The sequence below is a fragment of the Armigeres subalbatus genome, chromosome 2 (genome assembly GCF_024139115.2).
Source record: "Armigeres subalbatus isolate Guangzhou_Male chromosome 2, GZ_Asu_2, whole genome shotgun sequence".
Classification (NCBI taxonomy): Eukaryota; Metazoa; Arthropoda; class Insecta; order Diptera; family Culicidae; genus Armigeres; species Armigeres subalbatus.
The window spans coordinates 23,157,618-23,301,796 of NC_085140.1; the positions used below are offsets into that span (position 1 = coordinate 23,157,618).

General features: G+C 38.6%; 4 protein-coding genes and 4 long non-coding RNA genes across 9 annotated transcripts; 3 read left to right on the plus strand and 5 right to left on the minus strand.

Moving 5' to 3' along the window:
- The first annotated feature begins 1,181 nt into the window (after nucleotides 1-1,181).
- Nucleotides 1,182-46,207, plus strand: LOC134214136 (uncharacterized). Its single transcript, XM_062693558.1, has 3 exons — nucleotides 1,182-2,219; nucleotides 44,806-45,402; nucleotides 45,480-46,207. The coding sequence occupies exons 1-3, from the start codon at nucleotides 2,215-2,217 to the stop codon at nucleotides 45,823-45,825; spliced, it is 948 nt and encodes a 315-aa protein (XP_062549542.1). The 5' UTR covers nucleotides 1,182-2,214; the 3' UTR covers nucleotides 45,826-46,207.
- A 23,761-nt stretch (nucleotides 46,208-69,968) lies between these two features.
- Nucleotides 69,969-70,683, minus strand: LOC134214139 (probable protein BRICK1-B). Its single transcript, XM_062693560.1, has 2 exons — nucleotides 70,420-70,683; nucleotides 69,969-70,333 (listed from the first exon to the last, which is right to left on the minus strand). The coding sequence occupies exons 1-2, from the start codon at nucleotides 70,535-70,537 to the stop codon at nucleotides 70,224-70,226; spliced, it is 228 nt and encodes a 75-aa protein (XP_062549544.1). The 5' UTR covers nucleotides 70,538-70,683; the 3' UTR covers nucleotides 69,969-70,223.
- A 927-nt stretch (nucleotides 70,684-71,610) lies between these two features.
- On the minus strand, nucleotides 71,611-73,029 carry LOC134214137 (protein YIPF1). Its single transcript, XM_062693559.1, has 5 exons — nucleotides 72,777-73,029; nucleotides 72,525-72,718; nucleotides 72,272-72,463; nucleotides 72,116-72,211; nucleotides 71,611-72,057 (listed from the first exon to the last, which is right to left on the minus strand). Exons 1-5 carry the CDS (start codon nucleotides 72,913-72,915, stop codon nucleotides 71,788-71,790), a joined length of 891 nt encoding a protein of 296 aa, XP_062549543.1. The 5' UTR covers nucleotides 72,916-73,029; the 3' UTR covers nucleotides 71,611-71,787.
- Nucleotides 73,030-86,824: 13,795 nt separating this feature from the next.
- On the plus strand, nucleotides 86,825-87,479 carry LOC134214140 (uncharacterized). The gene is made up of 2 exons (XR_009979673.1): nucleotides 86,825-87,229; nucleotides 87,290-87,479. It is a non-coding gene; the product is annotated as an uncharacterized LOC134214140 (long non-coding RNA).
- Nucleotides 87,480-95,576: 8,097 nt separating this feature from the next.
- On the plus strand, nucleotides 95,577-96,670 carry LOC134214141 (uncharacterized). The gene is made up of 2 exons (XR_009979674.1): nucleotides 95,577-95,820; nucleotides 96,485-96,670. It is a non-coding gene; the product is annotated as an uncharacterized LOC134214141 (long non-coding RNA).
- A 5,944-nt stretch (nucleotides 96,671-102,614) lies between these two features.
- On the minus strand, nucleotides 102,615-103,118 carry LOC134214142 (uncharacterized). The gene is made up of 2 exons (XR_009979676.1): nucleotides 102,937-103,118; nucleotides 102,615-102,751 (listed from the first exon to the last, which is right to left on the minus strand). It is a non-coding gene; the product is annotated as an uncharacterized LOC134214142 (long non-coding RNA).
- A 6,684-nt stretch (nucleotides 103,119-109,802) lies between these two features.
- Nucleotides 109,803-111,188, minus strand: LOC134214143 (uncharacterized). 2 transcript variants are annotated; one of them, XM_062693562.1, is made up of 5 exons: nucleotides 111,075-111,188; nucleotides 110,944-111,012; nucleotides 110,794-110,883; nucleotides 110,461-110,584; nucleotides 109,803-109,952 (listed from the first exon to the last, which is right to left on the minus strand). In XM_062693562.1, exons 1-5 carry the CDS (start codon nucleotides 111,168-111,170, stop codon nucleotides 109,858-109,860), a joined length of 474 nt encoding a protein of 157 aa, XP_062549546.1. In that variant the 5' UTR covers nucleotides 111,171-111,188; the 3' UTR covers nucleotides 109,803-109,857. The 2 variants fall into 2 exon arrangements, with proteins under 2 accessions (XP_062549546.1, XP_062549545.1); XM_062693561.1 differs by having other exon boundaries at nucleotides 110,788-110,883.
- Nucleotides 111,189-129,392: 18,204 nt separating this feature from the next.
- LOC134214144 (uncharacterized) lies at nucleotides 129,393-130,326 on the minus strand. Its single transcript, XR_009979677.1, has 3 exons — nucleotides 130,285-130,326; nucleotides 129,887-130,061; nucleotides 129,393-129,823 (listed from the first exon to the last, which is right to left on the minus strand). It is a non-coding gene; the product is annotated as an uncharacterized LOC134214144 (long non-coding RNA).
- Between the last annotated feature and the right edge of the window lie 13,853 nt (nucleotides 130,327-144,179).

The following is a 144,179-nucleotide window of genomic DNA, read 5'->3' on the forward strand; positions in this document are numbered from 1 at the left end:
ACAATAAAGAAGTATATTTTTGCACTCTCTGTCGGCTTTACCGAAATGTTTAACTGCAGTTTTTTGTTAGAGCCGACAGAGAGTGCCAAAATACACATCAATTAAAAGTCTTGCGTTTATGTTGAATGATGGTTGATGTAATAAATATGTAATTTCTGATTGACAATCACAGGAATTAAAGTTTTATTGCTACAGATTACTACAAGCGACAGATGATCATACATATTTGAAAATAACATTTCTAATTTGAGATATACGTATAATTTTGTTGGCAAATTTGTAATGTCATTCGGTGACAACTTTCTCAGTCATAATCATGATCCATATAGGGTATCTGTTCCTTTATTAATAACATGCTCCTATATCAATAACATTCGCAAAACAGGCAATTTCGGCTCAATTTGTGTCGTGTTTTGTTGTTTTCCGGCGTGCCACTGCTGAAAAAAATCACAAAAATGTGAAATAAAACTATTAGCGCACCAATTCTTTGTTTTCGAATGGTATTCATTTGGGTACATAGTATGAATTCAAGGAGCAGTTCCCTTAATACCTCAAAGATTAAGAAATCCTTTAATATTTAGGTCATTATGTATATTGAAGGGCATCGGATTCTAGAAAACAGTTTGGTCATTTTCAACTAATGTGTGCACTGTTGACGCAGTTGAAGAATGTAGCAGAAACTTCTTTACCACTTTGGCAGAATCATGCATTTTTTTTTGACAACCAATGTTTGTATGGTCTGTTTCAAATAGCCAAATAAGGAATAACCCATAGTTGTCTTTCCGCGACCCTCAATTTATGAAAAATCACAGTTTTTATCAAAGCACAAAAAAAAGCTTCAAAATTTACCAGACGAGAAAGCGTTTTCAATGTGTTTAAATCTTCCAAAATCTGCCAAACAATAGACACCAAGCAACATTATTTTTTCGAAACAATCAATCCGTTTCATGTGCAAACCCACGCCAACGGGCAGTAGGGCTGGCCTTTGATATTGCAAGTCACTTCCACATGAAATCAATAGTCTAACCGGCAACCTATAACCATATCGACTTTTCCATATTACAGTCATCAACAATATGACATACTCGTCCACTGGTTCCATTTTTGGTGGGGTTCCCACGTATAAAACTAAAAACTTCTTCGCCATGCAGAACATTTACTCATGGGCTCAAGGTGCCAGATGGTGCAACGATAATCTGAATCGATTTTTTAGTAAGCTTGCTGGAGAAGATCAAAAAAGGTGAACGCCAATGCACCAATCATCAGGTGGATGCTGAGATCTATAAAAAAGCGAAGGTGCTTTCGCGATAAACAGCATCTGTTGTGCGGCGATCTTTTACAGGAAGACGGTCTTCGAGTACAAGAAGAAACTTCAATGAGCATGCTTTCGATTTGAATAGTGCATGAATGGTAGTAAAGCATACTAATTAACAATAAGCCCAAGCCCCAGCCCAGTATAAGGGAAGCAGTAGTGTGAAGTGTGTGGGATCCGGCGGCAAAGAGTTCGTTCAACAAAGACTCTGCTCAGCGCACATGAAGTAAGTGTATTCAGCCTCGGATACTGCGAGTTAACGCGGCGGGCCCAATTCCGTGCATTTCTGCGCATTGATGAAGCCGAAAGTGCAACAGCAAAAGTGAATCGAGTCGGTAGTTTTTGCTTTTCTTCAGTCGACTGTTTTCCGTCGTCAGCGCTACTCAGCATCTTCGCTGCCGTCGTCGTTGCGTTGTGGGGCCTTAGTGGGGTCTCGAAGCCAAATGCCCGCGCGCTCAGTTGCTCGTTGGTAGACAGTGGGTTCATTCCGGCAGTCGGTACCAGACCGTCTCACTTGGAGGATCAGAAAAAAAATCTTGCATCGAGGGTAAACGTGATTGAAAGTGAAGCTGTTTGCGCGCACAAATTAACGGAGGATTTTCGAGTGATAGAAAAACTCTTTTAACCAGAGCCGTGTCGTCGAACGCGAAGCGTGGTGGATTGAACCGATCCGGTGGTGTTACTTTTGTTGAACAGAAGAAAGTGATTTTATTGCCATTTGTTGGGCTACCCGCTGGAAGTGGTGTATTGAATTAGTGAGCAGTTCTTCGTCGGGCTGATTGATTGGAGGTGCCTCGTTAAGAGCGATTTGGAAGTTGTGCGTGTCTTCGGTGGATTTTTTTTACATAAACGGATACCGCGAAACGGATAAACTTCGAAGGAGGAAAAATTACCGAACCAGTATGAGGTACGTAACTTAATTTAATGGAAATTGTAGGCACTGATATGCAATGTTCGTTAGAAAAAAGTTAAAATACTTTTGTGTAATCGTCTTTGTCAATTGAAATAAGGAAGTATAAAGGAGCTGTCCACAAACCACGTAGACCGAAATTTCACATTTTCAAACCCCCCTCCCCCCTAGTAGACTTTCGTAGACTTTTCCGAAACCCCTTCCCTACCCCCTTGAAGTCTATGTAGACTTTTCAAATTTTACAAAATATCAAATGTGATTGGACAATCAACATCAAAATCAAATTTAATCCTCTGTCCAATTCGACTCCTCCTCCTGCACACTTTTGCATCGGCGCGTCACAGCTCAAAAACTATCACGTATCTGACCTACAATTCTCCACGCCAGTTCAAATGTGTAGAAAACCGATTAATTTTCAGAATTTCGAAAAATTTCGATTTGAAAATCCGAGAATGTCAAGTCTACATTCCAATGAGTTTTTCGTGGAAATTTTCGTAGAAGATCCCGATTGATAATCTTTAAAGCTTCCCGATAATATTTCAAAGAACTCTCAGTGAAAATTCCGATTCTTTTCTTGAAAATTCCATGCAATATCCCATTGAATAACCTTCTTGCAGATTTGAAACAGTTTCCGGAGGAAATTTAAAAAAATCCTATAGACATTCCAAAGGCTTTTCCGAATAATTTGCGGTGGAAATTATTACAGAGAATTTTCAGTTGTAGTTTTGGTGAACTTCTCGTAAAAATTTCGAATATTTTTTAGGAAAATACAAAGGCTTTCTTACGAAAATTGCAAAATTTTTTTTGCAGCATCTCAAAGAGTTTTTGATGGGAAATTCAAAAAATGTCTCGTGGAAATTTTTAATAGTTTCTTTAGAAATTCCGAAGATTTTCCATCGATTATTCCAAAGAACTCGCATTAGTACTTCCGAAGAAATTGCCGTGAAATATACGAAGATTTCTCATGGACATTTCGAAGAATTTCGCTTATCTATCCAAAGAATTTCTTGCGAAAATTCCGAAGAATTTCCGAAATTAAGAAAAATTTCCTGGGGACTTCCCAGAAAATATCCAGTGAAGGGTTTCTTACGGAAATTTCGGAGAATTCCCCGTTGAGGTGCGCATATTTTTTCGTGAAAATTCTAAAGAATCACTTGTAGTTTCTAAAGAAGTTCCCGGCGAAAATCTAAAGATATTCTAGTAGAATCTGCAATAAAATCCAAGTGGAAATTTTGAAATTTTTTTGAAAGTTTTTATAGAATACTTCGGAGAATTTTCCTGCTCAATATAGAAGAATTTCCTGGGGAAATCCATATAGTTTTATGCCATAGTTCAGACTATTACATCAGTGAATTTTATTAGATTTTTCTAGAGAAATTCAAGAGATTATTTCGATAAAAACTTTCAAAAAAATCTGGGAAAATCCTAAAAAAAAACAAACAATAGTGAAGGTGAACATGTACAGGTGTATAAGTGGTTTTCCAAAAAAATATAAAAGTCTACGTAGAATTTTGGTATACCCCCCCGTCTCCCTTCGTAGACTAACGTAGACTTTTTCAAAACCCCTCCCACCCCCTCAAGAGTCTACGTGGTTTATGGACAGCCCCAAAGCAAATCAAGAATTTTGGAATTTCCTCAAACAACTTAGGAGATTTTCGGATATTCTATATAGGTACCTACAATCGTATTACGTATATTACTCAATTCATAAAGAATTGAAGGGTTTTTCATTTTTTTGTATTCCAAAAAAATGTGTTTGATTCTATGCTGTTCTAACTTATCATAGAGGAGGATAAAAGTGCTATCAACACAATGTATCATTTTTTTTCAAATATTATTACACAAATTAGGGAGCATCCACAAATAACGTAACCCCCAGAGGGAGGACGGGGGTTGACCGAAGTGTGACAAGCCATACCAAAATTTTCAATGATTCATACAAAAAGTGTGACACGGGGGGGAGGGGCGGTTGAAAATGGCCAATTTTTGCGTTACGTAATTAATGGATCTTCCCTTATTTAGATACCTACATGAATCCGCGTAAATTATGATGTACAGGCAGTGCAATATTTTTAGTTTTATAACGGTCAGGAAAACCATTATTTGCTCTTCATGATTTCTATAAAACCAGCATAAAACCAAAATGTTACTAGGGCGGTCTGTTAAAAAAATCCGTGATTTCTTGAATACATTTTAAAATAGAAGTTTTTGATTTGATTGCTCTCAAATGTTGAATGTTTTTGTGTGACACCGTTATAAAAATGACGCGTTTTATAAAACAATTTATAAATTCATTTGAATAGCATTCTATTCTATGCGTACATGTATTTTTCTTCTTCTTCATTGGCATTACATCCCCCACTGGTACATTGCCGCCTTGCAGCTCAGTGTTCATTAAGCACTTACACAGTTGAACAAACCTTTTGAAATTCTATTGGTTAATGGGTGGGTACAAAACAATTTAAAAATTTCGTTTGTTTTTTTGTAATTTTGGTACAGACAAGTACGATGGCCATTGTATTATCATATATATGGTAAAAGCACGAGGATAATGCGAAATGCATTTTTTTTATTGTATGCGATTACTCTTCCTTTCAATAGGCAAAGTAACTGCACATCCTGTCCATGGATTTTTTATATGAAATAAATAAACATCATTTCAGTGATGCAACACACAGTGAAAAATACATATTTTTACACAATACTAACATCAAAAATGTTTAAAAAATTAAATCAGCCACATCGAAGAAAATATTGATTTTATCTTTAACGATCGTTTTCTTGATCTGCTGTTTTTTTTTTCTATATGGCACATATGTGGTTACTGACAGTAGTGCTCCGGTTATCGAGCTCGCATTTATTTTATTAAAAGCAAAACAAGGAGAAGGAAAATAGAACAGCTTTACAACTATTCGTCGCAACGATCGTTGAGAGTAGACGAAAAGAATTTCCTTTTTGGGTTTCGATACTTCCGATGATTAACCCCCCGTTCTGAGACAACTATGGAATGTTCCTCGTGGTAATCTTCAATAAGGTTTCAAAAAGGTTGGGATCTTCAATGAAGTCGCTTTTTTAAATAATGGCGTTTTTTTACGCGGCGCGTATCCCAGCGTAAGAACCTTTTCTAGGGTATAACAATATGCTTTGGGATCACGTCAAAGTTTTGCTAGTTACCCCATTTGGCGGTATTTTACAGGATGGACGGGGCCTTGAGCTTCTCATCCTCATCCATTTGGCGTCAGGGACAATGTGGCGTGTCGTCGTGCTCGAGAAATGGTTCAACTAGGAGCAACTTACGGCCTAAGTAACAATTACAATGCTTCGAAGACTAATGCTAGTTTTACAGAGGTTTTATAATAGCATGCTCGAAGGCTTAAGGTTTTATTTTTGTTTTATACAGTTGTCATGTAGATACGCAAGAGTACTAGAGAACCGTGTTTTGACTTCCAATATAAAGTCTCGGTTTATAGGTTCTATACCCGAGTAGTCGAAAATAGTTCAATTATATTAAATGTTACATTACACTTGGTACATAAAACATCGATAAACTATTATCACTTTATAATATTTCATTGAAATACTTGCTTCTGGAAATACTCGCATGCGATTCCATGGGCGAACAATGTTTGTTTATGTGTTTCCGCTATCTTTACTATGGTGCTGTAATTTTTGCAATGAAAACCTCTAAGCTTTTAGTTTAGACCAATATCATGCTGGTCATTACATGGTTTAAAAAAAGGCAAGATAAAACCTCTAGCTGTTCTAAAAGCTATGATAGGGCCAGGAATAACGGTTTTATAGAGACATATTTTATGCAGTTCAAGTATTATTCGCATTTAAAATGTCGCTAAGAAAAAAAAATGCGGTGATTTGAAAAAAAATACTGATTTTTTTATATCTTTATTAGCGAGACTTTCAATAAATAATGATTTTCATAATCGAAATATCTTGAATATACATTTTTTTACTTTTTATTCGGTGAAATTAGTCACCTTGATAAGTGTCTAAAATATCAATGCATTATTTGGGTAATCAAAGTGCAAGTCGAGTCAAGTACGAGACACTGAAGACGACCTTACTGTTGAGGTCGAAATACGTATCTGTCAAAGGTACACTAAACTAGTGGAATTAAATGGAATAGTACCTACAAACTCATCTTATGACAAGTAAATACATTTGACTAAAACTTAAAATAATTTTCGTATCAGTCAAAGAGATTATTCGTCGAAATTGTTTCAGAAGTAATTGGATATGACAATTAATAAAACATTTAAAAATACTAAATAATATGAACGAAGCACATTGATTTAAACTATGGTTTAAATTAAACATGGTTTCACCAGAAAAAAAAACTAGGATAGGTAATGTTTTCTACATAACTGCGAGTAGACGTAGCACTTATATAAAGGTAATGTATTTATATTCAACTTTTGAATTTCTGGGGTTTGATAATAGGTATTGATTTTGAAAACAACAAGCTGTGTAGAATTATTAGCAATTTGTGTATTCGAAACTTCAGGAAATAAAACTAATAAATAATAACATAATCAGATATCAGCATAGCCGTGAACTTCGAGCGATGCGATGAGCAATCGCATCAATCGCAACCGACAAAACTGCATCCGACCATCATCAAGCATATAATGACAAAAAAAAAATATGTCCACTTCTTTCATGCATATTCTCCTGCTGTCGACTGCATGCTGTGTACGTAAACACAGCGACCGCTGAGAAAAAATAATGCTGGCAGACCCACCGACCAGCAGGGCAGCTCTCCCGCTGACGACTGTATGCAAACACAGCGAACGAACGAAAAAAAAAATGCGCGAGCAAAAAGCACGTCAGTACGCGCTGCTCTCACAAACTGAAATGCCTCACACACGGCAGGCATAGCTTCTTTATTGCGGTGGACCTAAAGGCCCGTGGGATACTGCATTCTGATGTCCTTGTTAGGAATGCACGGGTTATATATGAAATTGTTATTGGCTTTGACAAGAATTAAAAATTTCAATAGCTAATCGTTAATAATCTAAAGCGTCAATGAAATTGACAAATTGCTGGAGAGTGTCCGAGTCGATTGATATATAAATCTTTAAAATCCTTTGATCCTCCTTTGAAAAATGGCTTTGACAAGAATTAAAAATTTCACTAGCTTATCATTAATAATCTCAAGACAAATTGCTGGAGAGTGTCCGAGTCGATTGATATATAAATCTTTAAAATCCACCGAAAGATAAAGGCGCTAGTAATGTTCGAAATCCTTCCAGCGTAACGCTCTCGATTTCCAAAAATCTAAATGACACCCAGTATAGTAAAGAAAGACGTAAGTCCTACGTCAAAAATCATCGCCAAAAAGCAGATATAAACCATTATTTTTTATTCGACTGGGAGTAAGCTAAAAAACTCTGATACAACCTTGATTGTTCCTTGGGGGATGGCCAGAGCTACAGAGCTCTCTGGAGCAGAAAGGCAGAGACAAATCAGAGAAAAACTCTGGAGAAAGAAAAAACAAAGAAAGTGAAGAACTGAAGTAATTTCAAAATTCACAGAAATAAAGGGAAAAAACAAGGGTATTAGATTTTTATGTCAGAAAAATAAAGGAAACCATAAAAGACCTACATATAGACATCATCACGATAACCCTAAATACCTTGAACTTTCCTGTCGTTTACCTCGGACCACAAGAGATGTCATTTTCCAAGCATATCCAAACTAAAGACTGTTCAGTTTATTGAGAGGGCACTTTTAAATAACAATATAAAACAGATATATTGGTCAATTTTGATGAAGTTTGCTTTATCGTATATTATAATACACTGTCAATCAACTGTAATTTTTGAAAAAAAAATAATTTAGTTTAAATTCAACAAAATGGCGACTATTGTCAAAGCTTTTCGAATTTCTAGTACAGTTCTCCAGCAGAATTTTTTTATAAGTAAAATTTACCTACCTGATACCGGGTTGGCTACAGCGTCGATACACTTATGCCTGGCGTATTGTAGAGCTCCATAATCGTCGGTCTTGGACGATGATCCTCCAGCTTCCCCGAACATTCAGTGTCTCCATGTCCGATTCCACCGCGTGGATTCTGTTAAATCTATTAAATATTGTTTTCACTATTCTTTCTTCCAACATTCGCACTAAGTGACCAGTCCACTGAAGTCTGCCGTATTTTATACGATTCACAATATTTTCTTCTTTGTATACTTGATACAGCACATGATTCATGCGTCTGCGCCACACACCATTTTCTAGTTTCCCTCCGAGTATTGTGCGCAGCACTTTTCGCTCGAAAACCCCGAAAGCTCTCCGGTCGGTCTCTTTTAACGTCCATGCTTCATGTCCATAAAGGGCCACTGGTAGAATCAGAGTTTTGTATAGAGCAAATTTTGTTTCCGTCTGCATGCTGCGGGACCTAAGCTGGTTACGTAATCCGTAAAAGGCCCTATTCGCAGCAGCAATACGTCTTTTCACTTCACGGGAAACGTCATTGTCACATGTCACAAGCGTTCCAAGGTAAATAAGGTTTTCAACAACTTCAAACACACCCCCATCAAGCACTACCTCAGCAATTACACCACTAGGTCTTCCTCTATCTCTACCTGCCATCACGTACTTTGTCTTGGTAGAGTTAATGGTTAAACCTATCCTCGCCGTCTCCCTCTTCAGTGGGACAAAAGCCTCCACTACTGTTTTGCGATCGATTCCAATAAGGTCGATGTCGTCCGCAAAGCCCAGGAGCATATGCGACCGTGTGATGATAGTGCCGAATCCTCTGCACGCCAGATCTCCTAATAGCGCCGTCGAGTGCAATGTTGAACAATAAATTCGAGGTCACAAACGAGGTTGACACTTCGTCCGCAATCCGAATACTTGATTTCAAGCCATCCAGTGTTGTACGTATCAGTCTTATCAGTTTCGCCGAAAAACCATGCTCAGACATTATCTACTTATTTATCATTTCTTTTTACTGAATCGTACGCTGCTTTGAAATTAATTAACAGATGGTAAATCTGCAAGTTATAGTCCCGGATCAAGGATCATCCACAGGCTAAACATCTGATCCATCGTTGATCGGCCCTCACAAAAACCTGCCTGGTATTCGTCGACGAAGGACTCCTCAAGCGGTCTCAGTTTGGTAAACAATATACGCGACAGGATCTTGTACTCCGAGTTCAGAAGGGTGATTCTTCTGTAATTGGAACACTCTAGCCTGTGCCCATTCTTATAGATTGGGCATATGAGGCCATCCAACCAGCCGGCAGGCAGTTCTTCATAATCCCATATTTTCTGGATAATGTGGTGGATTGATCGATGCAGCTGCTCACTTCCGTGTTTGTGAAGCTCGACCGGGATCTCGTCCTTCCCAGCAGCTTCACTGTTTTTCAGCTCGTTTAGAGCCTTCTTAACCTCGTCCAGCGTTGGTGGTTCCACAGCTTGACTGTTGCCGACTATTTCCATCTTGCTCCTTAATACAACTTCATTTTCACCGTTCAACAAATCTGCGAAGTGCTCCTTCCACCTGGCTGCCACCATAGTCTTGTCTGTCAGCAAATTCCCCTCACGGTCATTGCACATGGCGGGCACTGGCGCAGTCTTATGCCGCGCGCCATTGACAGTTACGTGAAACCACCGCATATCGTTTCTATCCATGTTCTCCTGCGTTTCAGCTATCACACTTTTTTCGTGTTGCCTTTTTCTGCGGTGGATTCGTTTCTCTTCTGCCCTTGCTACACTGTACCGCTCTCTGTTGGAACGGGTACTAGCCACTAGCATTCCACTCCTAGCAAAATTTTTCTCGTCCGTCACTCGCTGACACTCCTCATCGAACCAACCATTTCGTTGGCGTCGATCAGATCAGAATCATTATAGCGTTTTAGCTGGTAATTTGACTGCATAGCCTATAAACACTATACAATTCAAGTTAAAGCGTTAAAGGGTTAAAGCGAGCTAGACATCGCTCAGTACTTCAAGTCGGTGTTTTTCAGTCAGTAGCAGTGGCGTGGCGTCACTACGCCGTTGATTGGTGATCGACGGCGTTGGTCGATGTAAACTTATTTACGCATTAAAAATTCTTGGAGTTTCTCCGGAAACTACTCCAAAAATTTTCAAATGTCCCGACGATCTACGGCCGGTGCATTTACACGCCACGATCTACTCAACTAGTTTCCGGCGGTGGACATAGCCTACTCCGATGACTTGCTTTCCCAGGCCCTTGAGCCGTTTGGCTTCCTGCTTAACCGGTTAACCATTCAGCTCCCGCCTTGATAGCGGACAACTTGGATATTCCCCGGTCCTGGACAATCCTATCCGGGAGTTCCCCAACGTCGGAAGCTCCCCCGTAATCAACGATTCGCGTCAACAGGTGACCTGATGAGTGCCGAATTCGATCTATAGATTTCGGGTGGAGATAGCTTTCCGACGATCCGAAGCCGGAGCGTTTGCACGAAACGATCTACTCAACTAGTCCTCGCAGTGGATCTAGCCCACTCCGTTTTTTTTTCAAAGAGCTCAGTAGATTCATTGCAAGATGCTTGGAAGCCTCCTTCTAAGTGTCTAAGAAGCCTCATTTTAAGCAGCACGTAAGCATCGTTTCAAGAGGCTCCGAAGGCTCATTTCGAACAGCTCGTAAGCCTCTTTTTGAGAGGCTTCGAAGCCTCCTACCAAGAGACTCGGATGCCTTCTTCCACGCAACTCGTAAGTCTCCTTTCGAGAGGTTCTGAAGCCTCCCACTAAGAGGCTCGTAAGCCTCCTTTCTAGAGGCTCAGGAGACTGCTTTCAAGAGGCTCGGAAGCTTTCTCTCAAGAGGCTTGGTAGTTTCCTTTCTTGGGGCTCGAAATTATTCTTTCAAAAGGCTTGGAAGCCTCCTTTCAAGATGCTCCGAAACTTTTCTTTCCTTTAAGTGGCTCAGAAGCATCCATCAAAGAGGCTCGGAAGTCTCCTTTCAAGAGGCTCGGAAGCCTTCGTTTAAGATGCTTGGAGACCTCCTTTCAATAGGCTCGAAAGCCTTTTCAAGAGGCTCGCAAGTCTGCTATTGAAGTCTGTATTGGAAGCCTCCTTTCAAGATCTTCGGAAGCTTTATTTTAAGAGGCTTGGAATTTGGAAGCCTTCTTCAAAGTGGCTTGGAAGCCTCGATTCAAGGGGCTTGGAAGCCTCCTCTAAAGATGCTGAGATGTTTTCCTTTCCCTTAATAGGCTCAGAAGCAGTTTTTTTAAAATCTCAAATTCTCAAATCTCATCGGCGATTCAAATCATGCATAAGTCAAATCCTATCATTTAGACCATGATAAAGAATGTTTTATTATTCGAATCGCATTTTGCATCACTGTCTGAATGTTACATGTTCTTCATTTTTGAATGCATTGAATTATCTTCTTTTGCTTGAAACAATGGCTAATAAATCCATTTTTGGCGAGTGAGCGAAGCGATGCGATTCTGTTCTTTATTTTTCTTCCTTTCATTGCTTTTAAAATATATAAATTCATCAAATTTAACAATAAATACGTACAGGGCATCGTTGCTGCTATTGCCGCGGATATTGTGGGAGTCCCAGGTATCCGGTTCACGCTTTAGTTGGCAACAGTGGCTCTTCTCGGCCTTCTATTCCCTGAGTAGCTATTACGAATAAGGGCGTCCTTGTGAAGTTTTGCTGTTCCTGTTATGAACAACTAGTACATCCTATTCCCCACACTTTCTGAAGAAACCTTTCTTGCACCAGAAGTGAATCCTTTTTGTAGTACTAGCCTTTGTAACAAAAAGGACACCATAACGAAGCATGAGATCTGATCAAATTATTCGTAGTACTACTTGACCAACACCCCCAGCTGGGTGAGGGGTAGAGGATGACTCACACACACACATTTATATCTGTTATTTTTATACTATTTTTACCTAAAATTTTTAATTTTGTGGTCGAGTAAAAACTCTGTTTTCTCTTTAAATGACGCATACATCTTTTACCTTTTGCTTTAAATAAGAGTTTCTAGGGTAAACGCTTAAAAATAATTAATTAAACTGTTGAAGTTCCACAATTGTCATAGCTCATGTTGCTAATGTTGTGTTTCAAAAACATTGTGGTTTTATGATTTTCTACGAAATGCACCTGTCACTTGTGGCTGTTATATTCCATTTTCTGTTCCAAATTGTTTGATAGTGAATTTCAACTGATAAAGAAAAGCGGCAAAAACTATGTGCAATTGTTATCGGAGAGGGGTTCTTCTTGGATTTTGTTTCAATCGTTCTCGTGATGAACTCGCTTTTGTAAATCGTGGGAGTATTGTGATTCTCCTTGATCGCCGCCCACATACATTTTATATGTAAATTCCACAACCGCTGGTAATTATTCATTTTCTTGAATGCATAATCAGTCTTTTCTGATTACGCAACATCTTCCAATGCCTTCTGGAAACCATTACCATCGATGACAGGACACTTCCTCGACTGTACGTTTGCTGTCATGTCCGGCACATACGTATGGATCTAATTTACCATCGTATAAACTGCGATATAATGAGTTACCTGCCTGAACCCTTGACGCCGAAATAGAAACGAATGCAATGATAATGCACCACATCATTTCTCTGTTCATTTCTCCACAATATCGCTGTTCCGGAAAACATTTATCACTCACTGCCAGGTTTACCCTCTGTTGCTGTTATGCCTTTTCATTACTCTTACATCGAGTTTTCTCCGGCCTTAAAGTATTATCCAACGCTGAATGCAATAACTCGACCACCATGACTGGATTTCTGTTGGACCACAGTCATAATCGGCTCAATTTCGATTTTAGTGTCATTCCGTATCGGAAACATGTTACTTAAACCAGACATGTAGAAAAATGATACAAATTTACCCGACGACGATGACGGAAATTACAAATTCAAATACCGAATTTTATCTTCGGAATGGTCGATACTCGGTGCATATAAAGAAAATATTCAACACTTTCCCGAGACTGATAGCGGCACATCGACGAACAAAAGTGAATGGGCCCGCCTTGAGCCTTCTCTACTGCATAGCGACCTACTGGTGGCGGCAGTAGCCCACCTCAAGTGAAATTAATCTATCCAATTTGTGAAATGGGCTTTCGAATTAAAGTGGCGGTTGTAGCGAGCTGCAGAAAGCAAAATTTTGCACGCACGTAATTACAGGTGCCGCCACCAAGAGGAGAATGGAACTGCAGTGCACCGAATTGGCCGTCAGTGTCAGCGTGCAGATGCAGATAGAGCAGGTTGATTTAATTAGATACCTGTCCGGCGAAAACAGAAAGGCATTCTTACAATAATAGAGATTTTTTATATAAGTAAAACTAATTTAAGGTTGACCGCCTTGTTGAAACATTTTGAGGATGTGTAGAAGTATGTTGAAGCAAACAGCTATAGAAATGGATGGACTTTCGTATTATTTCATGACAACTTTTGCAATTTGGATTTATTTCTGTCGCCTTTACAAACATATATGAATAGATGAATGGAGTCAGGAATTGTCCAACCTTCAGTTATGTGTATTATGAGATTCATACTCAAACCAAACCAACCGATAAAAACGTAAAGGGAGCCTACACTGTCTTCAGAGACACATACCAATTACACCATCGCCGAAAATACCCATCCGTTGACGGTGTTCACGCAATTGATGATTTTCAATTACCACCAATTTCGGCGCTCACTTCGGCTGCCTCTTTTTTCCGGCATAAAATTCGACACAGAAACACAGAAATCCAAACCAAACTAGTACTTTGAACTTCAGCTTCAACTCCGCTGATTGTTTTGGGAGGTTTGGTTTTTCAAGGCATGGGCAATCCCACATGTATGCAGTTATGTAAGTGATTTCACGCTGCGTTAACAAACATGGTTGCTAGTTTCTTTCGATTTGTAGAGTGTCAAAATCAAGCATGACAATAACCTGTTGAAAGCTTCACATTTCTTTTCATCACTAATATGTGTGTCATTCAAACTGGAGATGGCACTTTGAGAATTGAATGAACATAATTGTGTAGGTGAAAGGACTCAAAATTGAGTCCACAAGATTATTCTCTGGTAGGATTACCAACTGCCCTAAATGTAAACACGGTCAAGAGCAGTTTGACCAACATTGATTTTCATCGTTTAGTCAAGCATCCACCATGTTTTACCAACAGCGGGACAAACACTCAATTTATTCAATCAACAGTATCGCACAAGAACGATCGAAGTGCCAACTTGAACACCAACCATCAACAATATGAGGAAGTCTGTGAAACTTCACTACAAACGCTCAAGCATGTTTGGCCGACTTTGACTCCGCTCCGCAAACTTTCTATGCTACGTACACACGGTAAAATCAGTTTAACCAACAGCACCTTCAACCAGGAAAGCCATTTGTCGTATGCGTCGTAATCGATTTCGTCGTTTCACTGCATGTCCGACCTCCATCTTTGCTGCAGCGTATTTGGACAAAATTTTTATTAAATCTGGATTGGAATTGGATTTTAATTGCATTCGTTATTGTATTTTGATTGCATTTGATTGAGATTTAAAAAAAAAAATGGACGGTTGAGAGAGCTTTCTAAATCATTTACTACCGATGGTGTGTTGTCTGTTTCTTTCAGTCCTTCGTAAAATTGTGATTGTGTTTGTGCAACACCGAGCAATACCACAAACACACATACAAAAAATATGGATTTATGCAGTGATTAGTTGACAAATTTCTTTACTTCTGTTTCAAAGGTACAAATGTACCAGGATGATTCCAGATTTTAATTTTGATTGGATATGTATTGAATTTATTTTTAATATTTATTCAGCCTGAGATCGGAGTGGCCTCTGTATTAAATAACAGTTGCATCCAATATGGTGAGCCAGCCAGCCTTGACGTTGGACAACGCCTTACCCGAAGATACTGGGTGTCAAATCAGAATCTAAAATTGGGGACCATCACGAAATCTGTATGATTTTGAACGTCAATAGAGCCTTTATTCTTAGATGGATTTTTGAGATTTATATCAATCGACTCGGAAACTCTCCAGCAATTTGTCAATTTCATCAAAAACTTTTGATTATTTACGATAAACTATTGAAAATTTCAGCTCTTGTCCAACCCAGTAAAATATCAGAACCAACCAATCCCGTTCATGCATCTCCAACACGGACATCAAAATGATGTAAGTTACGGGTCTTGTGACCCACCGTTTAATTTTCTCCGGGTATAGAAAGGCATGTGAGAACATTTCACTGGAGTGCCGATGACGCCGACGATAAGTGGAAATTATTTGGTTCTTTTAAGAACAATTTTAATGAAGAAAATGTTTAGCCGAAACAAATTTTCACCAAAGTGCAAATCATCATCGCTTGGCGACAGCAGAAATTGACTTCGGCAGCAGAATCGCAAGCGCGCGTCGGACTTGCTGTTAGTGTGATTGCTGTTAGTGATTCGGAAGGCACATTATTGGAAATTAATCAATTCTTTTCAGGACCAAAATTCTATACAAGGGAAGGGTAAACCTTGACAAATTTGGCTCACAGTGAAAAATAATCGATTGGCGACAGCAGAAAGTTGCCGTCTGTAGCAGAATCAAAAGCGCGCGTCAGAGGGAAATGCTACAAAAGTTTATTCACATGAATGACATTAGTATCGGTAATGTGAAATTTGATTTCGAAAATCTGATTTGGTTTTGTTACTGCTGATTTGGGGCTTTAAAGAAAATGATACGGTTCTTTTCAGAACTAAAATTTTATTGAAGAGAGGACCGAAAAAAATTGTCCTCAAAGTGCAAATCATAATCGATTTGTGATGACAGAAAAATTCCATCGTTAGCAGAATCACAAGCGTGCGTCAGAGGGAGAGTCTGTAAAAATTTATACGCATGCAGAAATGTACTCCACCGGCTGCCACGACCGCCACAAACGCCAGCGGAACATGCAACCGATAGTCCGAATGTTGCGAACGAAATGGCTCGCGCGAGCGGAAAAGCAGCTTTATTATAGTCAAAAATGTAAACCCTCTAGCCTCGCCCCTTTGGTGAGTGTTACGGTTTCATATAATATTCGCACTCATACCGATTAACTAAAAGGCGGGACTAATGCGCCTGCTTTATTGATTACAAGAAAGCTGGTCTCCCTTGCACGCGAGCCATTTCCTTCGCCTCATTCGGACTTTCGGTTACTTGTCCCGCGGTGTTCTGCTGCGGTCACGGCAGCAGCGTACATGCATGCGTGCGTATATTTTTGACGTAGGACTTACATCTCTCTTTACTATACCGGCTGTCATTTCAAAATATTCCAATCGACCGCGTTGCGCTGTGTTGAAAGATTTTAAATGTTAATAGCGTTCGTCTCAGTGGACGAATTTCTGCGGTAAGCCCCTCAATCGACAGATTTCAAGTATGCCTTCCATGTCCATGCTTGATAAGACTCGAAAAACTTGTTTCAATAGGCATGAAACTGTTTTCAATGAAAAACATTGAGATCAAGGGAACCTATAAATATGGGTACCGCATAATTCTTGCATCATTCCATTACCACGTTCTGATTGGTGCAGACACCAGCGAATGAGCAGCCGCTGGGTCTGCCAAGAAGCCATAAAATAGCGCAACGCGATTTTTTCCTTTCATTCTGACCGGGACAAGTGAAGCAAACGCATCATCGATTGAACAGCACTCACACCTTTTAGCAGGGAATGAAGTATGCACCGACCGCTTTTTCGGCTCGACACCATCGAAGCGTCCATCATCAGCCGAAACCTAGCCAGTACATCAGCAGTCCACCCTACAGACCCGACAAAGCAGCAATGCTGAGCAGATACCGGCAGCAGCAGCAGAGTCGAGCCGAGACCGGCCGGCATCGTTGCTGAGCCGAGACAGGCTGAAGAAAAGCCACATGATGCAGCATGTATGTCCAAAAAACAAACGGTTCTTCAGAGAGCCAATAATAGAGATCAATATCAATGCTTTCAATACCCTTCGGGATAGAAATTGTACTTGGGTGCCAAATCCAATATTCTAGAGATAAAATTTTATGCGTGATTTTCATAAATAGCGTCAAAACTAACAGTGGATAATTTTTCTGATTTAACCGCGAAGTGGACGAAGGACTTCGCTTGACCATGCCTTTAAAGATTCATAAGATGTCCAAATCTCTCACATAATCTTATTTGGATAAAAAACACCGATAACAGCTCAAACATTAATAAACTATCAATCGATTTTTCATCAAATGTTCGATTTTTTGGCATTGATCAAGAAATATCTAAATAAACATTGTTTGATACTGACCGCACACAAAGCGAACGTGACTGAATGATCGTCCCATGTTACCAATTCTAAATCTTATCACCATGCATGTCCGGGTGTTTCCTTCCTTCTACTACTAACAATGTTGTCTCAGAAAAGAACACGTACTTCCCACCTGAACTGCAATTCTAAGCTCGCTTGCCCGGCTTATTGGCCTGTATCTAGCGAAAAGTCCCGTTAGGAAATAGACGCCAGCAGCGAGCAACAAGCGTAGAAAAGAAGAAGCCCTTCTCGAACGCGTTGATGATGATGACGCTTTGGCTGACAAAGAAGCGGGATACAAGACACTAGCTGATTGGCCCACCAATTGGGAAGCAGAGAAGATTTAAAATAAGGTATAAAAAAAAAGTACATTTGCTCGCAGAGCATTCAGTCTTTTTTATACCATCACTAGAAATTCGCGGTTATTTGAAAAGATCGTTTTCTTACTTTTTGCACTCAGCCGAAGCAAACAGCCTTTTTCAAGGCTCTAAGAGTTAAAAATAATGTTCTCCTTCAGTCGCTATCGCACGGATTAGAAGGCTCTTCAGTGGAAGGGCTGAGATACAGTCTACATCCCCTGCTGAGCCAACTTGTGGTTTATTTCAGGCAGTCCATCAGTGGGAAGGTTGCCACTGTCGAGGCTAATATTTCGTGACCGGACCGATAATAGAGGTAATAAACTATAGAGGACAATTGTCGCTGCGGTTCCCATTGTTATCGTCCCCAAACATGTTGGGTACCTATCTGTCAAAACGTGCTGATTTTCCCTTTGTTGACATTTAGTGCCCTATCCTCGCCAGCAAAAGATGTTTCGCCAGTGACGACAGCGACAATCTTCCTCTATAGTTTATTACCTCTATTGGACCGATACTTCCTGAATTTTTTTTTTGTTTCTTGTTCGAGGTAGATTTGATTTCTGTGTCGGTTTGATGAGAAGATTTTGCCAAGGCCGATTATTTATCCAAAAATTTGCAACGCCGATTATTTATCCAAAATAGTTGATGTGAGAAATGTGGACATATTATGTATCTTAAAGGCATGGTCAAGTCAAGTCCTACGTCCCCTTAGCGGTTATGTCACAGACATTACCCACTGTTCGTTTTTTTTTGTTTGCAGCCTGTCGCTCTAATATGCGCTCGTAATTCTGCTACCGCCGAAAATTCCTGACGTCACTAAGTGAATATGATTTGCACTTTGGAGAAAATTTGTCTCGGTTTAACCTTCTTTTATGTTAAATTTTGGTTCTGAAAAGAACCTCATTATTTTCCATAATGCGCCTCACCCAGTCACTAATAGCAACAAAACCAAATCAGAATCTTAAGCTAAAATTTCATATGACTGATGTCATCCATGCGAATATTTTTTTGCAGTTTCTCCCTCTGACGCGCGCTTGTGATGCTGCTACAGATGGCAACTATCTGCCGTCATCAAGCGAATAATATGCACTTTGACCAAAGCTAGTCTCGGCTCAAACTTCAATTGTATAGAATGATTGAGAAGAACCGATTAATTTCCAATATGGGGTCAATTGAGTTACGGGGCTCGCCATTTGGAACGCTCGCTCTATTAGAGCGAAAAAGCTTGATTTGGTTCATTTCCTAGCCCAACAAAATATTGACTTAGGAGTTATCACTGAGACCCGGCTCAGCCCGAGAATTAATTTCTCGCTCCCCAACCACGTCAACCTAGAAATGTGAATGACGCTTCAAGTGGATCTAGTAAACCGTTCTATCAAGCTAGACGAATTGTCCTGGGGCAGCAGGGATAGCAGGGACAGCATGATGTCCAAGGGCTTGACGACCCCTCCCCAGCTGTCTGCGAGTCAGGGAGAACTGCCTAGGGCGTGGTGGGATTTAGCAGTGGGCTCTGCTAAAATCCCTCCCAAAAAACCACAAGTGCCCGTAAGCGGACTCTATCAAAGCGACTGTGTGCCGCTTCAAAAGCACAAGCCCAGGGAGGGAGTGCCAACTGGCATGTGGAGTGTCCCTACTTCGGTAGGGTAGTGCGTGAGCTGCTTCGGCAGGGAGTGAGTGATCTGTTTGTGCTGAGGCAGGAGTGTCATAGCGAGTCGCCGCCGCTATGGCAGCCTCGAAGCGCAGCAGAAGTCTGAGTATGGACTGCACATGCTAAGGTAAGAGTGTCGTAGCGTTGCTACCGCTATCGACACCTCGAGGCATGGCAGTGGAGTGTTAGAATAAGTTGTGGAGTGTACCTACTTCGGTAGGGTAGCGCGTGAGCTGCTTCGGCAGGGAGTGAGTGATTTGGTTGTGCTGAGGCAGGAGTGTCATAGCGTGTCTCCACCGCTATTGTCACCTCAAAGCGCAGCAGAAGTCTGAGTATGGACTGCACATGCTGAGGCAGGAGTCGAGGTATCCCATCGACACCTCGAGGCATTGCAGTGGAGTGTTAGAGTGAGCACCTGAAAAAGGGTCACATGGAGCGAATGGTCTTTGGAGAAGCTGCTTCGCCGGCAGGGTAGCAGTGGGTTGTACCCACTCACCTACAGTTGTGCACATGTGGTGCATGGGGAGTGTCCCTGCTTCGGCAGGGTAGCGTATGGTCTGCTTCGGCAGTGGTGTGATTGATCTGCTCGTGCTGAGGCAGAGTGTCGTAGCGCAATATCTGTAGGCCCAGGCAGTTACCGCTATTGACACCTCGAGGCATGGCAGCGGAGCGTCCGGGAGAGCATCCAAGTAAGACTCAAATGGAGTGAATGGGGTGCGAGCACCCAAGTCAGTCTCGCGTGGGACGAGTGCCTGTGTGAGCGATAATGAGTGAGTACGCTTAGTACTGCCGTCCCCCCAGAAGTAGTACTGCGAGGTAGTTCCTGGGGGAAACGATGGTGGAGCCCAAGGGAGTTTAGTCGGTATTACCGGTATGGTCGAGTCCGACACTCCAGTACACTTCCGTGTGGTAGTTTGGCAACTACAATGCACGTGTACTGGGTTAGTGTGTAAATGCATTCTCCCTTGTAAAAAAAAAAAAAAAAAAAAAAGACGAATTGTCCGCATTTTTCCCATTTCGCTGGACGAGGACGCATTTTCTTCATTAACACAGTGGAACAAGTTAAAAAAAACATTTCACGTGGAAGAGGAAGTCGTGAAGTTGATGGTGTTCAAGCATCTACAGAATAGCTATCTGGTTATCGTCACAGCCGGAAACAAGACGAAAATTGGAGCTCCGAAAATTGAAAGCGGATGAAACATTTTTGGAATATTTTGTTGAAAAACGAAACATTGCAATGCCACTGAAACTACACGAAGCTGAATTAATTGAGTATGTAGTGGATGACCGATTTGTAGTAATTATACTTAATATTTATTATTGTCTACTAGAGGGGCAGCAGGGACTATGTCCAAGGGCTTGACGACCCCTCCCCATGGCCACTGCGAGTTAGGGGACCTGCCTAGGATGTGGTGGGGTTTGACAGTGGGCTCTGTTAAACCTCTACAAAAAGCTGCATGTGTCTATAAGCAGGCCCTATCAAACCCAGTCCACACATGAACGTATATGGTGTCGTGAAGGATGCTGAAGTGGAGGCGATTGAGGTACTCCTCCATACAACAAGTATGTATATCGTCTCCAATTTAGCATCTTGTATTGCATCATGTACGATTTTATGTTGACTGGGAAGCGACCGTGTGCCGCTCAAAGCGCACAAGCCCAACACGAGTGCCAACCGGCACATCAGGATTAATACCAGTGAGATTCTGATTACGGTATACTGGTCACGGCCACCGACACACATACGCGCGCGAAAGTAATGCAAAATAAACGACATGTAAAATGAACGTAAACTTACATTCTTTCTTAACGTCAAATAGAGATAAAATAAGGGTTGCTGAATAACATTGGCTTTCCGATTACTATCAATGTGGTTAAACAGCCCTGAATATTATTTCATTTTCAATCCCGTTTTTTTTTAATTTCCTTACGTGAAAGAAACGATGACGCGGGCGCCTAATTCGGAATTCCAATAAACAATCGCTCTTTTTGAGCGATTGATTGTTTATTCTTGCGAAGCATGAATGATTGAACAAATTTAGGAAATGCTTATACTGTTGAAGTTGCATAGGTCACATAACTTTCCATGGTGAATCCTGATCTATGTTACTGATAACTCCATCCCAACTTCCCGTGGTAATTGTGGAGATGCAGAGGTATTCCCGGTCTCTAGTAGCAACAATAACCACACACTAACATTCCCTCCCTTTCCCAACTGACTGTAAGGACTTGGCCGGCACCGTTATTGATCAACATTTGCGAGCTGCTGAAACGTGCACTTCGAGAATAGATGGTAAATCCCAACCACTGTTAACTTGGATCGTAGTGCAATTTGCACCAGTTCTGATCAATCACGGAGTAGCAACCATTGATATGTACAGTCGGTCTAAGCTAAGCTAAGCTAAGCTAAGCTTAATATTTATTATTGTCTACTAGTTACTAAGATACTCCTAATAAGTAGGTCTTGACATCAGTATTCTGGATGACACTGCACGGTTTCTTTGTCCGAAGAGGCTAATTAAAAAAAAATCAGTATCTCTAAAATACCCACTACACGAAAGTATAGGCTTTCCTGTTTAACGTGGGTGCATTTTTAAAATGTTCTATGGAGGGTAATTTTTCCATACATTTTTGGGGGTTGAATCGGCTATCATTTGAGATTTATATGGAGTTACACCAAAAGTAGTGAAAAAAAATGAAAATTGTTCTAGATCCCCCGATAGAACATTTTTGTTTACCCACGATATGAAAGAGGAGATCATATACTTTCGCATGGTGCGTGCTTCAGATGACTGACTTCAGACCGTGACTGACTTACATGATGATTCCGCAATAAACGTTAAACGAATAACACGTATTTCTACTAAACTCATCCTAAAAAAAATCGTCGAGGCAATCGGTGTGAAGATTCTTGCCGTTCAAGACACTGCAGTATTTGCTGTTTATCTACCTCGACAATGCGATTCCACCACCTCAAAACTACTCGAAGAAGATCTCTAAAAGCTTTCCGACAACAGATCCCAATTTATCGTAACTGGGGATTCAAATACTCGACGCGCTTTGTAGCAGAATCGAAAAAAAAACAACAAAAAAGGCTCCATCCTTGCAGACCATCTAGGCTTTGGAACATGCGATATCCATTTTCCGGATGATCCAACATTCGTCTCCCCAGCTAGAAACACCTCGACTATCGATATTTTCGTATCGAAGATGGCTCTTTCGGAACCAAAAACACTCCACTACCCGGTGGTCTGGGAGCTCGAGTGCTGCCCTACTCCAGCAGCCCCAATGATGAGAATGAGACTATCATCGAGTCAACTGGGTTGCTTTCAGTCGACTGGTGGACTCTCGTCTTCCAGAAAACTCACTCGTGCCTTCCCCCGACGCCCTGCGTACTGCAGAAAATGCATGTATTCGGTGGGTTCCGGTGAAACGAAAATTCACAGTGATCGACACGCTCACCCAGCAAATCATTCAACAAAGGAATGCCGTTAGAAGACGATTCCAAAGAACTGGTGGCCCACTGAAGAAGTAAGAATTCACGCATCTCAACAACCGGAACTGGAACCGGAACAACTAGTTTTCCAATGACATCGACCAAATGAAAGACCACTCGAAACCATTCTGGAAAGTAGCCAAAGTGCTGAAAAAGAAGCCCTTGCCCATCCCACCCTTGAAGGGTGACTCTGGAGAAATTCTTGTTTCTCCACCGGAGAAGGCCAACGCCATCGCAACCTCGATGCTTCTATGGTGAGCCCCCACGAACATACGGCACAGCAGACCATCAACCAATTAAACACAGTAGAAGCCTACCCTTTCCTCGGCCGTGTAACGGAAGATGAGGTCCGTACAGCCATACAATATGCTAAAAACATGAAGGCCGGTAGCGACGGTATCTTCAACCTGCTTTTGTAAAAAAAATGTCCTGCAAAGCGTATAGATGGTATAGATTTTTGGCAACAGTTCTCAACGGAGAATGGTGAAAAACGTAGTGTGCTGTGCCCAAGACTAGACGTGTTTGATTTTTTGCTTGTCAATTTTTCCACCTTCAGAATTTTTGGAATTAACATGCGAAGCGTTTAAAAAAATGCCATTCTTTTGTGAATCTTTCCAAAACTGTAGAGAAATTGCCTGAAAGCCCGAAACATGGCTAAACTCTGTCCAGTATTAATGGTTGCTAAAGTTCAGCAAAATTCTGGAGTATGTGGTGCGAGAAGGGTGAAAAGTTTTCAACGGATGCGGCCAAGGAAGAAATTGTTCGGAGACTACCAGGAAGTAGACGCAGGAAGAAAATTTATTTTGATCTGAGCATGGTGCTGATACCAAATTGCAGCAAAGAAAGAACCTTGTCATATTCCTAGGAGAAACGCCAGCTAGAAGACTTGAACAGCGGTGCTAAAATTTATCAAGATCGGAACAATTTGGTGAGGAATTTCCTGTTAACACTTTCCGGGTTTTCTTTTTTTCTCTCTTTATTTAAGTGATTTGGGCTATAGGAGTTACAATAGAGCTACCACCTTCTAGCTCCCGGATCTAAGATTCTTGCAATTATATAAAATCAAAATGGTTGCATGAATATTCTATCCATAATGCCACTGCCAGACATTGGAAGTTAGATAGTAATAATACACACACACACAGCTCTCAACGGAGAATGGTCGTTTGGCCGAAACCCATTCGACCGAAAGCCATTTGGCTGAATGCCACTAGGCCGAACAAATCATTAGGTCGGAACCCATTTGGCCTAAAGGGACGTTTGGCCGAAATGGTTGTTTGGCCGAAAGGGTTATTTGTGCGAAAGGGTCACTTGGCCGAAAGGGTCATTTTGTCGAAAGGGTTGTTTGGCATAAAGGATCATTAGGCCAGAAGGGTCATTTGGCCGAAAAGGTCATTGGAAAAGTGAGAAATTAGGAATGAGAAGACTCACTCTTTATTTTTCTCTTCTCACTTTCGGCCTAATGACCCTCCCGGCCAAATGCCCATTTTGGTCAAATAACTCTTTCGGCCAAATGACCCTTTCAAGCCAAATGACTCTCTCGGACAAACGACCCCTTCATCCAAATGATCATTTCGCTCAAATGACCCTTTCGGTAAATAACCCGAGCAGCAAAAGACAGACAAAAATGGTTGCAGTAACTGGATTGTGACTAAATCTGGTCACATATGAGTTGCATTACCCTATATCAAACATGTGTGCTGCTAGGGAACCCTTTCGGCCAAATGACCCTTTCGTCCTAATGGTCTGTTTGGTCAAATGGTATATTCGGCCAAATAACTTTCGGCCTAATGGAATTCGGCCAAATGGCTTCCGGCCGAATGGGTTTCGGCCAAACGACCCTTCCCCATGACATATTCGGCCAAACGACCCTTTCGGCCTAATGACCCTTTCGGCCAAATGACCTTTTCAGCCAAATGACCTTTTCTTACAATCGACCCTTTCGTCCAAATGACCGTTTCGGTCAAATGACCCTTTCGGCCAAACGACCCTTTCGGCCAAATGACATATTCGGCCAAACGACCCTTTCGGCCTAATGACCCTCCCGGCCAAATGCCCATTTTGGTCAAACAACTCTTTCGGCCAAATTACCCTTTCTGCCAAATGACCTTTTAAGCCAAATGACTCTCTCGGACAAACGACCCCTTCGTCCAAATGATCCTTTTGCTCAAATGACCCTTTCGGTAAATAACCCTTTCGCCCTAAAGGTCTGTTTGGTCAAATGGTATATTCGGCCAAACAACTTTCGGCCTAATGGAATTCGGCCAAATGGCTTTCGGCCGAATGGGTTTCGGCCAAACGACCCTTCCCCATGACATATTCGGCCAAACGACCCTTTTGGCCTAATGACCCTATCGGCCAAATGACCTTTTCAGCCAAATGACCTTTTCCTACAAACGACCCTTTCGTCCAAATGACCGTTTCGGTCAAATGACCCTTTCGGCCAAACGACCCTTTCGGCCAAATAACTTTCCGCCTAATGGTCTGTTCTGCCAAACTACTTTCGGCCTATTGACATTCGACCAAATGGCTTTCGGCCGAATGGATTTCGGCCAAAAGACCCTTCTCCATTCTCAGCAGATGCTTCTAACTGCAATACTTCGCCACCAAATGGAAGCTAGGGAAAGTCATCTCTATCCTGAAACCTGGTAAGGACCCCACTGCACCAGCAAGTTACTGACCAATCACGCTTCTGTCAGCAGTAAGCAAGCTGTTCGAACGACTCATCTTACAGCGACTGATGTCCCACTTTGATGAAAATGACTCCATCACACTGGTCCAATTCGGCTTTCGTAAGGGGCACTCTACCGTCCACCAACTTGTTCGGGTGGAAAACACAATGCTGGGGAACAAAGCCCTGTCGAACAAAACTTCAATCGTGCTTCTGGATGTCGAAAAAGCCTGGCATAATGGCCTTATACTCAAGCTTGTACAAGCAAATGTGCCCAGGTATCTTGCGAAACTGGTGAGTAACTACCTAGCGGATCGTACCTTCTCTGTGCGTGTTACAGGATCCTCATCAGTACATCAGAATGTAACTCCTCTGGAGTACCCCAGGGGAGCCTTTTGGGACCAATCTTGTACAATTTGTACACATCAGATATCCCACAACTGACAGAATCCTTGCACTATACGCTGACGATAGCGCTATCATGGTGAATGGCAGAACTCCGACGGCATACCGATCCAGACTGCAGCGAGGGGTTACAACCTTCGTTGCCTATCTTACTGGCTGGGAGATTAAAGACAACGGTGCTAAGAGTTAAGCAATTGTTTTCCGACACCGGCAATCCTCAAAACTACTTCAATCACCCGATTGTTTCATCCGGGTTAACGGCTGCCCCGTCAAATGGTCCGACGAAGTCGACTACCTTGGAGTTACTCTTGACAATAAAGGAACCTACCGTGCGCATACCGACAAATTGAAGTCCAGATGCATCAGACTGCGGAAAAGCTTATATCCACTCATCTCCCGTCGATCCCGACTGTCGCGGAAGAACAAACTTGCTGTCTTCAAGACCATTATTGCACCGGTGGTTAACTACTCAATGCCAGTTTGGGGCACATGTGCACAAAAAGAAGCTACAAGTGGTCCAGAATCGACTGCTCAGAACCATCCTCGACGCTCCGTATAATACACGTATCAGCAACCTGCATCGTGCCGCTGGGTGTTAAACGTTTGCTGAACGAACTGACAACAGCATCAACAATTTCATCGACGGTGCAATCGAAGCACAACATCAACTCATGAGAGATTTAGTGAACTAGGTTATCAAATTTGTTAGGTTAAATAGGTTATAAAAATTAAAATTCGCAAATGTATGCATTTAAATAATAAACATGCTATATAGCAAATTAAAAACTACATGTCCCTGATGTAGAACTAAATATGAAAAAAGGATGAAATTGTTAGCAAAAATCACTTGAGCACATAATATTGTAACAAACAAAAATAAGAAATAAAGTTGAATTTAAACAAGAAAAAACGCGCGCGAGCCATTTCGTTCGAGATGTCGTGGACAGTAGTGAGCATGGATGGTATTCGTAGCTGTCAAGTGAATCTTTCTTTCAAGATTCTTATTAGGTTTTGTTGCTGTTTGTAATTAGGAAGGCACATTATTTAAAATAAATCTGTTCTTTGCAAGACCAACTTTCTATACAAAAGAAAGCTGATCCGAGAAGAAATTTCTTCGATGTACAAAACACAGTCGCTTAGTTACGGCAGAAAAATCAATCGCAATGATGTCATTACGTTGTCCAACGTCTACCTTGCGGTCGTGTCTTGCTTAGGCCTATGTCAAAAGCTAGGCCAGAGTCAATATGGGTAACCAATTATGCAAATTATGTTTTTTAATCAGAAAGAATGTACATGCATAATTTTAAGGAAATAAAACAACTACAAAAAAACGAACTTCAATTTTACAGAGAATTGCTATCCTACCTCTGTACGAAATAATGACTACACTAATGTAAAATAATGAGAAAAAAAAAACAAAAACTAGTCTTCTAAACTTTTCCTGATTGGGTGTTGATAGGTGACCAGATCGGACCATTAAACACTTTTCGTGAACACCACGAGGACTGTGCTTTATTACTCGACACCCGACAATCAGCGAAGATCATGTTATCTGATGGCTCTTGGCATATTTCATTAACCTTTTCATCTCAAGTCCAAGCTAAATGTACCTAAATCTATCGTCAAAAATAAAAATCAAATATATGAATTCGCAGAACTGATAATCTTTACAAATTATACTTTTAATAACAGTAATCGAAGCTGACATTTAGCGACCGCTTCGGACAGAAGTCACAATTAATTTTTCATTCGAGGATCTCCCCATGGGCCTGACAGGCACCAACGATCGTCATCAAAAACCGATTATGCTTTCCAGTCTCGGTGATAAATTATTTTTTGCTCAACTGCCACAGGAGAGCTCCAGGCGATCGCGCAGAACGTTGCTGCTTTCTTGCGGTATGATAGGGCGATTATCTAACCGACCACCTTTGGAAAACAACTCGAAGCTACGGTATCAAACATAGACGGCATCTTGACCGCATCTAGCAGGTTTGTTGACTGATTGTGGAGTATCCCACGCTTGTGACCAGATCGGACCATTTATGGACCCAAAACCACCTATCACCCGTTTGATTTATGGGTCAAATCGTACGACATGATTAAACTGAAACAAGTCAACTGGCATAGCAACATGGTACACCGCTCGCGAACGCGTGATCATTTTATTTAACGGTGGTTCACTGACTCTACCAGTCACCGGCATTACGCAACGTAATTATTTAAACCACTTCTCTTGAGCCACTGTTACAGTTGCTGGAACATGTGTTCGGAAAAGATCGAAAAACCCGAATCCATGGTCCCGTGCGCATTCATTGCTTTTGTTTATGCCACAAGTACCCTTAACACTCAGACCTAGTGACTTACAAACAACCCTGCAAGGGAAGGAAAGATTTCAACTGATCGGTTCGAAACAAGCGACGAACCTGTTTCTCCCAGCTGATGCATCGGTCGGCGATCATCTATGGATCATGATCCCTGGTACTTACCGCGCAACATCTCCCAACACATGCAATGGATGCCTGCTGTTGCTCAGCAGATGCACTATGCTGACTGTTGGGATAATTTTCGATTACGAGACCGATGTGCACCCTGGCGTTATATGGTCGTATTCAAAACAAATAATGCATGATTTTGGAAATGGTCGTAAGGCTACAATTATCATACAAAATGACATGCTTTGCAATAAAAGGAGTTGTTAAACCTACATATTAAAAAGGTAAACGAAAAGATTCTCTTAGGTAGAATTAAGTCCATTTCAAAAGTCGTGCTTGAAGCAATAATTCTCCTGAGAAAAGAAGCAGTGAGCATAATTATAACCATTTTTCAGAGCCAACCACCACAGTTTGTTGTTCAGGTTTGGTAACATCAGTTGGTTGGGCGAAAGGTCAATAAGGAATCGTGTAGGTAATTAGGGGTTGCTTCAAGAATTGTATGGCTTCATAGCTTATTTACCGTAAATCGAATATTTATCGTTCTCGTAAACAGACACTTCCCATTGCTTGCTCGTAAGACAACAAAACCTCGTTTCAAAACCTTAGATATTCACCATTTATCATTGGTTACTTATCTTCGCGATAAAGCCTTTCCACATAAAATATCGGATACTAAAATAATATCCATTAACATTGATACCATTTTACAGAATTGAAATTAAATTCATGGTTGACATACTGGCATTAAGATTATAAGATGACATAAATCATGTATTGCAATCTGTATCAACGTTCATGTACTCGTTTTTTATTATCCTTTTTCCAATTTATATTGGTCATCAATTAATACTTTGTCGTGGTTTCCGCATAGTTACTGGAAAACATGCGCAATTCCGTTATATGTAACTAAGGGTTTAAAGGACATGTGGATTTTTTCAGCAGTTATAAATGCCTTAGTTAAACTTTTAGTTCAACTAACTAAAAACTGAAAAACTTGTAGTAGGCTGCCCTCGAACGATTTCATCCGTCTCATCACTCGTGCTTGATGAAATTGTATCAAAATTTCGATTCGACTTAATTGATGCGCATCAAAGTTGACGTGAAAACTCGCATTAGTTTCAGTTGTTAGTTGTTGATTGCTATCATGTTACTCTCGGTAGTCTAATTCAACCCTAATCAACGTCATGGCAAAGACCTGTCTATCAAATATGTGTAATTAATTGTGTTGATGGTCATTTCTTGGACAATAGAGATTTATACATCTATCTGATATTTAATCATTACTAATATACCATAATGGCTTGATTCGCTTTTGCTTATAATAAATGTTTATTGGGAAAATCACATAACTGATCTAGTTTTTTCTTTCTTCAATGTTGCGCACTGTGTTTCATTTCTGCACACAAGTGCACATTAAACAGCAACCAATGCAGCATGAGTGAAAGTTGAATGTTGTGTATGCAATGGATAAGTGTAGAGAAAAAATGTGAGCATTCATATTCAGATCAACTCGACGGCTCTAAGGACGACGACGACGAGCACGTTGCCGTTATAGACAATGCTCAATTTAATACCGAAATACCGCGACTAACTGGTTGGTTGGTTGACGATGACGATTACGCTTAGTTTACAAGAGACGCACCGTTGGTTGTAGCCATGAGATTAACATTCAAGATTGGTATGTTGCGAATGGCAGAAGAAAACTCAATTCGGAAACTAAACCAAATACGAGACGATCAACGGGCTCCATCTGCGAGACAAACAAGTGGACTCACGTGAAAGAGTTTCTTTGCGGTTGGCAAAGTAGTGCAGTGCGGCATGTCTAATGCATGTTGGTGGAACTTGGGAAGGGAGGAATAATGACAAATAATTAATGGGTGTAATAGTTTGATTTGTCGGAGACATTTTTGCATTTACATGCGAGCACGCCTTTTCATGACTAGTTCATCGGCATAATGCAAATTCGCTACACGTGAAATGAATGCTAATGCATAATGTGGAACTGATGGGAAGTTGCGTAACCACCGTAATTTGCATTTAAAAAGGTAAGTGAGATGACGTCATTGATTGATCGGGATTTAATATTAAAATCAGATTCACATTTAGATATTTTTTGTAATATATAAATAATGCAAGTTAATATCAAAGGAATTTCGTTGAAGAATTTACGAGACAATAAAATAAGACTATATAGGGACACGGCAGGTATTTCCGTCCATCGTCATAGGGGCTAAAACCAGCGAAAGCAACATCCATTTGTTAGAGCTCCACTATAGCAGAACGTATCTCCTGAGCTTAAGATTTGATACAAATGAGTTTGTCACAAAATTGTCTCTTTTATTGGTTTTCGAGACTATGACGAAAAGACGAAAATACCTGCCTTAACCCTAATGATTTTTGGGCGATGTGTTCGGTGGGTTTCAAGTCGCGTTAAATTATTCTTGGATTTGCAAATTTTGATATTTTCCCAAATCTGCTTGTAACAAAACATAATTACTAGTAAGCCTAATTTCATAACTTACTATCAATGGGAAACGCTTAAATATGGTAAAATTCTTATCATCATCTTGCGATTGCAGTGTAATTTGTTATTATGTTGCAAAATAGTGTGAAAAGATCAATTGCAGACCCACTACCAATACAGTTTGATAATTTAATATAAACTAGTTGACGTGGAAAACTTTGCTGTTTGCTGACACCGATCGATGAGCCATGGAGTGGTCGCTCGCAAGGGTAAACTGATCACGATGAGCGATTTATTATGCGGAATGTCAAAATAAAACCTTAAAACGAATACACCGAATGTTGGCAACTGAGTTGGAGAGAAGAGGTTTCTAATATATGGATTAATACAATCAGAAATATCTGTAAAAAGTATGGGTATAATGTACAAGTATCACGGAAGAAATTTCAAGTGAGCCATCAAATTATCAAAAACGGCTCGATTTCATCAAAAAATATCCCTGGAAGAAAGAGTACTTTCGTAACCAAGTCATATTATCTGATGAAAGCAAGTACAGCATATTTGGATCAAATGGCCGATGTATGATATGGCGGAAAATGAATACTGAGATACAGCCGCAGAACCTCTAAGCATGGTGGGGGCTCCGTCAGGGTGGGGGGTCCGTCATGATCTGGGAGGTGCATGAGCGCAACCAGTGTGGGTAAATTTCTATTATTGCAGGAATTATGGATCACAAAATGTTCATCCGCATTTTGAAGGAAAATGTGAACGCAAGAGCTGAGAAATTAGGCTTACAAGGAGCATACATCTTTCGGTATGATAATTATCCCAAGCACAGAGTCCAAAATACTTACTGTAGCTACTTTATAATACTCCAATCATTTCAAAACGCATCCACAGAGCCCAGATATGAAACCCATTGAGCATCATTGAAAGGTTCTGAGCGACAAAGATCGTACAAGTCACATTACCAACAACAACGAATTGAAATTAGCATTGAAAGAAGGATGGGAGAAAATCTCGTCCCCCGTCACGGCTAATTTGGTCAGTTCCATGTCACAAAGACTACAAGCCGTCATAGATACACAGGGGAATCCAACTAAATATTGAATTCCATTCTACAACTCTTGTTTCCGTTTGAAAAGTGCGCCAAACCTGAGTAGACGAATACTTTTTGAGCCCATATTTAATTAATTGTTATGTTTTGTTACACTTATTTTTGTTATTGTTTTGTTTTCCTGTTTTGTTTTTCATAATAGAGATGAATTGATTAATCTGCTACACAATGTAATCGATAGTTTTATTTTTTAGCATATTAGATTCTATCTTTGACATTTTCTAGAAAACACACAGCTAGACCAATACCTTTTGGACTCACAAGAATATTTTCAAATACAAATATTTGTATATTTGTTTCCTCACATTTATATATTTCTATATTTTATATTTACTTAATTTCATTATTTTATTATTTCATAAGGCCGTTACAAATATTTAATTTAAATTTTGTTCTACTGGTCTCCGCAAAGTCAAGGGAAGAGGGGGATAATAAAAAACAAATATTAAAAGAAAAAAATCTTGAAAAATATACGATTGTTTTGAAAATCCTGAAAATTTTCCGAAAATTTTATTGTTACCCCCTCAAATTTTTATTTTTGGGTAAAAAAGAGAGAGATCGCAGCAAGCCATGCGCGCGATGGTTGCTTTTGAGTTTGCTGTTACGTTTTTGTTTGTTCGCGCAAGAAATAGATTCGGCTGATGTTTATATTCGATATGTACTAGAATTTTTTTCTTAAGGTGTTCTGGAGTTTGAAATTTAGGCGTTTGGTGACCTTTAATAAAGTGTATTTCTTAATGAAGTGCGCGAAGTTGTTTGTGCAGTTTGTATACGGGGATGTCTTTGGTGAAATATGTGTGACTGTGATAATATCAGAAATACATGGTTATTTATCCATTATTTATCGAGTTGCTCAGAATAGCTTTGGAACAGTGAATTAACTTGTCATAAGACGAGTTAGTACAATCCCATTGAATTCCACCACTTAATTGTATCTTGACAGATACGTATTTCGACCTCAAATGTAAGGCCGTCTTCAGTGTCTCGTACTGGACTCGGCTAGAGACACTGAAGACGATTATTAATCAGATCAATACATTATGGAAAGACATTCCACTAAAAAGCTCAAAATAATTTTCTTATCACAGTGAATTAAGTTGTTCGTGCACACTAGAAGTGACCTTCGCTTCCTCAATTCATTTATCCGGAATTGAATCAATTTGTTTAGATTGTTTCAATGTGTTTTTTTTATAGGATTTCAAAACGCGCTGGATTTAAAAATCCGGAAGTTTGTTTATGGATCCATTATTCAATTGACCATGGTAGCATAAACAGGAGCCCCTTATTGCAAGTGAAAGGAACCTCGGGCTAGACGTGCGTTACCAGGCAGTCTGAAATGGGTCACTGAAGCTGCGGTAGAGCTAACACCTTCTAACTCCCGGGCTAAAGCTGACTTTATTACAGACAGCTTTCATCCATAATACTGCTGCCGGACAGTGGGGGTTAGATTGAAAATACACATACACATATACACACAAAAAATCCGAGGGGGGAGAGTCATAATTTATTTTTAATATTTGTATAGGCTTAATTTCATATTTTAATGTTCTCATATTGTCAAATTTTCATATCTAATATCTCCATATTTCTTTTTTTTTTTCTATGCTTTCATGATTTCATAATGTTGTGTTCTTATACTGCCATACACTGCATATATGAAACTATATTTTTAATTATATATTTTCATACTTTTATAATTTCATATTTTTATATTTCTTATACTTTTTTTTAAATATATTTTCATATGTATCATGTACTTATTCCATCTCATTTCCATATTTTCTTATTTTCATATTTCATATTTTTATGTTTTCATTTTATCTTGCATTCATGTTTTCGTTTTTTTATGCGATCACATTTTCATATATTTATATTTTTATGTTTTCATACCTTCGTATTATCATATTTTTATTTTTATAGCATGAAAATATGAAAGTGTGAAAATTTGAATGTAATTTTTATATGTTATGCTTTCATATTCTCATGTTTTCATGTTTAATTTTTCATATATTCATTTGTTATTTAAACATATGTCTATTTCCAGGGGCCTCAACTGAGCTCTTTGGTGTGGGGGTAGTTGATGGGCCATTAAAAAAACCCAAACTTAATTCACCGAGTAGTGATACTGCCTTTCTCGCATTTAGCCAAGACACCAACCTTACATGGCGTTTATATAGTTCGATTCCATTTTCTTAATAACTTTTAAACGCAATGGTCGATCGTTATCAAATTCAATAGTGATCAACAAGACTTAGTCCCCTGTCGAATGCAACTTGTTGCGAGAAAATCGGTTAAGAATTACTATATGAAAAAGTGGCTAATGTGTTTCGGTTTTCGTGTGCACACACACACACATACACACGGACAGACAGACATTTGTTTAGCTCGACGAGCAGAGTCGATTGGTATAAAAATATATATATATATATATATATATATATATATATATATATATATATATATATATATATATATATATATAAATAGTTCGATTTAGGAGTAAAATGATAGCCTTTCGGTACAACTTTGTTGTACGAGAAAGGCAAAAAAAAGATGTTTACTTTTTCATATTTTTTTTTATATATTAAACAAAGTTGGAATTTGTACGACCGCGCATCACTCAAATATAGGCAGCCCAATTTTTGCTAATTTATATTTGTTTTCATCTTCTATTTACGAGGAAAAATGACAAAATGAAACTAAAATATTTGGAAATCAAAACTCAATCTTCTAGACAGATTAGTTTTTCGCAAAATCTGCATTAAAAATCCATTAATAGGAAAAATAACAATCAATCAGTAAAACCGATTTGATTTCTAAATAAATTGTGTACGCTAAAAAAATATATCAGAAAATTGATTAATTTTTGGCAAGACAAAGTACGCCGGTATTTTATATTTCTACATGTTCGTGATTTATATTTTCATATACCCATATTGCCATATTCTCATACTTTCATATTTTTATATTTTCATATTTTCAAAAGTGTATATTTTCATGTATTTTTATTTGCCTATTTTCATATCTCCATCTGATGTTATTTTATTTAGATATTTTAATTTTGTGTATTTTAATAATTTTTACCAAAATTTTTTTTGACACAGTCTTTATATTGTCGAATAGAGCTCCTTATTATTCACCCAACCCACTAGCACAAATTTCCTTTCTGTGACATTTATGAAGGTTGCATGGTTTCCCTGCATCTTCACTAGTAGATGTTGAACTAACATTCCTTTCCATCCTACTGTGATTGTAGGGACGTGGCCAGGCGTACAGCTGCTTTTGCAATTTTTAGATCCGAATAGGTCCAATAGCGATTCCGGCCGTTTCCCGACCCGCTTCAGAGTTGGATTTTATTGACTGAACTAAATCTAACTTGAGCGTAAGTTCACAAAAAAAAACATTTTTCATTAGATTTGCGAAAGTTTATTCTATCATCCGGAAGTTTGTTTAAATTTTAAGAGTTATCTAGGATTTTTCTGGATAAATATTTAGCAATCTTTACTGCTTTAAACATACTCAAACATATGATACAGAGGGCTCACAAGAACAATTGATGAAATGTTTATTAAAAGCATCACGCTCAGATTTAATGATATTGATCCCCGCACTTCGTCACGGTTTTTGTTTTAAACATCTGATTTATATATGGTTTCTCATCCTTCCCAAACCACTCAGCATGGCTCTGCTAGCTGAATATTTTGCGAATGGAACACATCACGAAATTCTAAATATTCTTCAGGGGATTTATCGCAATCCACAATTCCTGAAATTGGATTATTGATATAGTTTTTAGAAATCAACTCTAAGCGTAAAATATCGTACATTTTTCCTTAGTAAACAATGAAGGTTTTGCCAAAACCGCTAGGCGTCCACGCTACGACTCTGATTGAAATGAAGATATGATATTTTATACATGCGTACTTCAGAAAGATATTTGTAGTTGTTATTTCGGTCGCATTACTTTTTTACAAAAATAATTAGAAACCACTTATTTCAACAAATCTTCATCTAGAGTTGTATTCCAGCCCAACAATCATCGGCGGCAGCGTTCGTTGAAGTTTTAATTGGTAGCGACGGCGCTTTCGACACGATGCTGAACTCACTTCTCCGTCCGCATGTATTTCTTTGATGAAAATCAACTTTTTGTTTTAATTTATTAAAGTGATTTTTCTTATAATATAAAGTTCTTCACTGAGAACAGAATTTTCGAGAAATTTGAACAACTTTTCTGTTTTTCTATGAAAAACTCTTTGAAAAAATCTGTGTTTAAACTTAATTTTTTTCAACACAACTTTAATTACCTATTTTTCAATAAAAAAAACGATTCCATCAAATATTTGAAAATCTGAAAGATCATATATTACTCTCACATCGAATTGCTGATTTTTCATACAAAAAAAAATAATACGATTATTAAACTTAAGTGGACACCGAGACAAAGTGGACAAAGTCCTGAATGTATAGTTTCAGAATACGATTGATTTTTTTGCTAATATTTGTTACTAACTGCAGTAGAACGTTCAGGAAGTCTTATTTCATACTTGAAAATGAAACTTAAGTATCCTTAAGTATCCAGAGGAAGCGCTATCTATCGTGAAGCGATGTTAAGATAGATCTTGAAAATAATTTGAATTAAAGAAATTAAAAGCAAAAAACTTTTTTTTTCGGGACCACCCTATTTAAATTTATTATTTTTGTCATAAAACATTATCCGTTTGAGATAAAATAAATGTTTTTAACCAACGTAAATTTGTGTTTTTGTTTTGCATTATGTATTTTGTGAATGAGCTCCATAGTTTATGTTCCTATTTGTTTTCAAACTTCAGCCGAATTTTGACAAGGCTCAGAATTGGGCACACCTGGCTGAATCATGGACTGGACAGATCCTGCTATTTGCCCTCCATGTGAACCATATGATGCACCGAACACAGTTCGTCAAGTGCTGATCGAAGACATGACAAAGTAAAAAAAAGCAAAACAGCAACTCATCGTTCACATTGCTGAGAGACAATGTTAACAACCTAATAAAAAAATATGATTTTTTTAATTAGAAACTAAGCCAAAACAAAACTGCATTAATCAAAAATCAAAATCAGCAAAGTTCCATTTGGCCTAAAACAATGCTGACCAACAATCATACAAAACATACTATTGAAAATAAGAAGCAGGACTACAAAAAGGAAACGACAAATGTTTAGGAACCTGCGAGAATGGAGAATCCGGAATTACGGAAGGTAAACATGATCTTTTTTAAGGAAGCTTTACATTTACTACCATGCTGGTTGTGAAGACTCAAGTGTCATGTGTTAGTTTTATGATTTAAGTTTTAACTTCTTATTAAAAAAAAAAACAGTGTGACCAAATTGATCGAAATGTCTATAGTGAAGAAACAACAACTACATCCTAAATAACACATACCTAAAAATTGAACTTGCCATTTCCATTTCGAATTTGTTTGAAACTGGTTCCAAATTGCATTACACAACATTCTGCTTATTCATATACTAGCTGACCCGTCGAACTTCGTCTTGCCCAAAAATAATTGATTAGCTAAGCTTAAGCTTAAGTTTTGACGTTTGCTCTGCTATGTGATTCAAAACTTCATTTTCTTTTTTATATGCCAAATTTGGTTCCATCAGCTTGATTACTTCTCGAGTTATGCAGAAAGCTGTGTTTCATTTGTATGGGAGCCCCCATGATAGACGGAGAGTGGTATCAAACCATCAGAGGAACCTTCTCCTGCCCCAGAAAATCCTGCATGCAAATTTTCACGACGATCGTTTTAGTAGTTTCCGAGTCTAGAGCCAGACAGACAGAATTTCATTTTTATGTATATACATATACATCGATAGAAGAAGATTAGGAATAAGGAGTATTTTATAGCTTTGCATTTGGTACATCTCATACAATTTCAACCACAATGGGATGCGTTGTTTCAGTTGAACATATTACACTAATTAGACATTTTTGCCTTTATTGTATACTAAGTATACGTAAAGGTGCGTAAAGGCTATATGATCACTCCAAAACTATAATTTTGATAGAAGGCTTGGAGACCCATAGTGTCATATACCAATCGAATCAGCTCGACGAATTGAGGTGATGTCTGTTATTTGTGTATGTATGTATGTGTGTATGTGTGTTTTATGGTGCCAATGAAAATGACATTTTTGAATTTAAAAGAAACCTACATTGCTCACAACTTTCATTACTTCTAAATATGACCCCATGCAAAATTTGAGCTCAATCGGACATGATCGAAAAAAAATTCAATAAAATTAATTAAAGTTTAGAAATTTTTACCCACGAAAGGGGGGGGCAAAGGAAAATTCGAAAATAAAATTTTATTAATATTTTGATGCCAAATGACTTGAAAATGCATGAAATGTCGAGATCTGATGATACTACAAATTTTTTTTTAAATCGATTTTTTCTTGGAATATTTTTGGGACAAACAATTTTTTCCCCCTGTGTAAAAATTTTGCTAAATCGAACATAATTTAGAACATTGTCAGATTGCTAGGTAATGTTTATTACACTGAGGTTTATTTTTACGCGGTTATTATTACGCGGTACCGCATAAATTCAAAACACAACGTGTTTGAAACTGATAATGTAGAAACACGATTTATGTAATTACGGAACTTTTTTTTTACAGAATTTTTCTATCAGATTTTTTAAATAACACGATATTTCACGTCGGTTTTTTTTTTAAACAACGCGGTTTATTTTTACAAGGTTTTGATTTACATTGAAAAAGATCGACGTAAAAAAACCTTTGTGTATTGATTTTAAGTGAAATAGATAATCCTGATACATATGTAAAATAAATAAGTAAGGGAGTTTGAAAAGTAATTCAAGAAATTAAGTGAGTAGTGTAAAAAAAGGAGTTATTATATTGACATACTGTTTTATTCAATAAATTACACAGTTCTTCTAAATGAGCTCAAATTTTTTCGGACTTTTGTACATTTTTCGATGTTCCTCAACTAACTGTAGAATACACTGTTTTTGATCCTCATCTACTGAGAGTTTGGAATTATAATCTTTTATCAATGCTATACCTCGTTCTGCATTGTCATTCACTACTTCCAGGCTTCGAACTCGCTTCTTGGCAATTTGATACTCCTCTGAAATATTCCAATGCGTAACATCGATGTCAAGTATAGACTCCGGAATTTCTAAAGCTTTGAACAAGTTTTTAATATGGTTACTACCTTGCACGAAATAGTGCAACTCGATCGTATAAATTTCATGCGGCTCAACTATAGATTTTGCAAAATCATTTTATTGTGCCTCTGTAAATGATAAGATAATTAGAAACTCATAGTCTGAAAATATTTAAGTTAAAAATATTTACCTTACCTGGTGCACGAATGGCTTGGATTACTTTTTGTTTGTCCGCTGGATCTAAGTTCTCATCAAAAAGGCACAGCCCGATGAGGGTGTTATCCAAATACTGTAAATGGGTTGAAAAGCCTTTGTGCACTGATTTTGCAACTTCCTCATCGTAAGCGTCATAATTTTTCAATAATTTTGACAAATTGAGGTCATTATTTGACGACATTGCATCACATGAACTAAGAAGCCAATTTTTCAAATCAATTTTCACTCTAGTGTTGTTAGGCATATTATACATGTGCCTGTAAATGAACATTTTTTTGAAGAGTAAATAATTTTTGCCATTCACCTTGCATTATGGAAAGCACCAGGAGCTCTATTTTGCAATTTTCCATCAAGTTTTCCACCTAAAAATATTATAGCAAGTTGGATAACTTCCCGATAATCTTCGCGGTGTTGTTGCTCTTTAAGTTGTCGTTAAACTCAAATAAGGAACTTCTCTCGTTTTCTGTTATTGATGATTTAACGAATGTATCGTTCATACCTTAGTGATACGAACTCTTTTCTAGACTGTGGCTTGTTCTATCCCTGTTGATTTTGGATTGGCGGAATAGTTAATAATTTTCGTATGCTTTCACCAGAGACAATTATGGCCAAACGTTCAGATTTCTCTAGCGTCTTAGATGGTGAAACGTTAGGAAGCAGTTTTGAATCCCAGTGAAATGTTATAGGTTTGCTTGTGGCTTTCAGTTCGATTTGTTTTTGTAAACGAATGTTTTTCTTCGATTTTCTGACAGATAATGTCGAAACGTCATGTCCCAAGGATTTACGGATAGACGAAATTTAAAAAATTGCCTTTCGGTCACTAACTTTGCAACGGTCCAAAGCAGCAGCTTTGGTACTCCGGGTTGATTTGGAAGGACCTAAAAACACATAAAGAGGAACAAAACAAACTAGAAAAACTGTTTGCATGAATGCTTTGTATTTATAATAGAATTATAATTCAATTAAAATAATAAAATCAGCAAATATGAAGTATTCATAACTAGTTTTTTTTAACTTACCAGGTATCTGTAAACTTTCTCCACTAGTACAAACTGAAGGGACGGATTCGCTTTGTGTTTCAGTTTGTGACGAAGATTCAAAATCACTTGCTGTTAAAACATTAAAGCCAGTGTGTTGGCTTTTCTCACAAGTTGGTTGGATCTGATACATTATCCGCGTCGAATTTTGTTTGTTTGGTTTGTTCTTCTTCAAAGGTACTGGTCGAGATAGTTTCTCTAAGGTACAGTTCATTTGTGTCTCCAGGATTCTCATCTGTCTCCTCAAAGTCACTCAAAGTATCTGTGGGTCAACGTGTATTCGTATCTTGATTGTTGGTCTGCTGTCGCTGTTCTTGCCAGTAACGCATTGCTTGCTTTTCCAACTTGTTCTTCGGTTTACACTTCTTGCAGATGTCGAATAAATCTCCCATCGAATCAGAAAAGGAAAAAAAAAGTTTTAATTAATTTTGTCCGATTTAGCTCAAATTTTGCATATGGGGATATTTTTGGCTACGAAAACGTTTGCGTATCGTCGGGTGTTAAAATTCGATGAAAAAAATTGTTTGTAGTAACATCAGATCTCGACGTTTCAAGCATTTTTAAGTCATTTGGCATCAAAAACAGAAAACATTGGGAAAATTTTCATGGGTAAACATTTCAAAACTTTGATGAATTTTAGGCACCCCTAAATCATGTCTGATTGAGCAGTGTTGGTAAAATCACTCATAAATCTCAATCAACGAGCGCTCCCGTGCGAACGAAATCGTCTGCGATTTTAAAGGAAAGCATCACGCTTGAATTTTTCATGCCAAAACGCATCATTTCACTCATTTGCCAACAAATATTTTTGGTTTAAAAACGCATTTGAAATCAATTTGGGGGCAATTTATTGCTTATACATAAAAGAGTGTCTAATATTTTATGCGACAAACGTCAATTCATTGTTTTTAACGAAGGAGAACAAAAGTAAACCAACGATGATTCAATTGGATGATTCAACTCATCCATGAGTTTTTAGGTGCTGAGTTGGGTGCGTTTCAACTCACGCTTGATTTGAATCATCCATGAGTTTTGAGATTTTGAGTTTTTACCAACACTGCGATTGAGATCAAATCTAGCATGGGGTTATATTTTGGGGTAATGATCCTTGTGAACAATGTCTTTTTTTGAAATTCGATGACAGTTTTTCCCCATACATTCCATTGGCACCCTAGTGTGTATGTGTACAAAATTTTGGTTAATGGGATCAGAAGTTATGGCCAAAATACTATTTTTTATGCGTGAAACGTTAAAACACTCATTCATATTTTTTGTATTTTTTTTTTGCACGATAAAGGAACCAACACCGCTTGGTGGAATAATCAGGGTTTTTTATATGCAAACATGGTGTACCAAGACGATGAATTCGAAAATATCTTTAACTTATAAAAATATAAACATTTCTTTAACGAAAATGACCAATGATATTGCTGTGCTATTATTGAGCAGATTGAAGTCCATTGATTTTTCAGCGGATAAAGCAGAAACACACATTACAACACAACTTCTCGCGTTTCTGACGACCCAGCCACGTAAGATCTGTGATTGGTGCGAAATACATGGCTAATGACTGTTGTTGCAATACAAAATAAGCAACACATGAACGAGATACTAAATGGTCGTACTATTCGGAGTCAATTTCCTCGAACCTCGCTCTGCTGCGCCCTTCCGTCCCACAACGAGTGATATTCTCTCATTTGATGGCATGGGTGGCATCCAAGTTTGTGTCCCACGACATGACGTCGCGATGCAAAACAGTCGCAACCTTAACCGTTTTATTCGCGAGTCATCCTCCGTCGTTGTCGAAGTCATTAGTTGGATGGTCGAGTTGCAATTGGGCCGTTCGGAATTAGGTATATTGCAGTCTCTTCGTTGCCTGCTGCTCACTGCCGCTACTGTACTACGGGGTGGTAAGCTACACAGCTTCGGTGTCTTGATGCGATGGTGAGAAACAGTCACTACTGCACTAAACACCCACCAACAAGAATAGAATTCGTGAATGCCAACCTGCCAGCGAGACTTTGGCCAGCCATTGCCGGCAGATTCGATGTTGTTTGTTTTGTTTCGTCGAACCGAGAAATGTATGGGAAGGTCATTGCAATTGGTCGAGGTACTCGCCTTACCTGACATCGGGGAGCTAGACTGGCAAACCCACGGATGCAGAGATGCAGCGATGCGATGCGGTAAATAATGGCAAGCAATTAGCCGGGTTTCGTCGGCAGTACGATGAGGAAGACGGTGTTGGTACATCTTTAACAACCTTCCCAGAACCTGGCTCTAGAGTGGAGGTCGGATTGGTTGGTTCACATCATGCAGTCGGGACCGATGGGAATGAGTTTGTGAGAAATTATGATTTAAAGTTGATTTGTTCGTGAACGGTTATCAGACGATTGTTCGACTAATAATGGGCGGTGATGGATTGGAGGTGTCTAACTGCAGAGCAATTATCACACTTTTGCTGGAAGCTGTGCAGGAAATAGATAATTGTTGTACCTGTTTAAAATTTGAAATGCGGATGTAATTTCATATTGTATTTCAGACTTATTAGTAGCAAGTGTCGATTCGATTATCCTAAGCAATGGTGTTTACAATATTGGAGAATTACTATGGCCAGAAATTCTGTGTATATCGACCAATAAAATTCATACTCTGAGTGACTTTTGAAAAAATAGATATGCAATTGAGCAATTAGTTCGTTCCTAATTTTCATGACTATTTTTTATTGTCAGCCAGTCACACTCCTACTCATTCAAGTTAATAAAGTCAGATTCATATTATTATAAATTAATATAAAAGCATTTTTTCAACCGTCTAAGACGAATTAAGTAGGGACACGGCAGGTATTTTCGTCTGTTCGTCATAGTCTCGAAAACCGATAAAAAAGACGCTTTTTTGTAAAACTCATACGTACCAAATCGTAAGCTCAGGAGAAACGTTCTGCTATAGTGGAGTTCTAGCAAATGTACGTTGCTTTCGTTGGTTCTGCCGTGTCCCTACTCTCCATTTAATTCCACCAGTTAATTTTCGTTATCTTTGCAGATACGTATTTCGACATTTCAGCATTTTACGAAAACTATTACGCTAGATTTAAACTTTTGTTAATAGGAGTAGAAAACCATGTGATGAATTAAAAATTCAACACATGGCATGATTGTATAATCACCTGAAGACGACCACACAGTTGTGGTCGAAATACGTATCTGCAAAGATAACGAAAATTAACTGGTGGAATTAAATGGAGAGTACTTAATTCGTCTTAGACGGTTGAATACATTCCACTAAAAGAGCTTTATATATTTTTCTGAGCATTTTTTCTTTAAATTAATATAAAAGCATCTCGATAATCGCACAATTATAAGCTTGCAATCTTTTCCTCCACAGCTATGTAATATTATGTGTAAAAACACTCAACAGAAACTTATTTTATTTTAAAATTAAAAACAACTCTACTGCACTTACTAGCCAGTCAAGAATGGCTTCCACCTAAAAAACTTTGATGATATGCTTTAATTAATGAGAGTGTATTACTTGCTGAAGTTAAACGCATTTTACAATGACATGGAAATGCTAATATAATCTTCCAAACTTAGACGTACATTTTTATGATAGAACTAATCGAAACTGACCGATCTTGCTCGGGATGTTTTATTTTCCTCCAAACTGTCAATCGCTCAGTCGATTGCAAGCGTCGCACTCTGAATCGATTTCAGTTTGAGCTTTATGTTTTCCTTCTATACTCACAAACACGTAGTATTTTTGCATTTGTTCAACTTTCGTAGCGAAATGTTCTATCTTTTCAGCTAAAGTCAAGACGAATCGATTAGTGATGAAACCGTGCAAATCGGATAACCCATTCGTGATTTATATTGCCTTAAAGGAAATGCAAACTTATTCATATATATAGAGATAAGAGTGAAAGTATACGGCAGGCATGAAAATTATATAATCTAGAAAAACCCATGCATGCCGTATCCTAACGAAACAATCAAATCTATTCTTTGGCCTCTAATTCTATCATGAAAAAGTGCGTCTAAGTTAGGAAGATGATATTAGCTTTTCCATATCATTGTTTGTTGATATTGTTGCAGTACTTACCGCATTTTATATTCAATCAGTTTATGTATTACATAAATATTAAGTAAATATATACATTAATTACCATCAAATCAAAATATTCAAAATAAATTCGCCAGCGAGTTGAATCGTGGAAAACAAAACAGCATCTTATTAAAACTTATATGATACAAAAATCTTATAATAGTAATTAATATTAATAATAAATCATATTGCTGATGAATATCCTTCGCCTTTCTCCACAGACTATCAATGAGCTTCATCAGCAGCTTCATGTTGCTGTGCGTAGCTGCCAGTCATGCCCAATCGGCTACGTTCAGTAACGCTCATAGCTCAGAGGAACATGAAAACGTCAAGGATGCCACCGCAGCCGGAGCCGCAAACGTACCACAGTATCGATCCCGTCCATCCTATTCCGCCCAGTATAGCTCCGAAGAGGAGGAGGAAGAACCCCAACAGGTGTACACTCGTCGTCAGCACAATTCTCAGGACAAGAAGGGTAAAAAGGCTGCATACTCCAGCGAAGAAGTCGAGGTCGAAGAGGAACCGGATCGGTTGTCGCTTCTATTGGAAAAGTCCGATTTCCATTGCACCGGTCGCACCACTGGATACTATGCCGATGAAAGCCTCGGCTGCGAGGTGTTCCACTACTGCCAAGAAAACCAGAAGCACTCCTGGATCTGTCCGGAAGGATTCACATTCCACCAGGTGCATCTGATCTGCATGCCACCATCCAATGACAACATCTGCGAGCAGTCATCCAAGTATCACTTCGTCAACGACTATCTCTACAAGCCAATCAACATGGAAGAGCACATGTCCAAACCTAATGTCACTTTGAGGTATCACCCCATCATAAGCGTCAAGTTTTGATTTAAATTAATCGTATACCTTTCTCAATCCTTCCCGCAAAACACAGATACTCAGAGCGCTACTACCCGGAGAACTTCTACGTCGATGAGCGTCACTACGACTACGACCGTCAACAGCGCGTCCACGAGGAACGTCGTCAGCCCGTGCAGCAGCAACCAAAACAACAACAATATCACGTACCTCAGCAGCAGATTCGCAAGCAGCCAGCATACGTTGGCTCGACTACTCCAAGTTATCGGATAGTTTCAACAGCCAGCAGCCCAACTCACCAGGGCTCGTTCCGCAATCCGGAAGAAATCAACATCTCCCTTCAGCAGAGAAGGCCAAGCTACTCGCCGACCACTCAGCGTTACGACGAGGAGGACGAGTACGGTAGCTACGAGCGCAAGTAGGGCGCCACCAGTTTTGAGCAGTCACCAGTATGGTCTAGTGGTACCTTTAAAAGGACAGTTTATGTTTTGAATAGTTGTTAAGTCAAACAATTTAGTTGATAAAATGTCCGAGAAACCTATAGTTGAATTCTTTTGCCATTGAAAGTGAATTCTGGTTTCCGTTTTTCTTTTCTCGCTCATCTGTAAATCCCGTGCTCTTTAGCTTTCGCGGTGCTCTAACTTCGATGCGGTGGGACGAGTACCTAAATAGAAGAAACATTTCATAACAGATCTTATAAAACCTATAAGATTCCTTCATGAGATGCACCATTGTTGTAACGTTCTTTTTATTGCAGTTACAAATATGATTAATAAAATTTTAACATTATTTATTCGTAAAATAGTTACACAATGTATTGATTCCATCCGAAAATCACTGAGACGAAAGATCTCCTGAAATCGCCCTACGATTGAAGCACACGCTTCTGCTAACTGAAATACGATCAAAATCATTTGGGCGCTTCCTTTAACAGTGCCAAGAAAATGATTGGAGAAAACGAAGAAACATGGAAATTTTACATGATATGGTAAGGAAATAAAATTCAAAATGTCTCTAAAACGTTAAAATTTGTGTCCAGGCAAATAATGTTTGGTCTGATTAATTAAAATTAAAAAAACAAATTAATCTACCTACAGTGAGATTTTGACCCTTCTTTGACCGTGAGGAAATATTGTCAGACTACAGTATTTAAAACGAGATAAAAGTACTCAACTTCCCACTTTGAACGTATAAGTGACACTGTAGTAAATGTAGTAAATTTCAGAATTAGCAGACAAACGCACACATACATGCAATTAAGTAGTCTTTTAGTGTCTCAAAACATGCTCACATTTGCTATCTAGCCTCCACTGAAGAAATTTTTGAAATCCCTTTAAATTTTTACGTTTTTGCTAGTGACGAGCTCGGTTGTCTAGTGGCTACCTTATAAGCAGGAGGTCGTGGGTTCAATTCCAGGCTCGTCCCTTTCCTACTTTGAATTTGTATCGTAGTTCTTTCTGTGTTTCACGTTCTACCAAAACGATTCCTACTGTCATAACCTTCCACAAAATCCCAAAACCTCCCGTGATATCTGTGAGAGGTCGTAGAGTTCTCTGCATCTTTCTTAAGTAGGTGTCCAACTAACCATCCTTCCCCTTCCTCAGCATTCGCAAGGACGTGGCCAGGACAGATCGCGACTATTGGAGGGTACATTGCTTCCATCTAAGAGATAGTGATTAGTCCCAAATCAATATCTGTGGTAACGGATGAAAGTGATGCTACTCTCATACAATAGTCTTGGCTTGTACCACCTACGAATTTGTGCGAATTGCTCAATGCTAATGCTAAATGCTAATGCTAATTTTTTACGTTTTTGCTTTTATGAGAAGATTGTTTGGTACATGCTTCTATATGAAAGACACCCGTACAAAATAAAGTTATTATCAACACCTAATCCTAAACAGCCGTTAGAAATAGTTCATCTAGATATTTTTATAAAGAACCCTAATATATTTCTTTCCTTTTGTATATTTCTTTCGTTTTGATACCATCATTCCGATAAAATCCCGTAACATCAACGATGTAAGGAACGGGTTAACAAAATACTTCTCTTTAATAGGTACTCCAAACTGTATTGTCTCCGATAACGAACCAGCTATGAGATCAATTGAAATGAGAACTCTCTTAGAAAACTTAGATATCCAAATTCATTTCACTCCTCCAAATCACAGCCTCAGCAATGGCATGGTCGAAAGGTTTCACTCGACATTAGGTGAAATCTATCGATGCCTTAAGCCAGAATATCCGATTTAACTGATAATCACGGCGTAGTAGAGTAGAACAATATTATCACAAAAAAATGAGCATGGCTAAAATTTCAACTACGTGAAAATATAGCTTCTTATCTTTCATTTCCTGGGCATTTTAAAAAAATCTACCGGGGGGTCCCGAACAACTTTTTTTTTCTTTTCCAAATGGAACCTGCATTCTAATCTAATACCAGCTGCCAGTCACGAGTCCCTCACGAGTTGACTCGTCATTTATTTTTTTAACTATTTTTCATGAATTAAATGCAAGGAATAAATATTTTTCATGTTCTTTTATTTTGAACCTAATTTAAAAGGCTCAAATATGGAAAAGCATGACGGAGCCAAAATTATTAAGTTCAACATTTGGCTAGCAAACATACTGCTTCGCAAGGGTTGAACCCACTAATATTTTTAACAGTGTTTGTTTAGTTTCAATTTTATACTTTTTGGATTTAAATGAAAATTAGCGAAATTCGTAGAAATTATTCCAGATAATTAAGAAATTTCAAATTGGTTGTTTCAGCTCAAAAAACCACAGGATTCCGACACTCAAGACATAACGATTTCTGAAAACCTAATGATTTTTTATAACATTTCCAAGATAATATAAAACTATTTTAACCTACCGAGATAAGCATGCCAAGACCATGCTGCAGGTGGCTGAGTTATATTCCCGGTTCGGTCATTTCCTCGGCATTTCTATGTGGGATGGTTTTATAAAGATATTTTTGGTTTTGAAAGTAAGGAATACATTTTATTCTATGGAGTTTTTATAAATATTAACGGGGCTTAATAATTAGTAAAGCTTTTCTAAATTACGCTTCTGATCATTGTTGAGCTAGATTTTTTCCACTAGATAGATGAATAAAAGTAAAGCTCATCGATTACTTCAAAGTCTGGTGGTTGTACCAAGAGTCATGAAAATAAGTGTCTTTTTAGAAGAAGATGCATTTGATGCATAGGGCAGGAGATTGATTTTCGTTTACTGGTTAACTTTTCTGAACTCTTAGGCAATTTAGATTTTATTAGAGTCATCCCTTCAGCACGATTTTTGTGTCTAAAAATTCAAACTCTTCTCCAAAAACTTCTAAAACTACCCTGGTTCTGATCGTCCAGGTTTTGTGTTTGCGTTTTATGTTGGTGGTATTCGGCTTGACCAAATAATTGAACGTTATTGAAAGTGATTGCCAAAAGCAAAATAGCAATAATGCGACAACACAATGAAAAGTGGACTAATTTTTAAATTGGTAATGAATTTCGAGTGAAAATAATCGTTTCGAATGAGTATTTCTCCAAGCTCACGCAGTGCAATATGCAGTGCAATGCGCAGTAAAATGAATTTGCTTGTCTGGATGAATCACTCGTTCTCATCAACTTTGCATCGCAGCGATATGATCTCTAGGACAAAATACAGTACATATTTTAAAGTTTTTTTTATACCCATGTCACTTTTTGTTGAAATCAGAAGAGATTTTATTTTAAACTAAAAGCTAGATATTTACTTCCGTCTGCAAAGATAACGAAAATTAACTGGTGGAATTAAATGGACAGTACTTAATTCGTCTTAGACGGTTTAATACATTCCACTAAACGAGCTTAATATATTTTTCTAGATATTTACTTCCATTTTTGCCTTTATTGTGCACTTAGCATGACTCATTTTTGCGCTCATCTGTTTACCGTATATCAATTGAAATCTGATTTCTATTTGAATGAGGTATTAAGGATTTCTATGAGCATGTTGGATAGTTTTTAGTGATAAATTGAAGTTACACAATCAAAAATACGACAGAAAAAAAGTGTAAAAAAATTGGGGTTGTATACAAGACACGACCACATGACGTAAACAACGTTACACAATCAAAAATACGACAGAAAAAAAGTGTAAAAAAATTGGGGTTGTATACAAGACACGACCACATGACGTAAACAACGTTACACAATCAAAAATACGACAGAAAAAAAGTGTAAAAAAATTGGGGTTGTATACAAGACACGACCACACGACGTAAACAACGTAAAGGAAGGAACCATCCCCTCGTCGGAGGTGAACCAGCCAAGGGCTGAAAGCCTCCCTGATAAAGATACAAAAAAAGGAACCATCCCACCGACACTACTACCCAGCTTTAGCAGCACCTCCCACTCTGTGTGGGAGTAGAGATCCCACTGTCTAGCAGCTGGTCCACCCCATTCATACACCCCAGTTCAAAAACTGATAAAACCCCAAAAATAGGGAATTACCAAGGATTGGAACGCGCTGTGCAGGAAATGCATGATGCATTAAAGAACTGAATTTTTCTATAGTTTAGCGTTGATAATCAAAACTTTCAGTACTATTGGCAAATTGGTAGAGAGTTTGCGAATCGATTGATATATAAATCTTTAAAATCCATTGAGAGATAAAGGACCTATTAATGTTACAAATCTTACATGATTTCGTGACGGTCTCCAATTTTGAAATTTTCATTTTACACCCTGTATCCGAGTCTTCCCCTTAGACGTAGTTTACGTCAAAAGTGAATTATGTGTATCTACATTACTTCTCCTTCTTCGTTTTGGCATTACATTACCCACTAAGACATTGCCGCCTCACAGTTGAGCGTTCAATCAGCACTTCCACAGTTATTAACTGCGAGGTTTCTAAGCCAAGTTACCATTTTTTACCATCAAATTTACCACCAAAGTTTCAATTTTGGTATATATTTGGGAAAGAATTGGGTGTATATGTGCATAAGATGACGATGCAGAGCATAATCTCCATCCAAGCCTTTCTTAGCTGTTTGCAGGGGATAACATAAATATATCGAGTTTGGCTTCGTCATGCACTTTGACGCTTGAGCTCCAACAAACTATTAATTTAGACTATAACTTGGTAATTTCGGTACCCCTGAGTTTATATACGATTATTGGAATAAAAAAATCCAGGAATCTCATTTTAAATGGGACGCGATAAATAATAATCGTTGGTCTTCCAACTACAAAGATCCGTTTCAGGGAGAAAAAAAAAAGTTGTTCAAGACCCCTCGGTAGATTTTTTTCAAACAGTCACGAAATGAAAGCTTAAGAGCTATATTTTCACGGAGTGAAAGTTTTGGCGATGCTCATTTTTTTGTCATAAAGGTCCCCCATACACACGCCTTGATAAAGAATTGTTTCGGATAGCTTGTACAAATTATAATAACACTATACATTCGGCTACCAAATTAAAGCCAAGAGATTTTTTTTATGCCAGAAAAGATGGAGAAGAAAGGTCTCTAGATATCAATACAATTTTACAAAATAGGAATAACTTATTTCAAGAGGTCTTAAATCAATCGAAAGCTACGCAAAGGAAGAACTTGGAGCATCATAATAAAGACAGAGAAGATGCACCAGCCCTACCGTTGGATGGCACAGCGTACAATAAAGTACAAGGTATCAGGAATAAAGGGAGGGAAAGATATCACTCGGTCACAGTCGTCCAAGATAATGGAAGAACATTTATGGACAATTCTGATCGAGATATTCACAAAGATAATATTCGGAGAAAATGAATCCACCACAAAATTCTTTTCATTTACAAATTTCAGATGTGGATTCACCTAACTACCCTGACATGCCTGACAATTGCCATGACGACATCACAGACTATACAAGTTTACGATTTAAACAGAAACCCTGGACTATTAGCGATACAATCTGGCAACACACTCATAAAAACTGGACAGCATCGCATATATCACACTATTGACCTAACCAAGTACAAACCCCTTTTGGATAACATCGAACTCGCTGTCGAAGGACTTAAAATTTTCACTGATTTTGAAGACTTGACATATATATTTAGAACAAAGTTGGAAGAAGTCAATGTTTCCTATAAAAAGCTCATCCGATAAACCAAAGTCGATAGAGACGAAGAGCTTTTAACTTTCTAGGATCAGCCATAAAAGTCATAGCAGGAAAATTAGATGAAAATGATTTGAATCAGATTAACGATGATATCAGAGATTTAAAGGACAGGAACCAAGATTTAGTAAGGCAGAATAATATTCAAGTAAAACTTAATAGACATTTAGAAAACCGTATCAACAAAATTTTAGACTCAGTAAATAAGGAACAGCAGATTATTAAAAAACAGATAATAACAGCTAGACAATCATTAATTAATAACAAGTTGATAAAGCAGAATTTCACCTCAATTAGACAAGCTTTCAAATTTTTTTATCACCTAGATCTTTTGCAAAAACACCTAGATTCTATTTTTGAAGTCATCCAATTGGCAAAAATCCATGTTATTCCTAAGAACTTTTTAGAATCAGAAGAAACTAAATTTATTGCAGACAGATTAGAAGAACAGAACTTAACCATTTTGAACCCTGATCAGGTCTACGATTATCTCGACATCCGTGCTATCTTCAAAGGTCCGATTCTCTACTTCATAATCCCTCAAATCTCATCCCTATATTTCAACAATCTACTATTGGAACCACTTCCTATCAACGGTCGAGTTATTGAGCTACCCTGGAATCATGCAATAATTCACGAGAATCAGACTTATTTCATCAAAGATGGTTGTGAAACCACCGGAGAATACACCATATAAGAAGATAAGCTCGAAGACATCTGCGACGACGAATGTTTTTCAAAAGTCATCCGAGGATTTCGGGGATTTTATTCTCCATTTGTATACTAAAAGGCATCTGCATCATCATCTACATTTGGTGCAAGAGGAAAACACTTTCAGACGAATCTAGCGTAACCATCAACATAGAGACGCCTAGCAACCCAGGAACGACAGATCGAATCGAAATTGTATCGGGACGATCCAATCTTGAGGGAGGAATAGTTAACGAACAGGACACACGGACTCCAACACCCTTTCCCACGGGACGAAGCTGCAGACGATAGCAGTAACGGAACACGACACCACGACACCATGGATGCATCGTGAAGCACCCAGACAGCTGACGCAGCACGGACAGCAACGACGACCAACGGACTTCGGACCCCGATCACCTGATCTGGGCCACAGGGCAAATTGCTGAGTAGGTTTTTCAGGTTTGATAGGTTTCTTTAAATTGAATTCAGGAAAATAAAGTCAGTCTTATCGTAACCTTTTTTTAAAAACGGTCTTTCATTGAGAAAGCCCTTAATTTACCTACCCGGAAATATCCAAGCATGCAAGGCAAATGATTTTGATCATATTGTGCTCGGGTTCTGATAAAGGCTTGCTGCGAGGTGCGTTTGTCAGTAAAAAGCTTTGTTGATGGCAAAGGGCATGTTGTTAGACGTTGCTTGAATATTGATTTCCTGCTTCTAGTACGAACGCGTCCCATCATGCACTAATTTATTTGCTCACCGTCCGCACACAGCATAAATCCGGATTGCGCGACTATTCCCGGGTAGACGATAATAGCTCAACAGTAAAACGTAATCTTGATATCAAATCACAACATGAACCTGCCTGAAACAAGTGTCGAAAGATCAAGCAAAAACAACAAAAAATTGCACTGAAACGATACCAAAACTATTAGGCTTTGCTATTTACAAGAACTGATCAATATCTTGAGCTATTAGCTTGTTGTTACCCTTAGCAAAACCTGTTATCTCGATGCCAATCCCTGCTATTCTTGCCCGTTCCTCCAGGACCCATATTAAACAATCATGCTTTGTTATCAACTGCTACCCGGGTTTTGCATCCTAATACGAACGCGTTCAGCGAGATTTCTCCCACCAATAGCCACCACCGTTGGCTATTAATACATTATTGTTGTAAAGGAGACTCAAACATATTTTTCAACATATCATCGTTCTTTAAATGTGCCATTCAAAATTCTCTAACAACAAATTAAATGTACCTATAAAAATTCTTTCTCGTTTTGGCTTTCCGTCATTGACTTATCTTCAATGGTGGTACGAGAGGACAATATTTACTTCACATCAACTAAGTTACCTGCAACTCTTTTAACAAGTTGCCCACACTCAACGGGGGTGTAGCGAGAGAAAAACTGGAGAACGCAGTCGAAAGCCACCCTGCCACTGCGACGCATCTCACCTTCCGTCAGCACGAGTACGTAAATTATCTCGAGAATGGTACAAACCGTAGCAGCTGCGATATTTATCTGCTTGATAGCATCTTCACATGCGGCAATTCCTAAATTCAAGGTATGTACTTAGCAATCAGGTGCGCAATTTGCACTTTCAAACAATATTGTCCGGTAATTACTTTAAAGATAATCGAATCGACCGTACCGCCGCAACGTGATCCACCGATGTCAATCACCGCAGAGCTGACGACAACTACCGAAACAATGCAGCAACCACAGCAGCCAGCGGTAGACGTTCCCACTCATATCAATTGTGGTCGCGTGCCCATATGTGGAAAGGTGTGCTGCAAGGTCGGAACGTTTTCGTAAATATTTTGCGAGTCAACTAGTCGTAGCGACTACGCAGAGTAGAGTGATTCATCGAATCCATGAATTCTTTGGGTGAGTTTATTCATATTTGATTAAAGGTTGCGAATAAATGTTGTTCGAAATTTGAAAAATATTTTTGCAAGTACATAATTTCTTTGAAAAGAAATTTCCAATTAGTTAGCGTATATAATTTTATCGTACATTCATAGCGAATACTAGTTGTAAACAATCGACTCTAGTTACAGTTTCAATTACACATTCTGATATAAATAATAGATATTTCTTTGGGCTTCTCTATTAAAAAGAACACTTTTTAAATATTTGTTTGCAATGTTTATAATGCAATACAGAAATAATGGAAATTTGTTGCAACCCCTTTGAGTGACGAATTTCTTTTATGAGAATCGAACCGATAATTGATGAAAGATGTAGAAGACCTCAATCATATTGAAAATATTCATATTTTAAATAAGAGATGGTATTCTGTTGCTGAAATACTCATGGAGGCAAAACGTATTTTAGCTGGCAGCGCTTAGCGACCACGCACCACGCGTCGGCTAATCAGCATTCTGGTATGGTTAGTACGTGGAGGCGCATGGTGGGGTGTTTTGCTTCACCGAAATGTTTGATGTTTAATCCAAATGTGGAAAATCTCGGTTTTCCTTAACTTCCTATTATTTTTAGACTTATTCCATCCAACTTACATAATTTTAGGTCTAATGTTGTAGCAATATGAGACCTCTTCTCCTTGTCAAAAGCCTCAAAGCGAATCCCAATCATTCCCACTTCGGAACCAACACTCTTTGGACTGCTTCGTTCCCTACTAGCCACTTGATATTTGGGTATGAAAAAAAATTCTGGGCCAGATTTAGCCGGATGGGAACCCGGGGCCGACAGTTGTGGGGGAGGGGGTCGAAATGTAGAGAAAAGGTTAGTTTTGGTACATAATATTTGTGGGGATCCCTCGCGAACCCTCCCAAATCCGGCTCTCAAGAGATTGATTGATTGTCTTTATTAGAAAGACGTGCAGCCCTAGGCTGGCTCATCACTGGGTTTCAAAGAGAGTATGATCAGTTCTGTTCCGCACTCACTGCTCTGTTACTACACCAATGATGTCAAAGTTATCTGCAAAAGCAAGGAGCATGTAAAGCTTGTTGGTTATTCCGGATCTTTGAACATACACCAGCGGTGGCATTGCGCACCTCGACTCGAAACAAGCAAACCAAGCACACTGTCATACTAAGCATATGCGGTGTTTCGAAAAATTCCGTTTCAGGTGGTTCGAAACGAAATTCCGCGGAATTTCGCGGCATTTGAGCATGGCAAAATCTAATTTATTGATTTCGTGTTGTTTCATACAATTACCAAACTTTCGCTCGAAAAAACCAGCTCATAACAAAATTTAACGGAATTCCGCGGAATTTCGAATCAAATTTTGACTTAAACCATATTGCCTCGTAGGTCGTGTATTATCAAAAATTTTGGAATCGCAAAGCTGTTTTCAAAACTTAATGTATACAAATTTTTCTATTTACGCCTACTACAAAATTCCATTATGAGTCGACAAATACATATTAAGTTTTCTTCTATGAAACGTCTTCGGGGTTTTGTTACAAATGTCCAACAGAAAACGAAAAATATCTTTAACTATTCTATCCCATTTTTTTTCAAAAGTGATCCGACTCAATATTTAAGACGTCAGGGTCAGAGTGTAGGTGTGATCAGATACCGTCGTCGGGGGTGACAATGGGTCAAACGGGGGTGAGAATGGGTCACGGTTTCAACTACTTAGAATGCTTGCAGAGTAGAATGAATGTATCTGAGGGCAAGAAGACTAAAATATAAGAGACCTTTTTGAACGATTTCGCTATCCGACCTCCAGGCTGCCGGTGAGAGCGATGACCCATTCTCACCCCCCAGACCCATTGTCACCCCCGATAGCGGTATGTAAAACTTTGTCAAAAAAGCAAAGTCGTGGCGTGGATTCCCGAGGCCCTTGTGAAGTATTTTTAGAGCGCTTTTTTCACCTTCTTCACCTCTTATGCCTCAAACCAGATTTAAGCGCATGACTAAGCACCGCTCAAGGGTTAGGAAGTCCCTAAGGAAAACATTAAACGAAGCACATGATTTTGTGTTGGATTGATTTGAACCACGGTTTTCGTCTTCGAGTTTTCAAAATAACTTCGTTTACAGTAAAAATTTATACCGAACAAACCGCAGCACTAAGGAGTATCTCACCCCAAATCCTGGCCAAAAGTCAAAAACAATATTTTTAGATATCTCCATATTATTTTTCGTTTTTGTACTCTCAAATAGTAATACTAACTTGCCCTGGGATTTTTGGATCAATATTGATTACTTGTGAGCAATGCTGGCTGCCAAAACTTCACCATAATTTACATGCTAGTTTTATCGCAATTGTCAATGAAAAAATGTTCATGTTTTATCGTGTTTTCTGGGTTTTATTGATTTTTAAGATGAAAATCAATATAGGTATCAATAATGAGGGTATGTAAAATCGTTTCAAAGCATGATTCGATCTGGAATTGTTTTAGGTGATCCATAATGATGATATTAATTGCTAGCTTTTACTACCTTTTGATAAAAATATGTTTTACAAAATAAAACTTTTGATTAGGTTCCAAGCCCGATCAAGCAACAAAATTGTCAGCGTTGGAAAGATTGAAGTTTCCTCAATAAGCTCCACGAAAACATTTCACGCATCCTCACGCAATCGCAATAGTGAAGTTTTCTAAGAGAAGCTAGGCGAAAAAAATAAATATTAATGATTTTAAGCGACAAAGCTCATAAAATGGTTTGATTTCAAAGAAGAGCTGGACTTTGATGAAAAGCATACGAATTTTCGGATGTAAAAGGTTGTTAAGAAATAAAGCGGTTGAAATGCAACGAATTTATCTGATCTGCTCCATTGATTGTAATATCAATACATTATCCAGGGACTTTAACATTATCCTATGACAAATTGATATAGTTGAAGTGAACAAACGAAGCACATTTTCAGCAATCTTAGCAAGTAATAATTAAAGAATGAAAATTAACATAAAAACCATACTCATTGACAGAGTCAGATGAGGACACCACTCGTCGCAAGCACGCTGTAGTTCCCAAAGGCAGCGTTCTTACGCCAAGTGTTGCTTTACCTAATAATAACAACTGACCCCGCCGGTGGTCATACTTCACACCTAGTGTAAAACAAAGAGCAATAAAATACGCTTTACTGTTAATTTGATGCATTTACAGCCGACAAAATGATTGGCATAGTTTTGCCCACGCTTTTATACTGCGTACTCCTATGTGCGCAGATTCCTTTCCCGTGGCGCTTACGGAGATACAGAGCATTCCTCTTATAATCTTATAATAATGAGTATCAAACTAATTCTCCTCTCCTAATCCTAAATTGACTGTAAGGGCGTAACCGGCTTATACTATTCGAGCAGCTGTTTCTTACTCAATTGAAGGGTTTCCGAGCCTCTTATAAAAATGTTGAATTTGGAAGGAAAAAGACAGAGGTCGTGCAGACTGATCACTTAAACATCTAGACAACAGACAGGACATATATATGACTCCATAGCCCATGCGTCTAGACGATTGGCGTCGCTAACTGCACGGCCACGAAGTTCACCTGGTAGCCTTTTTGTATGAAAAAAGAAAAAATATTTCTTCATACCTGGCAACTGCTGCCGTAGAAACTTTTCGATCACATATCTTTGTGCATTTTAAAAATGAGCAGAGGATTCATCTAGCGAGCAAATGTATGCTATTAACAGTACTCTATCTGCGCAAACTATATTCTAATATTCTGGTTTTGATTAAGCTCAACACCATAAAACCACGCTGATAAATGAATATGAAGTATGCTTCATCATAATCACATAAGTCGTAAATTAAATAAGGTTAAATAAGGTTAAGGAATTTAAATTAGAAAAAAATCCCACAAATCCTATATTTTTAAATACATACTTACTGATATAAAATTGATCAGATTCGCGAGCACCCACTTCACGATAAATTCCTTTGAAAGCGGCTCAAATGCTGGGGTATTACTGTATCGCCAATGGTAAACGGGAACACGGCATCACAAACTGCTTCTTCTGTTACTAGGGTGGGTGTACCAATTATCGCCATACATAAGAACAACTATTTTTTAAAAAATAAGTAAAAGGCATGTGGGTGGACTTTATATATCAACCGAAAGGTTTTACTTCCTACTCCTTAGAACAGCTTTGAAAACCACAATAAAATTTGTTATAATCCTCAAAATTGATTAATCCATAATAGGAACGCATGCACCAGTTGTGGCACTATTCTTAATTTTGGTTCCTTATTTGACAAATCCCATTGTTTTCTTATGGGATTGGCCAAATTGGGACCACTAGTGCCACAACTGGTGCAAAGGACGTCAAAAATTAAGCAAAATCAATTTTTACAATTATGCTTTGCTTGTTTTGGAGGAGATCAAAGGTGTTATCGTATCATATGAATATGCTTTATCGATATGAACTTGGTTTGCGGGGATTTGATTGGCTATTTGGCATATAAAGCACTAGTGCGACAACTGGTGCTATAGCCACAACTGGTACACCTAGTCTATAATTCTATTGGTCGCAAAGCAGTCATTTGACTTTGAGAAAATGAAATTAGAATTGCGAACTTAATGTAAAATCAATTCAATAAAAATTTCGCGGAAAAAAAATTCGTTTCGTTTCGAAAAATATCGAATTAAATTGACTTTGATTTCGTATCGTTTCGTAGTCTTGAAAGTAAATATAATTTCGTTTCGTTTCGTTTCGAATCAACACAGTCATTTTTAATTTCGTTTCGTTTCGTTTCGTTAGGAAAAAGTGTCTTATCGCATACCCTTATGTCATACAAAAGAGCTGTCGACAGGAGATGCGCAATGAGGTCCCCGTTTTTTTTAGATTTTACCTTAGAGAGCTTGAATAGCTGATATAGTTCAGAGCAGATTAGATAGCGCATCATCCTCGCACTGCACAATAGGAAAACCCCATATTAAGGAGTGGACGAAACTACTAAGATGTTAATATTTTATTTTGGCGTGTAAGTGTGATGAATACAAAGCTTTTCGCAAATTAACATTGTTATTATCGGGACACTTTAAACTGGTACATCTTAGGGATTACATTTTTGCACGTTCGGTATAGTTTTAGCACTTTTCTTTTACATACTTTATATATTCGTCTTTTTGTTTTTATTTTTGTAAAAGCATATTTTCCGCTACATTTTACCAACAAAATAGTTTTGGTATCCCGCAGTACTCCGCTGTAAAACATCGTGCACTACACTGTTAATCTCTTAAGCTTCAGGGATCATGAATAAAATTCTGCTAAAATTCACCGTTTTGTGAAATACATTAATTTGAATTTGAATAATTGTCCCTTTTGGCCCTTCTCTTATACATTCTAATCAAGTATACGCTACGTTCGCTCCAAAAGCAAACTTTTTAAAGAAGGCCCGAACACCCATAGTGTTATATACCGATCGACTCAGTTCGAAGAATTGTATGTGCTTGCGCAAAAAATCTAACTCTTTCTCCAAACCTTTATGCTAGATCACTATAAGTTGCTTGTAACAGAGTGTTGTTTCATTATTTCCATATTGGAAACATGTCGGATCAGACGCGGTCAAAAAGCTCACTGATTTTTAATGCACTTATCCTAAACCGATTCGCTCACGGAGATTTCAGTTTACCCATTAATGGGTACTTTTTTGTGCTATCTCTTTCTCTCTGCAGAAAAATTTACCCATTTTGTGAAGTTCGGTGGCATAACCCATTAATGAGTTATGTGAGTTATAACTTAAAAAAATTGGTAAATTTTTCTGCAGGCAGAAATAGACAGCATATAAAAGAGGGTAAATTGAATTTCTCCGTGCTCGCAACAAGCGCATTCGTCGTGGAATTTTCCACAATATTATTGAATATGTTCTACCTACCTTCGGCATATGGCAATTAGGATTTTATCCACCATCTAACAGGCTTATTTCAAGCCTGAAAGTGAACAAAAGTACACCCAACCGGCGGTTGTTAGATTTTCTAACAATTCTGTATAAGAATCTATCAAAACCTGTATAAGAACTGGGCATATGCGAAATTGCTAGATTCTTATACAAATATTGTATAAGAATCTAACAATATTGTAAGCTTTTCTTACATTTTTTGTATAATAATCTAACAATTTCGCATATGCCCAATTTTTATACAGGTGTTGGTATATTCTTATACAGAATTGTTAGAAAATCTAACAACTGCCGGTTGGGTGTAGCTGGCGAGTATTCCACAATTCTTGTATAACTAGTTCCTACAATTCCTGAAGGAGAATTTCACCAAAATATCTGGGGGATATTTTCAGTGAGTTTCTGAAAAAGGAATACCTGCGTTGCCGTAAAAGGGGAGGAGGCGGAGGTGCTGCAGTTTTTTAGGTTTTTTGGAGGAATTATTCCCCATAATTCCTGAATGGGCAAGTTCTCAGACCTCCTGAGGAAGGAAATTCCCAGAATTCCTCGAGATGGAAGAACCAAAAACGATTGGGAAATCAGTTTGAGCAGGAATTTCCTAGTATCCTAGAGAGATGACAGTCTGAAAGAAAAATGACAGTCTGCAGGGGGACAAAGTCCTGAAATCCTTAGAGAAAGAATTCCCAATAATTTCTGAAACTATAAATGATCAGAACTCCTGGATAGGAATTCCCAAGAACTTCTAGAGAAAGATTGAGAGAAGATTTTCTCAGAATTAAATAGTAAAAAATTCTTAACGGAGCAATTCCTTAAAATTCTTAGTGTGAGAACTCCCGAATTCTTGGAGGGGTCTAGAATCCCCAGAACTTCTGCAGAAAGAATCACTGGTAGCGGAGTTCCCAGATTTCCAGAATTCAAGAAATTATTTTTCCAGAGTTCCGGGAGAAGAAATTTTTCCTAGGAAGGGTTAGCTAAAAATACACCTGGAGGATTTCTTGGCTTGATACCAGTTATTTAAAAAGATGCTCAAAAATATTTCTAGCTCTCTTCTGTGAGAAATGACTCAATGAAAGTTTTGTCATTGCCAGAAATACTATGCTGTTCACCGTATCGAACCATTTGATGGCACATTACATCAGTTACAAAATCAGATTTCTTTAAAAACGATAGCACATCTGGCAAATTAGAGAACATTTTGTTGTTGAAGAGAGGAGGGACTTTTTTATTGAGTTCGATTAAGCAACTAAAAATTATGTTTCTGTCCGACTTTGTGTCCCACGTCGTTCAAATACAATGATCCAGAATCTTTTAATTTTTTAAGCTTCTCTTGAGCAAGCAAAATATTATGCGCAACGGGTCGCTTTCCAATTTTTATAATTATTAGAAAAGACTCATCTCTTCCGATATAGAAAAAATATGCATCCTAGTCCATACAAGAATTGCCTGTGGACGAAAAATCAGAAGGAATAGATTTTGAATGTTACGTCATTTTCAAATGTGGGTTCATCCATTCCCTGGAGTTTAGGCATGAAGGTCTGCACGCGTATCCAAACGGCTGTTATCTCTTCTTTAAAATGGATAATGCGCTTTGTATTCAATAGAACCAACTTGGATATGCCCTCAAAAATTATTTTATTCCAGGTCTTCCAAGAATTTCCTTGAGTATACGCCCTATTGGCTGTTAGATCTTTCCAAAAATGGTTCATGCTCTATGTGATCCATATATCCAAATTGGATAGCCCTTAAACAACAAGCCAAATGCTATTTAATCCAAAACACCACTAACAGTATGTTCATTTCCAGAAAGAGCAAACAGAGCATGTTTTATTTCAAAAAGAAGCTAATAGATCTTTCGTTACCTGTGTAGACCTTAAGGTCGCGGAATTCTGGGTTACCTGTGATGGAACACATGTTGAATGTACGTGCCATTTGATTCATAAATCGCTAGGAATATTGATATATAGACCGTAAGATATTAACACTTGAGCACTCGCAATGTTGTATTTTGAACAACACTAACGAAAAACTTCGCTCGCAGTACACAGTACGAAGGAGTCTGCATGAGAGTTCCAGAACCGGCCGCGTGCTGACGGTTTATTTTACTTGTGGAGATCTGAAAACCTAAACTCCATGAAGTTATTGGAACACCTGAAACGAACCAGGCAACAACATATTCAATTAATTAATTTAATTTGGGTACTTCGATAGGTATGCAGGAGAACGGTTCAACACTTCATCCCATAGCTCCTATTTCCATCCCATCAAAACCAAAGCAATGAAAAGGAATTTGGTTTGTTTCTTATTTTTGTGATTTTTTTTCAGCAGTGAGCACGCATGTTAGCAAAAAGAAGCGACGAGATTGGTGCTGTATTTCTTTGTTTTGCGATGAGATGAATATATGTTCAGTGAGATAGAAAATGGAACAGTTCCCCTATAATATTGAAAAGAATTCGAAGATCAATTTAATGAAAACAAAGAAATCATAACAGAAATTCTTTTTGCATCCTAACAACAAAGTGACATAAAAAGAGGTTTGAGTGTACATGATCTTTTCTGCGGTGCAGCCGAAATTGTTCTAATGTATAAGGGTTTGAACGGAATTTTCTTCTAACAAATTGGGGGAGAAGGATGAACTCCCAAAACTACCCCCAGGCTACGGCACTTTAATTACTTCAACGGCGCGCCCAAAATTCACCTGCGGCGCGGTCAAAAATTTGCAACGGCGCGCCGATCAAAAATGTTGGCGGCGGCGGCGCATAAAAAACGTCGGCGGCCGCGGCGCGGCGTGGCGGAGCACAGCTCTAGTACCAATAGACTTGGAATTTCCAATATTGAGACATTGCAACAACTCTTTCTATATAATAAAAATGAGTTGAGACTTCCTTCCTGACGATTTAACTCGCGAACGGGTTGACCGATTTGCAAAATTTTTTCCCTAATCTATTCGTTTTTGGATCCGGAATGTTTGTACATACAAAAAGTTGGTGAATTTAACGGGGAAATGTAAAAAAAAATCATTACAATACAATTTTAGGTCAGCTGTCGAGGAAAACAAAACAAACCCATGGAAATTGATCTAGAGTGCGGTGCTGCAAATAGTTTATTGTGACATTTGCAACACCCGAGCAAAGCTGGGCTTCTTTCGCTAGTGTCCAATAAAATTATTTCCAATTTTAGACACAAATCGTTGCAATCTTCTATTGCAACGATTAGTTTCTTGTACCCTGAGCATGAGCATAAGCATTATGACCGCACAATTCGTAGTTGCTACTCCGTGATTGACTGAACTTGCGAAATTGTACAGAGAACACAATGAATGGGGCTTGGGATTAGCTACCCATTCTCAATGTACACGTTTCGGGAGCTTAAATATTTAAAGTCAATGACGGCGCCGGCCAAGTCATATAGGAAGGGAAGGATTGTTAGTCCGACTCTCGTTGCTACTAGATACCGAGTATATCATCTCCACGATGGTCTTGGGATAGGATATCGTTTTACTTACAAAAGATAATTTATCTGGATTCTTTTCGGTAAGCGATGCGATCTATGGGATGGGAAATAACACTAATACGCTTAATTACTATGTCTGAAACTTGATTATGCATATGTACAACATGTGATAGATTTAGTTCGGAAAAGGTATTGGAGGGTAACCGCTCCTTCGTTGGGTTTGATCCCTCGACCCCAGTTCGCATGACAGGTGCTTTCCCTACTAAGCTATGAAGTCACATGTCTATCACATGTTGTACATATGCATAATCAAGTTTCAGACATAGAAATTAATTTCCACACCGGGTGGCTTAATACCCGGCATATACACGGTTAGAAAAAAGTACCTAATTTTAGGTACTTTTTTTCTCTTGCATCTCCCTCCCTCTTCCTTTTGTTGTCATAAAATGAAGAGCAAAACCACTCAACAAGGGCATTAAAGTGTGGGAACCCAACGTTAAGTAATCTCATGTTTACAAAAGTTGAGTGAAATTTACCTAACTTTTGGTTAGTTTCTATTTAAAATTAAGTATATTTTACTTAATATTAAGTGAATTTTACTTAATTTCAAGAAAAAATTACTTAATTTTGGGTTCCCACACTGAACCCCCGATTTGAGTGAAAAGTATCTAATATTAGGTACTTTTTTCTTTGAATGTACTAATACGCTGTTTCGCGACTAGCTAAAAGTTAAAATATACACGCCCGGTGGCATATGAAAACTGAGGAGAATCGCGTTTTGGACGACCGAACGAAAGTGCAGCACTCTGTGCTCACTTGCTCGATGGCTACTGCAATCTATAGATAGTGGAATATATAGATGAGCGAAGATAAATCCTCTGTCTCCCAACGAACTGTCAAACGTGTCTCCAAATGAGCATGACGTCACGATTCCAATGGAAATGTTAAGGGCTGTGACGTCATATGCGCGTGTGCACGGTCAAAAAACCGACTCAGCCATGCTTTCGGTCATCTATAGATTCTACTATCTATGCTGCAAACTATTGAAGATCGCGCTTGTTTATACCGGAGCAACGCGCAATACATGCGCAAGAGCCACCGAACACCAGATAGATATTTAATTTCTTTTCCGACGACTAAAACACGCACTGCTCTTACTTGTTCGATAGCTACTGCAAACTTTGCAACGATTAGTTTCTTGTACCCTTAGTATAAATAAGGTTAAGTTTAGTTCTAGTTTAAAATATTGTAATTCCTACATGGTTTAATTAAACCAGTGGAAAATCCTAACTGCCAGAGGCAATTGAAATGTATTAATAATAACTAAAAATGTATCAAAGCAAATAAGAATGTTAGTGTTAAGAAAACACGGAACACCTAGTCTAAGAGATATATGCATGTATTAGATAATTAGCAAATAAAATTAGTTAAAACAAAAAAAATGAGATGGTACTGATTGTAGTATATATTCTTGACACTGAACTTAATTAACATTTTTTTTGTCAATAATTCAGTGCCAAGATTATATACTACATTACCCATTAGCTCTACTCGGACACGTTCATTTAATTAATTACAGAAAAAAACGCTAATATGAAACATCTGTAATTAGCAAGCAAACAGTTTCGTTGTTCTTGAGCAAATTCTTTCCAAAATCAATACTCATCCAATTTAACTTAAATTAAATTTAAATCCAATCCAAATCAAATCCAACCTTATTCAAATCGAATCTAAATCCAATTCATATTCAATCCAAAAGCTATTCAAACATAATCCAAATCAAATCCCATCCAATCCAAATATAATCCAAACTCATTCAAATCAATTCCAAATCCTATCCAAATTTAATCCAAGCCAAAATCAAATTTAAATTCTATCTGTTGCCCTAAATCACTTAATCACTTGAGCCAGGTCATAACAAATTTTGGAAAACAATTTTTATTATCGATTGGCTAGCTTCACGAAAGGACAACAACAATACCTGTCGCATATCGTACAATATCAATCCATATCCAATCCAAAGCCAATCCAAAAACACTAGAATCAAATCCAAATCAAAATTAGATCCAAATGCAATTGAAATATGGGTTAAATACAATCTATGTCCAAATCCATTCTAAACCCAATTCAAAAACAATCCAAAACCAATACAAAGTCGATGCAAATGCAATTAAAACCTAATCCAAAACCCATCCAAATCCAATCAAAAACCACTTTAAATCTAGCCCAAGTCCAAATTAATTATAATCCAAATCAAACCCAAATCCAATCTAAATACAATTCAAATCCGATCCAAGTCCATTCCAATCTCAATCCAAATCCAATCCAATCCGAATTTATTCCTAAATCAAAATGAGATTCAAATCCCATCAAAATCCAATTAAAATGTAAATCCAATCCAGTCCATATCCTATCAAAATTTAATCAAATCCAAATCTCATCATAATTCAAATCTAATCTGAATAAAATCCAACTCAAATGTAATTCAAACTCATTCAAATGAAATCAAAATCCAATCAGAATCTAATGAAAATTCAAGACAAATTAAAATCAAATCCAAATTCAATCGAGATTCAAATCAAAACCAAACCAAATCCCATCTTCCAATTTTTTTATCCAATCAAACCTCAGCTAAAGCTTCACGAAAGGGCAACAATAATAAGATACCTGCCGCATATCGAACAATACAAATCCAAATCCAATCCAAAACCAATCCAAAATTATTCGAATCAAATTCAAATCACAATTCTATCTGAATTCAGTCCAAATCAAAATCATATCCAAATGCAAATGAAATACGAGACAAATACAATCTATGTCCAAATCCATTACGAACTCAATTCAAAAACAATCCAAAGCCAATACAAAGACGATGCAAATCCAATTAAAACCTAATCCAAAACCAATCCAAATCCAATCAAAATCTCCTTTAAATCTAACCCAAATCCAATCCAAATCAAACCCAAAACCAATCTAAATCCAATTCAAATCCAATCCAAGTCCATTCCAATCTCAATCTAAATCCAATCCAATCCGAATTCATTCCTAAATCAAAATCAGATTCAAATCCTATAAATATCCAATTAAAATGTAAATCCAGTCCAAACCATATCCTATCAAAATTTAATCAAATCAAAATCCCATCAAAATTTAAATCCAATCCAAATAAAATTCAACATAAATGTAATACAAACTAATTCAAATGAAAACAAAATCCAATCAGAATGTAATGAAAATTCAAGACAAATCAAAATCATATCCAAATTCAATCGAGATTCAAATCAAAACCAAGCCAAATCCCATCCCCCAAATTTTTAATCCAATCAAACCCCAGCTTAAATTCATTACTTTTCAAATTCAATTCATGTTCAAATCCAATCCAAATCCAATTCAAATCCGATCCAAAACTAATGCAAATCCAACCAAATCCGTTCCAAATCGAATCTCATCCAAATCTATTCCAAAACCAATCCTAATCTGATACAATTCAATACAAATCCAATTAAAATCCATTCTAAATTTAATCCAAATCAGAACCAATTAAATCCAAATCCAGTCCAAATCCAATATAAAATTCCAATATACATAAGCACTAAAAAAATCGAATTAGAATTTCAACATCAAATTCTATTATCAAATTTCCAGATTTGATATCCACATGATATGTATCACATATTCGGAATAAATATTTGAATCTGTTATAAATGATAAATATAAATATAGAGCTAGTGCCCAAAGAAAAGGGTAAAGGAATTTGGTCTGGGATTTACTAGTTGAGCAACATTTTGTTTGATTTTTCGCCAATATAATGTGAAAAAGTGTGTTTACTTTGTAAAAGTAACTTACAAAAGCTGATAATCGTGCGGCAGGTTGAACTTTCTCAAAGGTTGCGAAAATCTAACAAGATTTTTTTTCTGATTAGAAAATCTAACCGTTTTCACTGCGCCAGACTTCCCGAGCATTGCGGGCAGCAGGGACCATGTCCAAGGGCTTGACGACCCCTCCCCAGCCGTCTGTGAGTCAGGGGGTTCTGCCTAGGAGGTGGTGGGGTTAACAGGGGGCGCTGTTAATTCCCTCCCAAAAACCACATATCCGCAAGCAAACCTTATCAAGCGACCGTGTGCCGCTTAAAGCATACAAGCCTCTAACCCCGAATCCCAAGGTGTCAGGCGACCCGTACCGAGGGGATGAATGACCTGCTGGGTGAAACAATTAGCCAGGTCGTTAACGGAGCCTGTGGAGGTTCCACAGAGTGAGGGCTGCTTCGGCGGCAAGCGGGTGGCAGTGGGTGGTACCCACACACCCCCAAGTGGTGCACATGTGGTGCAAGAGAATGGGAGTTGGGGGTATTACTCGTAATACCCCCACATAATGAGGGACCGAGTGTATGGGTGAGCACACAAGTAAGACTCGCATGGTACGCATGGTCGGTAGTGTTAGAATGACTGAAGTCTGGTGAGGCCTGGCAGAAGTGTCGGGGGGCAGATACCTCTGCGGCACCTCAGAAGTGGGGGACACGAAAGTCTCGCTACGACTGGCAAGAGTGTCGGGGGTTGATGCTTCTGCGGCACCTCAGAAATCGGAGACATGTAAGGTAGTGGTGTGACCCCGTCCCAGGATGGGAGACCACCACATTGGCTGAGGACTACCTGGGCTTCGAAACGTCAATGGGTGGGTGCTACCGGCATAGTACCTTACGGAGTCCTATTGACAGTATCAAAGCCCGGGTAGGGAGTGTTAGGCACGCTTGACGTGCCGGGTGTTCCACGCCCAAACGATGCACAGGAGGTGCACAGAGTGGATAAAATGGGAGATGGGGTATTACAACCCCACTGAGTGAGTGACTGAATGTCAAAAAGAGTGGTGCACAAGTGGTGCAAGCGATTGGGACTGAATGTATGAGCGAGCACACAAGTTAGACTCGCATGGTACGTATGGTCAGAGTGGCTGCTTAGGCAGTAGTGTGATCCGGCTGTCAGGGACGGAATGAGTGAAGTCCCGCTAGGCCTGGCAGGAGTGTCGGGGGCAGATACCTCTGCGGCACCTCAGAAGTAGGGGACACGAAAGTCTCGCTATGACTGGCAGGAGTGTCGGGGGGTTGATGCCTCTGCGGCACCTCAGAAGTAGGGGACACGAAAGACTCGCTATGGCAGGCCGGAGTGTCGGGGGGTTGATGCCTCTGCGGCACCTCAGAAGTAGGGGACACGAAAGTCTCGCTATGACTGGCAGGAGTGTCGGGGGGTTGATGCCTCTGCGGCACCTCAGAAATAGGAGACATGAAAGGGTCTGCCTCGTAGCTGAGGTAGGAGCGGCATAGGAGCCACCAACCTAGGGTCGCCTCCGACTTGGTAGACAAGTGGTGCCATTCTGTTGCAGGACGGGGTGAGCACCATACTGAATGAGGACTGTTTATGTTGTGAGATGGCGGCATTGGGGTACCCCTGCAGGTGCCTGATCTTCCCTTGCAGTCATTCAAGCGGCATAGGCAGGTGAGTGTTGGGGCACATGTGGTGCTAGTATGTCTTGTGCAAATGTGTTGCATGGGGAGTGTCGGAGAGTTGAGGCGCATACGTGCACTTGTGTACGTCATGGAGGGAGCGCAATGCCCAATAGTCATCCCCCGAAGTATTGCTTAATTGCGGGCCGGGGAATGACTGGAGAAGAAGGAGTTGGTTTTAGTGGGTCGGGAGTGGTGATCCCATCCCCACACTACCTGGGTTCGCCTCCCCAGGTGTCTGTTTGCAGATTTCCATTACCTTCGTTAAAAAAAAAAAAAAAAAAAAAAAAAAAGACTTCCCGAGCAGCGCAAATCAGGTAAATCTGGTTGCAGCAACTTGATTGCGAGTTGCAGTAACCTATATGGAATATGTGTGCTGCTAGGGTTTATAGGTATCTAGTCACTTTAACGCAAACTAGAGACCCAACAATGAAGATTAATCATTTCTTCACAAAAAAAAACATTACATATAGGGGAACGGTTCGGCACTTCATCCCATAGCTCCTATTTCCATCCCATCAAAAACAAAGCAATGAATAGGTATTTTGTTTGGTTTCTTGTTTTTGTGATTTTTTTTCACCAGTGAGCACGCATGTTAGCAGAAAGAAGCGACGAGATTGATGCTTTATTTCTTTGTTTTGCTATGAGATGAATATATCGAATATATAATATTAACTCATAGATCTGGTTTTACAATAGCATGTACACCCAGGTGTTTTTAAACGTTTAGTGTAAAGTAGACCTATAGCTTCAATGAACTAATTGGCTAACCCCACAAAAAAATTAAATTTAAAAAAACATCGAGTGTTATTTTAAATGCGAGCAACTAATGAATTATCAGGTTACGCGAGAAACTAATGAATTCCAACCGTGTAAAAAAAACCTGAGTGATTCGAAATACATGGATTTTTTCCAAGCCAGATCTCGATCATTGCTGCTTGAACTGGATCTTTTTATGAATGATGAATAACTCAATAAGATTTTTCACTTATTTTCCATAAATCGGTTTATTCGAATAGCATTTAAATAAATCTACATATTTCGTCACTACTGAAGCATACAGTCTAATGTCTATACCTAAATGAGTTCTTACGCTAGAGGTTGGTTCCACCGTCTCCGCTTACATATTCATCCCGTTCTGTTGAATTGCACTATAAAAAGCGCAGCAAATCTCCATTACACTCGCGGATAGCTCCCACCTATCCAGACCGCAGCGGAATCCATCACAAGTCCGCCTATTGCAACGTTTCTCCCTTGGTCACGCAAGCTTCCAGATAGTCAATCCGTCGCTCCAGTGTGGTTAGTTTCTCATTCAGCACTGCCAGTCGCGATCGACAGCTCATGTCTGCAAAAAGGTTCAAATCAGCAAAAACATTCTCAAGGAGGTAATTAGTGGGAGGGGTGTGTTGATTGTTGACAAAAATTACTCACCGAACGAGTTGAGGAAATCTGTGATTCGCTTGATGCTGGCCGTGATCACTTCGATGTACTCACGATTGGCCCAGTCCTGGTGGATTTGCTTTTGGATTGCTTCGCGATGTGCGTCCATGGTTGCGACGATGATGCGCTTGGGTTGGGGAGTTTTAAAGGAAGAGTTACCGACGTGCTGATTAATAATGGTTTTATCAAGCAAATAGTTCGAGTAAGGAAATCACTTCTGATGATTCCCGATGCATCGAAATGTCAAAATAAAAGGAACTGTTTTGACGTTCAGAACTGCGCACACAGCCCTGTCAGATGGATGTCACTAATACAAAAGAGAGATGAAGTAAAATGTGAAACGAAGGTGGGATTGATACCAATCAAGGATTGTCCTCTAGTAGGTAGTCTTGGATAATATGGCTGGATTATAAAATAACATTTCTACTAAGCACTTCAGTCACAAAACTTCAGTCTTAACATCTCAGGTTTGACAAGAACAGAAACAAATTCTGATTTATGACGTAGGGAAGAGCAGTGCAAAACGCACCCACGGGGCAAAATGGTCTAACTCATAAAATCACTCATATAATATTTTGTAGGAAATTTTTGAACGAATATTACCATTACAATTTAGTATTACAGAGTGAGTGCTAGTAATGGATTCCGTGTGTATAATGGACCCTCTGAACAAAATCCCAATTCAAACGCTGGAATCGACTATTTTCTGCAAACTTCTGTCGGGTGAAGTTGCTTCATGTAACAGGACAGCAGTTCCATACATTTGTTGTGGACAGGGAAGCAGAAATTTAGTTATATAAACGAATTTGTAAATCTTGCTTAACGTTTCAAAAGGACCTAAGTGACATTTTTTCCATGGATTAATTTGAGTACTGCAATCAAAAGCTTTCATGTTGTTTTGTTGATTGCGCTATTCAAATTAATAATTAATGAAAAAAATGTTACTTACATTGTGCTCGCTATGCTATGTGTATGTTAAACAAAAGTCCATTGGTGAGCTACTGCGCTGCCTTTAATCGCATATTTGTTTTATCTTTGCTCCGTTTCCTATTCAAATGGGACAGATATTTGCATTACAGGCAATGCAGCATACTGCAACCACTGCAACTACTAAGTCTTAATATGTCATTCTAATTTTCTTACATTCGCCCATAAAACGGCTATAATTTCCGAAACGCTTGATTTTTTTATAATGATTTCAATTGTTGTTTATTAGTGCTCAAGAAGCTTATGATAATTCTATTTTTACAGAAAAATTATTGAAATCATTGTTAAATGAACAATAAAATACAATAAACACATATTGATTCCACTACAATGACTTAGGAACATAAATTAAATATAATGCCGAATTTCCTTCTATTGTGTTACATTTTTGTGGGCAACGATTGTCGCCACCGTTGTCTTCACCTGTTCCACCAACTTCGAAACCGGTTCCTCGTGTGAATCCGATGGGCGGAAATAGGCCAGCATAAATCCGGATGCCAGCACAAAGTGGACTAATCCAATGGTGGGCGTAATTAAAAATGAATATTTCGACGTCTTCAGGGCTGGCATTAGAATACAAACGAGAGCAAATCCGGACAAGAACGTTCCGGTTGCCACCAGAAGCCATTGGAAGAGAGGAATCTGTATAAAAAAGGAGTATCTTGTACATGGGATAAGCAAACATAAGCCTAAAGCTAACCTGAATAGTCCACAAAACAGAGACCGGAATGTAAATTGCCATTGAATATCCATAAACACAAACCAGTGACAATATAGTCGGACTGTACGGTGCTTGCTGAAACAAGATAGTTAGAAATGCTGTGTCGCTACCCTTAAATTTGAAATGATGTTTCACCTCTTCGAGATCCATTTCATCCGTCCGAATACTCCATTTCAGTAGCGCCCACAGAGCCATCGGTACCAAACACGTGTACAGCACTATGACCGTTGCCGATACAGATACCAAATGAAAATCATATCGCCATTGATGGTTCCCGGCGCTCTGAAGGTAACTGGCCATGTTACCCGATATCGCAATTGAGAAAATCTGTTGATAACTTGTAGATTATAGGAGGCTCAAGACATCAGGCTACAAAATCATAATTTACCAAAGTTATCACAATCCACACGGGGCCATAGAGATCGGGATTGGTGCCAATGTTATGCTTAAGGTAGTCAGTCGGGGCACGCTTCGGAATGATAGACGTGGCTATGCGGTCGACCACCATCATTGTGTCAACATCGAAAAACCGCTGATAATACTCGAATGTGAAGAATGATGAGCTTTTGGGGGTTTCCGTCTCTACAAGAATTAATATTTCATTACTTTAAGATACACAAAAAACATATTCACATTAGACCTTCGGATACGTTGTCCGATTCTCGACTGGGAGATGTCTTTTTCGGCGAATCGATATTTAGCTGTGCACTGTTGGAGTTGCCTTCCTGTATCAAAGGGAACTCTTTGAATGAAAGCAAATCGTCCACAGTTGGTTCCATTCCGAGCAGTTGTGCGAAATGGGTCTACAGATTTTATAGTTTTCAAAGACTTCAAAGACTTTCAAAGACACGACACATCACAGCGAAACTAATGCAAAAATCAGCAATGTTGTTTACCACCTGACGTCAACTGTTGTTTACATTGTGCATCACCCCTTGACTGTCAGACTAGATTCAAGTTTCCTGTAGGCACATTCTGCGCACTTGCATTCAAACGTGTTGCATGCCACGCTTTCATGCGATAGTATTCATAATATGGTCGGGGTTCTGCAAAACCGCACCATGCGACTTTTCGACTGACTTGTGATATTTTGTTTCTAAATAGAAAATGATTTTTTTTAAAATTAATTATGCGATTTGTGATAAATTGAATCTGCTACACGAAAATATGGACAAAAAAGTATTTTTTTACTGCTGCTTTGTGCAATTCAGCAGAACCTCCGCCATATGTACACATAATAAGACGATTGAAAGGGAGAAATAATGAAAATCCCTTGTCAATATTTTAATGGATTCAATCAATAGTCAATGTGTGATTCTTTTGTCAACATGCAACTGAATTTCATTATGGATTGTTTGGAGTGCTTGTATTACCGCATTCTTCATACAACTTTGTTCAAATTCCATTTGGTACAAATCCAAGGTGCTAGTTGCACTAATTTTTACTATGTGATTGAAATTTATTATCATTTAAAATCGAAATTATCAGTTGGGTATATTGGTCTGCGTATCTACGTAGTGTAACAAAACGATGTGCGATAAAAATGATTGATTTATATGCGTTTTGCTTACATTTTGCTAAGCTAACATTTTACTATATTACCTCCAGTAACCCTAATTGTCGTGCAATACTGAAATTTTTAGTCGATTGTTCAGCATAAGTAAGTATGTGATCCACCAAAGTTTAACTCTGTGCACGTTATAGTTGCTTCAGCTCGTGCCTTCGAAAAATGCTTATAAAAAGAACGTAGTTTCCAAGAAGCCTATGAGAAATGGCCGAGTATTTCGTCACTTGTTTGGTTTCTTTCTTTACTAATATGAGAATATCTTCTAATGAACACAAAATTACACGTTTTCATTCCAAATCTATGAAATATATTGAGGTTGACTGATTTTCATACAGCATGTCTTCACAAACCGCGCAATCATCAGCCTGAGAGCATATTTGACTTATCCCATGTCGTGATTAATTATTTTAGAGCGTCTTAGGGGAAATGCTACAAGGTTAAAAGACTATTGTTCTTCCATTTACTTCCACTATTAACTTAATAACGTTAATAGTGGAAGTAAATGGAAGAATAATAGTCTTTTAACCTTTAACCTTATCCCATGTCATTCATGTCAAAAGGTTTGAACATTTGATTCTTGACTTCTTGAACCAGTCCAAATGATTTGATATGACCAATACATCATCCCTCCTTAGCCGTGCGGTAAGATGCGCGGCTACACAGCAAGACCATGCTGAGGGTGGATGGGTTCCCGGTCCGGTCTAGGCAATTATCAGGTTGGAAATTGTCTCGACTTCCCAAGTAACAATTTATTGTTGCCTAAACGTTTTTACAGCTTTCACAAAGCAGCCTTTGTTTGTATAAAGGTTGAGCATTAGAACTAACATCATTTGTTCAGCTTTTAATCATCTAAATTTGGTGATTTTATCCAGCATTACGCTTATTTGAGGTTACTCAGTAGGCTGAGTTTAGACTTAATAAGCGCTTAATAAAGTCTTAAAAAGCTTGTAACCAGCTGTTCTTCAGCTGCATTTAAGCGAGCAGATAAAATCAATATGTTCCTTATCGAATCGCAATTAGCTTAGAATTATACAAATTTCTAGGATTTATATGTGCTGAAAATTAACTGAAGAAATTAATTGTGATATAATGTTAAGAATTGAACTCGAATTCGTTGATTTGTAGTCACTCACCTAGCACCTGAGCCATCAGGAATTGTACAATCATGACCATTGACGTCTTATATTTTATTTCAAATTTTAACTGAATAAAAGTGTACAACAGCTGAACGAAGGTAAAATTGAAGCTGAACAAGTAGAATAACAGCTGCCTGTAATAAGCGATTAAATGTCAAATTTTGTTTATAATCCGGGTGCGTTGGTTAATTTGCTGAAGTGTTTGGTAATTTAAAGCAAAATCGAAAAATATGGACAAAAATATGGTCTCAGGTAAATCTCATAAAATTATTGAATAAACCAAGTTTATGAATTTACTATTGCATCTCACAGAAAAAAAAACAGATCACTTCGTGATTGTGGAGACGGTAAATAGAAAGTGGAAAAACATTTCACCCGTTCCTCACCGCTGGCTAAAAGGAAAGTTCCTGATGTGGCCAGATAAAAAAGCGTAGTCTCTTATCAAAGAAAAGTCGTCGGTTCCTTCATCTACATGGCACAAGATTCCTTGCACTCTGAAGAGGAAATACTTAAATACATACGCGCAAGCTGAAGCTGAGGCAGCTGTGATGTCTGGTCATACGGATTCTGACTCGCAACCACCGCCGGTGAAAAAAATACGGACTAAAGCAGCTCTCAAGCAAGGAGTGACGACGGACTTCAAAGATTTGATGGCCAATCAAGGTATAATGTTGCTTAATTAGAGTATATCTAAATCATTAAATGAACAATAATATACAGGCGCATCAACTTCGAAGAAAGCTCCCGATAACGTGAAAAATCGTGTACCGACTTATGCTATGGAAATTGAGGTAGAAAATGAAGTCCTGACATCTGATATTGCACGCTCACTTCCGAATGGCATGAGACAATACCCGGATAATATGATACAGTCAACATCGGGAACGGTTCAAGGACAAGTAGATCATCTGGTGAATGTAGAAATAGTAGGTCTTCATTTGAACATCAGTTCTGATGTGAAATTATACAATATTATATATTCTATTGGGGCCAAAAAATGCTTCACTTAATTATTTCTATTTATATTCTATTTATGACTTCCAGATTACGGTTACCCCAACAAACATTCACTAGTTTAACAAACATCAGTGTGATGATTCAATTCAGCACTGTGTTGAATAATGTCTGTAGTATTTCTTATCGCAACTTCTGTTCAGGCTTTGTTCACACAATTTTGGAGAAGTTATACAGCTACAACATCTTATTTTGAAAAACAACTTTACTATCTGATTTATTAAACCTTTAATAAGCATTTTACTTAGCCTTAATTCAGCTACATGTAAATATTTCGAAAATAATAACGCATTGAGTGTAACATCATCAAGATCTCCATTGAATGTATGTTGAAGAAATTGCTATTTTCATATAATCATTTTGAAATTTTCCTAAATCGGGTCTCGAACTGCTGACATTTGATCATCCGCCGGTAACGTTGTCATCCGCGCCATCCTTGATTTGTAAGTTATGGCCTACTCGACGCATAACATAAATAATCGTTTGGCTGAATATGAATCATTATTGGTCTCTTATTCAACAAGTCAATCTGTCAAACTACAGTTTGTTAATAACTGTACAAGATTTTTATTTCAACCATTGTTCAGCCAGTCATAACCATCGCACACTGGGAAAAAATATATGAAAATAATGTCAAAACGATAAAATAAAATTCGTCCCCAATGATATTAATGGAGTTCATGAAAATTTAATGGATTTATTTTCGACCTTGCTCGAAATCTCTGAATAACCGGTATGATTGTGCCATCAATACCACACATGCAGCAAGTAAATAACTACACATATCGAAATTTATTTATACATATATAGAAAAACAACTAGTACATATGGAATCTGTAACAAACATGCAATATGGTAGATTTTATATGAATTTGTTTGTGTTCGTTTCCGCACAACTTTAAAACAACTGCATAAATTTAAATGAAGAATCATTGCTCCAGCAATTTTATTGGTTATAATCTCCAACACCTTAAGTAATGAACTTTGTAAAAACTAAAAATCACACTAATAAAGTATTAAAAAAAATCTCCAACAGCTTTATAGAATAGGAATTAATTATGTATCACGAAATAATTATGAATTGCCCCACGAATATAAAAAGCCTGAGTGTTCTTGACAATGAATCCAACAATGTCTTGAAAATAAATCATTATTTTCCTATCCAAATATCATCAATTCAAGCCATCGCGATTTTCTTTCAAACGGAAAAAAACATAATCTATTACTTATAATGTTTTCTTCCACTGTGCGATAGATCCGACAAAGGTGAAATCCAATGGTTAAGAAGGACAAAGGTTAAGAAGAATGTCTAATGCTTGCTTATTAATCTACTATTCAAACTCAATTCGACCACCCTTTTGAAGCATCACATCATAGTCGAACAAAGAATTTTGATAATCATTAGTTCAGCACATTGATAAACTTCTCCAATGTGCTGAAATGTGATAAAACTAAAACGTTAGTTCGACTTCAAATAAAGGTGGAAAACAAATAAATAGGCCAAGTCGAATATTAGTTGAATCAAATGCTGAAATGAAATCTGTCTAGCGAATTATTCAGGATCCATTTTATTCAGCTTTGAAGATCACAAATAAACAATAATTCAACTTAGATGCTTATTTGTAGCTTGTCGTTGTTTGTTGGGACCCTGTCGTAGAAGTTTTTTTATTTGTAAGAGGGAATTTTCAAACGGGTTTGCTGAAATTGTTTGCAACGACCCAAATCGATTTACATCATCAACTACATGTTCCAAGTTATGGATGTTTCTTGTTATATAATCAACGCCATAGATGGTTTTGTAATCCTCAATATACTTTCAAACATGAGTTGGGCAGTATCTCGATGTTTCGCATAGGTGTCATTAGAGCATATTGTCACTGCTACGAACAACAAAAGAAAATGATTGTAGATATGCTCACTGAGAATGTCTTTTAAAACCACTATTCCAACGTAATTAAAAAACAGCGCCATTCTACCCCTTTCCAGAACGACAAACAATCCATACCTCTCATCGATCTATAGATTTCTGAAGGAAGTCTTGTACACTGGATTCTGTTTTTTCACGATTTCAATTTTTTTTCAAATTTGCACTCATCCTGAATGTTTAACGCATATAAATTATCATGTGATTTTTCTTTGATTTATTCATGATTTTTGAAACATGTTGCAAAGATTTTGGTGATGAATCACGATGTCACACGAGCAAAAATACGAACGAAATAAAATCGCGTAAAAACAGAATCCTGTGTACTTAATAACCTATTTGACAATTTTTCAATGTCGCGAGCACAAAGTTTTCCTTTGAGATCCGAGACTTCCATCACTCCATCCGATAAGACACCTTTTCATAATTCCAAGCTCAAGCATATGCATTGAGTCAGCAATCCTTGATCATGTCCAAATAGGGTATTTTCACAATTGGCGAGTCTTGATGTTTGTAATGTTTGCCACATTGTTTTTTTTTAACGAACTTTTATTTACTAAATTAATGATTTTGTGTGTGTTACTTCTACGTGAAGTTAAACGATTTACAATGATATGGAAATGCTAATATCATCTTCCAAACTTAGACGTACATGTTAATGATAGAATTTGAGGCGAAAGTATAGAATTGATAGTTCCGTTAGGATACGGCAGGCATGAAGAATGTTTTTTTATAGAAGTCGATTTGAAAGTGAGCGGAGGGCAATATTTGTGAAGGCACATATCACACGACCTTCCTTCTGCCAAGCTCCCGTATGAAGCGGGAGGGAAGAACATCAGTGTGGAAGCTGATATATCTCCACTGGCAAAAGGAAGGTGGTTTGACTTGCTCATATATATGCCATCGCGTGCGGAAGGATTTTCTATCGACGGACGCAATGAGAAAACAGAACTGTGCAATAAAAATCCTATTCGACTAAATGCTGATGTCATATTAGAAATTTGGAGACAGTACTAGATTGATTTAGCTGATGTTGATAAAAAAATTTGATTCAAATTTTGCCAATTTTTTTCCCAGTCTAAATTGGGTAATTTACTCTCAATTCTGAGTTTGATGCCCCGTTCATTGAGTAAATAAGTATAAATAAGGCATGTTGTGTTCAAATTTGGTTGATGTTTCATTTGCTCCGCGGCTCCTAACCATTCTCGGGTATTTCTGGTAATGTGTCTGCAGTTGACTTGCTGTAACATAAATTCATCAACATGTTGGTTGGGATTCTTGTGCATATATAAAATGTTTTTTTTATGAATAGACTTTTCGCTTTGCATTCAATATCCTCCATGGCCAAACCGCCTTTGTAAACCGGAAGATACAATTGATCCTTAGAGATATTATAAAAATAGCCTTTCCACCAAAATCTAAAGCAAATCTGCCTAATCTGAGCGATGTGTTTATTGTTTGGTGGTTAAATTTGAGCCGTATGCCAAAGTTTTGAGAGTACTAGGACATTTAAAATTACGGTTCTTTGAAAAATATTTAAATTGCGGCGTTCGTTCGAGGTAATAACGTACTTCATTTTGTGATGTCCTGACCTACAATTGTTAAACCGCAAGTATTTTGATTAACCAATGTTCAACCTTATATTAGCATAAATGCTAAAGTAGTTGACTAGTTCTAAGACCTTGTAAAACTCGTGGTTATTACGAATCAATACATTGATGTCATCCGCGTATGCATTTACCTTGATAAAGTAGTTACTTATCAGACACCCACCAACAGCATCATATAACATGCGTATCAGTGGTTCGATGTATAAACAAAATAGTGCCATGCTCAACGGACACCCCTGTCTCACGGAAGTTTGGATCGAGAAAGAATTTGTAAGAAAACCATTGAACAATACTTTCGATGTGGCATTTTTGTATAGTCTTTTCAAGCAGTCAATAAACACTATAGGAAAAATGAACTTCTCGAGAACTAGCCATAGGAAATCATGATCTACTCGATCGAAGGCTTTTTCAAGGTCAATGCTCAAAAGCATTCAAAATGTTTGGTTTGTTTGGCTTTCATCATCACATTTCGCAAAGCACGTAGGTTGTTAATACAAGATTGTTCTGAGATGCAGGCTGATTGACCTGGGCCAAGCAGTTTACTCAACAACGGCTGCACTCTTGACCACAAGATCTTTGTGAACAGCTTGTAGTCGGTATTAAACATGCTAATTGGACGACGGTTGTTCAAATCATGCTTGTCGCCTTTTTTAGGGATCAGCGTTATGATACCGGCGGAAAAAAAGTGCAGGAGGGTATTCACTTTGGGTAAGATAGCAATTAAATAATTTGAGTAAGTAATTCTTAATCACATCATAACTATTTTTGTAAAAAATGTACGACAATCCATCAGGACCAGGAGATGAGTTTTTTATGCGTTTTGTAAAACCTCATCAAGCTCTGACAACTCAATTGGCTTGATTAAAATGTCTCTGTCTTCATCAGTTAAACTTGACCTTAAGTAGTTCAATACAACCTCGGTATTTAGATTAGAGTTATTTTGTTTTTTGAAATTATTTGCATAGTATTCATGTAGACCTGTTTTTAAAACCTTCGTATCTGCTGTTAATTGTTCTTTTATACGTATCTTTGTGGTGGAAGAAGGATTGGAATTTTTTATTCTAGCTGCAATTTGGAATAAACTGAGTTTCTTCTCTTCAAGAATGCTGTCACTGTTGAATGTTCCTTTATAAAATGCCAATCTTCTCTGTTCTATTTGCATGAGCTTAGATTTTACGATTTTCATTTCATCGTCCACACGCTTATTATTTTGCTGTTCCAAAAACAACTCATTTAAACAGTTATAGTAAAAGTTTTTTTCCCTACTGATTTCTTGATTCCTCTTAAAAGACTCGTTTTTGAAAAATCTTTTGACGGCAAACTTAAAGTCGTTATTCCACCAAAAACTAAATTATTATACGAGTTTCGAGTTTTAAGGCGATTGTAGAGCTCTTCAAATCTATGCATAATTGTATCATCATTCAAAAAATAAGGATTCAGTTTCCAATACCCTCGGCCAATAAAGGACATTTCTTGATTCTCGGGAAGCTGGACGTTAAGTATTACACTGTAATAATCAGAAAAGGACAAAGGAACAGTACTTATACTTTGAGCAGACCTTAAAAAGTTTTCGGAGCCGTAGTATCTATCTAGACGAGACATCGAACCGCCCCTTATAAAAGTGTAATTAGTACGTTTTTTCTGCATTGTTTTCTCAATGTCCTTTAAACCAAGTGATTCCACTAAATTCTTAAGACCACTACAGAAATTCTTCACCGAGCCAATCATGTCATCTCCATTCAACACGCAGTTGAAGTCTCCTACTAATACATTTTCCATACCGTACCTCAAATGCATGATCCTTTTTAAAACCACTCCCTGAATGAGCGTAAAAGTTGATGTAGTTTACACAATCGACTGTTAACGATGTTATTCGTCCATTGATGTTTAAAATAACGTTAGAATAATTTAAGTTTTTTCGCAGGAGGATTCCCGTCCCTTTTTTATCCTCGCTTATGTTGACTACTGCTGTATGGCTACTGATAAACGCAAAGTTTTCAAATGCTACTTCTTGGACGAAAATTATGTCTAGATCGTGATTCCAAATAAAATCTCTAAAGAGTGACTTCTTCACCGGAGAGCTTATCGCATTTAAATTAATTGTCGCTAATGATACGAATGATCGTCATGGCTTCGTATAGCTTTGATTAGTGAGTTATTCTAGCCTGACAAAACTAGAGAAAATCAAACTTGAGTAGTTACACTTGTTCTCCCTTATCATTACTGTCTGTCTTATCACTTCGATCACCATGACTTCGGGATCTCGACCTACCGGATAATTGCGTTAGTAATTGTTTCATTTTGAGTTCAACGTTCGGTTTTTTGCAACGGGAGCGTCCTCTCCGCGATGATTGCGAAACGGGGGAGATGTCGTCTGGCGACTTCTCTGCAGCTCTCTTCTGCGTCACTGTGACCTCTATGGTCTCGTGTCGTTTTTCTTCCACTTCGAACGGCTGTGGTTGACTTGCCTGTTTTGCCTTCGATATCGCTCCAGTTGAGCGGCCGGGTTGGGTTAGGGATAGATTTTTGGTATTCGAAGCTGTTCCATTGTTATTTAACTGCTGCAATGGTGTCATGTTCAACTGAAGCTTGTCATCGTTATGCTTGGAGAGATTGTTAGCCACTGCTCCGGAAACCACACCACTGTATGATGCGGTGTTAGTTGAACTCTTCAATCTGGTCAGCTTAGGACAATCAGATTTAACATGCCCTTCCTGCTTACAGAAGAAGCATCTGTTCTTCAGTCCATCATAGTACAGACGAGTCTTGAAATGCCCGATGTAAAGATTAGATGGTATCTCTTTGGCGATTTCCATGTGGACGCCGCGTATTCCACTGAACACAGCGTAATCGAAGTCTGAAGGATATTGTTCTCGAACATGCTGTCTTATTACACCGAATTGGCTTAGTGCTGTAGCAATGTCTTTATCTTCCACGTCCAGAGGCAGGTTGAAAATCCTCACGTATCTAAACAGTCTACTGGCCACTTCCAATTTTACCTTTGTCGAATCGCCATCACCGTACTCAAATCGGTATTGTTCTTCGATCCCAGAAACGAAGCAATCGAAATCCGGTTCATCCAAAAATTTGATGTAAAAGCAGCGATCATTTTCATCTTTGTAGATAGTATGTACCTCTGGTGCGGGAATTTTCAGGATGTTAGCCGTAAACCGAAATACATCTGAATGAGCCGGCGCGCGGATTCCACTCGCGAAAATTACTTTGATCGTATTCTTACGTAATTTGTCCATTGTGTGTATATCTATTCAGTGAATAGATTCCGTTTAAAATAAAAATAGTGATAATGAGTGGCGTGGAAACACTTCCTCAGCACCACCAAAAACGCGTGTTATCTCATCGACATCCGAGTGAACACTCTTGTTTCATTCTAAATTTTTCGTCTGTGCTAGCTGCGCATCTTATGTTAGGAAATGTGACTAGATGTGTTAGAGTGTTCACCTTCAGTGGTGCTATCCATTAATGCCGTTAAAGTTTATCACACCTAGATTTTTGAAAAAACAACCCTGATTGATCCATCTAGCGGTGTTTGTGCCTTTCTCGTACATTAGATATACTACTAAAAAAATTGAGTGAGAATTTCTTAGCGTGTTTTTTTGTATATAAATCGTATTTTGGCCATAACTTTTGATCCCATTGTCCGATCTGGCCAATTTTCAATAGGAAACAATGGGACAGGATTCCCCGTCGAATGCAACTTATTGCAAACAAATCGGATCGAGATAAGTGCCTAAAAGATGAGTGAGTTTTATTATGCGCACATAAATACACACACGCACATACATACACACAGACAGACATCATCTCAATTCGTCGAGCTGAGTCGATTGGTATATAAACTCTATTGTCTCCGAACCTTCTATCACAAAATCGTCTTGGAATTGAATATATAGCCTTTTCGTTACACCTTGGTGTACGAGAAAGGCAAAAATGAAATTGGGATCAAAATGCCATCCCATTTATTCATTTTTCGGCCAATGCTGTCTAAATAAAAATAGTTGAATACATCCCATACTTTTTTAATAAAAATGGGTTTGTGGATTTTACAGTTTTAGATTAAATCACATATTGAACATACCGGCATTTCCAGGATGCTTTTCAATACTGGCTGTGCATGTGCTAAGACAAGACAAGACAATATAAATAGCATGACGATAATAAAAAAAAACTTTTGATAAATGCTCTCGCTGACGAATCGCAAATGAAACAAATGAAACGGGCTTGGTAGTCATATGGCTACTGCTTCTGCCTCATACGCAGGAGGTCGTGGGTTCAATCCCAGGCCCGTTCCATTCTCCTACTTTTGTATCTTTCTCTATATTTCTCATGTTCTAGCAATCGCTAGAACTGGAAATGGACTTCCATACCGTTTCCGTTTCTATTCCTATACCTTCAACTTGAGTATTCTAACAGTCATCTGCTAGAATTGGAAATGAAATGTAAAGCTCGTTTCCTACATCCAATTAGAAATTCCATCAGTTGCTTTCTTCTATCTATCACATTGGCAGCTCGTCAACCAAGACAGACCTCTGCCTCTCGAACCTAACCCAAAAATTCCAACAAATTCCGCATGAACTCGTGGCAAGTGCAGAGGTATATTCGGCTTGCAGTGGGCGAGTGATTGCATCATCATTTCCTCCCCCTTCCCTACATTGACTTGCATTCTGACGTGACAGGCGCCAGTATGACCTAACAAATGAGATCACCAGTACTTGTACATTGAAGATGAGTGCTAGTCCCAAGCAAACATCTGTTGGTTCTCTGTGCAAGAACAGCTGATCTGGTCATAATGGAGTAGCAACTACGAGCAGTCAATTTATTCTATGACCGTTGATTATCACTCCATTAGCCATTAACTCAATAAGCTCATCAACAATAGGTGAAAGAAACGCATTGACATCTAGAGGCTTACTTAAACCGAGAAAAAATCCGACTATCATGGGTTTCCTTTGAGACATATTGTGCACATTACAGAGTATGGGCCAGAATTGATCTTTGGAACTCTTATGAATCGGTAATCCGTCTATGTTAACATTAAGCTCAATTAACATATCTTTGTCGATATCCTTTAAACAGTTCATAATACATATTTCCAAGCCCTGATGCCAATATTTTCCCCCAGGTATGTCTTTGATAACAGCACCCGTATTTTGTGGGGTACCTAGCAATGTCCTCGGATCAGAAGGCAAATTACCATCGTTTAATTTTCAAAATGTTTTAAAAGCTTTTTATAGCTTGGTGCGAAATTTTGTACTTAACAGCCCACTTCCGTAAGGCTTCTCTAGAACCTTCATTCTTCGGAACATCAATAGGTTCACAATCCGATTCTTCTAATTCGTTTAACTGCGAATCACTTATGCCATCCCATTTATAATCATTGTCGTTCACTGCATCGGATGTCTGCTTTTGTTTTCAATTTCAGTGTGACCTAACAATGTTATACGATAATTCCAATCAAACTTTTGAAAACAAAAAAAATACCTTTTAACAGTGGAACTTCCTTTGTTAAAAATAGCTTTTTGAAAGACGGGACATCGTGAATATCTGAAAGCGTGCGTTTTAAAAACATCTCACACTGCTCACGCATTTTTTCCGGTTTCGGTAGTATGTCCCATTTTTGTTCAAGTTTTTAAAATATTTTTTGTTCATCGTGAAATTTTGTTGTCTTACAATTTCGGGTATACCCCGTTAGGCATAAGTACGTTAGGCATAAGGACGCTAGGCATAAGTACGTTAGGCATAATGGACGCTAGGCATAACGGACGTTAGGCATAATGTACGTTAGGCATAATGGACGTTAGGCATAAAATGACCCAAAGAACAGCCCATGACATAAAGAAGGCAGAATTATGCCAAACGTACATTATGCCTAACGTACATTATGCCTAACGTCCGTTATGCCTAACGTCCATTATGCCTAACGTACTTATGCCTAGCGTCCTTATGCCTAACGTACTTATGCCTAACGTCGTGGACCCTACAATTTCAATAAAAGCTACGCGTTTGACTCAAATCTGTACAACGCATTGTTAAACAATGTTATGGTTCATAAATATCTTAATCAGCTCTTATTCAGAGTTCCCTACAATAGCTTTTCAGGAATGTATATCTTAGATGGATATACCCTTCTTCAGCTTGCTGTTAAGCATCATTGGCTGAATATGAAAATATATAAGGCTTATATAATCTACTTTTCAAATTATAAACCAGCTGTTATGTTAACCAGCTTTCAACGCCATTAACCAAAATTTATCCAGCTATGTCTCTTACTGACAATTATTTTGGTTTGCAACTGCTAGCAGAATAAAGGTTGTTGTTAACTAAACTGTAATAAATCTATGTTCAGAAACAAACGTAAGGAAACGGGCCCTCCTTAGCCGTGCGGTAAGACGCGCGGCTACAAAGCAAGACCATGCTGAGGGTGGCTGGGTTCGATTCCCGGTGCCGGTCTAGGCAATTTTCGGATTGGAAATTGTCTCGACTTCCCTGGGCATAAAAGTATCATCGTGCTAGCCTCATGATATACGAATGCAAAAATGGTAACCTGGCTTAGAAACCTCGCGGTTAATAACTGTGGAAGTGCTTTGAACACTAAGCTGCGAGGCGGCTCTGTCCCAGTGTGGGGATGTAATGCCAAGAAGAAGAAGAAGATACGTAGGGAATGGCACGTTTCGTTTAAATGCATAGTTATCGCTTTGAACTAGGCGAATCAAACTGGTTGACGAGGCGTCGATAACGCAATAATGTGTCTTGTTTGTCGATGGTGATAAAATCAAAGCGATAGATTCGTTCGTTCTTACTTTCGTTTCGATCGAATAGAGTTCACATACAGAACGATTATTGGGTGCAGATGGAAGGTGGAAGCAGTTTTGTTCAGCGGATTCATAATAGAACTCCTTATTGACGAAACATTAACGCACTGGTCTATCTAATTGATGTAACTTATAGTAAATCATTATTGCTGTTTAAAATTATTATTATAATAATTATTATATGTTGTTGATTTCAACAGTTTTGTAACTCAAGTAGCAACATTTTGAACCTTCAAGTATTGTGACAGGAAACATCCAATGAATTTATTTCACGTAGTATAAAAACAAGCTTTACATTTCCTATCATGCTACTTATAAAACAATCATATACCTACACGATGTTTTCATTGAATTCTAAATTTGAAAATCAAAATAAACTTATTCTACAATAGATATTTACAAAAGGAAGACTAAATTTCTATAGTGCATTCTCTCATTATGGGCCCTCAAAGTTGTCTATCTGTATATATGAAAATAAAATGGTCTGATCCAATATATTTCATGCGACAATCACGAGTAAAGTTGAGTAAATCGTGAAAAACTAAAACATTCGTATGGAAATTTCGCATGGGTAGCTCACAATGTGCAATTTCGCCTATTATGCAGGACAAACGTCTACAGAGTCAACTATTTAGTACTACTATATAATAATAATAATAATATGATCAGTAGAATGATTAGAATTCCATTCGTATTACTAATATTAGCTAAACTAACAAGTTTGAGAAACTCTTATCGACACGGTTCACATGCAATAGTTAAACATAAACATTCGTTCGTCATGGCATAAGCATGACGAGGGATTCGAGTGAGCTCACAATATCTAATACGTTATCGAATAGTTCACCACAAACTTATGACAACACTGCAAGAATACTATAAAGGTGGCCTGATCTTATTAATAGTTTCAAACAAATTAAAATGCTACAATTTAACGTGGTTCTACTTTTAAGTATATTGATTCTACTGCTTCATCAGAACGCAGCGATGGCAGCTCCCAGTATCGGAATGCGTGAGTAGATTATGCCCAGTAATGTAGTTCAACGAACCTTATATCAGTACTTTCTTCTAGGTGGTGTTGGTGACGTGAATGGATGCAATTGGATCAGCTGTGATTTTGATAAACTTCAAGGAAATACATCATAGCTTTTTATTAGGCGTGGAAGCTTTTTGAGTAACACATAATTAATCAGTTTGCAATCCAATATACTTTTTTCAGACTAAAAACGAACAATGGAATGAATAAAAATAGACTTGATTATTTCGATCAATGTTAATTGTTTATTTTCCGGGTAGTGGACCATCAGACTTGGACATTAATTTACTATGTTCTGAAAACTGATATGTGTATATGTACATTATGTGGAGGATTTTGATTTGAACAATGTATTGAAGGTAACCATTTTCCTTCGATGGGATTTGAACCCACTGAGGGTCGTGAGTTCGAGACCCATCGAAGCAAAGTGGTTACCTTCAAAGCATTTTTCAACTCAAAATCTTCCACATAATGTACATATTCACATATAAGTTTTCAGAACATAGTAAACACATGATTATATCAAAACTATAATAACTAATTTATTGTCACATACGTTACTCTGAGACCATTGTATCAAAATTATTTCTAAAGCCAGAAAAATCGCTTAAAATACAGAGCAATCAATTTTAAAACCAAGAACGATATCTGTGATATCGTTTTCATCACTTCACATTAATTTAACGAGTTAGTACTTACTATTTAATTCCACTATTTGATTGTAACTGTACAGATATGTAACGACCTCAACAGTATGGCCATCATTGGTGCTTCGTACTTCGAGTAAAGATCGTCGAAATATGTATCTGTAAAGTAATAATCAAGTGGAGGAATTAACTGGGTATTACTAACTCGGCTTACTAAGTGGATCAATAGATTTCAAATAGAGATCAAATAGAGATCAAAAATTGGAATAGACGCCGACCAGTAAAAATTGTCTAAGCTTTATAAAGTTTGTTATATGTCATACTTGGCATACGACACTAAAACCTACGGGAAAGCTTTCGATATCCTCTAGCAGGTCGTTTGCCTATAAAGGCATTCCGGCCGAATTGTGTTGTCCAATGCTCGTGTAGACCACGTGCGATAAAACTTTACCAAATCGTCCTGGGCAGAATGAAGACAAGACATCAAGAAAGTAGAGCAATTATCCATAGTTCCAATGAAGTTTCCCGAATCTGTTTGAATGTACATCTAACGCCTTTGTCCGCATCGTTACTATCCTCGTCAATGTTCATGAGTAAGGGACTATGAGACCTTGTTAGCGCCTTTGTAAATTTTATTTATTTGTAATCATGATTACCCAAGTGATTGTATGTTAGTGATCGCGAGGGTCCGTGAGTTACTATAAGTACTCGTAACTACGGATGACCTATGCTGCCCTTCTACGCAAAATTTCCCAGTATTGGATTTTGTGGGTTCTGTCTTTTGACTTCTCTGAATGTTTCCATTCCATAGCGATCGAATCATGGCTAAGTAAACCACCGACTTGCAAGATAAGATACCGATAAAGAGTCTGTGCTTTCTCAGTTTAGATGAAGGTTTGACTTGTTGTTTGAGTTGGACAATGAAGCAAATTCATTTTGAAACGATTCATGATGAGTGATTTGGACGAGACACCAGACAAGGCATCGTCCATTTCAACGGTAGTTAGATCTCAGAGCGCCATTGGGTCCGGTTACTGGGATTCGAGTTGAACTGCAACCATCATATCCATGCAACTATTCGAAGACCGCACACGGAAACAAATGCATACCCACAATCATGAATAAAAAATCATGAATCATGAATCTTTCCAGTTCATGAAAACAATATTATAATTCATGATTTTAGGAACATTATCCATGGTACTACGCAATCTTCAACAGTCGACAAAATGCATAACCAGTTATGCTACGAACACTCCCTTCCCAAGAAATGAGAACGGCTGAACGCCAGACTCTCACTCGGTGTACTCGAGTTCAAAACCCCTGTTGAACTTTTTTTTTTATTTTTCGATCTAAACAACCAAATCGTAACGCAATGATTGCGTTACACGAAAATAAATCATGAAATCATGATTCATATTCATGGTGTATTTTCATAAAATGAAAACACGTTGGATTCATGAAATCATGAATTATTTTCTCATTTCCGGGAACGGATTTTTACCCGTGCAGCCCGAAAAAAGGATTCGGAGGTATGGATTGGATAGCGAGAGCTACTTTCCGTTTTTCTAGTTCTTCAGTGTTGAAGTGTGGGCCCTCCTTAGCCGTGCGGTAAGACGCGCGGCTACAAAGCAAGACCATGCTGAGGGTGGCTGGGTTCGATTCCCGGTGCCGATCTAGGCAATTTTCGGTTTGGAAATTGTCTCGACTTCCCTGGGCATAAAAGTATCATCGTGTTAGCCTCATGATATACGAATGCGCAGTTAATAACTGTGGAAGTGCTTAATGAACACTAAGCTGCGAGGCGGCTCTGTCCCAGTGTGGGGATGTAATGCCAATAAGAAGAAGAAGAAGTGTTGAAGTCAGTGTTGTAAAATGTCATTTGCATTCGTTTGTATAATTTTCCCAGAACTTTTTTCAGAAGGTAGCTATCAATTCATGTTGTATGACGAACTTATAGCGGTTAAATGGGCCTACAACTTTGTCTAACGAGACTTTGCTGTAAATATGTAATCTGGGGCGTGGGAGGCAAAATGTCATTCAAATGACATTATGTCAAATGACACGTGACATTTTGGAGAGTTTTCACTCTCCAGCCTTTGATGTTATACTTAGAGCAATGTACCCTTGGACAAAAATATAACCCTACTCAAGCGTTATGAGTACATTCAAAATTATGGAAGAAATTTTGCTTCTAAAGAAAATTATGAACAAATTAGTCAAATGACATGCAGATGACATTTTACAAGCCTGGTTGAAGTGTTCATCATAGGTCGACCAAAACGGCAGCGAAATAAAATTTCCATTAAAAATTAGTAAATTGCCAATAAAAAAAATCAGAGTGTAAGCAATAAATAAATATAAAATATCCACAAATAATGCAGTTCCATAAACAATTAAAAAATTTCCATAAAGCCAAAATAAATTAGCACTTTAAAGAGCAGAAATTGCAATTATAAATGAATAATTTTCCATAAAGAAATCAAAATGTTCCACGGAGAAAAATACAAAATTTCCCAAAAAAATCAGTAGGGTAACTGTACCAGTTTTGGCCATGTACCTAATTTGACCTGTTTCTCGCAAAAATCCAAAAGTAAAACAATGTTCGAGGAATTTATTAGCTCTGATCGATTTTTTGAAAAATATGCTTTTTTTAGGGGTGGCCAAATTAGGCACTAAGATGACCAAAACCGGTAAACTTCCCCTATTAGCACAGATAACAGATATTGAGGCTAGCATCCGATACGTGTGTAAACATCTGCAACCGTTTATTCAAATGTATTTTAAATTGGGACCGCGTTTGGCAATCGATTGGAGATGGCGCAAGTATCATTGTTATGGAAAACGCAGCCCAAATTCGGCTGTCAAATGCATTGGCTGCGTTCGACAGTTGCTAATTAGCTGCGTCCGTATGTACTTCCGCAATCAGTTGAGTAGATGGCAGTAGTGGGCTAATGTATATGAATTTGAAAGTTTACACAGAATTTTCAATAAAATTTGTTCTAGCCTTAATATCTGTTATCTGTGGTATTAGCAATAAATTTTAACTTAAAACGGCTACGCAGTCTTTAACCGATTCAACACGGATTTTTTTTTCGTCTTGTTTCAACATAAATTTTGAACAAACTGCTTCAAAAACGGATGCTATCCATAAAAAAGTTGGAATATAAGACAATTTTTTTTTTTGAGATCTTCTAGAGCTTCCTTCTTTGAGTTCAGATCTTGATGATCTACATAAACAACAAAGCGTTTTACGGGGCCTCAATCCTATTTTAAAGTTGAGACATCAATACTATCATGGTACTTGAGACATAAATAAACTATTTTTATCAATTCTCAGTGTTACCAGAACATCAACGGTACTCCAAACTATTCTTGAGTACAGATCTTGAAGGTCTACTAGATCAACAGAGTAATTCATAGGTTTCCGAGCTTGTGTTTTAGTTGGAGAAGCCCCATGGGACATTATTGCATCAGTATATAAAAAATCCAACATTCCCAGAATTGCTACGGTACTCCAAACCATTCTTGAGTTCAGATATTGAAGGTCTACAACATCAACAGAGTGATTCATAGGGTCCTGAGCTTGTGTGTTAGTTGGAGCAATCTCATGGGACATCATTACACCAGTATACACAAATCACAACATTCCCAGAGTTCCTGCGGTAGTCCAAATCATTCTTCAGTTCGGATATTGAAGGTTTTCAAGACCAACAGAGTGATTCATATGTTTTAGAGCTTGTGTGTTAGTTGGTGAAGCCCTATGGGACATCATTACACCAGTATATACAAAATACAATTTTCTCAGAATATTTACGGTACTCCAAACCATTCTTGAATTCAGATCTTGGGGGTCTACAAGACCAACAGAGTGATTCAAAGGCTACTGAGCTTATGTGTTAGTTGCAAAAACCCCAGGTGACATCATTACACCAGTATATGAAAATTACAACATTCCCAAAATATTTACGGTACTCCAAAACATTCTTGAGATCATATATTAGAGGTATACAGAGCCAACAGAGTGATGCTTGTATGTTAGTTGGAGAAACCCCAAGAATCATCATTTCACCAGTATATACAAATCATAACATTCCAAGAATATCTACGGTACCACGGCAACAGAATTATTCATAGGTTCTGAAGCTTGCTTGTTAGTTGCTCCAATGGACATCATTACACAGTACTTACGTACGTACGAAAAAAAACGAGCAATGGGTAATGTTTTCAACATAACCGCGAGTAGACGTAGGACTTGTATAAACTAAACGTATTTACATTTAACTTCTAGCTTTTGGATCTACGGAGTTTGAATATAGGTAGTGATATTGGAAACGACAACTTCCATGGTGTGTAGAATTATTAGCAATTTGTTTATTCTAAACTTCTGGAAATAAAACTAATAGTTAAATATATAATTATAATTGCTTTATTTCTAACTAATAAGCCCTTATTTACTCAAGCAAATGTAGGCCATATATAGATTTTTTATTGATGATAGTATTCGAAGTTTAAAAATTCTATTTATAAAATTTTCAGACTTGGGTAAAGTGTGCTATTTCGGAGGAACTGTCCCGTTTTCCAAACAAAGAAATACAGCACCAATTTCGTTGCTTCTTTTTGATAACATGCGTGCTTACTGCTGAAAAAAAATCACAACAATAAGAAACAAGTCAAGGAGCAATAACCCTACTAAAATAGAGGAGGTACTGCTAATACGTCAGCGAAAAACTATTTACTGTTTTGATTCCAAATTCCGAGTCTACGTCAAGTTTAACAATACAATTTCTCAGAAAATGAAAAACAAAGAATAAGATAAAGTTTATTGAAATATTCTTCTGGAAATTATTTTTTGCGGACTTTTTTTTAAACATTTACATGTAATACAGTGACATTTTCTAATCTAAAATGGATATTATCACTATTGCTGATTGTGCATCTTTAATTGCTAATGCCTTCTGCAAATAAATGAAAGTAATTGTTTTAATCAAATTTTCATTTTCATCAGCGTAGTTGATTTTTTTTTGCTGGGGAATCAGAACTGTTTTAGTATAACCATGTTTTAATGTACGTGTCGTTTAGTACCAAGCACAACTTAACATATGGTCAGTCATATAACATGACTCGTACCCATCTCGGGATCATGTGGATTATTAAACCAATCACTTTTCGTGGATGAGCAGACCAAATCTCTCTAATTTTATTCTTCATCCACCACCGCTGCCCTCGCAGCCTCAGCCATCATCGGCCTCTAGCCGTAAACTCCGAGCGATGCGATGGGCGATTGCATCCATCGCAACCGACACCACTGCATCCGACCATCATCAAGCACAGAATGACAAAGAAAATCGCCCACTTCTTTCATGCATATTCGCAGCCCCATCGGCAGTTCTACCGCTGGTGACTGCATGCTGTCACTGTATAGGTAAACACAGCGAACGAACGAAAGAAACGAAAAATGCGCGAGCAAAAGCACGTCAGTACGCTTTGCTGTCACAAATTGTAATGACTCGCACACGGCAGGCACTGCTTCTTTTATACACAAAGAAAATCTTCCGGTAGACCCGAAGGCCCGTGAGATACCGCATTCTGATGTCCGTGTTAGGAATGCACGGGATTGGTTACATATTTAATTTTTTTACTAGCTTTGACAAGAATTGAAATTTTCGATAGCTTATCGTTAATGATCTTAAGTTTCAATAAAATAGGCAAAATGGTGGAGAGTGTCCGAGTCGATTGATATATAAATCTTAAAAATCCATCGAAAGATAAAGGCGCTAGTAAAGTTCAAAATCTTCCCTTCCAGCGTAACGCTCTCGATTTCCAAAAATCTAAATGACACCCAGTATAGTAAAGAAAGACGTAAGTCCTACGTCAAAAACATGTTGCTATGATCACAAGCATCGCATCCACGTTTTTTTGTTCTTTCGTTTCGCTTGGTCTACGGGAACCACGGCGTATCTTGATGACCGGATGTACATGTGAATTGTTGCTACTCCATAATCGATCAGAATAAGAGTAAGTTGCACCCCGAAGGCGTTGTCAATCTCATACTTACTTGCTTCAAACTTATTATACATATTATATATTTTATACATATTACAATATCCTCCGTCAGAACTGCAATTGAGTTTTGGGCTTGAGGTTCTATATGATCATGTACGATGTACGATATGTTTAACATTTCTATAAGCATTGAAACCACCAAGGGGTATCATGAGATGATAGTCTAACCAATAAATGAGGACTGCGTACCTAGAACCGAATAAAGCTCGCAACACATTCAATCGACAATATAATTGGTTTCAGTATCGCACGAAAGTGGTTGTTACTAAGATTAACATTTATAAGTAATTTACATGTGAATAATTTCACTTAAAACGCTTTTCACTATACTTATCCCAAAATGAATTAAATTTAATATCTAAAACATCTTCATATCTTCATAACATCATATCTTCTTCATCGAAAAAAAAAAAATACTTAGTAGACTGGTAACTGCTGTTTTTTCGAGAAAGGCTACTATTTTTGATGAAATTTGTATAAGGTGGATATTCACAAAGTGCGTCCTTACTGGGAAAGGGGTGGGGGTTAAACTGAAAACTGCCTAGACCAGCACCGGGAATCAAACCCAGTCACCATCAGCATGGTCTTGCTTTATAGCCGTGCATCTTACCGCTAGGCTAAGGAGGGCCCCGTAACGCTCGTGGAGCTATATCAACTTATAAAAATAGTGGGGACATCGAAAATCTATATCGATTTGAATATTAAGATCTGAGCTCAAGGACAGCTTGGAGTTTCGTAGATGTTCAAAGAATTCTGTACTATGTTTGTAATGTTGTAATGACGTACCGTGGAGCTTTTCCAACTCATAAAACTAGTGGGGCATCAAAGATCTTCATGTTCATAACTAGTGGGGACATCAAAGATCTACATGTTGATCAATTTGAATATTAAGATCTGAGCTCAACGACAGTTTGGAGTGTCGTAGACGTTCAACGAATTCTGTATTATGTTTGTAATGATGTAATGACAGAAGTGAGACCTTAACTAAGTCCCACATGGTGTGTCAGAGCGTGTGTCCAGAGTAGTGGCAGGGTGTGCTAGAGGTGCTAGAGTGAGTCTTAATAGGATGCGTGGATCAGGTGGCAGGGTGATCATCCAAGTTAGACTCATATGGTGCGTCAGAACGAGTGTCAGGGTGTATCAGAGAGAGCCCCCAAGTAAGCCTCATACGGGATGAGTGCCTGTGTGAGTGTGAATGAGCGAGTAAAGTAAGTACAGCCTATCCCCCAGAAGTAATGCTGGGGGAAGTGATGGATGGAGCCTGGTATTACATTCACTGTAAATATAATTTTAATTCGAAAGTCATAATAAATTGACTCCAAATAATCCATAGAAATACAGTATTTTTCGTTCAATGACATGCCAATTGGTTATGTAAGAAAGTACAGTGTGTATTGGGGTGTTTTTCCAAGGTGCTTCAAAATAATTTGAAGTGCAAATCAATTAATGTTACTTTAGCTTTTTCCCATATTCAAGGAGAACGTGTTTTCCTAATTAAGTCAGTTAAGTGAAACAACAATTACGCGATTTGCTTATTAAAAACTCATTTCATAAAAGTAATGAAAACAAATAATGTTCCGCTTTGCTGATTGAGAACTTGCAACAGAAAACTTGTATAAATACTTACCTTTGTAGTATACTCTACATCAGTTGACTCTAAGTTTCTGTTTGCAGTAATTCGCACTAACTTCTGAAAAAAAAAGATGAACTTCAAGGTATTTATGCTTCTTGTGCTGGCCGTTTTGGCTATGATGCATTCAGCCAATGCTGGCCAAGCAAAGAGAGATGCAGTCACAAAAACGGCCAGGAACGCAAGAGAAGCCGTGCCTACAGCACCTGTCTACAAGAGGGAAGGTAATTGAATCATGTTTAGGAAAACAATGCATAATACGGTAGTACAATCCACATACTACTGGGCGCCGTAGTAGAGACAGAGATCTCGCCTCATCGCATCTGAATTATGAATACATTTAAAAGTTTTGTATACATCGTCTTTGGGGCCCTTCAAATTAGATGTTTATCAATTTATAGACAAGGATGTTAACGATCATTCAGTAATTTGCGTTCAATCATTTAGTAGTTTGTCAATAACACATCCCAGAGACTGAAATTCGAAATGCGTTGTATGGTGGACTTCTAGTGCCAAGGTTTTTCTACAACTTTGCCTAATGGTTCGTTATTAGAAATCAACTAATAACGGAGTTAGAGCGCTAGTTGCAGTAACTCAAACTAAATGATTGGAATTTTGTTATCATTTAGTCTAAGTTACTGAAACTAAAGCTATAACTCCGTTACTAGTGGAATTCAAACAACGAACCATTAGGCAGAGTTGTAGAAAACCTTCGCACTAGAAGTCCTCCATACATCATATTTTGAAATTCAGCTTCTGGAATGTGTTATTGACAAACTACTAAATGATCGAACGCAAATTACTGAATGATCGTTAACATCCTTGTTTATAGATGCCGCTTCTTGCGAATTAACATTGAAAATTAATTACATTTTTTTAACATTTCAGCTGCAATGCCTCAAAAAGGCTCAATGTGCGTGACCGATCCATGCCCTTAGCGGATGAGCTATGTAGCGGAAAAAATCACAAATGGTTGATTTCCTTGAAAGTTGTGATTAAAACATAGTGAAAAAAATTTTTTTTTTTGGAATTTCATTATTCATCTGAAGAAAATAATAAATCCAAGTAGAAAGATTTGGCAGTTTTTGTTACCGACAGACATTGCCATTTATTATTTTTATTTTGACAACCATTCTAGGCTCGAAACGTTCTTGTCATTTATTGCTTATGTCGATACTGTAGACTAGATCCCTGCTAGGCACCATTATCTTTGAAAATCTGCTGGGATCTGGAAATATGTTTTACATATCACGATATTTTAGTGGAATAGTTGAAATATGAGCCCCGAATGCAGGCCAAGTTCGCTGAACATCCACAAGGGTTGTCCTATTTATAGGATGTAGAGACAATATTAGTTAACTAAATCAGATAATTTATTTATGATTAAACTAAGCCTGATGTGACGTTCATTCTGATCTGAAAAAAAAAACTATCCTAACTTTTTTTTTTTTTATTATTTTTTTTTATTTGGAAGGCTCAACCGCAGTAAGCATCACGGAGCCGAAAATCGATTTGAATCATATACAATTATAATGTATAACCTAATTTATATAATTCATTAATTCTTCTATCTTCCTCAATAATATATTGTTGTCGCAAATCTGCATCTTCGATGAAAGAGAACGAGCTTCGCCTCCCTCTCCGAGCAGAAGGAATATCAGGTACGGTAACTAAGCTACTATCGCTTTCGCTGGAGGTTGATGGTGTTGGTTTTTTGGACATCTGCTGGCTGCTAGCTGAATCGGAGTCGAGCGACCTTTGTCGCTTTGCTTCAGATTTATTCGTTTTAGATGCCGCTTTAACGTTGACAGCGTTCACCGGTCCGGAGATACTAGGCCATTATTCTTCATCAATTGGATGCTGCTTTTTGTTGGTTGATAACTGCTCCGGTTTGGTCGTTTGAGACGGCTTTTCAGAAGTTGTTGTTTTAGATCCAACGTTTTTTGGCTGCTTCTGTGGTTTTGATACTTCTGAGCACCGTTGTTTTGGATGAGATTTCTCACCGCAATTGACACAGGTGCGAACTTGAAGAAAGTATGTTGCCAGCGTGACTTCTTGTTCGATGGTTATGTATGACGGGATGGGTTTAATTAATTGCATTCGCACCACACGAACGCCGTTACTGAGACCAGGAAAGTATGATAGCAATAAACAGTAACCCGAAAGCACAACGCGTGTAGTGTACGTCTAGTCTGAACGAGATACGGATAGCAACTGTATCCTAACTTATCCTATGTAATTAAGTGCAATAGGAACAGCTTGCCATTCACACTGGTGAAGACATTACACAAAACAAGATTATTTTTATTCAGTACTAGCTTTATGTACCCGGCCTTGCTCGGAGTTGCCAGTTTAATTCGCAGTTTTTTTCACCATCGGAATTGGAATAGGTCAAAAGGATAATTGTGTTTTCTTATTGATATTTCATCATTTGATTAAAAGAAGGTAGATTACATTTGAAAACATTGACTGATTTTGAAAATGGGATCAAACCCAAAATCGCTTTATTCCGGGCAAACGTCTATTTCTAAAGAAGGAAAATCATACACCGATGCCTTATTCCGGAAAAACGTCTATTTTTAAAGAAATGATCACATTTACCGTCCAGAAGGAAACACTTTAATCATTGCTTTTCTCTGGGCAAACCATGATTTCGATGAAGTGTTGAGTTGATCGATCCCTGTCATCTTCGCCTTCTTAAGAAAAAGAATGTTTGTTCCAAATTTGGTTGAAATCGGGCAAGGGTACAGAAGTTATGCTGGAACATTGGATCATTGCATACCTTGCTTTTATTTATTAATCTTGAATCATTATCATATAATTATCATACCTTTTAAAATTTGGAATAAAGGTTACTCGATTATGGATCACTATGCAATTTGATCATTCATAATCATCAATCATTAATCATATCGATCGTTAATCATTAACCATACACATAGTGTGTCAACATTTAATCACGATCGGTAATCGTTAATCATAATCCAACGGTTTTTTCATCTATTATTCATAATCGTTAATTATTGTCAAAATGAATTTAATCATTAATCATTATCAGTCATCATTTTCAAAAATTATAATTCATTAATCATAATCTTTAATCATAGAGTTGAATGATTTAATCATTTAATCTGCTTAGAATTGGTCCTGGGGTCAGGAGTTACACTGAATTGCCCGTTTTCTAAAGACAACCGCTTTCCCTTTACCCTTCCTCTTTTCTCAACGGCCATTTCACCCCTTTGTTATCTTCTCCTAAGGATAGAAAATGTGTGTACCAAATTTGGTTGAAATCGGTACAGGGGTTCAGAAGCTACACTTAATTGCCCGTTTTCTGAACAATTCCCCACCCTTCAGACCCCTACCCCTTATCCAAATTTCCTCCCGTACGATCGGCTCCTCATAGTGAATATGTGTACAAAGTTTGATTGAAATCGGTCCTGGGGTTGGGAGTTACACTGAGTTGCTCGTTTTCCAAAGACAACACCTCCCCTATACCCTCCCCTTTTTCCAATGACCATCCCATCCCTTTGTTATCTTTTCCTTATGATGTAGAATGTGTGTACCAAATTTGGTTGAAATCGGTACAGGGGTTCATGATTTACTTTGAATTGCCCGTTTTCTAAACAAAACCCCTCCTCCAGACCCTCCCCTTTCCCAAATCCCTCCCATATGATTACCTCCTCGTAGTGAATATGTGTACAAAATTTGGTTGAAATCGGTCCTGGGAGTTGAAAGTTACACAGAATTGTTCGTTTTCTGAACAAAACCCCTCCCACCACCCTCCCCTTTTCTACATGACCATCCCACCCTTTGTTAACTTCCTCTGAGGATAGAGAATGTCTGTACCAAATTTGGTTGAAATCGGTCCTGGGAGTTGAAAGTTACACAGAATTGTTCGTTTTCTGAACAAAACCCTCCCACCACCCTCCCCTTTTCTACATGACCATCCCACCCCTTTGTTAACTTCCTCTGAGGATAGAGAATGTCTGTACCAAATTTGGTTGAAATCGGTCCTGGGAGTTGAAAGTTACACAGAATTGTTCGTTTTCTGAACAAAACCCTCCCACCACCCTCCCCCTTTTCTACATGACCATCCCACCCCTTTGTTAACTTCCTCTGAGGATAGAGAATGTCTGTACCAAATTTGGTTGAAATCGGCCAAGTGGTTCAGAAGTAGTTAGCGAACATACATACATAGATTGGTTTTTATATATATAGACTAGCTTTATGTACCCGGCCTTGCTCGGAGTTGCCAGTTTAATTCGCAGTTTTTTTCACCATCGGAATTGGAATAGGTCAAAAGGATAATTGTGTTTTCTTATTGATATTTCATCATTTGATTAAAAGAAGGTAGATTACATTTGAAAACATTGACTGATTTTGAAAATGGGATCAAACCCAAAATCGCTTTATTCCGGGCAAACGTCTATTTCTAAAGAAGGAAAATCATACACCGATGCCTTATTCCGGAAAAACGTCTATTTTAAAGAAATGATCACATTTACCGTCCAGAAGGAAACACTTTAATCATTGCTTTTCTCTGGGCAAACCATGATTTCGATGAAGTGTTGAGTTGATCGATCCCTGTCATCTTCGCCTTCTTAAGAAAAAGAATGTTTGTTCCAAATTTGGTTGAAATCGGGCAAGGGTACAGAAGTTATGCTGGAACATTGGATCATTGCATACCTTGCTTTTATTTATTAATCTTGAATCATTATCATATAATTATCATACCTTTGAAAATTTGGAATACAGGTTACTCGATTATGGATCACTATGCAATTTGATCATTCATAATCATCAATCATTAATCATATCGATCGTTAATCATTAACCATACACATAGGGTGTCAACATTTAATCACGATCGGTAATCGTTAATCATAATCCAACGGTTTTTTCATCTATTATTCATAATCGTTAATTATTGTCAAAATGAATTTAATCATTAATCATTATCAGTCATCATTTTCAAAAATTATAATTCATTAATCATAATCTTTAATCATAGAGTTGAATGATTTAATCATTTAATCTGCTTAGAATTGGTCCTGGGGTCAGGAGTTACACTGAATTGCCCGTTTTCTAAAGACAACCGCTTTCCCTTTACCCTTCCTCTTTTCTCAACGGCCATTTCACCCCTTTGTTATCTTCTCCTAGGGATAGAAAATGTGTGTACCAAATTTGGTTGAAATCGGTACAGGGGTTCAGAAGTTACACTAAATTGCCCGTTTTCTGAACAATACCCCTCCTTCAGACCCCTACCCCCTTATCCAAATTTCCTCCCGTACGATCGGCTCCTCATAGTGAATATGTGTACAAAATTTGATTGAAATCGGTCCTGGGGTTGGGAGTTACACTGAGTTGCTCGTTTTCCAAAGACAACACCTCCCCTATACCCTCCCTTTTTTCCAATGACCATCCCATCCCCTTTGTTATCTTTTCCTTATGATGTAGAATGTGTGTACCAAATTTGGTTGAAATCGGTACAGGGTTCATGATTTACTTTGAATTGCCCGTTTTCTAAACAAAACCCTCCCTCCAGACCCTCCCCTTTCCCAAATCCCTCCCATATGATTACCTCCTCGTAGTGAATATGTGTACAAAATTTGGTTGAAATCGGTCCTGGGAGTTGAAAGTTACACAGAATTGTTCGTTTTCTGAACAAAACCCCTCCCACCACCCCCCCCCTTTTATACATGACCATCCCACCCCTCTCTCAACTTCCTCTGAGGATAGAGAATGTGTGTACAAAATTTGGTTGAAATCGGTCCTGGGAGTTGAAAGTTACACAGAATTGTTCGTTTTCTGAACAAAACCCCTCCCACCACCCCTCCCCCTTTTCTAAATGACCCTCCCACCCCCTTTGTCAACTTCCCCTGAGGATAGAGAACGTGTGTACCAAATTTGGTTGAATTCGGCCAAGTGGTTCAGAAGTAGTTAGCGAACATACATACATAGATTGATTTTTATATATATAGATAGATTGTCAGATTTGTTTTTTGGGTGTACGTAAAACGTTCGTTTCATTCACATGCCCTTCCTTCCTTCCTCCTTTGTTAGAGAATATGTGTTCCACATTTGATGCAAATTGGTGGAGGGGCTCAAAAGCTCCAAAAGATAGTTAACTAAACAATACACCCCTGTCCTTCCCTTTTCCTAATGACTCTCTCAACCCCTTTGTTATCTTCCCTTTGAGATAGAGATTGTGTTCTCCAAATCTGGTTGAAATCTGACCTGGGGATTAACAGTTATCCTGATTTTTCGTACTTTAATGAGTTCCTCACCCCCACCGTCCCCCTTTTTACAATGACCTTCCTACCCTTTTGTTGTCTTCTTTTAGGATAGAGAATATGTGTACCAAATTTGGTTGCAATCTGTTCAGGGGGTTCAGAAGTTACACTGGATTGTTTGAACAATATCCCTCCCTCCAGAACACTCCCCTGTTTTCCATATCAGCCTTCCATATGATTGGCTCCTTATATTGAATATGTGTAAAAATATTGGTTGAAATCGGTCCAGGGGTTGGGAGTAACACTGAATTACTCATTTTCCAAAGACAATCCATCCCCATACCTTCCCTCCATTCCGAATGACCACCCCCTCCCTTTGTTATCTTCTCCTTAGGATAGAGGATGTGTGTACCAAATTTGGAATCGGTCCAGGGGTTCAGAAGTTACACCAAATTGCCCATTTTCTGAAGAATACCCTCCCACCAGACCCCAGCCCCTTTCCAAATTACCCTCCCATATGATCGTCTCTTCATAGTGAATATGTGTACAAAATTTGGTTAAAATCGGTCCTGGGAGTTGAAAGTTACACAGAATTGCTCGTTTTGTAAAGAAAACCCCTCCCCCTTTTTCAAATTACCATCCCACCCCTTTGTTAATTTCTCCTGAGGATAGAGAATGGTTGTACCAAATTTGGTTGAAATCGGCCAAGTGGTTCAGAAGTAGTTAGCGAACATACATACATAGATTGGTTTTTATATATATAGATTAATTCATTTGAAACGCAATTCTTTGCTATTTAAATACTTTATTACCTGACTTGCATTTTGTTATAATCGAAAAGGTAATAGTTATACAATATACATACATGATCACATGATTTACCATTTAGTTGGCATGGTACAAGGCGGATATTTGCATTTTTCTGCAAGCAAAAATAATAAGCATAGATTGTATTTATTAACAGATGTTCTTTTTTCAAAAATCTTGTATAAATTCGTGCAGAACTAACCGGACCAAATTGTCATTGAAGGTGATTAACTATTTCAAATCTATTATGTGTTGTCTTAAATGTATTTTACCTTTTGGAAAATTATCAGAATGACTTACTTTCAGTTTCAGCCTCTTTTCCATTGGTTAAGTGCATCACAGCGATGAACACAAAAAAGACGATCAAACGGTATTTGAAAATCATTTTAATGTTTAAATGGAATTCAACTAGAATATCTTCCACCCTTACTTGAAAAATTGAGAAGTACAATATAAACTATATGCTGTAATTGTTAGCGAAATGAAAATCACTTGTATCAACAAGTAGCTTATGTACTCATGAGAAACATGAAATAATTTATTTGAAAAGTGGAAAATTACTGTGACATTATGGATTAATCTTAATTATCATCGTCGATGGAAATATTTCAACAAATCAAAGTTGGAACTAATGAATTTCTAAAAGTGGCCCTGCAAGATTTCAAAATCAATATAGAGTTGAGTCCCTTCCTACAGTCGACAAAAAAAATAGCTTGAAGAGTTTGGATTTGATTCCCGGTCCGGTCTAGAGCATTTTCGGGTTCGAAATTTTCTCGACTTTCCTTGCCATAATAGTATCATCGTGTTAGCCTCATGATATTCAAATGAAAAATGGTAGCTTGGCATAGAAACATCGCAGTTAACAAGTGGAAGTGAGTAATGCTAAGTTGCGAAACGGTATATAGGCTATTAGAATTGAATATTCTAGTTTTTTTTAAACAACTGATACGAATTTCGTATTCTGCTTAAAAATCATACTACATACTTAAGAGATTTTTAGTAGAGAACTATATGTGAATATGTAAGCATTAGAAAAAAAAAATATTTTGAGCTTTAGTGGAATGTCTTTACTTGTCATAAGATGAGCTCGTACAATTCCATTCAATTCTACCACTTGATTGTACCTTTGACATATACGTTATAGCACGCCTTAGCGGCTATGGGGTCTCTCGACCTTGAATCCGTAAACGAGCGGCTTAAGCGCCACCTCAATCAACATTGAGGGCCGCCCGTCTGTTTTTGTGCCCGGCAAGAATCCAAACCTCAGGGCAGGTTTCTTGATAGAATTCAGTGGATGAGAAACGCACTAGCAAACCCGAACGGTTATGAAGTACTTCCGTTCTTTTTCGGCGAGATGACCGTCCCACGCGTAAATTTACGATGGCTAGAGATCGTCGTTCGGTTAGTCACTGTAGCTCAAATTATCATCATTGGCAGAACCAACCTTCACAATTCTCCCTTCTCGTTTTAAGAACGGAAAAGGAGGGACTGAGTTTCCCTAGCAGTCCAACTAGGTGTAAAAATCACAAAATACGACAAAAAAACACTAACCGAACGACATCAAAAACCTTTAGTACCTAGACATTACAAACTCGTTGCATTTGAATGGAAAAAACATTTATTTTTGTAGGGCAAAACGGCAACGATTAACAAGCATGCTTTTATTTGAACTTACAAACTTATCCTAGGATCATTTCACTTTCTCTTTTCCTTTCCTTTCTCTCTACTTTATCTTGTCTGTCTACTTCATGTGTGCGGTATTTATAATTTTAGCTAGCTTTTATGTGTGTGTCAATTTATTTACGCATGCGCATTTCTACTCACGGTACCGTGGATGTGGATGTTTTCTGGTGCTCTGCTTTACCGACCTTTCCTGATGTGGCTCGCTGTCGAAGTGGTATTGCGGCAACTCCACCAAGTGACCGCGAGGTTCGCGACCCGGCGAACGGACTGTTCGATGATGTTTGGTCTTGCTGAGGAACGGTTGCCAACGCGTGTCGTTGGACGCTGCGGATCGCAATGGCGATCGATGGCTGCTACACAATAGCGGACGGATGGCGATTTTCGGACAATAACGATGGTCGAACAATACGGCGTATCGTGGAACGCGCCACCAAAGATGGCAACAAAATGGATTCCGTGGGCGGCCGGAATGACGGCTCGGCTACGGACGAAATAATTCGGTTTGAAGGTGGCCGGCGTGGCCAAGACGGACGCAATGGTGACGATGCGGTCCCTTTCCGGTTCACGGACCAAAAGCCGCAACTCGGAGAGTTTTCAACGAGAGCGCGTGGATCGACGAAAACGGTGGCCGAGAGGGTTGGGCGATGCGGTCGATATCCAGAGGTCGGTAGAGGCGTCGGTTCGAATCTCGTTCTCAAAAACTGGCAATAAGAAGCCGTCAAACGGCTGTTTGATGCGTATAAGCACACACATTTTGGAACACACATATTTTACAAATTACCTTCTATTTCTAGGATACTCGCACAAAAATACTAACGAACCGCACAACACTCTTTAACTGGACTTTAGCCTAACGGAAAGGAATAAACGTAAAATCTAAAAAACACCAAAGACTTCTAATGTCGTTTTAACATACCACAACAGATTCACGTTACTAGAGACTAAAAAACTCGCACTCCCGGATCTTTCCACAGTCTCGGTTGAAATGATCCAGTGTGGTCCCAAATTGCCTCAGATAGGTCATGAGGTTGTTCGAATCGTGTCCGGGGTTGTTGAACCTTCCCAAAGGCCATCAACCTTCCCGATCTAAATCTTTAGCCATCATAAACCTACGAATGAAACTGCCATCTCATTCCCTCATAACGTATCGGATCTGAAAGGGTTCTCATCCTTCTGAACCCTCTTAAGTCCCACCCCTTGGTTCAGACGGTCGTGGAAGTTCACGAAGCGACCTGTGAAGCTTTGGCGGTGTTCATCTTAGATGAACTTGAACGTTCATTCTTTGAATGAACGTTTATGTGGAACATTTAACATATATGCGTTGAGTGAACTTGTCAGGTGTCGAATTGGTATCTATATTGAATAATTTATACACAAAAAGATCTAATGACATTGAACCATAACTTGAATACAAGATTTACATAACAAGAACCAAAACAATTTAAATTAATTAATATCTATTTCATTCATTTACCCCAATCATCTATTATAGTTCTATTTACGTATTTACAATAGCCATCATGCTACAACGTATTTCAACCTCAGGCCGTCTTCAGTGTCTCGTAATTGATTCGACGAGACAAGATGAAACGAGACGAGGAATTGTATAAATTCGCCGTGTAAATGTAGATTTTTGATGATTTGGAATAAAATTGCATCGTAGGGGGGAAAAATTGTTAATCTGATACTTTTGAACACAGCTTCTAAAATCAAAATTCAACGGACCGAATTTCTTTGATAATATGGAATTTTAAATTGATTAAAATTTGTATCGCAATTCCAAAGATTTTGCTAAAACCGTTTAATTTCGTTAAAACCTAGTTTTTGCTGTCGGAATTTTTGGAATTTAATGAATCGAAACGAAATCACAAAATCAGAATCTATTCAGGGACTTGAAGTTATGACTGAAATATATTTTATTAACCAAATATGGGCAAGTCTAGCTCACTTTTTGAGCACGTATCCTCAACCGATATATTCGTAACAAATTGCATTCGATGGGTAATTCTGCCTTATTGTTTCCTATTGAAAGTTGGCCAGATCGGACTATGGGATTAGCAGTTATGGCCGAAAAAAAAAATACTTACTTGATACTTGATGGGCTACAGCTCTTCGATGAACCTACGCCGAATGGAGTATCCTTCTCCACTGGACTCGATCCTGGGCCAATCGCTTCCAGTCGCCCTGAACATTCAGCGCCCTCAGGTCCTCTTCAACTGCACGACCTTCCACGAAGTCTGCGGCACCTTCCGGGTTCTCTACTAAATATTATCTTCGCTTGATGTTCTTCCGGCATACGAACAACGTATCCAGCCCACCGCAGTCTGCCGTGTTGTATAAGCTCAATAATATCCAGCCCTTTATACACCTGGTATAACTTTATGCACCTGGGCTACAAAATGGTGGGCTGACATCAAGGAAGGAGCGCTCAACATAGCTCTGATCCCCACAAGTTCCTATCTCACGCTTCCACAGGTCGTCCGATGACAAAAGACCGCCAGCTAAGGGTTGTGTACTTAGGTGGTAGTGCAGCCTGGGCACTGTTGTCCTTCTGACATCAGCTAGAGTGAGAAGGTACGTCTCCAGCGTCTGTTCACCAGAAGGTGCGGCTCAAACAGCGTCTGCCTGGTACCCAACGGCTGATTATCGAAATGCTCTATCGCGTCAGCTATACCTAAGGTGGCAGCCCCACCAGCGCGATGTAGGTAACGCGACCCCGATAAGGTAGATTACTGAAGCCTCTCAACTACCACGAAAAATAGAGATAGAAAAAAAGAGAACGTTATTTTTGGCAACCGGCCCGGCATAAATAGAAATAAGGACTATGATTGGGAACTCGGTATCTGGAATGTCAGGACCCTAAAATGAAACAAAATAAAAAAGTATTATACGCAAAATGCATTTCAAAAACTTATTTATTTTTCCGGCACTTATCCGATTTACTCGCATCAAGTTGCCTTTAACGGCTACTCAAACTAGGTCAGATCGAACCCGAATAAATGGCCGAAAATTTTTTTTTTTTATTTTTTAAAAAACTTCCTCGTTTGTGGGGCACTTATTTTTGACTAATTTACTCTCAACGAGTTACAATGGATGGGGGATCATTTTTTATTGTTTACTATCGAAAACGAGACTGATGGTCTGAGTTACAATTATAAAATACAATTTTGTTGTACGCAAAATATGCTTCAAAATTTACTTATTTTAACGGCATTTGTCCTTAACAGATTTATTGCAACAACTTATTTTTAATCGTGCTGTATTGAATAAAGATCTGAGAAGACAGAATGAATTGATTGCAGCATTTATTTCGGCTGTCACGTATCTCTCTATAAATATTAAACAAATTCGAATGATATTATTCATTAAACTTGTCGATTTGTAATACTGTCGACATAGTTAATACATTGATATAATATTGAAATTGATATTGATGTTGTATCTATTTATTTGTTCTCTCCAAATATAATCAGCCACCGCAAGTTAAAAAAAACCATAATCCGGTACCGTCATCGGGGATGAGAATAGGCCAGCGCCTATTCATTTGTGAAACTAATTGTTCCACGCCAGATCGTAGCCAGGATGTCCCGGACACATTTTTCATACTGGGTTTCAATGATGAAAGCGAGCTATGTCTATTGATTATGATAAAATAAAAATTTGAATATGTTATAGTTTTTCACAATTCATTATCCATACGTGTAAACATTGATAGTTTCCTACAATGGAATGAAAGTAAAAATGGTACTTATAGTCTGTTCAGATTACGAGCTTTATAGCTTGACATAATAATCATCTATGTACAATTTTGACATCAAGATAATACATATCATGTGATGAAGCTAGTAGTCTAAATAGGCTGTTGAAAAAGCGCTATATACATTCTCAATATTTTGAAAGTTCTGTGGATTTTGTTCAGATTTTCGAACAAAATGTAAATTAATTTTTTTACTATTTTCGGCTTCTAATCTTTCATGCACTTAGGCTTCTAACTGTTATTTTTTTTAAAATTTAACTCGAAAAAAATTTCTTTTTGTTATTTTGCGATGTAATTGTCATAGCATCATTCCATAAACAAATATGTACATTGTACAAGATACAATGATGACCAGATTTTTAACATGTCCAAATTGTGGAAGTCTGTAGAGGATTCATTCCAAATGGTTTGGAAGTCTATTTAAATCACAAACTTGTGCCCGACGTACCGTATATACATTTTCAGCGCTAAGCCTTCAATTGCTTTTTATGTGTACTGTTTTGACTTCCCTAATGAACTTTTCTCGACACATTTTATAATGAACGAGAAATGCATCTTCACCGCTAGGTGAATCAATCTTTTTTTTCTTTGTCTTTATTATCATAGTATAGCAATGTTTGACGTGCACAGTTTCATAAATCATATCACTTACTAAGGTGATCCCAGATATATGTCACATTTATCCTTACCCTTCCTCTCCAAAAAAAAGCATTAACCCCTGTGATAATCGGGAAAGGGAAGGCGCTGCTGTGAACCCTTTAAAGAATAAATTCGTGCATTGTGCACATTCATGATGAGAAGTCAATTTCAGACTGCATCTTTTGATTCCATGTGCAAAATCCATCGTATTGGTCAGTCGTGGAGTTCTTCTTTTTTATCAAACTGGAACTTGGCCCACTTTTCAACTTAGTATTCTTGTAGCATTTCCTCAGTAATTAGTTGAAAGCTGTTCTATGCCCGCAATTTCAAGAATATGTATCTTGTGTGGCAAGTACAATGGATCAACCATATCTTTATATTTCAGCTCATACACTAGATCATCATCATTTCTTCTTTTCTTTCTCTCTGGAGCTAAGGCAAATGAAATAATATGGGGGAAGGGGGGCAATATGTCCTAGCCAAGCAAACACTGCTTTATTGTCTTATTTGAAACGCTATTCATGAGTATTTTTACATTATGCATCAGTTAAACAATATAGCTAGTTGATGCCATTCAAAAATTGTCAAAAATCTCAATCATATTGATAATATTCACATTTCAAAAAAGCGGTGATATTCTGTTGCCGAAAAACTCATGAGGCAAAATGCCTTTTAGCTGGCAGCTCCAAGGGAACAAAGCACCACGCGTCGGCGAATCAGCGTGGTGCGTGGTGACGCAAGTACATTGTAGGTTAGTGCCACTAGGGCGTTTTGCCAAAATGTTGGATTTTTCTCCAAATGTGGAAATTTTCGGTTTTTCCGACCTTCCCATACACTATTTTGAAACTTTTTCGCCTAACCTACATAATTTTCGATCATGTTTTGTTACGGAGATCTTAATAACGGTAAATATGAGGGAAACCACGGAGGGGGTTTTAAGGGGGGGGGGGGGCGTTTTGGGGCCTCTTCCCCTGGAAATCAGTTATTTGGTTTTGCATTACTCTACAAACAATGTGATTCTTTTTTTTTTTTTTTCTGGTTTAAAGAGGTTTTCAGCCTAAGGCTGGTTCACCTCTTGCCAGTGATTCTTTTATTATTTGTACGTTCCATAATATTATAGTCTTCCACATGATTGCTTGTCACTAGTGATGATTGTGCACTTCAAGAGTGCCAATTTCCACAGAGATTGGCAACTTTAGCATAAAATCAAGCGATCCGCTGCTCCGTGAGTTGATTGCTGTAGGAAAACGAAACACGAAATTAATTTGTATTTCAACTGTCAGAAGACGAATTAATTTCATTCCAATAACTCTCTTGATATTTAGTGATTTTCTCTATAATGGGGTCGTACACATAGTACGTAAGCACTTATGGGGGGACGGGACGTTTTCCTACGCACCATATAAATAAAATATCATTTGTATGAAAAAAATCTTACATGGGTGGAGGGGGGTTCGAAAATCCCAGAAAAATTGCTTACGTAATAAGTGTACGACCTCAAGTAGTTCTTATCTTTCCTAAGTGTCTCGTATTTGTCTCGAAGACACTGAAGTCGGTTTTTAAGTGCATACGTACCGCGTAATAAAAAAAGCGTAAGTTCCAAAATCCGCGCAGAAAAAAAACGTGTAAAAAGTGCATACATCGCAGAAACCGCGTAAAAACTCCTTCAACGCCTTATTGATCAGTAACACAAATCACGTAACAAAAATGGTTAGAATCCGTAAGACTGTGGGCAGAATACTTACGGCTGTCTACGTGACTACCAATTCGATTGGTTGCCTGGAATACTCCTTTGGATTGGACAGGTCTGTGTCTGAATAGAGGTTGTTGCAGTCTGCTCCATGGGCTTGGTTTTGACTCTCGATCAGACTGTAAAATAGAAAACCAATAGTTTGATATTAACAAAAACTATACTAAGTTAATTGGTTGTTGCGCTAGCTACTGGAGCGGATTCCAGTTTGCTAGGTCTAGGTTACGAATCGTGTCTGATCCACAGATTAAGTGTTTGCTCTCGATCAGACTGAAATAAAAAAAAATCACAAGTGCACTATGTTAAACAGAACACTACTTGCACTGACTACAGGAACAGATTCCAATTTGATAGGTTTAGCTCCAGGTATCGATTCTAGTTGTCGGTTCAAAGGATTTGGTTTAGGCTCTCGATCGGACTGTCAAATTGGAAAACAAAAATTGTTCACGGGCACAATATAAAGTCATTCAGTACTTGCACTTGCTACAGGACCGGATTCTAATTGGATAGGACTGGGTGTTGCATCTTGTATGATCCATGATTTTGGCTGTAATAGGAATAGAAAAGTTACACACGTGCACGCTGTTGAGTATATGAACTTGAACTTGCACTAGCTACAGAAGCGGATTCCACAAATTGCAAAATTGCCAATAGGACAAACACGAAAAAGAGAAAAAGGCAGAACTTCATTTTAAACTGTGTCATGAAGGGTAGACCACTAACATTTTATCGTTGGAGTTATTATGGAGGTATTTATGCGATCAACACGAACAGCTTATCAGTAATTAGATTCGTTTTAGAGCATTAATCTGAGATGCGAAAAACTACCGTGCAAAATTATGGATTTATATCAAGTACGCTGTAGTTCAAAACCATATTTGAGTGAGATACTAGCTAACACATACAGCAAACCTCAAAGTATGATTACTTATTATATAGTGATACGACCTTATGATTAATCAAGGCATCATAATCTATAGAGTGGTACCGACATTCTTTTGTATCTATCAACAGTGAATAATTACACGAAAAGGAAATGGTTGAAAGCAGCTTGATTTTTTAATTTTTGTTTGGGTTGTTGCACAAGCTTAATTTTCAAAAACTGAAACAAATGAAACCAAAACCTATGATTTTTCGTCTCTCTCTCTTATTATTCTGCATAAGAGAAAAACTTTTTAAATTGTTGAAACATTGACCCATTCTTACATTCATCTGTTAGTTGGCTTATTGTTACCCCCGATCACAGCACTCCTTTAATTAATTTATATATGCCCTTTGCCGTGCTCTATAAAGGTGTTATCTATTAATTTCAATGTTTGAAAAGCCGATGTACATATGTAGAACACGTGAAGGATTCAATTCGAAAAATGATTCCACTTTCCATCGGTAGGATTCAAATCCACAACTGTCAGTACGTTAGACCGGTGCTTTCGCCAACTAAGCTACGAAGAACCTTCGTCAGCCTTCAGAACTTAGTTGAGAGTACTAATTCCAGCACCAGACACATGATCTAACATTCGCAATCATACAATGTTCTGAAAATTCAGATGTGAATATGTACATTATGTGTATGATTTTGATTTTAAAAATGTATTGGAGGTAACTATTTTATACAATTGATCCTGAGCGAAGATTTGGTCCACCGTTTGCCCATGTATTTCGCTCAAGATTAATTACATCAAAACAACGATAAAAATTGTATCTTCTCCTCATCCAGTCATCATTATTTGTGATAAGTGAGTTGATATTTATTTTGTTTAGAATACTAAGATGTCCTTTTAGGTCACCTTCGAAGAGGTTTGAATCTCTTTTGATCTTCAAAGCACTCTTCTCTGCTTCTAGCTTAATAAATTGATCCAATAGTGGCACGTGGAGCAAAGCGTCTAGCGCTTTATTCGGCGTGCTTCTCATTGCACCAGTTATTGAAAGAGTAGCCAATCTTTGAAGTTTTTCCAACTTTTTCTGGTCCACCCTTTCTTTTGTTTTGGCCACCATATTAATGCGGCATATGAAATTCTGGGTTTCACAATCGCCGTATAAATCCATTGAATCATTTTTGACTTTAGTCCCCACTTTTTAACGAATGTCTCTTTACTTATCCATAGAGCATTTGTAGTCTTACTCAATGCTTCATCAAGATGTAAGTTCCAATTCAGCTTACTGTCAAGTCTAACTCCAAGATGCTTGACTAATTTTGAAAGTTTCAAATCTTCTTCTTTCAATTTTAAAGTAGGAAAAGAATGATTTTTTCTCCTTGTAAACGCCACCAATGTGGCCTTACAATCAACGATTAGAGACCACAATAGAGGTGATAGTACGCCTCCTTGGGGACACCCTTTAACTGCTTTTACACTAATTGATGAGCTTCCAAGGTTGGCTGATATTTCTCTTTTTGATAACATCTCGCCAATCCAATCAACAATGCATATGTACATCGAAACCTCGTTTCAACATAGAAGAATTCATTGAACTGTGAGATGTGTTATCGAATGCTCCTTCAATGCCAAGGAACGCTGCAAGTGAGATTTCTTTTGCTTCAAACGATCTTTCCAACTTTGTAACTTTAGTTTGTGAAGCGCTGTTACTGAAGATTTTCCCTCCTGATACGCGAACTGATTTCTACTTAGAGCAGTTTTCGTTAAATAGGATGATTTTATATGCTCATCTATTAGTTTTTCCATTATTTTTAATATGAGGGACAACAAGCGAATTGGTCTGAAGGATTTTAGGGATGAGTTATCCTTCTTATTAGCTTTTGGGATAAATGTGACACGCACTTCATGGAGGGGATATAGCCTAATATTAGGCTCAATTGGAACATCTTAGTCAGAATGGTGCAATTCATCCCAGTGACCCTATTCGTTTGCTGAATATCTTGCCTGGCTTCATTTACATTCACATTTACATACATTCTGGTCTTCATATAAATTGATGATAGAACACGGGAAGTGTTTTTGCATCATTAACGCTTAATCCATAATCCGTCCCAAGTAGCACACGCAACATATTCCTAAAAGCACCTTGTTTCTATTCACTTTCATTAAAGGCTTTGGAAAAATATCAAAGCACGAAAAAGTTGCATGAAAATGTCAAAAACGTTCGAACTGTAATCAATGTTTCATTAAAATTGCAATGCAGTATGTGTTTGACATTTGGAAACAAACAACCAAAGAATACTGCACTGCGTGTTGCTTACACGGAACAAAATCATTCAGTTGCATATTTTTAACCATGTAACTTCAATGCGTCTTTCAAAATTTAATTGTTTGTTTAAATAAAGTTGCAGATAAGTTGAGTGTGTCTTCATGATCAATTTAGCATAGTTCAACGTTTTGACAACTCACATTTTTTCCTGTGATGGTGCAATCTAGTAACAGGAAACCCGAGTACAAAACTTCATAATTGTATGGCTTTTATGGTGAGTCAACATGCAGTCCCTCCGAAGTGTTAAATGGTGCTGTAGTAGAATGAAGGACTACCAATCAAAAGATCCATTAATCGAATCCAGTTTTATTATTTTATTTTATTTTTTTCTGCTGTAGTATTTTGCAACATTATTGCAATTTTACTGAAATCGTAGGATGTTTCCGTAGGTTCCACCTCTTGCGCTTTTTAGATTGCAAGAGAGTTATATTTGATGGCACATACGCAAAGATCGTTACTTTCCGAAAAGTTGCAACACAGTGAAATGTTCAGCAGTGAAACAAGTTGTGCTGCTTGGGGTTGCTTTTACTACAGCGACCAAGAAACAACTTCAACTTTGTTGCCCTTGTAACCATGCTGACGTTGGCCGTTACGTGATTTCCGTGATTTTGCCAGGCTAGCGATGATATGGCTCATTCTTTCAATACAGGCATTTCCCCGGTTTAAGGCAAGGCATGAAATAGGCATATTGAAATTCAATTCAATTTAGCATAGTTCAACGTTTTGACAACTCACATTTTTTTCCTGTGATGGTGCAATCTAGTAACAGGAAACCCGAGTACAAAACTTCATAATTGTATGGCTTTTATGGTGAGTCAACATGCAGTCCCTCCGAAGTGTTAAATGGTGCTGTAGTAGAATGAAGGACTACCAATCAAAAGATCCATTAATCGAATCCAGTTTTATTATTTTATTTTATTTTTTTCTGCTGTAGTATTTTGCAACATTATTGCAATTTTACTGAAATCGTAGGATGTTTCCGTAGGTTCCACCTCTTGCGCTTTTTAGATTGCAAGAGAGTTATATTTGATGGCACATACGCAAAGATCGTTACTTTCCGAATAGTTGCAACACAGTGAAATGTTCAGCAGTGAAACAAGTTGTGCTGCTTGGGGTTGCTTTTACTACAGCGACCAAGAAACAACTTCAACTTTGTTGCCCTTGTAACCATGCTGATGTTGACCATTACGTGATTTCCTGGCAAAAGGCTAGCGAAAGGCATTTCCCCGGTTTAAGGCAAGGCATGAAATAGGCATATTAAAATTCGAGTTAATATTCGAGTTAATATCCAAATAATCCATCGATAAACGACAAAAATACAGCTCCGCAAAGTTGTATGCTTTGACTTGCTTTGTATGAAAATAGACTATTTGTGTTAATTCTAAGACCTGATTTGAAAGGTAAAACGTCCTATCATTGTGGTATGTCCTAATGTTACGGTAGTGTTTAAATAGTCCATCCTGGATATAATAACATCAAAAACAACTGTGGATCCGCTAAAACTCTTCAACAACTTTTGTTTGACCAAATTCCGTTGAAAATGATGAAACATCTACATTTTTCATTAAAAAACAAATTACGTCCTTTGAGTCTATTATTGCGGTACCGTGACATGCCCTATAACCGTGGGGTTAAGAACATGTCCACAATAAATTCGCTAAATAAAATTTAATTAACAACAATCACCCTTGAAAACTATGTCGCTTCAATCTATATTAAATACATTTGAAGGGAAAAATATGTTTTGTACTTCAACTCATAAAAAAAATGGAGAAAATAGTGTTCGACATTTGACTTGTGAATTGCCTAGTACCGCGTATATTCAGAAGACGATTTCAAATACCGTGCAGAAAATTGCCTAATATCGTGCCCTATCAAACAAGCTCAAATGATGAACCAAAGATCACATTTACAATAATTTATTCATTTATTATCAGACTAAGGCCGGAGTGGCCTGTGCTGCACATAAAAGTCTTCTCCATTTAGCTCGGTCCATTACTGCACTTCGCCAACCACGCAGTCTGCGGAGGGTCCGCAAATCATCCTCCACCTGATCGATCCACCTTGCCCGCTGTGCACCTCGCCTTCTTGTTCCCGTCGGATCGTTGTTGAGAACCATTTTAACCGGATTACTGTCCGACATTCTGGCTACGTGCCCGGCCCACCGCAGTCTTCCGATATTCGCGGTGTGAACGATGAATGGTTCTCCTAACAGCTGATGCAACTCGTGGTTCATTCGCCTCCTCCACGTACCGTCTGCCACCTGCACCCCACCATAGATGGTACGCAACACTTTCCTTTCAAAAACTCCCAGTACGCGTTGGTCCTCCACGAGCATCGTCCAGGTCTCGTGCCCGTAGAGAACTACCGGTCTTATAAGCGTTTTGTAGATTGTCAGTTTGGTACGGCGGCGAACTTTATTCGATCGGAGCGTCTTACGGAGTCCAAAGTACGTACGATTTCCAGCCACTATGCGCCTCCGAATTTCTCTGCTGGTATCGTTATCGGCGGTCACCAGTAAGCCCAAGTACACGAATTCTTCAACCACCTCGTTTTCGTCACCACCGATAGAAACTCGTGGTGGGTGGCTTACATTGACCTCTCTTGAGCCTCTTCCTATCATGTAATTCGTCTTCGACGTGTTGATGACTAGTCCATTTCGTTTAGCTTCGCTTTTCAGTCTGATGTAGGCTTCCTCCATCCTCTCAAAATTACGTGCCATGATATCAATGTCGTCGGCGAAACCAAATAACTGGACGGACTTCGTGAAGATCGTACCACTCGTGTCAATCCATGCCCTTCGTATTACTCCCTCCAAAGCGATGTTGAATAGTACGAAAGACCATCACCTTGCCGTAACCCTCTGTGCGTTTCAAAGGGACTAGAGAATGCCCCCGAAACATGAACTACGCACATCACACGATCCTTCGTCGCCTTGATCAACCGTATCAGTTTATACGGAAATCCGTGTTCATGCATATTGCCGTATAGCTGCCATATCCGATCTCGATCGATTGTATCATATACGACTTTGAAGTTGATGAATAGATGATGTGTGGGCACGTTGTATTTGCGGGATTTCTGTAATATCTGGCGTATGGCAAACCCCTGGTCTGTGGTGGAGCGTTCACCCATAAATCCCGCCTGGTACTGCCCCACGAACTCTCTTGCAATTGGTGTTAGTCGGCGGCATAACATTTGGGAGAGTACCTTGCAGGCGGCGTTCAGATATGTGATCGCGCGGTAGTTGTTGCAATCCAGCTTATCACCCTTTTTGTATATGGGACACACGACACCTTCCATCCACTCCTGCGGCAGAACCTCATCCTCCCAAACCTTGGTAATCACCCAGTGCAGCGCTCTAGCCAGTGCCTCACCACCGTGTTTAAACAGCTCTCCTGGTAGTTGGTCAACTCCAGGGGCTTTGTTGTTTTTCAGCCGGTCGATCTCCTCCTGAATTTCCTGTAGATTCGGAGCCGGAAGTCGCATGTCCTGCGCGCGTGCTCCTAGGTTCATTACCATACCGCTACCGTTGTCTGCCATTTCGCCATTCAGGTGTTCATCGTAGTGCTGCCGCCACCTTTGAATCACCTCACGCTCGTTTGTAAGAAGGTTCCCGTTTATGTCCTTACACATATCGGGCTGTGGCACGTGGCCCTTACGTGAACGGTTCAACTTCTCATAGAACTTTCGTGCGTTATTAGCGGGGTACAGTTCCTCCGTCTCTTGACGCTCTCGATCTTCCTGCTGGCGCTTTTTCCTCCGGAAAAATCAAGTTTTGTCTGTTCCGTGCCAGTTTGAATCGTGTCTCGTTCGCCCTCGTGCGGTTCTGCAGCAATCTCGCTCATGCTGCATTCTTCTCCTCAGCTAACTGCTTACATTCGCCGTCATACCAGTCGTTTCTCTGATCCGGAGGCACCGAGCCTAGTGCAGCGGTTGCAGTGCTCCCAATGGCGGATCGAATATCTCTCCAGCCATCTTCAAGAGACGCCGCGCCTAGCTGCTCTTCCGTTGGGAGTGCCACTTACAGCTGCTACGCGTAGTCATGGGCTAGCCTACCGTCTTGTAGCCACCCAATGTTTAGCCGCGGCGGACGACTCCGACGCGTGTTGATCACCGTCGAGAGTTTTGAGCGCAGGCATACTGCAACGAGGTAGTGGTCGGATTCAATATTCGCACTGCGGTAAGTGCGTACGTTCGTGATGTCGGAGAAGAATTTACCGTCGATTAGAACGTGGTCGATTTGGTTTTCCGTTACTTGATTAGGTGATTTCCATGTGGCCTTGTGGATATTCTTACGGGGGAAGAAAGTGCTTCGGACTACCATTCCGCGGGAGGCTACAAAGTTTATGCATCGTTGGCCGTTGTCGTTCGATACGGTATGCAGACTATCCGGTCCGATGACCGGTCTATACATTTCCTCCCTTCCTACCTGAGCGTTCATGTCACCGATGACGATTTTGACGTCCCGCAGTGGGCATCCATCGTATGTCTGCTCCTGCTGTGCATAGAACGCTTCTTTCTCGTCGTCGGGTCTCCCTTCGTGTGGGCAGTGCACGTTGATGATGCTATAGTTGAAGAAACGGCCTTTTATCCTCAGCTTGCACATCCTTGCGTTGATTGGCTGCCACCCAATCACGCGTTGGCGCATCTTTCCCAGCACTATGAAGCCGGTTCCCAGCTCGTTGGTGGTGCCACAGCTTTGGTAGAAGGTAGCCGCTCGATGCTCGCTTTTCCACACTTTCTGTCCTGTCCAGCAGATTTCCTGCAGCGCTACGACATCAAAGTTGCGGGGATGTAATTCATCGTAGATTATCCTGTCGCAACCTGCGAAGCCTAGCGACTTGCAGTTCCATTTTCCAGGCTTCCAATCGTGATCCTTTATTCGTCGCCTAGGTCGTTGCCGATTGTATCGAGTCGTATTATCTTCTATGTCTTTCGTAATAGTTGTTTTTAAAGGCGGCTTATTGGGCCTGCGCAAACCTCCTGTCTCGTCGGAGGGCCGTCGTGTCAGGGCTGTTTAGCGTCCCACCTGACACCAGGAGTTGGGCTTGTGCCCTTTGAGCGGCCCACGGTCGCTTTGGCGGAGCCTGCTTGCGGATTCATGCAGCTTTTTATAGAGGTTTAACAGGGCCCACTGTCAAACCCCACCACATCCTAGGCAGGCGCCACAACTCGCAGATGGCCTGGGGAGGGATCGTCAAGCCCTTGGACATAGTCCCTGCTGCCCCCCATTTACAATAAACCAACCAATATTAACGTTAATAGTCTGTAAATATCGCAGAGATGATATCATACTCTTATATGCCGAACGACATAATGAAGACGTTTTGTGGGTTCATTAGATGTGTATTATTTTCAAGTCTTCTTCAAGAAGTTTATCTTTTACGATGATGTTTATCTTTATCTAGATGATGCTTCCCTAGTTATCCTACGCATAAAATGTCGTAGATATCTAACATGAATGTTTAATACCTAATACAGATATTGTCTAAGGGTATGCGATAACACACTTTTTCCTAACGAAACGAAACGAAACGAAATTTGAAATGTCTATGTTGATTCGGATCGAAACGAAACGAAATATAGATTTCTTTCGAGACTGCGAAACGATACGAAATCAAGGTTCATTTAATTCGAAATTTTTCGAAACGAAACGAAATATTGATTTTTTTTCCGCGGAATTTTTATTGAATTGGTTTTACATTATGTACGCAATTCTGATTCCACTTTTTCGAATAACTGATTTGCGACCAAAAGACTTATAATAACTGAAGAGGCAATCTGTGATAAACCGCCACATTCTCGCCACATATTCCATTAGCAATACCCCAGCATTTGTGCCGCTTTCAAAGGAATTCATCGTGGAGCGTGTGCTCCTAAATCTGCTCAATTTTATATCAGTTCTATATGAGTATATAAAAATATGAGTATATATAAAAATAAAGAAATTGTGGGATTTTTCATATACGGATTCAAATTTCGTTTAAAACCTTAGTTCACTTAAGAATTATGTAAATATGCGGAAGCATACTTCATATTGTGTCTTGTCAACGTGGTTTTGACTTAGTCAAAATTTGAAAAAGAATGCTTTGATTTATTTAGTTAGATACATAACTATTAGACCTCTTCATGTTTTCAAAAGTATCAAAAATCCATCGGTCAGCCCAGCATCACAATTGTTATGCTAAAATAAGCCTACTGTCAAAATTTCAGCTAATTCGGATAAAATTTCAAGGTGGCTCAAGTCGATTTAGTGTTTTGGGCTATTTTCAATTTTGGAGAACGCAACCATCGCAACAACCTCTATATGAAAGCTTTTGATGTGCTCTACAAGTCTTGTGAACATTGCGATTCGTTCCGTTCACGTTTTGTCTATGTTAAAGTGATTTTCAAGCTTTTAACTGCATAAAAATACTGTTTCCCCAAAAGTCGTTGTTCTGCAAAATTTTTGAGCTTATGACAAATTATTGCTAATTTATTATATTATTATTCCTCATTTTTCCCTGGAAATTTGAGTAATATAATTGCCTATGTGCGATTTACCGTTAAATTCTTAAAAATCAGAAGCTGAACATTTGTAATAAATTTGCACGTTAGGATTTCTTCAAGCAAGTTGTTCGAATCCTCCCAAACCTTGGTAATCACCCATGAAAACATGAAGGGGTCTAATAACTATGTATCCACATCTGCCAGGCGTATACGCAGATATCCAGCTTTCCACGCTCGGTAATAGCGGCTTATCGGTGTGTAAAAATCAATTGGTCACTGTACTGTTTGACACTAGCTGGAGGAAAGCCCACTGGCGTTCCTGGGTGAGGGGAAGGGAAAAAAGGCCTTTTCGGCAGTGAGTTTTCCTCCAGCTAGTGTCAAACAGTACAGCGACCGATTGATTTTTGCACACCGACAAGCCGCCATTAGCGAGCGTGGAAAGCTGGATTGAATTTCACAGACCGATAGTCTTATATACAATCAGCTCGATGAACTGAGCTATTGTGTGTGTGTCCTTGGCAGATGAGAACAGCTGTTATGGTCAGTACACACTTAACTCAATTCACCGTATTCGGTAAATTTTACCGAATTCTCAACAGCAGAACTGTTCGGTAATTATTTTACAGATTTTTTGTAATTTTTTCCATTGTTCAACTGTCAAAATCACCGAAAATCAGTAAAATTATTTACCGAACAGTTCTGCTGTTGAGATTTCGGTAAAATTTTACCGACTTCGGCGATTTATTTTAAGTGTGTATGTGCTGAAAGCCATAAGTAAAGAATTTTCAGCAATTTTAATGATCTTTCACCCGTTCTGGATTTTTTTTTGCAAATTACATGCGAAGATCTAGAAATGCCTACAAATCTGCAATGTTCCTCACATATTGTGCAAATAGTCGAAGAAAGGCTTAATAGCGTTTCTTTACTGTACACATCGTAGTTGCTAATCATGATTGGCCGAGAAACAGCAAATATGCACAGCTCACCAATTAAATTATATTCTTGGGATACAAAAAAGTTATTCTTATTGTATACTTGCTTCGGAGTTTTCAATTCATGAACAATAACGATGCTGGTCAAAAACGGTGCTTATAGTCAATTTAGTATTAGGAGAGGAAAATAAGTTTAACACTCATTGTTTTAAGAGACCGAGGTATGCTCTGCATCTCCGTGAGCGCTACGGAAAAGGAATCGTTGGTTAGTTGAGAAGGTACCCAAGTAACACCGAAAACATCATTATTAACGAAGATCTAGTAATGATGTTGAATAAAGGTCGGGAAAATGAAATACAAAACATGTTATGTTTAAGGAAAGCTATGATAAGGTTTTTGCAAAACATACAACAATTTGATCAGAGAAGAAATTTCATACTACATTCTCACAACTTGCTGATAACATGTCGATTTTTGACATTTGTTTGGTTTTCTTAGATGTTTCGTTTCACATTCTCACAACATAAAACGTCTACAGGAAGATTTTACGAACAATGTCATATCATGTTCATTTTTTGACATTTGTCTCGTCAGAATATATACCCCAATGATAGAAGTTTAACGTAATTTCAACATCTTTAAAGATCAATGTTATGAACGTTCTTCATCGACCCTGTTGTTTATCGACAACTCGCCATATTGTTTTTCTTTTGCAGATTCGAGAATTTGTTTACATATCGATTTCAAAATTATGTTTTGGCATAGTTATACTTTTCTTCAATCAATGGCGAATGAATTTAGGAGAATTAAAATGAAAAGTTAGCCAATGAAACATGAGCCGCATATAATGTTTCAACCGAGACTTCGAAACAAATTTGATTTATTTATTCAGTTTGTATATGTTTATTAATATTATTAAAATTCATCATTTCATGCATGCTTGTTTTTATTCGTTTTTGTATAAAAAATATTTCTTTCTTTGACCAACACGTGTCAGCTTTTTCGTTTTGTTATTCAATTTGACAGAACAATGTTGAAAGTCGGTTATTGAAAACATCCTTAGTACTGAAGTTTAGTCTTGTGAATGTGCAATCAAAAACAAGGTTGCGACTGAAAAATGTTAAAAATATCGATATTTTTTGCGCTGTTTGAGTCGTGTGAAAGTAATCAAAGTAGTTTTTCATACCAAAACATAACATACTATAAGTTCGAAAGATGTATTTTCAACACTCATACAACAAACCGTGTTACTTGGGTAATTCATGTGAAGCCCCTTAGTATAAGCGACTAAATATTTATTGTAAACGAAGATATTTTGAAAACAAGAAGACGAAAACTGTGTTTCAAATCAATCCAACGCAAGATCAATTTGCTTCTTTTAATAAGCTTCTTCGATTCCGCACTAAATAATTTTGTGCTCATCAATGCAGACATTAGTTTTACCACTTCGCGTGCTCCCACACTAACTGGCGTGATCAACATCAACACGACCGATTGCACACACAAATTTCTGCTACGCGAGGTAGATTTTTATCACTTCGCGTTCTCCCTGATCAGCTGCCGTCCCATGACCAGCAGCAACACGATCGATTCCGCATTCATATTATGAAAATAGTAAAAAAAATATCACTAAAATTTAATCATGGAAACACTGAAAACGTTTTATAGAAGATAACTACTTACGTATTTGTCGACTAAGAATGGGGTTAGTAAGCGTTAATAGAAAAATTAGTATAACCTAAAGTTTTGAAAACAACTTAACGATTTTGTTCAGCGGCGCAGCCAAAATTTTTTGATTATATAAAGTATGAATTAGTCTAAATTTGTTTCGAAATTCCGCGGAATTCCGTTAAATTTCGTTAGAAGCTAGTTTTTTCTAGCGAAATTTTTGTAATTTTACGAAACGAAACGAAATCAAGAAATCAGATTTCGCCATGCTCAAATTCCGCGAAATTCCGCGGAATTTCGTTTCGAACCACCTGAAACGAAATTTTTCGAAATACCGCATATGCTTAATATTGTCTAGTAGGTATCCAATGTAATAGTTACGTTTTATTTTCCATAGTATCAACTTCACTGTATAGCCTAGCCACGGTATTAGGCACTACTGGCGAAGAAGATGGTCCAATACCGCGACAATTGTTTTGATAAATAAAAGTGCATGAACAACAACTTTAAATGCCATTCCAATATCCAGCTCATATTTTATAGCAGTAAAAATGGGCTCAATGAAATAATAGAAGTAAATATTATTGAAAAATTAAGTTACTAGACTTGGAAACATAACCCTAATTTTAGGCGCTTTGCTAAGCCGGTGAATAGTTTTGACTGGTCGAGGCATATATTATCACATTTATTTTTTAACGCCTAATATATGTCACAACTACCCACAATAATTATTTGCAAACATTTCCTGCTATATATTTGTGGATTTGATCAAATAATCTGATGTGTAGGACAGGCAGTCACTCTATCACGCCGTATCCGAAGCGGAAAATTAGGTAGCTTGTAGCTTCTATGCACCTCGGATTTTACCTCACTAAAAGTTAGCTTACATTCCAAACTGTCGAATTAAAGTTGTTTCAAAATATTCTATCGGGGAAAAATCAAATAAAGCTCAATTGAATTTTTTGACCATTTTTGCACTAATATTTCCCACGAAGCAACATATTATGTAGCATTTAATACTCCAAATGATTAGTTTTTTCTTAACGTGTTTTAATCTAACATAATAATAGAATGCACAACATATTGTGAAAATGTTTTCAAATCTGATCAACTGGTACTTATTAGGTAAATCACGTGCCTTAAGGGGATACCCGAGCAACACAAGCCAGACAAAAATAGTTGCATCAACGTGATGGTTGCTACTCCGTGATTGATCAGAACTGATGTTAATTGGACTACGATCCAAGTGAATAGAGATTGGGACTTACCAACCATTCTCGAAATACAAGTTTTAGCAGCTCACAAATCTAGATCAATAACGGCGCCGACCAAGTCCTTACAGTCGGTTAGGAAAAAGAGGGAATGTTAGTGCGTAGTTATTGTTGCTACTAGAGACCGAAAATACCTCTACATCCCCACAATACCACGTATAGCAAGTTTTGTGATGTAGTCCTTACCACATTTTTTTTAAAAATACGAACGAGCCTGGAATTGAATACACGACCTCCTGCTTACAAGGCAGGAGCTCGTTATAACCCACCGAACTCGTTATACTTGCACCGAAGAGTGATTTTTTTAAGAAAAAAAACTCAAAGGTGCAGCCAAATCGGGTTGTACGTAATGGTGACGTAGGACTACGTAGCTATTCGAAATTGATAGTATTTGCCATAATAATTTGTGTCGTTTTATTAACATTGAGCAAACTGCTCGGAGGCCAACTGAATCAAGTAGTCGAATAGTTGTTCCCAGTTGGATGGACTTTGAGTCTCTAACCGTGGAATTAACATGACTCATTGGCCGCTGAAGCCACTCGACTGGCTTTCAGTCGGCGACATCACAATCCTTACTTTGTAACGAACGCTTACATCGCGGGCGAAAACCAAACATTGCATATAAATATATTTGCGTTTGGTTTCACGCCACTTCGGATTCTGCTTATTTCTCCTTTATTTCGGCCATTTTTGAGGATGGTGTCCTCCAAAAAGGTCTTTATGCATACAAACGAAGGTTGATCCGAAAATCTGATATGAACTTTCTTCAAAGTGCAAAACTCAATCGTAACTAGCAAATTTGATAGCGCGGCGGAGGGAGATGATGCAATTAATTTGAACGGGTGGAATCACTAACAGCAACCAAGCTACCACGCTAAACCCGATGCCGCCGAAACAGTCTATTTTCACTATTAACTCTTTCTTTCCATAAAATGCTGATCCTGAGAAGAACCAATTTTCTTTTCCCAATGCGTCTTTCCAATAACTAACTGCATCCAAACGCTTGACAGCACCTTGCGTTGAAATTGTCCGACCGCCGAGGAATAACAGCAGAAATTTGACTCAAGACGAAGTTTCTTCATATTACAAAACATTATCTCATGGCATCTGTCTGTCCGAGCGACGTTCACCGATGGGTGGTTGCTGTGTAAAGTTTTCACTGAGGTGGCGTCTTCATCGATTTTATAGAAAAGAAGGTTGATCCGACTATCCGAAATAAACTTTCTTCAAAGTGTAAAACTCAATCATAAATAGCAAATTTGATAGCGCGTCGGAGGGGGATGATGCATTTGCATGCATTTGAATGGATGGAATCACCAACAGCAACCAAGCTACCACGCCAAGCCCGATGTCACCGAAACAGTCCATTTTCGCAATTAACTCTTTGCATAAAATGTTGGTCCTGAGAAGAACCAATTTTCTTTTACCAATGCGCCTTCTGTCAAATAACTAACTGCATCCAATCGCTTGTCAACACCTTGCGTTGCAACTGTTCGACCGCCACTTGATGATTTTTCGCTAAGCCTCCAAAAGTTGAAATAAATTTTCAGCTTTGCCACCCACTCCTTCGTCCGCTCCGCTGCATCGAATGCCGAACCGCTCTCTGTGGAATCCCGATCAAAATGGCTCGCACGCGCCGATCAGCAGCTTTCTTGTATTTAATAAATTAAACCCGTAAGCCCCGCCCCTTTGTGATCTGATATGAGTGTAAATATGATGTGCACTCATAACGATTAATGAAGGGGCGGGGCTAATGGAATTACTTCATTAGATATAAAAAAGCTGCTTTTCGGCGCGCGCGAGCCATTTCGATCGGGATTCCGCAGATAACGGACCGTTCGGAGAATGACAAATTCTAAGAATCCTATGAAATTTTCTCGCAAGATTCTGAATTTGGTTATGAGATCAATCGTAAATAGCGGATTCGATAGCGCGTCGGAGGGAGATGAATTTTAATGGATGGGATCACAGCAACCAAGCTACCACGCCAAGCCCGATGCCACCGAAACAGTCCATTTTCGCAATTAACTCTTTCTTTTCATAAAATGTTGGTACTGAGAAGAACCAATTTTGTTTTCCCAATGCGCCTTCTGTAAAATAACTAACTGCATCCAATCGCTTGTCGACACCTTGCGTTGCAACTGTCCGACCGCCACTTGATGATTTTTCGCTAAGCCTCCAAAGGTTGAAATAAATTTGCAGCATTGCCACACTGCCACCCACTTCGTGCTGCTGTGTCCGCTCCGCTGCATCGAATGTCAAACCGCTCTCTGTGGAATCCCGATCAAAATGGCTCGCGCGCGCCGAACAGCAGCTTTCTTGTATTTAATAAATTAAGCCCGTAAGCCCCGCCCCTTTGTGAGCTGATATGGTTCGATCGGGATTCCACAGACAACGGACCTTTCGAGAATGACAAATTCTAAGAATCCTATGAAATTTTCTCGATTCTGAATTTGGTTATGAGATGTTGTTTATCTAAGATGCGTATTGTTGCGAGGAATTACAACAGAAATTTGACTCAAGACGAAGTTTCTTCATACTACCAAACATTATCTTTCGGCATCTGTCTGTCCGAGCGACGTTCACCGATGGGTGGTTGCTGTAGATAGTTTCCATTGAGGTGGCGTCTTCATTGATTTTATACAAAAGAAGGTTGATCCGGCTATCCGAAATAAACTTTCTTCAAAGTGCAAAACTCAATCGTAAATTTGATAGCGCGTCGGAGGGAGATGATGTAGTGAATTTTAATGGATGGAATCACCAACAGCAACCGAACTACCACGCCAAACCCGATGCCACCGAAACAATCCAATTTCGTAATTAACTCTTTCTTTTCATAAAATGGTGCTTCCCAATGTTCCTTTCCAACTAACTGACACCACCATTTGTAATAAATTTTCAGCATCGGCACTGGCGGTGCGGGATCGCCACAGTGCTATTTTTATGGTCAACCTTTTCTTCATATGAAATTCTGGTTCGTTGAGGTTGAATGATCTGCAGCAACACATCGAGAACCACCACCAATGCGATGGATTTTCTTTGAAAATGTTGTTAGCGCCTCCATGATGCTGTGTCCGCTCCGCTGCGATCGCTTTGATGCGTCTGCTCTGCGTAAAATCTTGTTCAAACTGAGGATTAGATCCAAACCCGCAAGTGATTGATTTTTTATGTCTGTGCTAGTGATGCATGTACGTGATTGGTTAGTTTACCTATTTCTAAACTTTTTATCAATTATCGATAATAAATAGTTGAAAATCAGTATTTTCAAATAAATACAAAGAAGCGTTGACTCATCCTTGATCGAATGGTCCAAAAAAATTGAAAATCCATCAAGAAACGGCTGAGATATTAAAGTTTAAAGTCTATCATATTTTCGTGATGGTCCCCGATTTTCGCAATCGTAAAGTGTACCCCAATATAGAAAACACAGACGTAGTCTTACGTCAAAAGACTACGTACGATGGCAGAATATGTACAGGTTGGCAACGATAAGCTGATACACTTGAAATATTTATTATAACTTTATCTATTAATTTGGATGCAAACTACACGTTAAGAAAGAACCTTATAAGTTATGACAACCCAATTAGTGAACGTACACTGTATAAGTTCTTATACATTTCATTGAGTCCCTGCTTTGGCAGAAAAGTATTGAAAATAAATAAGTAACATTCTTTACACGTACCGTCGCGCGGGGCTTATTTTGACTCCGGGAGAGCTACTCTGGATTTTTTATTTTCTAACAAAATTAAACGAAAAAAAAACAAATTTGAAGCAGAAAGTTGTCATCCAACTATGGAATGGTGTTAATGGCAAATTGATAGAAATTTTTGTTGTAATTCTTATTTCAAAATGTACAATTGTCAAAAGAAGGGGCTTCGGTAATCAGATTAAACTAGCTACAATGAAACTTTATTACCTATATTATTTCCTTGCTGCTGCACATCAAATTTCAGAGAAAGATGTTATAATTCAAGTATTGTGGGCCCCGTAGCTGTGCGGTTAGCGGCGTCAGTTGTCTGAGCCTATTAGTATACTATGTTCGCTCCCTGCCCGGATAAGGAGAAAACTTTACGTAAAGCGGGATTTTTTTTTGTCTTTATTATCGAGACTTTCAGCCCAAGGCTGGCTCGTCTCGTGAGTAGCGGGAAATTCTTCACAGACCCACTGAGTTTTGTTTTAAAGTTACTGTCCGTTGTCTAATAATAGGTGTCCAGTATTCAGTCTGTGCAACCTCTGGTTAAAGACGGTGATTCTGTCTTATATTATGTTCATACATTCATGATTATCTTTGAAATAAATCCCGAAAATTACCTCTCTTCCAGGCCGTCAGAATGTACTAACCCTTTAAAGCACGTGTTTTACCTAATACATAAGTAACAAATGTTCAGATTTGAAAGCATTGTTACAATCCGTTGTTAAGAACAAACTAATCATTATGACTATTAAATGGAACATAACATGTTGTTTCATGAAAAATGTTAATACAAAAATGGTCAAAAAATTCAAATTAACTTTATTCCATTTTTCAGGTCAGAATGTCATGGTTGAAACAACCCTTATTCGATAGTTTGGAATGTATCCTAAATTCTGGTGAAGAAAAATCCGAGGTGCATAAAAGTAAAATAATATTCCGTTTCGGACACGGCGTGAATATATCAATTCGCAAAAAAAAATCCACGGTATTAGAAAATGCGCGGAATTAGGCTAAGGTCCTATTATTGTGGTATCACCTCCATAAGAAATACAGACAATACTGCAACAATAGGACTGATTTAAAAAAAATATAGGTTAGTTTGTTTTATTGCGATAAAAACTAAACAACATAAGTTTAGCACAATTGACGTGATATTTACGAAACTATAGTTGACAAGCATCTTATTCGACCACGGCAATGTGTAAAAAGATAAGCAGTTCATTCTAAAAGAGTTTTTCAAATCACTTTTATTTTGACGCGGCGCATCTTCTTCTTCTTCTTCTTATTGGCATCACAGCTTAGAGTTTATTAAGCACTGCGAGGTTTCTAAGACAAGTTACCATTTTTGCATTAGTAAATCATAAGGCTAACACGATGATACTTTTATGCCCAGGGAAGTCGGACAATTTCCAATAAAATTGTCGCGGCGCATATCCCCTCCAAAATAGATCGTTCTACCCTACCGTTACTTTTCAAACATCCTGTTCTTCAGTCCTTAAAAAAAATATAGTATAATAAAAGTTTTCCAGTCCACTTTGGAAAAAAATCGCTGAGGACTCTTGGTCGTTCGCGAATGTGACTCAATTTTATATATTATTTATTCCAGTATCTTTTCGCATTGTAATTTTTTTTAGTAATTATATGGGGTAGTTAATAGTACATATTGCAAGATTTGTGTGCCATTCTTGGATGCTCAATGGCTAATATATTTGTTTTATTTTTCTCGTCAAATAAATCAAAACCAAACTTTTGATATTAGACCCATAATGTTGTATACCAATCGAGATAATTTGACTGTGTAGGTACTTGGAATTACCTATTCGATTTGTTCCCAATCAAACTGCGTTCGACTTTTTCTCGCTATTGAAAATTGATTCGTTCGGCGCCTGTATTTCGAAGCGGGTTGATATTGGCTTTTCGTCAGGAATAACTATACAAAATCATAGTATTCGTTCAACTATAAAATTCATTTATTGGATTTATCATGAAGTTTTTATAATTATTTTCTTCATATAATTATGTTCATGCGTGCTTTATTTTACTTCGCTCCTGTGCAGCCCATCCAGAAGCACCCTTTCTGAAGATCCTCCAAAGCTGAACAATATAAAAAGTTTTGCAAAATCCGTGAAACTAGTCAAGAATTTTATCGATACTTACGAGAACGTTTCTTTGGGTTTTTATTAGGTTGCTTCTCATCTTCAGCCCGACATTGGAGCACACCCAATATGAAGACGGTAACCAACAAAATGATATTGAGATTCATTATACTAAGAAGTTTATCATACACTCTTGGAGAAAATTCAGCCTCAATAAGTGAATGGTTCAGCAACAGCTGTTATATAAAGAAGAAAAAACTTCCAGCGATCAACACCATGCGTGTCAAATTTACTCAAACGAATAGGATTAGAATCGGAAAAATTATTAAACGCTAACCGTTGATAAGAAAAGTTTCGACTCTTGTTAAGGAGAGAGACAGGCAAGCAAAACATATACCAAGCTTTGTGCTCTGAAACAGTGGGGCTCATCCTCATCCGCCAGCAGCATATGGTCCTTACCGTCTATGAGTGCAGGACACGGAGCCATTGTTAGATTAATTTAAATATGAAGTCTTTAATAGATATTTGACACATTCTTCTGGCAGGTCTATCAGGACACCAACTTTCAAACTCAATTTTCAATAAAAGAATATGTTTTCCATATTTTCTAATCTAACCGTATCACTGCTTCCGTGCGGGTTCTGACGCGCACGTTTCCACTTACTAGCATGAACTTTGCCTCAACATTCACCACCAGCACAACTTGTGTTGTCTCATGTTTCAATCAGGGGCACTATTTTGCTAACTTCTCAAATGTTTGGCCGACAATGTCCACATCATCCGCGAAGCAAACAAATTCCGCGAAACAAACCACAATTCGTTTGCCCTGTCTTGTGTGAGGTAAGGCCAAACTATGAATTGACCCGGCTCGCAGAAACTTCTGGTGCACTTGCTTATTTGGCGCCACTTTTACAAAAAAAATGTGTCGTCAAATAGGGAAGTGCACTAAAAGTTTCTGTGAGCCGAATTGTAGTGATAAATAGGTCCGATGCAGAGGGCTAATGTGACAACTAAACGGAACATAGTTAACGCATTGAAAAGGCACAATACATATGTCCGAAACGTCGGATGAAAACATAAAACCCCGTTTTTCCTCCCAAAGACTGAAAGTCAAACCTCAAATGGCATCCTTAATTAGTCGTCTCCTCCACTGCATAAACACTCACTGCCTGTACTCTTGCTCCCCAATGTTCCTCGAAATGCGGCTTCAACCTTTCGATCATCACACGTTCATTATTCAAGATGCTCTCATCCTTAACCCTGTACTTTTCGACAAGCTGCACGAAGACTATGCGGGACACGTTGAACTTCTTATATAATTTGCGCGTTTTTTGAGAATAGCAAAGCTGCTCTATCTCATCAAACCCCTCTTCTTCCATGCGGCGTTTTTTTCTCCTGGAAAAGACAGGTCTACTATCTACGTTTCAGTCCATGGAGTGCCACACCTGCGCTGCGTTCTTATCCTCCAGAATATTTCTGCACTCTTCGTTGAATCAATCATTCCGTCGACTTCGTCCCACATCGTCGACGTTGCTCTCCGCTGCGTCGTTGATGGCTACTTTAACTGTACTGCAGCAGTCCCCAAGAGAGGTCCCATCGAACTCACCCTTTTCTTGTAATGTAACAATGATTTTCGTTTATAAAATTGACTCCCTTGCACCTATTGTGGTGCAACTGTACCAATAGTGGCGAGTCTCATAAGAAATCAATGGATAGCACCACTATGGGAACCACTAAAGGAACAGTGTACCCATTAGTGGTGCAAGCAATATTTGGTCGTTGTTGATGTTAAATGACATCAATCCTATTTGTGTGAGCAAATTTATTAGTTTATCTATTTGCTAAGATATTAAAACTGTAATTTTCCCATAATTATCAGTTTAAAAAAAAAAGTTTCTTTTGTGGATCTACTAATACCTCCACTATTGGTACCGTTACCCTAATGAGCAGCTAATAATTTAAAGATAATTCCTGATCATATCTAATGAGTTACGAGTTTATCACGGATTGGAAACCCTAACGAGAAACCGATCTGCCTTTTTTCTCTGTAAAGAATTAATCGACACTACACCCAAAAAACAAATCTGACAATTATTGTATAGAATCTGGGCATAAACAATTCTGTAAGCTTTTTATGCAAATATTGTATTAAAATAATACAAATCTGTATTATTTTAATACAATATTTGTATAAAAAGCTTACAGAATTGTATATGCCCAATTATTATACAGTTTCTGTAAGGTTCTTAGGGGCCATCCACAAAGTACGTCACGCTCCTGGGGGGGGGGGGGGGTTCCGAACAGCGTGACGACTCATACAAAAATTTTAGAGGTTTAATACAAAAAGTGTGACGAAGGGGGGAGGGGGGGTTGAAAATAGCCAAATTTTGCGTGACGTACTTTATGGATCTTCCCTTATGCAGAACTGTATTAAAATCTTCCATCCCCTGGTTGGGTGTACATATTACGGTGAAATTACGTCGCCTGCCTAGGATGGGGTTGGGTTTGACAGTGGGCCCTGTTAAACCTCTATAAAAAGCTGCATTATCCGCAAGTAGGCTCGGCCAAATCGACCGTGTGCCGCTCAAAGTGCGCAAGCCCAAGTCCTGGTGTTAGGTGGGACGCTAAACAGCCCTGACACGATGGCCCTCCGACGAGACAGGAGGTTTGCGCATGCCCAATAAGCCGCCTTTAAAAACAACCATTACGAACGACAGAGAAGATGTATAGACCGGTCATCGGACCGGATAGTCTGCATACCGTATCGAACGACAACGGCCAACGATGCATCAAATTTGCAGCCTCCCGCGGAATGGTAGTCCAAAGCACTTTCTTCTCCAGCAAAAATATCCACAAGGCCACATGGAAATCACCTAATCAAGAAACAGAAAATCAAATCGACCACGTTCTAATCGACGGTAAATTTTTCTCCGACTTTTATTTAATACGAATATTTAATCCGACCACTATCTCGTTGCAGTATGTCTGCGCTCAAAACTCTCGACGGTGTATTTGATGATTTTGCATTCTGAACCACCTTTGAGTTCGGACGCGCTTTTTTAGCGCTCGTGTATATAATTTTATTATTTTGACTTTTTTTTATAAATATTGTAGATCCAGTTGAAAACCGAACTGAGCTCTCGCGACAATCGCATTTTCTCCTATTTGCGGATGTCACAACTGCATCGCAAGTGGTGCGCATGATGGCGCACGGCTATGGCATAGATGCGCACTACTCGCGATGCAGTTGCGACATCCGAAAATGAGAGAAAATGCGATTGTCGCGAAAGCTCAGTTCGGTTTTCAACTGGATCTACAATATTATTAGCTGACCGCGCGCGACCTCCGCGTTCGTTTTTTTCTCTCGTAAGTAAGTACCCGCGTGTGACAATGAAGTGTGGAATGGTGAACTGTGCACAAAACGATAATCGTTTTTTGGCGATGTCACGGCAGCTGCAGACGTAGATTTCACGCAGCATGTGTAGGAATGCAGCGCAGTCACGAGGAAGTATTGCGGACTTTCATGCTCCCACTATGTCAAGACTGTCAGGAAAAGTTCACCTTTGAACAAAACCTGCAACATTTAGCAGAATCCTTCTTTAATATTAAAGAATACATTGAGCGCACTTTGTCTGCAAACCATAAACTGCTTTCTAACTACGAAAGCTTAGCTGCCACTCATGACGAAACGCTTAAACGCGTAGAAAAAATGTTTGGTACTATTAAGCAAAACATTTCAAACGTCGCCAACGACTGTGGAAAAGACCGCCAATTCGGCAGCAGCTGCAACAACAACAACAACAACGGAAGCAGAACACTCAACAGACTTGCTGCCGGACCTCATGAATGCAGTCAAGAGCGACTTGGTAACTTTAACCAAGTCAGCTGTGACTGCAGCAATAACTGAAATTACATCAGCAGTAGCAAAACGAAGCACAACTGGAGACTTCCCTCACTTAATTTCTTTGAGTGAGCAACTTTTAGAGGAGGTCAGGTCAGTTTCTGCTGCTATTCCCAATATTGACTGCAGTACTGATAAAATCTCAACGCTCGCAAACAAGACTTTGGCGGATGAACTAGCAGAGGAATCCCAAGACAAAAACTCCACTGAAAATAATTTAGTTGCTGGGGCTCACAATCCACAATCTCCACTCAACATCAAAGTAAAACAGCACCAACCAAACCCATCTCTGCCATTGCAGAGCTTTTCGCTGAGCGATGCGCAAAAATGGCGCAAGTCAAGGGAAGTTGTGTTAGACATCTCAATAAAGCTGGTTGGAAATGCTTTCTGCCATGTAAAAAATGTAGCTGGAGTCCAGACTGGAAAAAAACTGGAAGAATACCGGCAGCATGAAATTTCCAGAAACACCCTCACCAATAATCCGTTGACTGAAAAGGCGACTAACAGTAAAAGACATCATAAACAAAAAGCTCCACCAATAAGAAGCAAAAACAACGTTACAACTTCCTACACCAGCAAAAACAACAACAATAACAACAAATCTACAGACAAACAGCTGCTCGTAATGGCAAAGCATCAATTTTCCGGACCCCCAGCATCTACAGACCACCCAATTGCAGCTCTCTCTGCTCCTGCTGCAAAATCGTTCATCAATTTCAAAAAAGGTGAAATGATAAACCTTGCCAAAAAAACAAAACCCACACCTCCACCAATCCTCAACCAACAGAGTGAACCAAATATCGAAAATCTGCAAAGCCTTCAGCAACAGCACCAGCAACAACAACAACAGCATCTACGACAACAACAAGAACAAAATCATCAACAACACCAAATATATCAGCAACAACAACAACAACAGGGAACACAACTACCGAATCCTGACAGCCAATTTGAGTTAGATCCGATGAGACCACCCATCGTCCGTCTGACTCAGCAATCCACCGAAGGAGACGGCCGTTTCCTTAAAGCCAGACTACGTGACCCGAGGATTATGAAGGTTGTCCGGTTGTTTTTGGCATACATGAAGGACCAGTCTGCTAATGTATGCGTCGAGGGAATGACTCCAACGAGCATCAGGATGCTCCTTGCATCTGAAGGACTGCCGACTGCACCAGAACATCTACATCAAATATTCATCCAAGTACATCAGGAATACGGAATTGGGCCAGCAGAAGCTGCAGCTGATCTACAGTCATACCGACAATACCTGTCCAGCGAGCGGACACATCGCCTGCAACAACTACGGGAGAGCACAACGAGGTACCACTCTCCTTCCCCCGGAAATTTTCGCAAGTAAGGACGCCTTCTTCGGCTGAAGAAAGTAGCACTATCTTGCTTCCAACAAGTACTTCATCAAAACAGAATGCGACTGAAGTTTTAATTTACTGTCAGTTTACTCTCAATCGCATAAAAAGCCCAGCTAAAATGAAGGAAATTCATAATAACATCTTAAGTTCGCCCTTCTCGGTTATTTTGGCAACTGAAACCAGCTGGGATGAAAGCGTGAATAGTGAAAAATTTTTTGGAATCAGCTTTAACGTATTCAGGGACGATCGCGATTTCTTAGAATCAAGAAAAAAGTCTGGCGGTGAAGTTCTAATCGCAATCTCTAGCAATTTTGATTCAGAAATAATAACTACCAAAAAATATAAGAACTTTGAGCATGTTTGGGTGAAATCTAACATTGCAGGAGAAACCCATGTTTTCTCCTCTGTGTATTTCCCACCGGAACACGCGCAAACAACATCTTATGAAAGTTTTTAAAAACTGCAGAAGAAATTTTATCAGGACTTCCACCTGAAGTCAAAGTACATATTTACATATTTACGGAGACTTTAACCAACGCACCGTTGACTTTATTCCGGATTCAGAGAACGAACAAATTCTACTTCCAGTCGCTGGGGAAAATGAAACACTTATGTTTATATTTGACAGAACTGCTAGCCTAGGACTTAACCAAATCAATCACATTAAAAATCAACAGAACTGTTACCTTGATCTCCTACTAACCAATATTCAAGAAGATTTCTGTGTGACTAAATCATTGAATCCCTTATGGAAAAACGAAACATTCCACACGGCAATCGAATACTCTGTGTTCGTTCATGAATATAAAAAACCCAGCGACTGTGACTTTGAAGAAGTTCTTGAATACAACAAAGCAAACTATGACAACATAAGACATAAGCTAAGTAGATTTCACTGGAAGCAAATTTTAGAGAATGAAGGTAATATTAAATCTTCCGTTGATTTCTTTTATAACATCATTTTTGATATTATTATTGATAAGGTTCCAAAAGAAGAAAACGACGGAGCGGAAATTCAAAATATCCAATTTGGTACAATAGGCAAATAAAAAAATTAAAGAATCGCAAACAAAAATTACATAAAACTTACAAGCTAGACAAGACGAATGAAAATTTGGAAAAAAATTTAGACATCTGCGATAAATTAAAATTAGCATATTGATGTAGCATTTGAACACAACACGAAAACAGAAAAACAAATAAAGTCATGTCCAAAGAACTTCTGCCATTACGTAAAATCAAAATTAAAATCAGACAATTTTCCGGCCACCCTGTATTTAGACGAACGGGGCGGTAATTGCTCGGAAAATATTTGTCAATTTTTTGGAGATTTCTTCCAAGAAATATACACCACCTTCTCGGAACAAGATCGCGACCTAGATTTTTTTGCGCCTATCCCAGAATTCGCTAGGGATATCAGTGTTAATCAGATCATGGTGAACGATATACTAAGCGCTTTAAAAAACTTAGATGCATCTAAAGGCCCTGGTCCTGATGGTATTCCACCGATATTTATGAAAAGTCTGGCTAAAGAGCTTACTGCACCTTTGTTTTGGCTCTTCAGATTGTCATTGGAATCCGGAAATTTTCCCAGGGTATGGAAAAGCTCCTATCTTGTGCCTATCTTCAAATCAGGCAAAAAATCTGACATTCGTAATTACCGTGGAATATCCATTATCTCATGCATTCCCAAACTTTTTGAATCCATTATCAAAGAAAAATTATTTTCAGAATTACGAATAAGCAGCATGGATTTTTCAAAGGTCGCTCTACCGCTACAAATTTAATAGAATTCATTGACTATTCTCTTAATGCAATGGATAATGGTAACTACGTGGAAGCTCTATACACTGACTTTAGCAAGGCGTTTGATCGCATTGACATTCCAATGTTACTCTTCAAATTGCAAAAAATTGGAATTGAGCCAGGACTCCTTAGATGGCTTGAATCTTATCTCACAGACCGGCAACAAATAATAAAATTTAACGGAAAGAAATCCAATCCCATTCAAGTCACTTCAGAAGTTCCACAAGGCTCTCATCTTGGCCCTCTTTTATTTATCTTATATGTAAATGACATTACCTTCATTCTCAAAAATATAAAGATTTTAATTTATGCCGATGACATAAAGCTATTTATGGAAATAAAAAATGAAGACGACATAATAATATTCCAGAATGAAATACACATGTTTTATACATGGTGCAGAAAAAGCCTATTGCAACTGAATGTTAAGAAATGCAACATAATATCATTCAGCAGAAAAAGAATAACACCAAATACACAAATTGTATTAGGGAACAATACTGTAGAAAGACACGAAAGAGTTAGGGATTTAGGAGTGATTTTAGATTCGAAACTAACTCTTGTTGATCACTATAACACAATCATCCACAAAGCTAATAATATGCTAGGCTTTATCAAGCGTTTTTGCTTCAACTTTCAGGATCCCTATACAATCAAAACACTATATATTTCATATGTACGATCTATACTGGAATATTGTAGCATTGTATGGTCGCCTAATACAACCACATATGAAGAAAGAATAGAGTCAGTACAAAAGCAATTTCTATTATACGCTCTTCGTAAATTAGGTTGGACGTCATTTCCTCTTCCATCTTATGAAGCACGTTGCATGCTTAAAATATACAAACTTTGAAAGAGCGTCGAGAATGTGCAACGGTTTCATTTGTTAACGATATAGTTTCTCAACGTGTTGATTCAACTGAAATTTTATCGAAATTTAACTTTTAACTACTTCGACATAGAACATTATTTTTAACCAACCACTGCCGAACAAATTACGCCAAATTTGGGCCTCTCAACCGAATGATGGCCGTTTACAATCAACACTGCGAAACTATTGACTTAACAATGTCTCGGCATAACATTAGACAGTATTTTCAAAGAACAAACATTACAAATTCAGCAATATAAATTCAAAATCAAAATTATACATCACTTTACTAAAAAACCTATTATTTAATTATACTATAGCATTACAAAAACAAACATGTATATGTATATGTACTAGTCTACGTTGGTTGGCGAAATAAAATAAATAAATAAATAAATAAATAAATAAATAAAATAATACGCGTCGGAGTCGTCCGCCGCGGCTAAACATTGGGTGGCTACGAGACGGTAAACTAGCCCAAGACTACGAGCAGCAGCTGGAAGTGGCACTCCCAACGCAAGAATGGCTGGAGAGATATTCGATCCGCCATTGGAAGCACCGCAACCGCTGCACTAGGCACGGTGCCCTTGGATCAGAGAAACGACTGGTATGACGGCGAATGTGAGCATTTAGAGAATAGTGCAGCATGGCGAGATTGCTGCAACACTGCATGAGGGCGAACGAGGCACGATACAAATGGACGCGTAACAGACAAAACTTGATTTTTCGGAGCAAAAAGCGCAGGCAGGAAGATCGAGACCGTGAAGAGACGGAGCTTCTATGAGAAGTCCTATGAGAAAGTTCTATGAGAAGTTAAACCATTCACGAGAGGGCCACCTCATGACCTTCGAGTGTTTGATCTTTGACTTTTTGATCTTAGACCTTTTGTCCTACAACCGTAATTTCTATCTTTTGTTCTTTCGACCTTATGTCCTTCGACCTTATTACTTTCGACCTTTTCTCATTTGACCTTTTTACTTTCGACCTTTTGTACTTCGACGTTTTTACTTTCGACCTTTTGACTCAGGTTTTTTGTTTCGAACTTTTTTCCCTTCGACCTTTTGACCCTTCGATCTTTTGTCCTTTCGACCTTTTGACTATTTTTTTTAGTTTCGACCTTTTGTCCCTTCGAGCTTTTGACCCTTCGACCTTTTGACCTTCGACCTTTTGTCCTACAACGGTCCTATAATATGTGTAAGGACATAAACGGGAACCTTCTTACGAACGAGCGTCAGGTAACCCAAAGGTGGTGGCAGCACTACGAAGAGCACCTGGATGAAATGCAATTGACCTTTCCCGTCAAAAATTGTATCTCGTTTTATTGTCTCAGTCGATTTTTGGCTTATTTAGGGTAAGCTTTCCCAAAGAACGCATATTTTTTTACGTCTCTAAGTATTTTTAAAATCAAAAACAAAAACCCAAAAAGTGCTGCACGTGTGAACCGGCTTGAAAAATTCACCCGATGTTCGTTCAAAATCGGGCCAATCTTAAAAAACTTTTTCGATTTTTGTTTTAAATTTTAAAAATACTTAGAGGCGTCAAAAAATATGGGTTCTTTGGGAAAATAAGCCAAAGAATCGATTGAGCGAGGAGGGCCGAGGGTAGGCCAGAATGACAGACAGTAATCCGGCGAAAATGGTTCTTGATGACGATCAAAAGGGAGCAAGAAGGCGAGGTGCACAGCGAGCAAAGTGAAGGACGATTTGCGGGCCCTCTACAGACTGCGTTGTTGGCGACGTGCAGCCAATGCTGCCATGGACCGAGCTGAATGGAGAAGACTTTTGTGCCTTGCGCACATGCCACTCCGGCCTCAAGACGAGCTGGGTGTTCTAGGGGCTACCGCTTCTGCCTTAAAAGCAGGATGTCGTGGGTTCAGCTCCAGGTTTATCCCTTTCCTATTTTATATTTCTATCTTAGTTTTTTCTGTGTTTCATGTTCTACCAAAACGATTCCTTCTATTATAACCTTCCACATTAACAATACCAAAAAACTCCCGTGACACATATGAGAGTTCATAGAGTTCTCTGTATCTTTCTTAAAGTAGGTGCCCAACTAACCATCCTTCCCCTTCGTCAGCATTCGCAAGTACGTGGCCAGGACAGATCTCGACTATTGAAGAGTGCATTGCTTTCATCTAATAGATAGTGATTAATCCCAGTAACGGATGAAAGTGATGCTTCTCTCATGCAATAGTCCAGGCTTGTACCACCTACGAATTTGTGGGAATTGCTCAATGCTTATGCTAATGCGCACAGGCCACTCCGGCCTTAGTTTGATAATAAATAATTGTTAACTTGTGTAAATTTGTTGTATCCATACCATAAAATCATTCATACTAACATCTTCTGTTACTCATGAAGAAAACTTTGTATTGCTTATATTTCTTTTTCAGTTTTTAATTGTTTTTGTTTCACTTTTTGCCTTTTTCTAATCTCAAGAAATTTTTTTTTTTCGATTATTCATTCCAAATCTTCGAGAGAATATTCTTATCTAAACTTGCCATTATGTACCTGCATGACAGCTGACTTGAGCAAGAACATATTGCACTTAACGACCGTTTGTTATAGCTGAGATTTTCCATGCGAAGCCAATTCCATCATGAGTGTGGCGAATTGTTCACCACCCAGAATTCGCGCACCATCGCAAGCCAATCAACCACACACCACGATTCCGCCTTTGTTACTTTTTCGGTTCACATCTTATGGCTGCTGGAATGCTTTTCCCCTGAGCTTCAATCATTCAAACAATTTACCTTCCTCGCCGTACAAAACGCACAACAATCAAAACTCTGAGCGAGCGGGAGCTCACGTGTCGTTGCCGTTCGGAGCTGATCTTGTAGACAAGCCGCGTTCCGGAGGTGGGCTGCAGCCGTTTGCCGAACCGCATGCAACAGCCTGTTAGATTCAAATCAGCTGGAGCGGTGAAAAGTTTCGACAAATGCGCACATTTTCTGAGCATAACAGTTCCGAAACCCCAACACACCCCCACACCCTTTGGCTCCTTCAATGAAGGAAGTTCTCTCAATGTCTCTCTTATCCATTCTCTGATAACGACGACAATAATCAGGAAGCAATGTAAAGCCTGAGCAATTGGCGTAGCAAGGATTTTGTTTGATGCCGGAAAATTCTTTTTTGCAAGGTATGAACAAAGTATTAACTATTTTTTGCCGTGTTCTCTAAAGCTTAAGTTTGTTTGACCAACCATACTGTCTATGATCGAATATCAGTCCCATATGAATTACCGTCGTTTTCGAGTTAGAATCTGTAACACTCGTATGAATAATAGTATTATCGAATGCAACTGTTAAATAGGAACTACTGCTCCATTATGACCAGATCGACTGTTCTTGCTCAAATGACCAACAAATGCTAGCTTGGGACTGACACTTATTTTCAATGTACAAGTATTGGGCTCTACAAAAAAGGGAAGAAAACTCTTCAATACGTCGCTTCACTAGAATACGAATAGTGGGTTATCACAATTATAGTCAACCGCCTTTAACTCGCCCAACACACGTCTTTACTTGACACGAACTTATGCAGAATTTCACTGGAATACTTAGGATGGATTCTATGTCAAAGGTTCATCTTAGTTCACGTTAATTCCCTTCGATTTTAATCTATAGGTCGACTAATAAAACATTCTGCTTAAATCAGTCTATACTGTTCCGAAATACCTCGCCCCCTCTAGCTACCTCGATGGTCTGTTAGTGCCACTGGCATTATCCTTAGGCTCTCCGGTTCTTTGCTCCATCAGGATGCGACCAGGGGGCTACCCAATAAAGCCAGGAATGCTTTCTTTCTGCATCGTTCTCGTCACCACAGATCGAATTCACACCCCCTAGGGTGGCTTTTATCCCAATGAACCGAAGTCGATGCGGAGAGATGCGACGGCAGATCCCTATCTCTCGCAGCCGTCGAAGTCCGTCGAGCTGATTCCAACCATCATTCGGCTTCAAGCACCCGTAGGAACCTGCACGAACATTCTAAATCGGTCTCTTCCATCAGTGCATAGCAGCGGAAGCAGTAGTGAAGCTCTTTTGAGTGGCTTGTGCTAAAAATTCCCCCAGCAGTGTGCCTCCATCCAGCAGGGATTAGTTTTATTCCTGTGTGAAAAACTGTGATGAAGTAATCCCCTGGAACTTGCATTGAGAAAAGTTTACTGGAACCGAGTGATATACTTACTAAAGCGGAAAAGTCTATTCGATTGGAAAGAAAAGTTGCTCATTCCAAGTGCAAATCCCGGATCCATCAATCTATAATCGTATCCTGAAGTGGAGTACCCACACCGTTTTTGTCTCCCCCTCGACCTCCCCAGTCAATTTCAGTGTCGCCCTCCCGGAGAGAAATCGAGACGGAAACATTCGGGGGGAAGCCTTGAAAAGTGTGCGGATAAGTGAATGCAGTTTTGAACGGCGAGCACTTGCCAACTCTGAGCATTTCAGCAACTTGCTCTGCTTGAGTTCTACAGTCAGTGCAAACAAAATCCTCCAGAAGTTGAGGAAGAAAATTGTCAATAAAATACATAACCGATAGTGCTTTCTACGGGGTGGAAAAGTGTTCAACCGTCTTTTTGTGCTCGGAGGAAAACCAACGTCCAGCTGTAAGAAAAATAGTTCGGGAAAGTGAGTGTGGGAGGATTATGTAGGTGGTGCAAACGTGTGATCCGACATGGTCGGTTGGGCAAAAATAGCTGCGTGTGGTGTTCGCGTGTGAGAGCGATTAGGGCACCGGGAATACACTGTTGCCCACGGCTTACTTCTGAATTACAACAACCTGCGGGAGGATAATCACTTCGACCCCCATCTTCAGGCATCCAGCCGCCGTCATTAGGTCGATTAAATTGCCAGACAACGGCGTCGTCCTCTGTAAAAATAAGCCCTTTAATGAAAACCGGAGAGCGGAAGTGAATGAAATGTGAACAATAGGTTTCCATAAGGGTAAGTGATGTTTATGTTTTGTCAGAAATATTCCGAAGCATTCATTTTATATAATAATTAGATAATTAGTCTATTAGAATCTTTTTGATAGCTTGAGGATCATTGCGATAATTCAGAGAAATATGGTGTGTAATTAAGGTCAATTTAACGCAAAGGCAAGAGAGAAGCTTAACATTTAACATTTTTCGTGAAGAATTTAAATGTACAACCACAAACGCAATATCTGATCGAGCTAATTTTCAACAGCAAAAAATGGGACCAAATTCGGCCAATGTTTTTGTGTTTATGAACAAAATTTTTGTTCATATACCGCCATCGGGGGTGAAAATGGGCCTGGGGGGTGAGAATGGGTCAACGTTCTCACCGACAGCCTGGAGGTCGTAGAGCAAAATCGTTCAAAAAGTTCTCTTATATTTTAGTCTTCTTGCCCTCAGATACATTCAATCCATTCTACAAGCATTCTAAGTAGTTGAAACAGTGACCCATTCTCACCCCCATTTGACCCATTGTCACCCCCGACGACGGTAGGGTAAATGCTCCCCTATTAATAACAACCCGTATACCCATCACAATCGTCGATAAACCAAATTGAAAATTATTTTTATTACAATATCTCACAATAATGAGCGAAATATATTCTTTTTCCAAAAGCTTGTAATATTATTTGAAATTTTGTTTGAGAAATATATTATTTTTTATTTTTTTTATTATCATACTAAGGCCGGAGTGGCCTGTGCAGTGCATAAAAGTCTTCTCCATTCAGCTCGGTCCACGGCTGCACGTTGCCAATCACGCAGTCTGCGGAGGGTCCGCAAATTGTCCTCTTGCTGATCAATCCACCTTGCTCGCTATGCACCTCGCCTTCTTGTTACCGTCGGATCGTTGTCGATAACCATTTTCACCGGATTACTCTCCGACATTCTTGCTACGTGGCCGGCCCACCGCAGTCTTCCGATTTTCGCGGTGTAAACGATGGTTCTCCCAACATGTGATGCAACTCGTGGTTCATTCGTCTCGTGCACGTACCGTTAGGGTTGAATCGATACTAGTAAATACGAGTAAACATTCGATACTTTTTATTCGATACCAAGTACTTTTGGAATCGATACTTTGATATTCGATACCAAGTAAGTATCGAATTGAAGTACTTGGATAAATCGAGTATTGAAATATTCGTATTTTTTTTTAAATAATCTTAAGTTTTAGTATTATATTTCAATAAAAAATACCAAGTATTCATTTTCTGCCACTCAACACTTATTTGTGCTAATCGCGGTATATTATTAGTGAAATTCACAAAAGTGAACTAAGTTTTATTTCATAGATTTCTTATGATTCATTTAAAATTGAGGATCGTAAATGTGGCCTATCCTCAATCCTACAGTGACCAGCCGTATCGTAATATGCTGGACAGTCCCAGACAGTGAACTCGAGAGACTATGGATTCCATAGAAAATCTAAAAGCAT

Coding starts and splice junctions, on each gene's coding strand:
- LOC134214137 (XM_062693559.1), bottom strand. CDS start 72,915: ATGGAACCAACTGTGGACGATTTGCTTTCATTCAAAGAGTTCCCTTTG. Junction 72,464..72,524: donor TGTGGATTGTGATAACTTTG/GTAAATTATGAT, acceptor AGTTATCAACAG/ATTTTCTCAATTGCGATATC. Junction 72,058..72,115: donor CTGTTTTGTGGACTATTCAG/GTTAGCTTTAGG, acceptor TTTTTTATACAG/ATTCCTCTCTTCCAATGGCT.
- LOC134214143 (XM_062693561.1), bottom strand. CDS start 111,170: ATGACACAGTTTAAAATGAAGTTCTGCCTTTTTCTCTTTTTCGTGTTT. Junction 110,585..110,787: donor AATCTGTTCCTGTAGTCAGT/GCAAGTAGTGTT, acceptor TCTATTTTACAG/TCTGATCGAGAGTCAAAACC. Junction 109,953..110,460: donor TGGTAGTCACGTAGACAGCC/GTAAGTATTCTG, acceptor GTTTTCCTACAG/CAATCAACTCACGGAGCAGC.
- LOC134214136 (XM_062693558.1), top strand. Junction 45,403..45,479: donor AAACCTAATGTCACTTTGAG/GTATCACCCCAT, acceptor CGCAAAACACAG/ATACTCAGAGCGCTACTACC.
- LOC134214139 (XM_062693560.1), bottom strand. CDS start 70,537: ATGGACGCACATCGCGAAGCAATCCAAAAGCAAATCCACCAGGACTGG. Junction 70,334..70,419: donor AGATTTCCTCAACTCGTTCG/GTGAGTAATTTT, acceptor ACCTTTTTGCAG/ACATGAGCTGTCGATCGCGA.